Below are 112,026 nucleotides of genomic sequence, written 5' to 3' on the forward strand. Positions count from 1 at the left end.
GGCTCCGTTAGTTTCCTGGGAAAATAGGGCCTTCTGCATAAATTCCGAGGTTTTTCCCGAAAGTTGGATTTCTGCACAAAAACGAGACACCAGAGCAGTTCTGCTGAAAACAGCGTTAGTCCGTGTTAGTTGTATCCAAAATACACAAATTAGAGGCAAAACAATAGCAAAAGTGTTCGGAAAGTAGATACGTTTTGGACGTATCAACTCCCCAAGCTTAGCTTATTGCTTGTCCTCAAGCAATTCGATTAACAAGCGAGCGATAAAAGAACTTTCACGAACACATTTGCTCATATGATGTATATATTCTCATGCAATAGCTAATACTTAAGCAGTTCATAATGAGATACATGCAAATAAGATCATCTAACAGCTATGTCAATCATGGAGAGGTACCAACAATTAATAATAAGCATCATGAATCATGTATATAAGCAGGATCGCAATGTTCATAAGAGAGTATGATAAAGTGGTATCTCGCTTGCCTGTATTTGATTGGCAAAACATAAATGCCCGGGCACCTCTGGAGTTCATAGAAAGACTAGAAGTAGTGATTGTCAAAAGATAAATGCATCAAAGTTATACCACAATCAATCATATTTTGAGACAAGCATATTGTACTAAGAATGACAGTTGTGCTCTCAAGATAGTGCTCAAAGAAATAATGGAGACACAACATAAAAGTAAAAGATTGACCCTTCGCAGAGGGAAGCAGGGATTAACTTGCGCTAGAGCTTTTCATTTTTATAAAGACAGGAGTAAAATTATTTTGAGAGGTGTTTGTTGTTGTCAACGAATGGTAATGGGTACACTAACTACCTCGCCAACCGGACTTTCAAGAGCGGCTCCCATGGATTATTGCATATTTATTTGGCACTCCTTCCAACCTTTCTTGCACAAACCATGGCTAACCGAATCCTCGGGTGCCTGCCAACAATCTCATACCATGAAGGAGTGCCCTTTTATTTTAGTTTTATTATGATGATGACACTCCCCCCAACCTTTGCTTACACAAGCCATGGCTAACCGAATCCTTCGGGTGCCGTCCAACAATCACAAACCATGGAGGAGTGTCTATTTAAGTTAATTAATTTGGGACTGGGAATCCCATTGCCAGCTCTTTTTGCAAAATTTATTGGATAAGCGGATGTGCCACTAGTCCATATGAGAGTCCGTCAAAAGTAAATGACAAGGTTGAAAGCTAAACACCACATACTTCCTCATGAGCTATGAAACATAAACACAAATTGAGAAGCATTTTGAAGGTTTTAAAGGTAGCGCACGAGAATTTACTTGGAATGGTTTGAAATGCCATGCATAGGTATTTATGGTGGACACTCTGGAATAACTTGGTTTTCATGTGTTTGGAAGCACGAGCAGCGTTCCCGCTCAGTACAAGTGAAGGCTAGCAAAAGACTAGGGAGCGACAAATCAAGAGAGCAAGAATCGTCATAATCATGCTTGCGGCAAAATAAATTAACGGAGGCATAAAAGTGATACAAGAACTCTGAAGCAATATAAATCATCGAGGCTTAATTGACTTTTTGTTCAGTCATATGCATGCGTGAGCATGTGCCAAGTCGATATAAATGAATTATTCAGAGGAGGATACCACAATGCCATACTTACTTATGAATAAAACAATGCAAACAAACATACATGACATGCTACTCATATTAATAAATCGGAGCTAAACATGAGAGATCATGAACTACTAGACTTTCTCAAATAACATATACCTCACATGAACCAACTAAGCATGCTCACATGGATGAGTATATGTACAAAAATGAAAGCAAATAGAGTTCATACCAGCCTCTCACCACAATCAGGTTGTCGCAGATCGTCATTATTGCCTTTTCACTTGTGCAGCTTGGATAATATGAAATGAAAACCACGCTCCAGCCACCGAAGACCATTGAACTCATAAAGAACTTTACAAAACAGAGAAGAACAGCAAATATTTTTGGCGTTTTTGAATTGCAAATAAGAACAAGAGGAAACAAACAAACAAAGCAAAATCTTTTTGGGTTTTCTTATAGCAAACTAGCAATAGCAAATAAAGTGAAACAAATGCAAGAAACCAAAGCAAACAAATGGTGAAGAGAAACAAAAGAAATATTTTTGGTCTTTTTGTGTTTTGGGAAGGAAAACAAAGCAAAACAAGAAATAGCAAACTAAAAGAAACACAGAAAAGCGAGATGGCAGAAATCTGCCAAAACCTGACAGCAGTACAGAAATCGATTTTAACAAAAATCTTACGTTGCTCAGATCGAAAAGTGTTCAACTAATGAAAGTTAGATAACAACCTGGGGAACCTGCACAAAAATTTGCAGCTTAAAATGACGCTCTGGCTATTTTTGACGATTTTTACAGTAACGTTCCAGAATCTGTTTTCAGGCAGCATTTCCCCAAATATCATCCTCCTCTCATTAGAAAACCACTCAAATGAACAAAACAAGTATGTACAAGTATCCAGCAACCATAATATGCAAGGAATGAGTGATGCCGGTATACCTCCCCCCAAGCTTAGGCTTTTGGCCTAAGTGGAGTTTAACCCCAACGAGGGTCGTTGTTCCTCGCCGGTGGGTAGTCCATGGAGTAGTCATAGTAAAGCTCCCCGCGAGAAGAAAAGCGTGGAGGCTCCGCATATCCACCGTGTTGATGCGAGGAACTTGCTGCATCGGATGATGAGTCGAGGTGCTCCTCGACCTCCGTGTCGTCTCTTGCATGTTGACCTCCTCTCTCTATGTGTGCATCTAGTGCACCTTCTGTGACAGACCAAACTCCCCTGGAATCAAGGTTAGACAAAACAGGCGCAGGCAATCTTACTAGTTTCTCAGTTTTCTTAGTTATTCTCCAAACTTTCTTATAAAATATCATCTTATAATACAGGTTACCCAAGTTGGAGGAATCTGAAACAAATTCATGTTTAATCATAGAGGCTATGTCAAGTTTTTCTATGGGGAACGGAATATCAAAATGATGAGGTTCTACATTATGAAAAGCTAGTAAACGAGAGGCGATGAGACCTCCACAAATTCCACCTTTCTCACGGTTAGTAGCAAGTCTATAAGCTATTAATGCCCCCAAATTATAAGACCTACTATTTTGCAGTGCTGCAGCTAGAAAAGCCAAATCCGGGATAGAAAGTTTACCACCAATCCTTTTAGCGAGAACGCACTTGGTAATAAAATAGGCAAAGTAGCGGATAGCCGGGAGCTGAATACTAGTAATTTTACCACTTTCACCTGAGAAACTCCTTCCATCGCAAATCATCTTGTAGAGATCCGAGAGTTCTTGCGGCGATCCCCTTATCTTCTCGCATGACCCCCATTGCGGTACTCTAATTGCTGCACAAAAAACACTAAATGGCAAGTTGACAGCTTTATTGTAAATTTTATACTGGACCGTGGGGTTAGATCGTGACCAATTGAACTTGAAGTCCTGCACAAAAGACATGGTTAATTTTACATATTGTCTTGGCTCTCCTTCAACAAAGTCACTCAGCCCTGCACGAGAAATTAGACTTTGAACATCTTCAAGTATTCCCGCGCTTCTCATAAAATCCGCGCACGGGTAATAAGAGGGGTATACTCCCTCTTCACGATTGACTATCATAACTTGTTGGACTTCCAATTCTTGCTGGTTCAAGTGATATCTATTACACTCCATTTTCTGAAATTTCAACAACCAATATAAAAAATTTGATTTGGTGACATATAATTGAGGGAAACTACCATAAGAACTTGCTAGAGTACTAATCATGCATCAAAACTAGTTTCTACCACTTAGAACAAGCATGCAAGCTCACTAAACATGTTACCTACAGCAGCAAAATATTCAAGATATACTCAACCAAACAAAATTCTACTTGGATGGGTGGAGGAGTCACATACCGAAGAGCAAATGTGCCAAATTTCAGACAGCAATCTGGGCTGAGCAAAGAGATCGAAAAATCCGGAGCTCTGGAGCAAAAACGCGAGTGAGAGGAACTTGGTACGAGTTTTTTCGGGAGAGAGACTGTTCTGGGCGAAAGAGATGACAAAGTGGGGCAGAGGGGGACCCACACCACATGGTGGCGCGGCCACCTCCTTGGCCGCGCCGGCCTGTGGTCTGGCGCCCTCTGGTGCCCCACAGGTCATCCTCTGGTGCTCCCAGGTGCCTCGTGGAAAAATAGGACCAACGGTATAATTTTTGTGAATTTTTGAAAACTTTGAAAGACGCACATTTCTGGGTATTTAGTTTATTATTACTGGCCAGGAAATTTTTTTGAAATCTTCGAATAACTCAAGAACTTTGCAAATTAAAAGTGCTACAGCAACTAGAGCAAGTGGAGGAAGAAAGATATGTTGTTTACCTCCTCTATGCATATAAAAGGTATTTGTTAACAAGGTTGATCAAGTCTTGCCACCAAATAAATTTTACATAGCATAAGAAGAAATAAACCTCAAATCAATCATGTTACCTTGAATTGTATTGATATGGATCCAATCACGAGAGTTTGATATTCTTCCTTAGGCTCATATATAGGACAATCAATAGTTCCCACTTTGATAGTTCTCACATTAGAAATAGTATTAACTCCACACGCTTTCTCAATCCTCTTGGGGAAATAAACGGTATGCTCCCTATCATCAACATTGAAAGTAACCTTTCCTTTATTGCAATCAATAACAGCCCCTGCGGTGTTAAGAAAAGGTCTCCCAAGAATAATAGACATATTATCATCTTCAGGCATTTCCAACACAACAAAATCAGTTAATATCAAGCAGTTAGTAGTAACTTGAACAGGAACATTCTCACATATACCAACAGGAATAGCAGTAGATTTATCAGCCATTTGCAAAGATATATCAGTAGGTATCAACTTATCTAAGTAAAGTCTCTTATAAAGAGAAAAAGGCATAACACTAACACCGGCTCCCAAGTCACATAGAGCAGTTTTAACATAATTATTCTTAATAGAACAAGGAATAGTAGGTATACCTGGGTCGCCCAACTTCTTTGGAATTTTGCCATTGAAAGAGTAATTAGCAAGCATAGTGGAAATTTCCTCATTGGGGATTTTCCTTTTGTTAGTAACAATATCTTTCATATACTTTGAATAAGGTGGCAATTTAATAGCATCGATCAAAGGGATTTGCAAGAATAAAGGTTTCATCCAATCGCAAAATTTATTATAGTGTTCTTCTTCCTTTGATTTTAGTTTCTTAGCAGGAAAAGGCATTTGCTTTTGCACCCAAGGTTCTCTTTCATTACCATGTTTCTCAGCAATAAAGTCTTCTTTAGTGTACTTTTTATTTTTAGCATGCTTTTCAGGTTCTTCTTCAACCTCTTCTTTATCAGGAGTATCATTCTTAACATTATCATTATCATTATCATGTTCATTACCACTTTCAGTTTCAGCATCAGAAATAGAAATACTATTAGGATCATTAACAGGTTCAGAGGATTCTACAACATTTTTATGTTTCTTCTTCTTTTTCTTCCTAGAATGAGCACTAGGTTCAATGCGTTGAGAATCTTGTTCAATTCTTTTGGGATGCCCTTCAGGATATAGAGGATCCTGGGTAGAGACACCGCCTCTAGTTGTTACTTCATAAGCATGTTTCTCTTTAGAATTATTCCCTAACAAGTCATTTTGCACTTTAGTGAGTTGATCAATTTGAGTTTGAATCATTTGAAAATGTTTAACAAGCATCTTAACATCATTGGAGGTTCTCTCCACAATATCATGCAATTCACTAATAGCTTGAGAATTTTCCATTAAATGATTCTCTACTCTCATATTAAAATTTTCTTCCTTAACAATATAATTATCAAACTCATCTAAGCATTGTGCAGGAGGCTTTGAATACGGAATATCCTCCCTAGTAAAGCGTTGAAGGGAGTTTACCTCAATCATGGATGCAGGGGCAATTATCTCACATATATCTTCAATAGGAGGTAGATTCTTCACATCTTCAGATTTAATACCTTTCTCCTTGAGAGACTTCTTGGCTTCCCTCATATCTTCATCATTCAATTCAATTAAACCCCTCTTCTTCAATATTGGAGTTGGAGTCGGTTCAGGCGTAGTCCAATCATCATGATTCTGGCTTATTTTAGCCAATAATTCTTCAGCGTCATCCGGAGTTCTTTTCCTGAAAACACAACCAGCACAACTATCCAGGTATGCCCTAGACTCAATGGTTAGTCCACTATAAAATATATCAAGTAAATCATGCTTTTCCAAATCATGCTCAGGTCGAGCTCTAATAAGAGAGCAGAATCTCGACCAAGCCTCAGGCAATTTCTCTTCATCTCCCTGATTAAAATTATAAATTCTCTGCAAAGCAATATGTTGAGCACTAGCAGGAAAGTATTTGCGGAAGAAAACATCAAGCAATTCTTTCGGACTTTTAATAGAATTAGGTGGCAAATTATTATACCAAGTTTTAGCGTCATCCTTTAATGAGAATGGAAATATTTTAGCAACAAAGTAAGTACGCATCTTAACATCATCGAGAAAACAAGCTACTAAGAGTAGATAGCTCGGTCATGTGTTCAACAGCACTTTCTTTTTCAGTACCACAAAAGGGTGTTTTCTCAACAATAGCTATATGAGATAGATCAAGAGAAAAATCATAATCTTTATCCCTAATGTTTAGAGGAGATGTGGCAAACTTAGGATCGGAGACAGTTTATATCTAACGGCATGTTACGCAAGCAACTTTTTAATTTTTCTTGCATCAGTAGTAGCATTGCATTTTTCAATAAAATCATCATTAAGCTCCACATAATCTTCCTCGGGATCATCACTCAAATAATCAAGTTCTGGTGAACTAACTGGTGTAGTAGCATTAGGAGTTTCGGTATTTTCAATTTGTCTAGACCTAGCAATTGTAGCATCTAGAAAAGATCCCAATGAACCACTATCATCAAGCACAGCGAAGCATTATCAATATTATGAGAGTGTTCAGATTCAGCAGATGTACCCACATGCGAAGCATGTGGCGGTGAAACAAGTTTATCAATCACAGATGGTGAATCAAGAGCAGCAGAGGTATTCAGAATTGTACCTTTTCTTGTAGTGGATGGTAATATGGCGATCTTAGTATCGCGAGGTTTACCCATGATGGAGAATTTGCAGCGAACAATATTAATCCAAGTGAACTTCCAAATAAAGCTATGCTTCCCCGGCAACGGCGCCAGAAAATAGTCTTGATGACCCACAAGTATAGGGGATCGCAATGTCTTCGAGGGAAGTAAAACCCAATTTATTGATTCGACACAAGGGGAGACAAAGAACACTTGGAAGCCTTAACAACGGAGTTGTCAATTCAGTTGCACTGGAAACAGACTTGCTCGCAAGAGTTTATCGGTAACAGCTTTATAGCGATAGCAGATAGTGAAATAACAAAGCGAGTAACGAGACAGCGAGTAGTGATTTTAGTAAACAGCAGGATTAAAATACGTAGGCACGGGGACGGATGACGGGCGTTGCATGGATGAGAGAAACTCATGTAACAATCATAGCAGGGCATTTGCAGATAATAATAAAACGGTGTCCAAGTACAAAGCAATCAATAGGCATGTGTTCCATATATAGTCGTGCGTGCTCGCAATGAGAAACTTGCACAACATCTTTTGTCCTACCAGCCGGTGGCAGCCGGGCCTCAAGGGAAACTACTTTGGATATTAAGGTACTCCTTTTAATAGAGTACCGGAGCAAAGCATTAACACTCCGTGAACACATGTGATCCTCACATCGCTACCATCCCCTCCGGTTGTCCCAATTCTTGTCACTTCGGGGCCATTGGTTCCGGACAGCGACATGTGTATACAACTTATAGGTAAGACCATAAACAATGATTATCTTCATGAAACAATAACATGTTCAGATCTGAGATCATGGCACTCGGGCCCTAGTGACAAGCATTAAGCATAACAAGTTGCAACAATATCATCAAAATACCAATAACGGACACTAGGCACTATGCCCTAACAATCTTATGCTATTACATGACCAATCTCATCCAATCCCTACCATCCCCTTCGGCCTACAGCGGGGGAATTACTCACACATGGATGGGGGAAACATGGCTGGTTGATGTAGAGGCGTTGGCGGTGATGGTGGCGATGATCTCCTCCAATTCCCCGTCCCGGCGGAGTGCCAGAACGGAGACTTCTGGCTCCCGCGACGGAGTTTCGCGATGTGGCGGCGTTCTGGAGGGTTTCGGCGACTTCGACTTCTCCCTGGTGTTTTTAGGTCGAGGCGAATAAGTAGTCCGAAGGAGGGCGTCGGAGGCCGGCCGAGGGGCCACACCACAGGGCCGCGCGGGCCCCCCCTGGGCCGCGCCGCCCTATGGTGTGGGGCCCTCGGGCCTCCACTTCAATTGCCCTTCTGGCTCCGTTAGTTTCCTGGGAAAATAGGGCCTTCTGCATAAATTCCGAGGTTTTTCCCGAAAGTTGGATTTCTGCACAAAAACGAGACACCAGAGCAGTTCTGCTGAAAACAGCGTTAGTCCGTGTTAGTTGTATCCAAAATACACAAATTAGAGGCAAAACAATAGCAAAAGTGTTCGGGAAAGTAGATACGTTTTGGACGTATCAACGTGTACATGGGTAAAACCACAAGGACCAGCGAAGGGATTCGACTTCGATGTGAGCAAAGTTGAACAGATTTTTGACCTGCTGCTCAAAGGGAAATAGCTGAAGTTACCCAAAGGCCACAAGATCCCTACGACGCAAGAGCTAAACGGAAAACCATACTGCAAGTGGCACCACTCGTTCACCCATGTCACCAGCGAATGCAAGGTGTTGCGTCAACAGATTCAAATGGCGATAGAACAAGGCCGTCTGATTTTCGGTCAGTACGCCATGAAGATAGACACGCAGCCGTTCCCTGGCGTCAACATGGTAGAACTTAGCCGATCCGCAAGGCATCGGCTAGACCTTTCGTTCGATGTCAACATGGCGGGGTCCGTGTACCGCCATGGCAAGGACAAAGAAGAGAGCAGCCACTCCAGTGGCAAGAACAAAGAGGAGGCCGGTTCAAGCGATCGGCTTCAACGTGACGACAAAAAGTACATCACTGAAAAGCAAGTCAGGAGTGTGCGCTACCAGCGGCCACTCTCAGACCATCTCCTTAACAAGTACGGACGCCAGTATGACCAACGTTGGCGGTATGACGGCGATGACCAGGAGTATCATCGGTCTGACATCGACGACAGAAAAATGCGTCGGCATGATCGGGATGACGAAAGATATGAGCGTCGCACAAGGGAGACGTCACGAGAACAGAGGGACATGCACAGGCACTGGGACTGCCCCTTCTTCAAACATTGCTGGGATTCAGGGATGAGCCGATTGCCCACAATCGACAATTGCCCAGAGTGTAGGCAGAAAAGGAGAGACACTGGCGACGTGTTGTTGTTCAAACGTCTAGGGCCACTCCCCTCCCGTAACAGGCGAGCGGAGCCACCTCAGGAGGAAGATCTTGAGGAATCAGAAGACGAGGAAGAAGACCGATACCATCGGCCAAGGTGGTGCCCAGACGGACTTAGCCACTCCCAGAAACGAAGGGTCCAGCGACTGCGTAGCTTGGAAGAAGCTGAGGCGCAGTACCTGCACACATTAAGGAAGGCACGGCCCGATCTGGCCGAGAAGATCCAGCAAACCTTGAACGCAGAAGATCGACCACCTAAGAAGGAATGGCGCCCCAAACAGACGAAAGCCGATGCGAAGGCATCGGCTGGCACCAATATGGTGTTCATGCTTCCCTCAGAGTTCTGCGCTCCAAGGAACGAAGAAGTGCCGATAGCGCAGTTCGACTTCGGCCCACGACCAATCATTTTTGAAAAGCCACGGGAGAAAAGCTACAAGCATATGAAGGCCCTGTATCTAAAAGGATATATCAATGGGCAGCCCGTCGGCAGGATGCTGGTTGACACGGGAGCGGCAGTCAACATCATGCCATACTCCATGCTGCGGCGTTTGGGACACTCCAACTCGGATCTGATCAAGACCAACGTCACGTTAAGCGATTTCAACGGCCAAGCGTCAGACGCTCAAGGCGTTCTGAGCGTAGACCTAACTGTGGGCCGGAAAACTATCCGTACGTCGTTCTTCATCGTCGACAGTAAAAGCACCTATGATGTCTTGCTAGGGAGAGACTGGATCCACGCCAACTGCTGCATTCCATCCACGATGCACCAATGCTTGATACAGTGGGATGGAGATGAAGTAGAAGTCGTCCACGCCGATGATTCGATTGAAGTATCAACAGCCAGCATGAACATCTGGGACGCGGACGGTCAGGAGCCAATCTCTGGAGTCGATTTGAACGACTGCGAGCGCATTGAGGTTACAAAAAACGGGGTGAGGCTGGTCTTATCCACTGGCCTGGCAGCGTAACCACACCAAAATCACAAGGTTGTAGCAAGGCCGATCCCTGCGATCGGCCCCAAAAAATAAAACTAAGTTGTAAACCTCTGTTGAACAATACAATCAAAAAGGAGGCCGATTCAGGCAATCGGCCCATATTACCCTCATCATATCTTTCGCCTGTGTTCAGCATTGACCTTACAGGTGATGGAAAGCTAGGGTATGGGTTTACATCAGCTGACGAGCTAGAAGAGATCGACATTGGTCCTGGGGATAAGCCACGGCCAACATTTATCAGCAAAAAGTTGGATCCACATCTGAGGAGTCTGAACATTGAGGTATGCCGATTGGATTTCCAGCGTCGTGCCTGTGGAGAAGAAGGATGGCTGAATGCGCGTCGCCATAGATTTTCGAGATCTCAACAGAGCCACTCCAAAGGATGAGTATCCAATGCCGGTAACAGAAACTTTGATCAACGCTGCTGCTGGTCATAAAGTATTAAGTTTCATGGATGGCAACGCCGGCTACAACCAGATTTTCATGGCTCCAGAGGACATAAACAAGACCGCATTCAGAGTACCAGGTGCAGTGGGCTTGTTCGAGTACGTGGTCATGACATTCGGATTGAAAAACGCCGGCGCAACATATCAACGAGCCATGAACTACATCTTCCATGACCTGATTGGCAAATTGGTAGAGATATACATCGACGACGTGGTAGTCAAATCGGTCTCGGTGGAAGGACACTTGGAAGATGTGCGACGTGTTTTGGACCGAACTAGGAAGTTTGGACTAAGGATGAATCCAAAGAAGTGTGCCTTTGGTGTAACGGCCGGTCAATTCCTGGGATTCTTAGTTCATGAACGTGGAATCGAGATCGGCCTGAAGAGTCAGGAGGCGGTGCGCACAATGAAGCCGCCTACCACAAAGAAAGAACTGCAGTGTCTCATCGGTAAAATTAACTTTGTCAGAAGATTCATCTCCAACTTGTCAGGGCGAATCGAGCCGTTCATGGGGTTGGTGAAGATTAGAGCCGATGAAGAATTTCGCTGGGGGGCAGAGCAACAGCAAGCTTTCGACGATATCAAAGAGTATCTATCAAAGCCGCCTGTGTTAGTTCCGCCCCAGCAGGACAGGCCATTCTACATTTATTTATCACTTGCTGACACCTCCATTGCCTCAGTGGTGGTTCAAGTTTATGATGGTCTGGAAAGAGTCGTGTTTTACCTCAGCAGAAGGATGTTGGATGCAGAGACTAGGTACCCTGAGGTCGAAAAGTTGTGCCTTTGCTTATTCTTTACCTGCACCAAGCTTCGACACATCCTGCTCACCGCAGAGATCGTCATCATCTGCAAATCAGACGTGGTCAAACACATGTTGTCGGCTCCTGTGTTGAAAGGCCCACTTGGCAAGTGGATGTTTGCGCTATCGGAATTCGATCTCCGGTATCAGCCAGCGAAGGCAGTCAAGGGACAAGCACTAGCTGATCTTATTGCTGAGCGAATCAACACGACATTGCGACGCTGTCGGTACGTGCATGGGCCATGTTCTTCGATGGATCGGTTTGTGAGGACGGTTGTGGCATCGGGATTCTGCTTGTGTCGCCTCGGGGGGCAACATATTCCTTCTCCATCAGGTTACCCACCCCTTGCACCAATAATGTCGCTGAGTATGAAGCAATGTACAAGGGCATGGAGTTGTTGATAGAAGCCGGTGCAGAGGCAGTCGAAGTTTTTGGAGATTCCAAGTTGGTAATTTCCCAGCTCACAGAGGAATATAAATGCGAGAGCGAGTCGCTCTTCCCACTATGGATGCAATGCCGCGAGCTGATGACACAATTCAAGTATATAAACTTCAGTTGGATCCCGAGGTCGCAAAATACTGAGGCCAACGATCTGGCCCAGACGGCATCAGGCTACAAGGACGTCGCAGAAGGAGCCGATGTCCAGATATATGCCCTGGAACCAGATGACTGGAGAGCCGATATCTTCAATTATTTGAAAGATCCGGCTCGGGGGGAACCTAAACGGATAAGGTACAAAGCCATGAAGTATGTCCTCATAGGAGATGATATGTTTTACCGGACTCTGGAAGGACTGCTTCTCAAATGTTTGCTTGAGGACTGCTTCACATACTATAAAGGTTGCCAAGCATGCCAGATGTTTGGAAAAATTCAGATGGTGCCCGCATCAGCAATGAACCCTATCATCAAACCTTGGCCATTCCGAGGATGGGGCATGGATATGATCGGCAAAATCCATCCTGCGTCAAGCAAAGGCCACGAATGGATTCTGGCTATCATATATTACTTCACCAAATGGGTGGAGGACGTCCCGATGAAAAAGGTAAAATCGGAAGATGTTATCAATTTTGTTAAGGAGCATGTCATTCATAGATTCGGGATTCCCCAGACTATTACGACCGATGGAGGTTCGGTTTTCATTTCTAAAGAGTTCAGAAAATTCTGTGATGACATGGGAATTAAGTTGATCCGATCGTCTCCGTACTATGCTCAAGCAAATGGGCAGGCTGAAGCGTCCAACCAGAGCCTCATCAAGCTGATTAAGAGAAAAGTTGACGAACACCCTAGACGTTGGCATGAAGCGTTGTCAGAAGCTTTGTGGGCTTATCGTATGTCATGTCATGGAGCTATAAAAACTTCACCATATCAGCTGGTTTATGGGCAAGAAGCCGTATTACCTTGGGAGATTACGGCTGGGTCGAGACGTATCACGTTTCAGAATGATCTGACATCTGAAGAGTATGCAGCCCTGATGAGTGATAGTATTGAGGACCTAACGGAACTTAGACTTTGGTCATTGGAAAAGATTAAAGAGAATAAGGCCAAGGTGGCTCGTGCATACAACAAGAAGGTGAGACCGAAGGAGTTCCAAGTTGGCAATCTGGTATGGGAAGCTGTGTTGCCGTTAGGAACTAAGGACAAAGCATATGGTAAATGGTCTCCTAATTGGCACGGCCCGTACAGAGTCGACCAGGTCTTGAAGGGTAATGCATATATGCTTGAGCAGTTGGACGGGGTTAAGTTCCCAGTAGCTGTCAATGGGCAGCATCTCAAGAAGTATTTCCCAAGCATGTGGGATGATGGACAGTGAGATATGGAGGCCGATCATGAAATCGACCAGTAAAAAAAAAATTACACAAGTGATAGCCGATGCACAAACATCGACTCCAGGATACAAAGCCGATGCGCAGTCATCGACTCTAGAGGAACAAGCGCAACGGATCATCTTCGAGCCAGAGGTTTGAGGTTTGAGGTTTGCATGGTCATGAATTGGACCTGTTCAAACGATGATTTGAGGGATCTGAGTTTATTTTCTCAGACGGAGATTGCAGTTATCGTGAGAATAGACAACTGAATCGGCAAGTTGGTTTGGATTGCGTTATATAAGAAAAAGCCGATGCGCTGCCATCGGCCCTCTGCGCCTTAATTTATTTGGACAATCGGCAAAATTGACAAGAAAACAAAATTTATAGAGGAATATTTTCTTCATTGATAAAGGATTTCTTACAAAGAAAAGGCCGATTGCTCAAAGGAAGGAAGAACAAAAGAAAGGTCTATTGGCCAACCTGCTACTGCTACTACTAGACCTATTCTACGGGCCGTCGCTGCCCTCGTCGTCGCCATCGGAGCTCTCGTCGGCGCTGCTGCTGGCGGGCTCCTCGTCGCTGCTCCAGTGGCCCTCATTAGGGGCCTCCTCATCTTCATCATCGTCGTCGTCGTCGTCGTCTGACCCGACGCGGAATCGTTTCGCCGGCGGGTAATCCTCGAGCGAGTCGTCGTCGTCTTCTTCCTCCTCTTCTTCGGAGGAAGTAGGGCCGTCCCAGGAGAACGAGTCGTCCTCGCTCTCCGATTCCAGTTCCCCATCGGCGAGAAACTGGAGGTCTTCGTCTCCGCTGGTCAAGGACTTGTCGTCCTCGGACCAGACGGAGGAGGCATGGTCCTCCTTGTCCCACTCGGTTGGGGCAAGGATGTCGTGCGCCGCCAGCGAGCCCCACTCCGGCGTAGCTTCGCGGGAGGAGGAGGAGGAGAAGGACTGGGAGGAGAGATCCGACGAGGCGGAGGAGGAAGAGGAGGAAGACATGGCTATGGAAGAAGGGGGTTTTTTGGTGCCGATGGTCAGAAACAGAGCGAGAGGATGAAGAGGCGAACTGTTCGGCGCGGTAAATAAAGGGGATATAGTGGAGATTCAATGCCACAGCAGTTTCCGAGGAGGTGGTGCCCCAGAACTGTCAAATCGTGCAGAGAAGTTGAGAAGGCAAGGCGTCATGATGAAGATTCTGCGACGGTTCTGCCCTGCCACGACATGACCCAACGAAGGGAAATTTGGAGTGGTTTTGGAATTACCATTGCCAAAACCAGGGGGGCATGTGTTACCACCAGAATTTGACCGGATCAAGAGGCAGGCCGCAATTTAAATGGGCTTGGAAGCCATGGATGTAAAACGGGTGCGAATCGGCCTTGTACGAGATTTTGGGCCAAGTGGCCCGTGTATCTGTAACTTTAGTAGGATACGCGTCGGTTAGGAATAAAGAGCTCGAGTTTAGCTCGTGCACGGTTGGGATTGTTCCCACGTTAGAAAGTCTACGGACTATAAATATGTATCTAGGGATATTGAGAAGGAGGACGAACACGTTCACAACAAACCAATCTAGGCGCATCGCCACCCCTTGTTTCGAGGGTTTTCTCCCGGGTAAGCGTCATGCTGCCTAGATCGTATCTTACGATCTAGGCAGTATCTGTTTATTCGTTACGTGATGTTGCTCGTGCTGAAGCGCTTTTGATGGCGAGCAACATCTTTATCATTAGATGTTTTAGGGTTGACATAGATGCTTTTCTGATATCATGTTAGCTATGCTACCCTTCAACGTCTAGCTACCCTTACGCCTAACCTAGGTGTAAGGGTAGCTTCTTGCTTAGTCTTTGCTTGATAGATCTGATCTGTTATAGTTATTCCTTGTCCTTCAAGGATTGGTTTAATATCCGTATAGTTAGGCCTTACAAACGGGTTGGACGATCCGGTAGCGCATAAGATGTAGTTTTGCTGTGCCTAGAGGGATTGTTCCGGGGATCGACTTCATGTTGGTTTTTAGGCCTCTTTAGGACTAGCTTTCCTATTATCTTACGCGTCTGCTAGGCCCAATTACGCGTAGGATGTTCCGGTTATACGGTGAAAACCCTAAACTGTCGTAGATTGGTCCATCTTGATATTGACTAAGCAAGACTCCCATGTTTATTGCAAATCTAATACGAACCATGAGACAATCGGCTCTTTGAGCCGATCCACAGAACAACGTAAGAGCCGATCGGGGCTCGTATTTAATGTTTACGTGTCTTTGCCATGCAGGAAGCCAATCGAAGCAATCCAACACCTCCCTGACCAGGTATAGGTCAGGTGGCACGCCCTCGCATTTAGCTGGGACGTGTGCCAGAAGGCATTGCGGGCCGTCGCCCGAGGGACCAGGGCCAACCGCAGTCCTGGGAACCTCCCGGCTCTACGGTGTTGATCGTCGCCAAGCTCGCCGGTGGGTTTTGGCAGGCAACAGCGCCATCGTTGCCTTGTACACCCCCGCACGATGGTTGTCGATGGTCCCCGTCACTTGGTGGGTCCCCTTGGTTAGCGCTTGCGCCTCTCGGATCCGTTGCCTCTTTCTCGCTCTCCTCTTCTCCTTCGTGGCATGCATCAGGAATACCCCATGGCGTGGTCCTACCTTGTCATTGAAGGTGTGTAACGAACGCCTATAAATTTTGGATGATGCCGTCTGAAGATGGTTGCTCGGGCAATCTAAAACCAAAGTGGCTAGCACATTGCTTCATTATTTTTCCTCTCATAATTTTCATGTACACCAGCTGGTGTGATCCATCAAGATACAAACTTTCATAACTTTGAGTAATGCAACAAGTGGACATGCTGTTGGCTCCCTGTTTCCAAAAGAAAAATAATGTGATGGCGAAAGCCCAGCACTAAATTAGGAATAAACAAGTGGCAGCTCCAAGCAAACTGGGAACACACCCTAAAGCAACACCTAAAGCAAGGCATGCACATCGCATGCCACAAATGGTGACCAGCAGCCACTATGGATGCCGCTGGTTACGGAAAACCAGTGACGGCAGCTGTTTTCTAGCCGCATCCAGCCAGCAGCACCGGAGGCAGAATGCAGATACGAACGGCTACAATATTTTATGCGGCACGATAAGGATGGGCGCGGCCAGTTTGACGATGACTCGCACGCGATAGCGACGCAGATAGATAGATTTGTGGGCGCCAAAAGCGCGGCGCTGGTGGGCGCGCTTTGTTTATTCGCGGCACTTGTTTTTGTTTGGCTCTTGGGTGGCCGTGGCCGTGTAGTGAAGCGCGCGCGGGGGCACGCAGCTTCCGTGGGCTCTCTTGTTTGTTTCACGGCTGTGCACAGCTACCTTTGCTTCGCACAGCAAACTTGCTCTTGGACCAGCATATTCCCTGGACTCTTGGACCTGCGTGTGGAATGGCTCAAGTAAAAGCTGTCAAAGCGAGTGACCTGACGTTTTACCCTGACGGCGTCTGACCGGGATGAATTCACGTGGTGGATTTGGGAAGTTAACCGAGCATGGTAAAGCCAGGTACACGCCATTGCAACGAGTCACCACTGCGCTCAGCAGAGAACAACTTTCAGGCGCTTTGACTTTGACCTGCCTAGCTTTTCATAACTGAGAAATTAATCAAGTCGTGGAGGCGGCTGTGAAGATTTGAGGTACTCCTACCAAAACAGTACGTACTATACATTGTCTCCTTGTCCCTTGCTGCACTCACGGACACAAGTAAAGCTGAGTGCTGGCATGGGCCCAAATAAAAAATCTGAATTTTAATACTACCTCTGCTTTATTGACACTGATATAGGTGTATCTAGATAGGTTTTAGTTGTAGATACATACATTTTAGCGGGCAGCAAGTAATATGGATTGGAGGAAGCATGATTTGTTTATATTTGAGATTAAAAAAATCAAATTTTCTAAAGTTTAGGGAAGTAATGCCCTCATTCAATTGATTTTCCCCGACTCATTAGTTTCTCTGGGTCTACCCATGCCTTTTCGTTGCGAGTACCCGCGGATCGAATGCGGCGGGCAGCCCTGGAAAGCAGACGTGTGAGGTGGAGTCGGATCTCTGAGGCGGCAACCACGGAACGACGGAGGCCAGGAGAACGCGGCTACGAGACCAGCGGCAGAGAGTGGCACACCCGCCACAAACCACGGCGTCTTTCGACGACGACGTGGCGGACGACATGGTAACCTCTCCAGCTAGATCGATGGCGAACGCCCTCGCTCATGAGGTTGCCGCACGAGATGGAGCCAAAGCGGTGATCAGTAAGAGACGATCTCCGATAAGGTCGTAGCCAAGAACTGCGGCATCCTTGGGACAAGATGTTTCGAGGAAAACCGTAGATCTAGGTTTTCCTCTAGGGTTTTCCGGATTGAACGATGACACAACTTTTGGTTGCTCACCCTCTTGTGGGGCATCGTTTTAAAATGCATGCTACCTCAAGGGGTTCTTTTGGTGGAGCGATGTTTCATCTTCCGCATCAATCGAGGCGGGTCTCGCTTAATGATCGTGGTGCTATAAGGGTGCGTTGTCCCTGCATTGTATCCCCTTTGTCATTTAAGGTTAATCCATGTATTTTGTTTGTAAAGCTTGTTAAATTATATGCCCACTCCAATACTTTTAAGTGACTTGGGTTTAGTACTTCCTTCGTTTCAAGAAAAACATCTTAACTTTGTTTATATACACAGAGATATATACTCCCTCCCGTCCGAAAAGATTGACGCGAAGCTAACGTAACATTAGCGTATAAATAGGTATACTCTGCGTCGATTAAATCCGAATGGAGGTAGTATATAGGTATGTTTTAGCTATAGATACACATGTATCTAGAAAAAATTGAGAAGGCTATTTTATTAACTGAGTGAGTACAAAATTACAAAACTCCATTACAAAAATTTAAGTAAGGCAAAGACTGGCACGTGCGCCCATGCTCATTTTTTTCATGTACTAGCTGGAGGTACCTCAGAGATTCCCCGCATAAAGGTTCGGTCCTTGTATAGTACGGAGTACTCCTATTTCAGGAAAGTCAACAGTCAAAAGCAATGCTCTGTTTCCCCAATCTGCAGGATCACATTACCAGAAACTGCAAGCAGCGACCGTACAGCGCCAAGCTTTCGCCGTCGGAAGCCAAGACAAGAAAAGCAAAATTCAAACTACCCCTAGCACTACGACGGCGAGCTAGCTCTGGTAGCTCCAGAGCGGCACATCGGCGAAGCTGGCCTCGCCACAATCGCTGAGAGCGGCGGCCGCGGCCAAGGAAGGCGGCAACTCCATGAGCATCCCCTGCGCCAAGCTCGCGTAGTACAGGTCCCAGCCCATGTCGCTCACCACGTCCAGCTCGAACGGCGAGGAAGACTCCTCGTCGTCGGTCAGTGGGGAGGAGGGCGTCGAGGGGGAAGTACCGGACAGAGCGTCCTCCTCGCCCAGCGCCTGGCGCCGCTCGAAGCCCTCGACGGCCTCCGTGACGGCGTGGCGCACCTCCTCGAGGCTGGCGTAGGAGGCCGGCACGGCGAGCAGCTCGGCCGAGTCGGCGAAGTTGAGGCGGGCGGCCCCGGGGCCGGCCAGGGCGAGCATGGCGGCGTCGTGCGCGCGCGCGGCGATCTCGGCGGTGTCGAAGGTGCCGACCCAGAGCCTGCTCCCTTGCCTGCCCGGGACGCGCACCTCGCACACCCAGCGCCCGGCATTGCCCCTGCGCCGCACGCCGCGGTACACCGGGTGCCGCGTCTCCCTGAACTTGGTCCGCCCCGCCGGCCGCTTCGTCCAGGCCGCCAGCTGCGTCTGCTTCCCCGGCTGCTCCGAGGAGGTTGAGGGCGAGTAGTAGTCCACTCTGCGCGGCGACCCCGAGTCGTCGCTCATCTCCTTCTTGATCGGACACATCTTCATGTTCTGCTCGATTCACAATCCGACAAGGAGCTTATGTCTCTGTTCCTTGGCCTTGGAGGGTTCTTGATGCTTTTTGTTTGCTGAAGTGAAGTGGTTTTGCTCTGCGATGAGAAATTTGAGCAGAGTGGTTTCGGAAGCTGGTACTTATAGGTGGTGGCGCGCAGGGGGCAAAACGCGGCGAGCGAGCCGGTGGCTGAGAGGACACAGGCTGGAGACGGCGAGCGAAGGGGGAAGCAGAGAAGAGGGAGACTTCGAGAGTGACCGACTGATTTCTTTATTTTATCTGGGAATCCACTAGACGACCAGTACCTTCTATCTTTCTTTTGTGTCATGTCTCTTGTCATTTTCTGCCTTAGCTTAGCTTTGAATACTTTCGCCCCTGCGCCCCACTCTGCGGCCAGCTTAGGGCATGCCCAACGCTCCACGCTGGACCACTGCCTCAGCCGTCCACGTCGTCCCGAAGATGCCAACTCACCCAAACCTAGCTCCTGCAAATCAAAGTGGTCTCCTGCAGGAGAGCTCGCCGCTCCCCTGACAAAAGAAACGAGGCGACCGCCGAGGCGACGCGGTGGGCGAAAGCAGTCGCCCCAGCCGAATCTCGCGCTCCCGCGCCACCAGAATCCCGCGCTCGCGCTCACCTTCCCGCCAAATCGCGCGCTCGCCCACCCGCCAAATCCACTTTCGCACCAAGAGCTGAACCAGAGAAGGCGGGCGAGCGACCGGAGGCGAAGTACGCGTGAAGAAGGCTGTGTTCGTCCTCAACAAATCGCTGATCGTCCTCGACATCTCGCCGACGACACCGTTGATTTGCTGCTCTCCTGGAAGGTACGAGTCGATCTCTTCCCGTCTCCCTTGAAGAAGGCCCTAGGTTCTTAACGATTCTTCTAGAAATTGGATTTCTTTGATTCGATTTGGTAAATTTATTGATCAAAGGTAGCTTCTTTCGATGATGCAGTTTTGATCTGCATCTTCGATTTGGTCAAAATCCATGCTTTTGGAGAAACCCCAAATTTCCCATAACTTTTCTGGCTTCCTAAGATTCGGTTCGATCTGGTAAATTGACTGATGAAAGTGGCTTCCCCGATACTGCAGTTGTGACCCGTATCTTCAGATTTGGTCAAAAATCTGAGCTTGCGTGAGACCCCCAATTCCCCATGATTTGTTTCTATCGGGACATGCCTCCATGTGTGCTTCATAGGACGAACAAGCTAGCTGTCTCCCTGTATATTACTATCGTTGATGTTTAATTAGCTCTAGTAGTATACTCTACTGTAGTTTACAACTTATTTTGATTGAGCAAATACATGTGACGGCAACCAATCCTGTTCGCAGCTTGTATAGTTTACAACTTATTTTGAGTATTGTAATCTCCAAGTGGTTAGATAAACACAGGATTCTTACATGTGTGCCTGATAACGCTGAGTGATATATTTGTTTCATTACATGTATATCTGCTCCTTTGCGTTGGTATTTTAGTTTTGACTGAATTAATCAATCAACTGGTTGTAGATGTCTGATGAGTTTGACAACGAGTTTGACGATGACACAATTGACCCCACTGAAGTTTTTTCTTTAGAAGATTACCTTGCACAACAAAATAATCTGAACAACTTTGCTATCCAAATAGCCTCAAACATTCATGATGCACTAGGAGCTCCAAGTACTAGGCGTCGGTCAGCCTCTAGGATATATATTGAAAGGAACCGAGAATTCTACAACGACCGTCTCATTTCAGATTACTTCTCTGATAATCCTGCCTATCCCGATTACTACTTTCGTAGAAGGTTCCGCATGCGAAGATCACTCTTTCGACGCATTGTGGACGCTCTTGGTGAGTGGTCTCCCTTCTTCACTCAAAGGACAGATGCCCTAGGACGTCCAAGCCTATCACCTTTGCAGAAGTGCACTGCAGCTATCCGTATGTTGGCGTATGGTGTTCCAGCTGATGGTGCTGATGAATACGTACGGATTGGTGCAAGCACAACACTCAAGTGTCTTGAAGGATTCGTTCAAGGGGTGATTGCCAAGTTTGGTGGACAATATTTGCAAAGGCCAACCACGGAAGACGTGCAACGTCTACTAGAAGAGGGCGAGGCACGTGGTTTTCCGGGTATGTTAGGAAGCATAGACTGCATGCATTGGGAGTGGAAAAATTGCCCAGTTGGATGGCAGGGGCAGTTTATCCGTGGTGACTATGGTGTCCCTACAGTCATCCTTGAGGCTGTTGCATCCCATGATCTACGGATATGGCATGCCTTCTTTGGCGTTCCAGGATCCAACAATGATATAAATGTGCTCAATCAGTCACCATTGTTTACTGAAGTATTGCAAGGGAATGCTCCTCAGGTAGAGTACTATGTAAATGGGCAACAATACAAGAAGGGGTATTACCTTGCTGATGGGATATATCCCGAGTGGGCTGTTTTTGTGAAGACTGTACCACTCCCTCAAACTGATAAGGACAAGTTATTTGCAAAGAAACAAGAAGCCGCAAGAAAGGATGTCGAACGTGCATTTGGAGTTCTACAACAACGCTTTAAAATTGTGGCTGAACCTTCACGTCTTTGGGACCAAACAGACATGGGCAATGTAATGAAAGCATGTATCATCATGCACAACATGATTCTTGAGGATGAGAAGGGAGTTGTGTTACCCTTTGATTTGAATGAAGCTCTTGGAAGATCCAGCGCTCTACCACCGACGATGGTTAGCGGTGCTACACCTTTGTTCGCTGACGTGATCAGAAGAGATGTTCAGATTCGTGACCGTTCCATGCACAAACGTCTCAAACATGATCTGGTAGAACATATTTGGGAAAAGTTTGGCCAAGACCCAAATAATAACTTGTGATTTAGTAATTTTCTGTTTAGTGAACAACATTGTCTGTGTAATTCTCTGATTTGTATGCTTTTGTACTTCTCTGTTTGAGTGAATCAACTATATGTAATTGAAGTACTTGTAACTTATGAGTATTTGTAATTTCTGAATTTATTAAGCATTACTTCTCTGTTTCAGTTTGAATGGATTACCGTCCTCCTAATGGTTTCATGAGCTTCCTTCAAGGCCAAAGTCATCCCAGTTTCACCTATCCAACCAACCAACAGCTTGGTTTCCAATATCCAATGTTCCCTATGCTGCCGCCACCACCACCAGCTAATCCCTTCTCACCACCATCAGATCCCAGTAGCCCAACTCCACCACCTGCTCCACCATCTGCTCCACCATCTGGCAAGCGAAAGCGAGTCACAATTGATATAGAAGCTATTGAGGAAGATAAACAAAGGCTATATTATACTAAGGATGAGGATGTCAGACTGGTAAACTCTCCTTTTGCTATCTATTGCTATATGATCTGAGCAAGTATGAGGTGTCACTTGGTTATCTAATGTAGCATTGTGTTGGTTTTGTTCTTTGTGCAGGTGAGTGCTTGGTTGAACAACTCTGTCAATCCTATTGAGGGTAATGCAAAGAAAAGAGAGTACTACTGGAAGGAGGTTGCAGATGCATACAACAGTACAACTGAGAGTGACCGGAAAAGGGACATTAAAAACCTCAAGAATCATTGGTATAAAACAACCCCAAAGGTAACATCATTCAATGGCTGCTACAACCAGATCAGCGACACCTATGCAAGTGGTCGTTGTGATAAACAACTATTGCAACAAGCTCTAGACCTGTACCACAGCCGCCATGGACACCAATTCATGTATGTGCACTGGTGGGAAGCTGTTAGAGATAGCCAAAAGTGGAAGATTCACGTCTACACTGAAGGAGACGGAACAAAGAGGTCACAAGCAGCACCAACTGAGAAAACTCCACGTCCTACTGGTTGCAAGGCTGCAAAGAAAGCAAGAGGAAAGGATAAGGAAGCCCCTGCCGAGATAAATGGAATGAAAGAACAAATTGGGGCTTTTCTACAAGCTCAAGCTGAGACAAAGGTGCAAACTGAAGAGATGATGGAACTGCAGAGTCGGCTATCTGCTCAGAAGCTAGAAGCTAATCGACTTGCATATGAGGCGGCAAAGGAGAGAACGGTCGCTAAGCTAGCGGAGGAAAGGACCAAGTTGTTTGACAAGTTCACCGAGATGTTGAATGCCGACACTACAAGAATGGAGCCATGGGCAAAAGAGATGCATGTGAGGGCTGTCACAAGGTTAGGAGACCAGCTTTTCAAGGAGGAATAGGAGGTATATATGCTACAGCTTGTTCCTATTTTAAAAAATGCTCTAGTCATACAAATTGTTCTGTTTGTAAAATGCTCTAGCAAAGCTTTGTGCTATTGCAAACTATATACATCAGCCTTTTCATCATTGATAATTGGTTCAGACCTAGGTTCCTGGTTATATTTCAGAAATTAGTCATTGTTGTCACCTGACACTTGACCATGTGTTCCTGGTTATATTTCAGAAATTAGAAGTCAAGACTCAAGAGTGAGAAAGATATGGCAGGGAAGTCACCAGGAAACCCCAAAGATATGAGACATTTTTTTGTGATTCAAGTGAGAAGGACATGGCAAGAAGTCAGTCTAAATTTTGAGAATGGTGAACAATAGCATGTAGCATGTGATAAGTTGTGGTTTCTCAAGTACTTAACATATGTGACATGATTTTGGTGGTTTGTACTCAGAATTGTGCTACCATCTCTAGACTCTGTTTTGCATAATCTGGAGTGTGTTTGGATCAAATTTGAGACTAAGTTTGGTATTTTGCTAATTTCCTGAGTGAGTTCATTTGAAATAAATGGTTGTATTGTTTGAAATGAGTATTTGCAGTGTGTCTGAAAAGTTGGTCAGTACAAAAAGTTGGAGAATGACCTCACATGTAGTAGGTTCCATTGGAGACATATGCTTAACACTAGTAGCTTCATTCTATTTTGTATACGTGGATGGCTGGGGCGACCACAACATACTGCCCCCATTGTACATGCCCTTACTAAATCTGCCATGTCAATAAAATATCTCATAGCCCCAGTTTGCAATTTCGCTTTTCTTAGCGAAAATATCGATCAATGTTATAGGGCTCACATCTGCGTCTAATAAAGCGCTAGGACGTTGATTCGAGCCCAATAAAATCGCCAGTAACTCCGTGACGGGTCCATCGCGAAGGGTGTAAATCGGGGTCGCCAGCAGCCTCATTCACGTAGCAAAACACCTGCGGGGCTTCTGCCAACCACACACTCATGTTTCCCCATCTCTCAGCCTCGTCCGATCCGCCTCCAAACCCTTGTGGATCATCATCGCCCTCGTCACCACCGCCTCACTCGTGCTCGCAGACCATAATCTCTAGATTTGGCTTGCTTTCTTTAGCATGGCAGGAACCCACAATGATATCAACATGATACAAGGACAAACTCTTGCCGTGAACTTTAAGGTCAACGACCACACATACAACAAAGAGTAATATCTAGCCAATGGTATCTATCCAACATATGCTACCTTTGTGAAGACAATCCATGCTCAATCTTTGGAGATGGACTCTTATTTTGTGACATGCTAGGAAGAAGCTCGCAAAGATGTTGAGCAGGGTTTTAGTGAGCTCTCCAGCAGCGTTTCATCATTCTCATGTACCCTGCTCTCATTTGGTTGAAGTCTCAGATGAGGGAGTTGATGAACGCTTGTGTGATCATGCACAAGATGATGATCAACCATTTGATTATCAAGGACCTCTTGCTGAAGTTGAGCATGTAACCCAAGAGTTCACGGCTTTCCTACATATGCATGAAAAAATCCAAGATGCAGATGTACATATGCTTAACTTCAGGTGGTCTCGATGTGCATTTTTGGGCGAGGAGAGGAGCCACCAACACATGATTTAAAATTTAAATAATTGTATGAATAATTTCATTTGTATTTTTGTTAAACTATGTTAAATTATTGTATGAATAAATCTATGTGTTAGAAAACTATTTGAACTATTGTTTGAAAATATTGTATAGATGGTGCATATAGGTAAAAAAATGGTGGACACCGGTATAGGGGACGCCGGTGTGGGACAGTTGTCCCTATAGTTCGGGAGGACGTGCCAGCGTCCCCCATACAGTCGAGCCGACGCACCTACTGGTGCCTAATTGGGGGCCGCCGGTGAAGATGCTCTAAGTGCGTGAGCAATGGAAGCGTATGTTTGTATCGCCTCACTACAACCACCTAGAATTTCGTCCCTTGGCCCTACCGGGCGGTCGCTCCGCTTTGGCCCAAGCCTCTGGAGACGGGTCTCGCTCCCCTTGCCAGAAGTTAGTCTTCTTATGAATTTATATCATAATATAACATGCATTAACTATTTATAGATTGAACGAGCGGTGGTAACAAAATACTTCCTTCATGTCAAAATAATTGGCCCAGAGATACGCCAAATAATTTGGGCGGGAGGAATTCTGTGACACCAGAAGTGTCTCAAATTGTAGTTTTAGTAGTTGTATTTCGCAGAGAACAGATTTAATAGCATGGACACATGAAGAACTTTTTGCAACCTCAAGAAAATTGAATTCAAACGTTTAGAAAATGATCTAGAAAAATACTAGGTTGTAGACAATGTTGTAATTCAATTTTTCGGAACGAAATACGTTGTATTTTGGAAATAACAAAAATGAAAAATCTAGATTTTGACATCGATCAAAAGTAAGGAAGAGTACACTGATATCATGTGAGATCTTGTTATACAATATAGTTTTTTGCATGTATTTTTTCAAAATTTATTGAAACTGTAAAATCAAATGTTTTGAAGTTTTAAAAAGAAAATAAAAAGTGCTTATAGTTGGGTTTTCATTTTTTTTATGAGAAGTATATTGTGGAGTACTATATTTGAGGAATTTGTTAGCTTTGTAATCAATAAGTCTTACGCCATTTGATTTGTATCGTGATTCGGGTTAGTTATGAGTTCCAATATAATTTAGAATTAAGATTTGATAATATCGAAGTTAGATTTCAATCAACTAAGAAATAATCACATAAATACTAGCTCACCTTCACACCGAAGGCGATGTGCTCGTGGACCTCGAAACAGAGACCGCCCAGGATCCCGATGAAACTGGTATCCGTCCGGCGGAAAAGGTAAGCGGTGGCAGCAAAATTCAGGGAAGCTGCACCTGAACCGCGTGCGGCGAATCCGTCGCCGGCCATCCCCATCCCCATTCCACTTGCGGACCGTCAGTCCCCGGAGCGGGCAAGATGACAAAGCTCCACTTTTTCAGTCGCCGGAGAGGTGGGAGATGCATCCCCGTCCCAGTCGAGGCCCATGCCGGTTTTAATACCAAAAAGGTTATCGATTCATTTGTAAGGGTCCGTGCCCATTCACACCCGGCTGCACTAGCCACCGCGAGGCTTCTTCCCCTTTGGCTTGTCTTCGGAGTCTCGGGCAAGTAGTGCTTGTCCCTTGGGGCCTGGGAAGGGGACGGCGACGGCGACGGCGACGGCGGTGAGACAGTTGCATACACCGCGGCAGCGACGCGGGCGGTCTAGCCTTATCCGTCCGGTCTCTACCAGTGCGATTGCACACGCTTTCCTCACGGACTAGTTGTGGTTATCTAGCTGGTGACTGCTGCTCGTGCGCAGGACTCGTGTGATTCCTACGCCCATCGATTAAAATACTCCAGAGTTTGGTAAGCAGGATTCATTCACGTCTGGGTCCAACTGTCAAAGGTAAACTTAGCTTAGCATGTGGTGATGTGGAGTGAATTATTTTATTTTCCTCTCTTACCGCTCACGTGCTGATGATTCTTGCTGCTAGTCCGGCGGCAACCAGCTACAAGTTGGACGTATATATGCTCATCTATCCTTTTTCGCATAACTTGTTCGGTTTTCCAAGGATGAAGTTCTTTCGGTCGGATAAAGTTAATTTTGTTAATCACGAAATGATTCCCAATGGATATCAATATACATTCCAGGAATCGTCAGTTATTAAATAAGATACCAAGTCTATACAACCTAATTAATACCACCCCTTGATTTGCAATTACCTATATTCAGATATTAGCCGAATTCAAATATTTGTTACCAGGTTATGGACTTCCTTATACAACATAGAAACATGAATTACCAATCGGTGTTGCACTTACATCCCGATGTGATTTTTTTAGGTTTATATTGCATCACTGACCTTCAAGCACCGTAAGTGGTTCATGCATGTCACTCACTCAGTCGTGTTAAAGGTCGGTGATCATTTTGTGTTCATGTAAGTATTCAACTTGCAGCGCGGAAACTCCAAATGGAGGTCAAGCTCCCGGGAGTCATTTGTTCTAAAAAAAATTACAATTAACATTTTAACATTTCCAAAAGTTCTAAGAAGGGTCGTAATCAACATTTAGTAGTGGCTATATTCGTAATTAGTTTGTCATGTTGCCATTCAAATTGGTACTTCTACGAAAATGTAACAACAATCAATTTACAATTTTTTTTTGCCTCGTGTGTGTATTCTTTCACTGACACATCTCATATCGTTATGTTGCCTATAACAAATTGATATCATTACCAATACAGTAAGACTAATTAGATATATACATATAATAGCAAAAAAATCATACTCCACCACTAGTTAACTTGTTTGATGGTATGACTCTTAGTGTCTCATCAAAGATGTGTCTTATTTCCTGGTAATTTATTCCATACCATATAACCCTTTTATTATTGCAGGCTCACGAAAACCAACTAGACATTATCATTACTGTACTTCACCATAAAATTGAAAATCTGGTTGCTTGGAAAAACTCCACGCTATTTGTTTGTAAAGTTCTCGAGCAGAGTAGTCTCAGACACATATTGGCATATTTATACTAAACTTTCTTATTTTTGTTCAATGAACATATAATATTGTTGTTTCAACATTTGTGTGGCTAATGCACTTCCATTTTTTTGCACGCCATTGATACATAACTTTCCTTAAAATCGAGTCTTCGCTTCGTATAAGAAAACTAAATGCAATAAGTAAATAAATTATATCCTTGCAAAAGATTATTTGGGACACATACAAGCAATAGTGTATGTCAATGTGTGATGGTCAGTTTAATATGGTAGAAAAGACTACAACGTCGTAACAAATAAATAAATGTTTTGATAGAGGTTTCTAGGTGGGTCGTTGTATACAACACGTGTAAGAGAAAATACTAGAGCCGATAATCATATATTTTTATTTGTGTCATACGTCATTCGTAACTATCAAGGACTTGCACCGGCGAATGGGTGGAATCAGATCACGTACACACATACTTATATCGCACACACAAATCATTAAAATTCTTTTAAGTGAGAAACCCTCATTTTCCTGTTGTTCGTTTTCCTATACAGCTTAACGAAATTTCGGGTTATGCTGTATAGAAAATTTGCCGGGTATAGCCATACATTCTTGCATTGGGAATCTTTCAGCCCCACGCATCGTCTTCCGCGTGCCAAAGGCTAATGCGTCGCTGTTGGCACCTTGGGGAAATCTCGCCTTCCGCCGCCACAAGAGGCTGCAAACTCCGCTGGTGAACAAGATCAAGGAGGAGGAGCCAGATTGGATTGCGGATGCCCGTAGGCAGGCGATATTGCGTGGCCCCAATGATGAGGAGGAGAATCCGGTGCACACCGTCGCGTGGATAGCGTCGCGGAACAAGATGGACGCAATGTCAGCTCCTTGCCCTACTCCTTGACATGGTCGGTGCACAAGAGCAGCAACTATGTTGACCTCGGTGGCAACGAGGCAATTGCGGAAGCAGTGAAGGCACCAACAAAGGCCCTAGCAGCACTGACGACAATGGTGGAAACGGCGACGACCGGGCTGCAAAGTGTTGTACCGCTAGCACCGTGGATAGGGTTTAGTTTAGATTTATGTTTATCTTAAATTTATTCATATTTGTAAGATATCCTCAAATTTTAAATAAAATTCATCATTTGACGTTCAAATTTATTTTCTGAATTCCTCCCCCCCCCCCGCGTCCCCCTCCCCTCCCCTCCCCACAAAAAATTCTTCTTGAGATAAATAAATATTAGTACTCCCTCCGACACATATTACTTATCACTAAAATGAATGTATCTACAATTAAATGTGTCTAGATAGGAAATTCAATTCGGCTCCCGGGTGCGTATGCTCCCTCTACCAACAAAATATATTTCGAAGTGTGAAAAAATTTTGACAAAAAATTCTACATGTACATCTCCATAATATATGTGTATGCGTCAAGTTTCACGAAAAAATAATATTTTTTGTGGCCTATGTAAAAAAGAGAAAACTTATCCTGTGAAAAGTATTGTTTTCAGCACAGATTTTTGTCTTTTTTACACACGTCACATGAATTTTTTGTTTCAATTTTTTTGAAATTTAAAATATGTGTAAGATATATTTCAAAATATAGGGAGCATATGATCCCATGTTCCAAAACACCATTCTAGTCTAGATACATTTATATTAATGTCAAGTAATATGAATCGGAGGGAGTAGTACATCTCTTACAGGAGATCTGTTGGTTTATCATAGCACTCTGGTTAGTGTCGTACTGGTACCCTCGGTCTCTGATTCAGGCGATGCACCGAACAATGCTTGTTCTAGCTTGTTTGGTCAACAGTCGACGGCCGATGCTCTACGGGGCAGTCGTATTTTATCGTGTCGCTGTTACGAAATACGATCAGCGCTGACATCACTGCGTCCACATCAATCGGCTGCCAACAAAACAAGGGGAGTGGCCTGCTTCAACTCAACACGCAGCAGTCAGGCGGCCTTTGGTGGCTTCTGAATACGCTAGTGTATAGCGGCAACTGACCAGAAGATTGGATGGATAATAACGTACGCTGACTTTTTTGTTCGATAATAAAATAGGAGCTGACTTTTTCAGCTAGGGAGCGGGGTGTGAACTTACTACTTTTTCTATGCGAGGGTGCCGCTGACTTTGGACGAAGTCAAAATTTCTGGGTCAGCGTTGCATGCCTTGCGCCCTCACCTCACGGAGATGGATGTCAACGGGTCCAGACTCTAGAGACCTCACACGGTCACACCCTTATTTAGGGCCTTGGGACGTCTGACCTTACTATAACGGTTTCCTAGAAATTAGTCGCTTGATTTTTATTATGTCTCAGTCTACTCTTTAGTTATTGGATTTGCCTCTTGATCCGTACAGATATCACAATTGCAAGTGAGTTGTAACTGCGATTTCCCTATTTGCAGGTGGATTGCAAATAACATTTTCTTGTTGTAAGTGGATTATAACTGAGAAAAAAGATATCCACACCGTTAAATTTGCTTCAAGATTCGTCCTGGTATATGAGTTGCAACTTTGTTATAAGTTACTGAGATTTAGTTAATTAGTGTAAGTCGCCTGAGATCCAATCGTGCCCTGGTGTTGGTGTGCCTGCCTCGTGATCAAATATCTTTGCCCCACCGTCGCGGCGGGCTCCTAATTATTTGAACTAAAATAGTGATCCTCGTAAATTTAAGGGCATCATCATCTCCTGTTGGCTAAAAGTGTTCAAGAATTAAAATAAATATCACATATGCGACAAACATATATGGCAATACTTTTTTATGATAAATGATTATCATTTCATATCTTGAATCATCCATGTAAGTGATGTTTGATTTCTAATCTGAGCTAGAGTTATTGTGTGATGTTAGATCAGTACAAGAGGTCACTTATTCCATCGGTGGAGGGACACTCTCATCCCCGTGAGAATATGTGTTGACTCAACCATGTTTGTATCATTAATCTTGTTACTCCCTCTGATCCAGAAAAATGGCGGACAGGTTATTTTACGAAAAAAACCTTGCGTTTGTATTGTACACAACCTGCACTCCATATCGCTTGGAACGAGCGCGCGTGGGTTGCAGTGATGGCATTGGCCAGATCCAGTTAAACTGATGGTCTAGTTTCGTGATTTTGGAAGGGTGTAACTGTAAAACGCTATTTGTACTAACATGCCGACGTTTTTTTGGGATCGGAGGAACTACTATTTTTTAGTTTGGGAGACATTTTTGTCGGCAGTGTGACTAATGTTGTGATTTTATTAATTTTAAATTTTCACGACTCCGAACTCCTTAGATTTCGTAAGCATTTCGTGAAAATGTTGGTCTGATGGTAGTCAACTAATTTTTTTATTTACGCATACTTAATCATAAAAACAATGCATGCACTGACTTCATCCGACATTATTCTGTAATTGTGTTGGTCTGATGGCTGTCTAATAAATTTTCCATTTATATATACTCAATCACAGAAACAAGGTCTTCAGTTTACATATATACCCTTTGTTATATACTTATTCGGAATGCATTGTCTTTTTTTTGGAGATGTTGCTTTTAGTAAGCCTGTTTTATAGTACCGATGTTTTCTTCGGTGGTGGTTTAAAGTGTTGCTGATGCGAGTGAGTGATCACCAGTAAATGATCACCGCGACGGCTTTGTGTGTATCAACATATGAGAGCGGACTTTTGGAGCAGGTGTGCAGATGTTAAACGTAACTAGTATCTTCGCGACAATGCAAAGATCACGTTGATGTCAAAGAGTCAAAAATCCAGTACAAAAAAGAGTCAAAACGCAAAATCCATGCTCTGTTTTTTCCAATTTGCACTATCACATCACATAACCAGAAACTGGAAACAGTGACCGTACAGAACCAAAATTTGGCATCCGAAGCCAAGACGACACCGAAGGAGAGAGGTAAAATTTGAAGTGGCGACAACTGAACTAGCTCAGGTAGCTCCAGAGTGGCACATCGGCGAGGTTGGCTTCGCCGTAATCCCCGAGCGCCGCAGACGCAGCCAGAAATGGAGACGACATGAGCATGCCCTGTGCCAAGCTCGCGTAGTACAGGTCCCAGCCCATGTCGCTTAGGACGTCCAGCTCGAACGGCGTGGACGACTCCTCGTCGTCGGTGAGCGTCGACGACTCAGTGCCGGACAGCGCGTCCTCCTCGCCCAGTGCCTGCCGCCGCTCGAATTCCTCGACGGCCTCGGTCACGGCGTGGCGCACCTCGTCGAGGCTGCGGTAGGAGGATGCCGGCATGTCGAGCAGCTCAGCGGAGTCGGCGAAGTTGAGGCACACGTCGCCGGCGGCGAGAGCGAGCATGGCGGCGTCGTGTGCGCGCGCGGCGATCTCGGCAGTGTCGAAGGTGCCGACCCAGAGCCTGCTCCCGCGCCGCCCTGGCACCCGCACCTCGCACACCCACCGCCCGGCATTGCCCCTGCGCCGCACGCCGCGGTACACCGGGTGCCGCGTCTCCCTGAACTTTGTCCGCCCCGCGGGCCGCTTCGTCCACACCGTCTGCTGCTTCTGCTCCGACGAGGTCGAGGGAGAGCAGTACTCCCCGTTGCACGGCGAACCCGACTCCCCGCTCATCTCCTTCTTGATTTGACACATCTTCTTCCTTGAGACTTCGATTTAATTCACAAATCCAACTAGGAGCTCAGCTCAATCTCAGTACCCTCTGTTCCTTTAACTTGGTAAGCTCTGGATGCTTTTGGTTGATGGAGTGAAGTGGTTTGGAAGCTGCTACTTATAGGTGGTGGCGCGCAGGGGGCAAAACGTGGCCAGGGAGCCAGTGCCTCAGCGGCTGAGAGGACACAGCTTGGATACAGCGAAAGGGGATGCATCCCGGTAAGCCACAGCCCACAGGGGAAGAAGAGAGGGAGACTTCGAGAGTGACACCACGATTTCTTTATTTTATCAGCGATTCCACTAGACGACCAGTACCTTCTATCCTTTTTGTTTTTTCTTTGGTCTTATCGTTTTCTGTCTTAGCTTAGCTCTGGATATTCACCCCTTCGCCCTGTGCTGCCGCCTTAATAAACCTGTCACTAGAAAAAATATCTAATTTATCTAAATTTAGATGTATGTGAATCCACTTTTTTAAAAGTGTGTTTATGATGTAAAACATGCTTTAAAATCTAACCACAAAATGAATGCAAAGGTGATCTCAAACATGTGCCCTGGACATGAGTTTCGTGACGAAAAAACCTTTTATTTTGCCTCGGCAAAAAAGTGAAATTTTGCAGGGTTATATAGCAATATATATGTGACGGGTCTTTTTTAGATTCTAAAATAAAAAAAGTGGTTTCTCCGCGAAAACTTTCAACGCACACATGGAACATGCATACGTACCCCGTTATTTTTATTTCAGAATTTTTTAACATTTGAAAAATGCATTTCCTACCAGGGTTCACGTGCACCCAGGTTCAACTGGGACTTTTCCGCATCGATATACCCTTTACAAATACATCTGAATTTCGTAATCGGAGTTTCAATCAAGTTGTAAACTAGAAATCAAAATTTGTAAAGTAAGACTAAATTAAAGACCAAAATGGAAACGAAGTTCTTTATTTCACTGTAAAACACGTGGGGCCGTTGGTTGTGGCGAGTCCATAGGTTTTCGGGCGTGACTTCAACACTCATCGTCCAGTCCACCCAGCGATGTTTTGCATCTCTGCGTAGTAGTGTCATTGGCAAAAAGTTTATCTAGACAAGTTATTCATCAACTTAATCGAGCTACTTTTATAAATTTTCCAATATATGAGTTTGATAAATTCAAGGTTAGACATTGTTTAGTTACAAATTGCAAAGGGATAAGAGCATCTCCAGTCGCGTCCCCCAAACCGTCCCCCAAAGGGATTTGGGGCGCGCCGGACAAAAAAACGTTCCCAGCCGCGCGCCCCAAAGCCCTGCGCCCCGATACGGTGTCCGGCGTCCCGAGCCCGTCCCCGTCCCACAGGGGACGCTCCGGGGACGCCGGACACAACGAAATGAGAGGCGAGGAGGCGCGGGGCCGACCCGTCAGCGGCTCGGACGCTCAACCGCCACATACGTAGCGACGGTGCAGTTGACAGGAAGCGGAACCGTCGCATTGGCAACCGCGTCGACGACGCGCCAACCCCGTCGGAATGGAGCGCCGACTCCTCGGAAGAGCAACCGCTGCTCTCTTCGACTTCTGCGCCGCCGTTCATCCGCGCTCAATAAGACCCGTACGTACGCCGTCATTCATCCAAGCCTCCATCCGACACCTCCAGCGACGATGAGCTACATCTCCCAGCTCCCGTCCGACACCTCCAGCGAGGGAAAGCCTGCTGGCTGGCGCCATTGGTGGGACAAAGCCAGGACGCCGAGCAGCGGCGACGATTCCCCGCCGCCAGTTGACAGCGAGGAGGAATGGCTGGGCTGGGAGGAGGAGGAAGAAGAGAGCGAGGCCGCGGCGGCGGCGGTGGCCCGTGCGAAGGCGAAGGCGGCCAAGGCCAAGGCCGCCAAGGCCAAGGCCAAGGCCAAGGCCAAGGCCGACGAGCACCGGCGACGACGACGCGTCGAGCGCCGACACCGCCTCTTCGGAAGAGGTGGCGAGCAGGAAGCGCCACCGCGATGACGACGACGAGGCGGGGCCATCAGCGAAGAAGAAGAAGTAGATAGTTTATATGTATTTAATTATATTTTTTCGAAGTTTTATATATAATTTGTTTATGTTCAACCGATTGTTTCTTTCTAGCCAAAAAAAATACTTTTAATGTTTGGGGCGGCGTTTGGGGGACGCGGCTGGGGAGCGACGTCCCCCAAACGCGGCACGAACAAAACACGTCCCCCAAACGCTCGATCCGGCGCGGTTTGGGGGACGGTTTGGGGGACGCGACTGGAGATGCTCTAAGGACTGAGAATATGAGTCTCTTAGGCTTTTTACAAGGACATGGTGTTTTGGCTCATAGGTGTAGATGCACCTATTATAAAAAATGTATTTTAAATTTATTTCAAAATGTTTAAAAAATTCGAAACAAAATCCTGAGTGTGCATCTCACATTCACAAAAGTTTGGCACGAAAAAATATTTTGTATGCACTATGTAAATACTACAAAAAAAAGTCTCGTTAAAAGCTATTTTGGAGCGTTAAAAATTGCTTTTTCAAACTAGCCACAGAAAATAATATTTTTTTGTGAAACTTCGTGCGAATATAGAATGTCTGGATGTAGATATTGTGAAATATGATTTTTGAATAATGGGTGCATCTACACCTATGAGCCAAAAATGATTTCCCTTTTTACAATGGTTTATTTATGTTTTATCCTAGGAACTTTGCTTATGTGTCAGTATTCAATGAGGAAAGAGTTTGACCTTGTTATTATCTAAGTTACAACTAATGCAATGAGTTTCATAGGGGATTTTTTTAAGCTTATCTCATGCATGCATGAGCCCAAAATCAATAATTGGAACTTATTTATATACACCCTTTAAATGCATTTCACAATATATTCTATCTTTGCCCGCTATCGTAGATATTGTCGTACCGGTGTATCTTAGTAAACAAATACCACTAATGCATTGTATCTTAACAAATTTTGTAACATGCATGTATGAGGTTGGAGTAGCAATGTATTTTGCATATTACATCACACAAGACTTGTATCTTAGAGCAAGAACAATACTATTGCCAACCATTAGCTATATCATATTGCCATGTCATCTATAGTTAGTTTTTATAGATAAAATGTATAATAGTTATTTATAAAATATTACTACTTTGTGAATACATGATTCATCTTATAGTCTCATGCTTCATCCTCCTCTTAACTTACACTCGGCCTATCTTCTCTTTCCTATTTTGACTCCTCCATCTAAGAAAAAATATATAATATTCAAATTCTTATATATCTAGCTGACATAACTTTACTGTACTTTCTCTTAGCTAAGATATAACATCTACTTTTATTCTCATTTAATATAGTGCCACATAAGTAAATTGCTTAATTAAGATATAACGCAAAGAAATATACATTGTGAAAGGCCTAAGAGGCAATGCATTGGATTACTAGTCTCTTAAGTTTTAGGGCTTTCTATTTTCGTGCCCTCGGATCCTTAGTTGTACTCAGTTTTCCCCAACTTCTTAGTTTTTCCTCGGTTTTTTCCAAGCCTTTGTCTGAAACCCGCAGAAGGAGCTCGGACTTTAGGGTTCCCATTTAGTTGACCGTTCCGTGCTGACGTGTGGGGCCGCGTCGCGTGGGGCTGGTAGAAAAGGACCGCGTGGGACAGGACGAGACCGCGTTTGGTTGTACGTGAGCACGAGCTAGGTTTTGTCTCTCTCGACCCAAATTGGCATCCCTTTTTAAGAGCACATTTTTCCCCTCTCTCTGTCTGTAACAGTTCTCTCTCTTTTCACCAAATTAGTATTAAATATAGAGAAACTTCTATTTCTGTATTTTTCTTCAATGATTGTTGCCTTTTGGTCCTCGTTTTTTGCCCAATATGGTAACAAATCTAGTAGAAAATCTTAGAAGCCAGTATATGATAAATTCACAGCAGCTAATAAATCACGAAAACTAAGTATAATACATAAACTGCATACAAGAGCCAAAAGCAGCCAATAACGATGTTAATGTACACAACAAACTAAGCTGAAAATAATACAAGACGCAATGTATGGCCAACATAAAGACTAGGATGCCCCAGGATGAATGAATATGTTCTTCATTCAGCATATATTTCTTCATCGCTCCATTCCTGTATCTGAAGGAAATATTCATTGAACGCCGTCCGTCTGCAGTGTGCAGCCAATACATTCTCCAAACGTTATGGCCTTTGTTCATTTCTCAGACCATAATTTCCTAATCTATCCACACGTAGTGGCCACTCATCACAGGCCTTTATATCATCAAAGTACTTTCTGATATAACCCAAATCCGTGTAGTAGATGCAGCCAGATCAAAGTATCGGGTGCACTCTGGTGTCGATGGAGATACACCGAATATAATGGACGAAGAAGGCACGACTGTCAATGTTACCGACGGCATGGAGAGAGCGGCTCGCAATATCCACACGGTACACCAATGGTGCTTGACCTTCCTCCAAATGCATGTTGTCCAACAACACAAGCAGCATATCACCATCCGACTTCACAAGGTAGAACTTGTCATTTCCAAGTTCTGGAAATGAAAATAGTGTCTCCATGTTGACAGTGCTCGCGCGCTGCTCAAACTGGACATTGTTGGTGCACACTAAATTTCCGAACTCAAAATTGTCCACAGCTATTGCATACAATTCACCATTGAACGGGGTAATGCAACGCAGAGCATGGTGCTCGATCGAAAATCTTCCTTCTCCCCAATCTTCATCTATACCCTTCGTTGGAGTGCTCTCATCGACCCAAGAAATTTCCTCCGGGTAATGTGTGGAAACGAAGACCATAGTCGGGGACTTCATTACAGCCACTGACTCCAGAAAAATAGATGGCATCTGTGCCTCAAACATAGTGTTCAATGTCTTTGTGAGTGGGTTCAGAAGCTGTATCTTGTGCGTCTGGTTCTTCTGGGAAAGCACGATTATGCCACGGAAAAAGCCGACGAAGTAGTATCTAAAAGATATTGCCGAAGATAACATTCAGCACTAAGATGTTAACGATTGAAAATAAAAATAGATTAACTCAATAGATCTGGAGGAATTTGAACCTTGCATGAACTTTCGTTAGATCGATGGTGATGTAGAGGGATGTGCGGAGGTGGAGGAAGGTGAACTCAGCGGCGTGTGGAAGGGCATGTTCTACCATGATCCATTCATGCAGGTGTACGTCGGGCTCAGGTAATCCTGAGCGCCAATTTGCACAAACTTGCCTCGAAGCAGAGTAGGTGTCCACATACTCCTATTTCGCCGGTAAGCAGTCGCGATCTTTTGAAGTGGTCCGTCAGCCTTGAGAGAGGCCCAGTTCACGGAGGCGCCGCGCTTGGATGCGCCGCCCTCGGAGGCGACGGGCTCGGCGGTGACGGCCTCAGATGATACCGGGCTCGGCGGCAACGGGCTCGGATGCGACGGGCTCGGCGGCGATGGGCTCGAATGCGACGGGCTCGGCGGCGATGGGCTCGGATGCGACGGGCTTGGAGGAAATGGGCTCGGAGACAACGGGCTCGGAGGCGACGGGCTCGGGGGCGACGTCCGCAAGCGCATTCTTCTTCTCCATCGCCGGCAGGGGAGCGCGCGTAGGGCGGTTGGGGTGTTTTTCTTCGATTTGGAGAAGTTGATGGGACTTGAGAGGCGTGGTTGCGTGCGTGAGGGAGAGAGGGGCTCTGTACAGGCAAGGTGACGGTTGGTCTCGGCAGTTCCGACGTTTGGTCTCAACACGCGCACCGCCTAACCGTTGCACACCGCCACACGCGTCCGTTGTTACGTGTACTCAGTTCTACCCTCGAGTCTTACACTGGAAAAATATATGTACTCAGTTTTCCCCTTGAGTACTAATACTGGCTAGTGCAATATACTCAGTTTTACCTTCAAGTGGCTGGTCAACAGAGAGTCAACAATGGGATTAATCTATCTAATTGAGTCATTTCATGCGCAAAAAATTCCAAAAAAGATTAAACCATAGTGGCACTTACTCATGGAGTCTTCTTACGCGACCTGCCACGTTGGGACCTATAACAATCATAGATAAATCAAGTTTTATCATAAATTGTCACTTCTCAAATCACCTAGTAGCTCTGAAGGTGCATGGCTTTCCACAATAAACCATTCCCAAAACTGCTTTCCCCAAAATGTACTTTGTCTGAATGAGGCCACAATTTTCACACTCATGTATATTTGTATTGCAAATTGTTTGAGGTAGGCCAAGATGGGTTTCATTGTACAAAACACGCATTTTCTATTTTTAAATCTCATATTTGAATCCCTTAGTATGTTTACTACTCACGTGCCCTTGGTTTGTTGATACTACTCAGTTTTGCCCTCTCCCTTCACAAATTCCCACAGACGCCAACCTTGCCCTGATTGGTCTAGCCCTTGTCACGCGGATCGTGCACGCCGACCGTTGATCTACCATGATCTAACGGGTAGGATAACCCCTCTCTCTCTCTGATCGGGGCCACCACCCTCTCTCTCTCTCTATCGGTATTTAGGCATTATAAACTCTTTTAGGCATTACTTTTCACGAAAAAGATGATAAACCATCACCAATTTCTTGTAGCCATTACTTTTCATGCAAAAATGATAAACCATCACCGATTTGTTATAACCATTACTTTTGATGCTAAAATTGATAAACTTTTCATGCAAAACTATGATCATTAATTCGTGATACATATTTCATATTTTGCTGACCAAATTAATGGTCAAAGTTCTTCTCAAATCACGAAATGTGCTTATAAACCGGTATGGAGGGAGTAGCCATTACTTTTCACGCAAAAAAGATAAATCATCACCGATTTATTATAGGCATTAATTTTCACGCAAAAAATGATAAACCATCACCGATTTTTTGTAGTCATTATTTTTCACGTAAAAAATGATAAACCATCACCGATTTCTTGTAGGCACTACTTTTCAGGCAAAAAATGATAAACCACCACCGATTTCTTGTAGGCATTACTTTTCAGGCAAAAAATGATAAACCATCACCAATTTTTTGTAGGCATTACTTTTCACGTAAAAAATGATAAACCATCACCGATTTGTTGTAGCCATTACTTTTCACGCAAAAAATAATAAACCATCACCGATTTGTTGTAGCCATTACTTTTCACGCAAAAAATGATAAACCATCACCGATTTGTTGTAGCCATTAATTTTCACGCTAAAGATGATAAACGAAACAATCTATCTATCTTTGTATTTGTAGTTTGCGAGGGTTCACCATCTACTTATGTTAACTTTCGAGTTTTTGACCTGAAAATCAACTAGATATTATAAAGGGAAATAAAAGTTCAAAAAAATTTAAAAACTAAACAATCTACCTATCTTTGTTTAGAAGATCATCTGTATGAAATTTGATGTCATTTAGAGAAGGTCGAAAAAACCTAACTTATTACAAAAGCTGGTTTCAGTGAGACCAAACGGCATGCGCTTAAGCAAAGTGATTTTTTCGAACATCTCCAAATGACCCCAAATTTTCCATACATGATGCCATACGTGTAACAACAAGGACTATCTAAAAATTGTCAAAAAAAATTGCCGAACCGTATAGCTCTATCAAAAAGAACCTCACCATGGTGCCAGTAAATATTTTAGTTACAAACTTTCGTATTTTACCTAACCTGCAACAGAAAACTTGCTTCAAATTCATTTTGGCGTACAAGAAACATATCCCACCTTTATTCGAGCACCACAGACTCCAAACGATGCCGATGCCGATATCGGCATGGTCAGAATGGCTATGCTCGCCGCCACTGCTAGGTCACCGTCGGGATGCACCCTCAATCTTGTCCCCTCGTTTGATCACTGAAACACCAGAGATACCGCTGAGGCCAATGACGAACGTACATGTTGATGCCAATGCCAAACATGCACGCCACTGTGGGCACGGCCACGCCGCCCCGCTATGCTGGACGCCACAGAACACCGCGAGGTCTTTTTCTTCGCCACCACACTTCCCTAGCACCCATCTATACACGCCAGAAAGAAGAGACACTAGTTATTTCTACATTGCTCGCTTTCGTGTCCGACACCGTCAGTCAAAGTGTTGAGGTAGTCGTCGATGTCCTCGACCATTTCTTCTCTTCTTTGCCATGGTTAAACGCGTCTAGTTCATATCTATCTAATGGGCTGGTTTTGCCTCATGCAGTTCTTTGTGGACGTCGATCTCATCTCGGCACCCCGTAGGCCACCTCCTCTGTGCCATCGCTGTAGAGTTCCGTTTAAAAATCTAATCCTACCCGTGTATTGCTCTTTGTGTCAGCGTCATGGCCCCACTTATCATTCAATATACCGAAGCCGCACTTGTCTGTGTTTTGGTTAGGGATACGGCGATGCTTGCGGTCAAACAAAGATGGATGGTCTGACGTGTCTTTGCGGGCTCTACGTGGCCCCACTAGTCAAGAGATAACGGTCAAAGTTGTTGACCCGTCGGGCAGACGGCCGTTCCAGCACTTGTGAGGGTTTCAGACAAGGGTTTGGGCAAAACTGAGAAAAAACTAAGCGGTTGGGGAAAACTGAGCACAACTAAGAACCCGAGGGCACGGAATAGAAATCCCTAAGTTTTAATATATCATATGACCAGGGGGCGCGCCCCTAGCCTGGGCGGCCAACCAGGTATGCTGACGGCACATATCTTGTATTCTATGATTCTCTATAGTGATTTTGTTCAAAAGTTCTGCATATAAAACTTGCTTGTCGAGACTTCTAGAAGCTTCTAGGCCCACCACTGCCTTCGATAACATCATAAGAAAAAATGTATTGTCAACCACCTTATATTAGCAATAAGTTGCCACTAGAGGACCTGAGAGAAGAGATCAACCAATTCTAAAGAATATGTTTTATCGGAAACCACAAATGGAGCTCGAGCTCCATGGTGGACTTTTTTTGAAATTTCAAAATTGACATTTTCAAGTTTAAAAAATTTCATAACAAAAATCCTAGGTGTAGATAATATTGAACTCCATCTTAGTGCAAAATCTCAATTCAAAATTCGTTATATTCTAGGCTTGAGAAAAATGAAAAAAATCTGACAATTTTTACATTTTTAAAAATGGGTACTCTTCACCTAACCAATATCCACACATTTGTCATTTTTTATGACCCTAAAATTCAATGAACTTTGGATTGGTATTTTATCACACTAGTAGATTTAATTATTATCCACATCTATGATTTTTCCCAATTTTTAAAAACATGTAAATGATATTTTTTTCCAATTTTTTTAAAAAAGAGCTATCTGTAGGTCGTGAGTCATTTGTCCATGCCCTTATAATTATGCAATATCTATTATCTTCACGACATGAATCATTGCATGTTTTAATATCATGTATGAGCAACACAAGTATGATAGGCGCTAGCGCCTTTGGGTGTGCATGTGTGTTAACATGGATGAGTATATGTACGTATTTGTGAGCGTGTCTGTCTGTATTGTACTTTGCAAAAAAAAAAGTTATACCATGTCTATGCTAAATTTTATTTTTGAACAAAGAAAGAACTCCGATGAGTCCGTCAACTGCATTTATTCAAAGCGGCGGGCATACAGAATACATAGAGGATTTCTAAAAGAGAGAAAACTACAATGCAACCCTCGAGTTTAACAAAAGGAACCCTAAAAAGATAGCAAAATGCCATTGGGTCCTCATCCGTCGGCGATGCAGACATGCATGCATTGGTCGCCGTGACAGAGCTACAGAAGACACCCCCTTCTGCATGGGGTGACTGCAAGGAATAAGATGGGGGCAGCCTCTTGGCCATGAGAAGCATCGGCGAGGTGTCTTAGTCGTTGAAGAGCTGGTGCCAACGAACTCCAGATTAACACAGGACAAACTCCCCGAGGCCTCTATTCGACCAGAGGATCTTAGGAGGGGAGGAGCATTAGCTCCACCGAGAATTCTACCGGTACTGAGATCAAGAAGGACCTAGACTACCTCCAGATCCGAACCTGAGCAGCCGAACTGGCCAACACGTGAGCTTATTGTGGGGAGTTTCCCCTGGATCCCACCTTGATGCCCTACAAAATACTACTAAGTGAGGGAGGAGATGACCGCCGAGTGTCGCTTGCAGACATCGGATAAAAACTCCACACAACGGAACATAGGCAAGCCAAGCCTTCTTCAACTTTCCTTCCACCACCATGGTAGCCGAGATCCGAGAAATAAGCAATTGCATCATCGTGATTCACTACACCAACATGAGTATACGCTACAGTAACATCGAGCGTTAAATTTTATACTCTAGAAGTTTCAGTAAATATATATGGTTACATAGTAATATATTACAAACCACTATATACACAAATTTTGCGGCATACACGTTGTAGAGACCTTTACAAAAAATACATATACACTTTATAATTATGAAAATTCAAATAAAGACAATGCACCACAAGTTTATTTGAAGATATATATTACAATTGTATAAGAAAAAACATTACAATTAACAAATATGTGTAGATCTCCTCTGGTTTATCTTAATAGTGTAGCAAAGAACATTGCAACTAATATTTAACAACATTGGAATGTGGATAATTATGGCAAGTAAAAAACTACATGCTTGTGGATAGTGTAGAATGTAATGTTTTTCTCTAAAAAAATGTATAAAAGTTCAGTACATAATATAATCTTATATTTACTAATTGGAGACTCCCTACGAGGCTCCACGGTAATTCTGAAGGTTAGAAAATATTGACCATCTAATTAAGCCAGATAAATCTACAACCGTTGGATGATAATAACACACCTTCCCGACCCGCGTGACCCCTCCAGTCGTATCTTCTTCGCCTAAAAGGAAAAAAACGCCGGCTCCTCTCTGATCTCTCGGCCGCCGCCTCCTTCCAATCTCAGTGGGGAAATTAATCTGGCAGCCATGTCTACATTACCAATGCTTCCAATTGCTCATGCAAGTGGGTCGTCAGTGCATGATGCGGTGAAAAGTTTCTTCCGTCCTCCCGTCGTTTGAGGATTCCTAGCGCGGCGGCGGCAGCAGCAGGAATCTACTCACGTACATAACTCTGGCTGTTATTAAAGACATGAGGTACGCAAAGAGCCACGTACTTTTAATCATATCTATGAGCTAGCTACTTCCATAAGAGATAATTTACCAAGCCGGGTGCCTCCTATAGTACAGCATCGGAAGTTCCATATTCGTGTATTGTAAAACATAGCTAGCTTGATTTTTCACGCCTTTGTATATATGCATGCAAACGCTTTGGCTTATTTAAGCATGGCGCCTATCGGTTACACCCAGCAATTTATTATCTATTTAGTACATCTAACTTGTGGCCTGTACGATTTATATGCACCTGATTCATGTGCAAAACATATAGCATTAAATGTTATTTGGTAGACTGTACGTATCAAGATTAGTCTTATTTACTCATCATGAAAAGATAATTATTCGGAAAACGCAAGAAAAATAATATGATATTTTTCGAAAAAGGTTGAAATCCGGCCTTTGCACCAAAGTGATCAAATCAAATTATGCTTGAATTACATACATGAATATAGTTGTACCGCTAATGCAAACTACATATTTAAGATATTGTTAGTAATATTTATATAATACATATAAATTAGCATAAGGTTTTTTCCCATGTTCTTACTGTAAAGTGGAGGATCAGTTCAAGTTTGACTCGATTGTATTTGGAGCAGCAGGGGATGCCTAGCAACAGAAAGAACAAATTCTCACTGGTAATACAGAGGATAAAGCACATGATTTATGTTTCCACTCTTGATACACTAACAGTCGATGTACTAGAACATTGAGGTACATGTCAGATCCAAATTCAATTTTGTCTACGACAGTGGTAGAAATATTGCCACAATGAGAGAATGATATTGTTTTGACATAAAACGTAGGTTCATCCAGCGTATATTTATAATTTTCTAAAAATGTCATGTCCATATGTACAGTGCATACAGCAAAAAGAAACTCTTCAAACAAAGACAAAAGTTCTTTTATGAAGACATGAAACTCAGTATATTTCTTTTGCTTTGCTTTGTGAATCAGGTTAGCTAATTGGTCCTCGCAATCCTTTCAAGATGAAATCATGTCTCCCTGTCCGTATGGGTATGGCTAAATCCAAATGGAAGAAGGATTTAAATGAAAGAAATACCTAGAGTACTAAAGGAATTTGATACTGACCTGCATGCATGCAAAGGTACGCTGACATGTTGTTAAAACATCTACTAACGTGCTGTTTTCATACCCTTCTAACTATATATGCTAACTGTATCATTTATTTTTTTAATGGTAATAACTGATTGTTTCTTTGCTATGCTGATATTTTGTGGCAACGATCAAACAAAGTCTTATGTGCGGAGATCATCTTTTTCTGTCTACCTTCCTCGGAAGATTGGTTGTGTTTGAAACCATGAGGGCATAACAAATTTCTCTTAGCAGGATCAACATCCAACTTTAAGTATCTCAGAGAAAATATATTGCATACTGGAAAAGTAAAACTTCAATGGTTTGTTCTTATATGAATACATTCTAAAAGTAAAATTTCAAACTGGAAATAACTTATGCATAGGCTTCAATTACAGATTCAAAATAGTTCAATGGTTTAGAAGTTGACTGCAACTAACTTAGAATTAGTAAAAAAAAAATTACATAAAGACTTAAGTTCTTTAATTGTATGTAAATTGAATGATAAGAAAATATAATGTGAGTAAAGAAAAGTATATACGAATTAGGAAGTGCCATGAGATAATTCTCACTCTTTCCCTCTGTCCCCATAATATTAAAGAAAAGTATAAAGATCTAAAAAGTAAATGTTGCAACAGAAGGTACACACTAGCCCCGTGCGAGGCACGGGCTGATGACTAGTTTATCTAATTTATCTAACTTATGATTTTCTTGTTAGAGTGCGACAAGTATTATGATTTAATTTTGGTAATAGTTGATAATAATGTCGTTATTAATTAGTAGATTACGAGTGCAGGAGCTACGGAGACTAGCCCTTTTTGGAATCCGTGTGAACCAAAATTGTTTAGAAATCTTGATCACTCACCGGGTTCTCATTAGGCACAAAGACATATTTAGACATCCGTATTCCACTGGTGGAAAAACAGGCTTCCGGGAAGCCCCATAAGTCGCGACGGTGAAGGAACCGCGACTAATGGGGTCTTTAGTCGCGGTTCGTGTGGCGAACCGCGACCAAAGGCCTGGGCCCAGGGCGCTCGGTGGCCAGCCGGTGCACGTGGGGGGTCTTTAGTCGCGGTTGGCCAGGCCACCCGCGACTAAAGGTGCCCGAAGGCCTTTAGTCGCGGTTGGCCAGGCCAACCGGGACTAAAGCCCCTCCCCTATATATACCCACCCAGCAGCCAACACTTAGCCATTTGGTGCCATTCTCTTCACAAGCTTCACAAGTGGGTGTTAGGTTTGCTTTTGGTTCCTCTTATGCACATAAGGTGTTTGATGAAATGCCCCAAGAGCATGAAACAAACATGATATGAAGTGTTGGAGCCACACTTGAGCTTTCTCATTTATTTTTTCCTCCTCGATCGCGGTTAGCAACTTGAACCTTTGATGTGTCGTTGATAAAATGTGCATGTGTGTGTAGTTCATTGTTTAATTTATATTGTTTGTAGCTAGTTAGTTTAACAAATGCATATGATGGTTAATTATATATTTTATATTATAATAATGCAGATGAATCGACAATGGATGTACGGTAACCGACTCTCCGGCGAGTTCAGTGCGGGTTTGAAAGATTTCCTCGTAGTGGCTAATGCGAACAAGCAGGGGGGGTTTTGTTATCTCATCCATGTGTTAAATGTAAGAATCAGAATGGTTACTCTTCCTCAAGAGATGTTCACATGCACCTGCTTCGGCACGGTTTCATGCCAAGCTATAATTGTTGGACCAAGCATGGAGAAAGAGGGGTTATAATGGAAGAAGATGAAGAAGGGGATGATTTCATCGATGAAAGCTATCTTGCTCATTTCGGTGATACTTTCATGGAGGATGCTGAAGGTGAAGGGGAAGGTGAAGGGGAAGGTGAAGAAGAGGCACGTGATGATCCCGTTGATGATCTTGGTCGGACCATTGCTGATGCACGGAGACGCTGCGAAACCGAAAAAGAGAGGGAGAATTTGGATCGCATGTTAGAGGATCACAGAAGGCGCTGTACCCCGGATGCGATGATGGTCCGAAAAAGCTGGGCTGCACACTGGATTTGCTGAGATGGAAGGCACAGGCAGGTGTAGCTGACTCGGCATTTGAAAACTTGCTGAAAATGTTGAAGAATATGTTTCCAAAGAATAACGAGTTGCCCGCCACTACGTACGAAGCAAAGAAGGTTGTCCGCCCTCTAGGTTTAGAGGTTACGAAGATACATGCATGCATCAACGATCGCATCCTCTACCGCGGTGAATACGAGAATTTGAATGAATGCCGGTATGCACCGCATTGCGTTATAAGATCGTAGGCGATGACCCCGGTGACGATGTTGAGGGCCGTAAACCCGTGAAGAGGGTTCCCGCCAAGGTGATGTGGTATGCTCCTATAATACCACGGTTGAAACGTCTGCTCAGGAACAAAGAGCATGCCAAGTTGTTGCGATGGCACAAAGAGGACCGTAAGTCGGACGGGGAGTTGAGACACCCCGCAGATGGAACGCAATGGAGAAAGATCGACAGAGAGTTCAAAGATTTTGCACTGACGCAAGGAACATAAGATTTGGTCTAAGTACGGATGGCATGAATCCTTTTGGCGAGCGTAGCTCCAGCCATAGTACCTGGCCCGTGACTCTATGCATCTACAACCTTCCTCCTTGGTTGTGCATGAAGCGGAAGTTCATTATGATGCCGTGCTCATCCAAGGTCCGAAGCAACCCGGCAACGACATCGATGTGTACCTAAGGCCATTAGTTGATGAACTTTTACAGCTGTGGGGCAGACCTGGTGTCCGTGTGTGGGATGAGCACAAAGAAGAGGAATTTGACCTACGAGCGTTGCTTTTCGTAACCATCAACGATTGGCCTGCTCTTAGTAACCTTTCGGGACAGTCAATAAAGGGAAACAATGCATGCACGCACCGCTTACATGAGACCGAAAGTGTACATTTGCCAAATTGTAAGAAGAACGTGTACCTTGGGCATCGTCGATTTCTTCCGAAAGGTCATCCAAAGAAGAAAGAAAGGCAAGCATTACAACGGCAAGGCAGATCACCGGCCGAAGCCTCTAACACACCGGTGCCGAGGTATTTGATATGGTCAAGGGTTTGAAAGTCATCTTTGGAAAGGGTCTGGCGGACAATCAGTTCCGAAGGGAGCCGACGGGCACGTAGCCATGTGGAAGAAGAAATCTATATTCGGGAGCTAGAATATTGGAAAGTCCTAGAAGTCCGCTCTGCAATCGACGTGATGCACGTTACGAAGAATATTTGCGTGAACATCCTAAGCTTCTTGGGCGTGTATGGGAAGTCAAATGATACAAAGGAAGCACGGCAGGACCAGCAAAGTTTGAAAGACCCCGATGACCGGCATCCGGAACGGTTTCAAGGTCGTGCCAGCCTACGCTCCGACCAAAGAAGAGAAGGTCATCTTTTTGAATGCCTGAGCAAAGTATGAAGGTCCCGTCAGGATTCTCGTCCAATATAAAGGGAATAATCAACATGGCGGAGAAAAAGTTCCAAAACCTGAAGTCTCACGACCGCCACGTGATTATGACGCAATTGCTTCCGATTGCTTTGAGGGCTCTCGCCGGAAAATGTTCGAGTAGCCATTGTGAAGCTATGTGCATTCCTCAATGCAATCTCTCGAAGGTAATCAATCCAGAAGTTCTACCACGGTTACGTAACGATGTGATCCAATGTCTTGTCGCTTCGAGTTGGTGTTCCCGCCATCCTTCTTCAATATTATGACGCACCTCCTGGTTCACCTAGTCGATGAGATTTCCATTCTCGGTCCCGTATTTCTACACAATATGTTCCCCTTCGAGAGGTTCATGGGAGTATTAAAGAAATATGTTCGTAACCGTGCTAGGCCGTAAGGAAGCATCGCCAAGGGCTATGGAAATGAGGAGGTAATTGAGTTTTGTGTTGACTTTGTTCCCGACCTTAAGCCGATTGGTCTTCCTCGATCGCGGCACGAGGGGAGACTAAGTGGAAAAGGCACGATCGGAAGGAAATCAATGATATGTATGGACGGCCATTCTCTCGATCAAGCACACCACACAGCTTCGACCAATTCCAGCTTGGTGGCTCCGTACTTTGAGAAACACAAGAATATTTTACGCTCGGACAACCCCGGGAAGCCCGAATCCTGGATTAGGAAGGCCCACATGGAGACTTTCGAGTTGGTTGAGAAAACATTTAATGAGTGACAATAAGGTTGTAGATCAGCTGTACATGTTGGCCAAGACACCATCTTCGACTATAACGACTTTCCAAGGGTACGAGATAAATGGGAATACATTTTACACGATCGCCCAAGATAAAAAGAGCACCAACCAAAACAAGTGGTGTCCGCTTTGATGCAAAGAACCGAGAATGGGCAAAAGGTCACATATTATGGTTACATAGAGGAGATATGGGAACTTGACTATGGACCCTCCTTTAGGGTCCCTTTGTTCCGGTGCAAATGGTTCAAGCTAACAGGAGGTGGGGTAAAGGTGGACCAGCAATACGGAATGACAATGGTGGATTTCAACAATCTTGGTTACCTTGACGAACCATTCGTCCTAGCGAAAGATGTCGCTCAGGTTTTCTATGTGAAGGACATGAGTAGCAAACCGAGGAAACGAAAAGATAAGAAAACGATCAAGACATCATGCGATGATTCAAAGCGCCACATTGTTCTTTCAGGGAAAAGAAACATCGTGGGAGTGGAGGAGAAGACAGACATGTCAGAAGATTATAATATGTTTGCTGAAATTCCGCCCTTCAAAGTGAACACCGACCCAAGCATTAAGTTAAATGATGAGGATGCTCCATGGATACGGCACAATCGTAAGCAAGCAGGGACACAAGGAAAGAAATGATGTGTAATAATTTATTGTACCAAACTTTGTTGAATGGATCATGTGAATTATATTACCCGTGATGTGTTTGGTGTCCATTTTCGAATGATTCAATTGACTCGAGATAGCACCGATGATACATGAAATTTGGAGTGACTAAGTCATACTCCCGCATACAAGAAATTTGGAGTGACTAAGTCATACTCCCGCATACATGAAATTTGGAGTGATTTAGTCATACTCCTGCCTAGGCGTATAATATGCATACTCGTAGTCTTCATAGCCGCCGCCGTTGTACCGGTAGTCGTCGCCTTCTAAGTTGCCGGCGTCGTCGTGCTGCTGCTTGTCGTCGCTGTCGTCGGGCGGCGCTCGTGGCTCGAATCGAGGGTAGCGCAGCGGGGGATATCGCCGGCCGTGATGTAGTCCATGACGCTCTGCAGAGTCCGGCCGTACCACCATAGCCGACGGCCGGCCTCGTGGAAGTTTCCAGGAGGCGGACCGTCCCTCCTCATACTCGGCGAGCGCCCTCTCACGCCGATTGATGAAGAAGGCGTCCCAAGTATGCCGGTTATCGGGATGCCGCCGGGGATTCATCCGCCGCTCCGGCGTGAGGTCGAGGTAGTAGTGGTTCGTGATGGCCGCCCGACGCGCGATTCGAGGGACGGGAGGGACCGGCACGCCGCCGGCGCCAGGCTCCGGCCGGAAGGGACGCCAGAGCTTGGGCAAGGGTAGTTCGAGGCGCAAAGCTCCTCCACCCGCCGGTAGGTTAGAGTGGGTGCGGTGGAAGCCATGAGAGAGTGATGAGAGATTGTAGAGATGTGATAATGTCGGCTGCCGGGCTACCTATATGTAGTGACAAATGGCGGGAAAAATGGGAGCGGGAAGACAGGAGGCGGGAAGAAAGTGGCGGGAAGAAAGTGGCGGGAAGAAAGAGGCGAAAGAAAGTGGCGGGAAGAAAGTGGCGGGAAGAAAGAGGCGGAAGACAGGGGCGGGAAGAAAGTGGCGGGAAGAATTTTTCTGATTTTTTTGATATATTATTTGTATTTTTAAGAATTTGAATTGAATTAGTTTTACTTTTTGATTTTTTGATATATAATTTGTATTTTTAACATTTTGAATTGAATTAGTTTTATTTTTCTAAATTTATTGATGTATTATTTGTATTTTTAAAATTTTGAATTGAATTAGTTTTATTTTTCTGAATTTATTGATGTATTATTTGTATTTTTAAAATTTTGAATTGAATTAGTTTTATTTTTATGAATTTTTTGATATATTATATGTATTGTAAACATTTTTGAAATGAATTAGTTTTATTTTTCTTAATTTTTTGATATATTATTTGTATTTTTAAGAATTTGAATTGAATTAGTTTTACTTTTTGATTTTTTGATGTATAATTTGTATTTTTAACATTTTGAATTGAATTAGTTTTATTTTTCTGAATTTATTGATGTATTATTTGTATTTTTAAAATTTTGAATTGAATTAGTTTTATTTTTATGAATTTTTTGATATATTATATGTATTGTAAACATTTTTGAAATGAATTAGTTTTATTTTTCTTAATTTTTTGATATATAATTTGTATTTTTAACATTTTGAATTGAATTAGTTTTATTTTTCTGAATTTATTGATGTATTATTTGTATTTTTAAAATTTTGAATTGAATTAGTTTTATTTTTATGAATTTTTTGATATATTATATGTATTCTAAACATTTTTGAAATGAATTAGTTTTATTTTTCTTAATTTTTTGATATATAATTTGTATTTTTAACATTTTGAATTGAATTAGTTTTATTTTTATGAATTTTTTGATATATTATATGTACTCTCAACATTTTTGAAACGAAATAATTTCGAAAAAAGTTTTAGTCGCGGTTGGCTGTGCCAACCGCGACTAAAGGTCGGGCTCGCGGAACCGCAAAAGGTGCGAAAAGGCTTTAGTCGCGGTTGGGGTTACCAACCGCGACTAAAGGGTACTTTTTAGTCGCGGTTGGTGACCCCAACCGCGACTAAAGCCCCGACGGTATAAATACCGCGCTCCGCGGACGGCGGTTCAGTCTTCGTCTTCTCCGTCGATCTGTGAAGCTTCTGCACGTCGCCGCCCTCGCTCGCCTGCTCGCTGACGCCGTCAGCTGCTCTCCGCCCTTTCAGACGTTGCCGCCGCCTTCGCCGGCCCGCCGCCATCAACGGCCGCAGCCGCCGCCGCTCGAGCGACCTCGCCGCTCGCCCGGCGCTTCGTACGTACGTTGCCGACTCGCGCGCCGCGCGAACTCTCTCGGCCGCACACGCGCGCTGCACACACGCCGCGCCGCAAGACACTCCGCCGCAGTACCCTTCGCACGCCGCCGCCTCTCGAACCGCCGCCGCCCACCGCCGCGCGGGAGAGAGAGGGCGCGCGGGGCGCGCCAGTACACACGTACGGCGCCCCGATCTCATTTTTTTTTGTTTTTTTTTGTTTTTGCTAACTAAAATTGTAAACTAAAATTTGACTTCAAAAGATTTTGGAAAAAAACTAAAAATTGACTTAAACGAATTAACTTGTTGTTAATTAAAATTGTAAACTAAAATTTGACTAAAAAACTAAAATTTGACTAAAGTGGGCCGGTGAACCAAATAAACTTGTTGTTAATTAAAATTGTAAACTAAAATTTGACTAAAAAACTAAAATTTGACTAAAGTGGGCCGGCGGTGAACCAAATAAACTTGTTGTTAATTAAAATTGTAAACTAAAATTTGACTAAAAAACTAAAATTTGACTAAAGTGGGCCGGTGAACCAAATAAACTTGTTGTTAATTAAAATTGTAAACTAAAATTTGACTAAAAAACTAAAATTTGACTAAAGTGGGCCGGTGAACCAAATAAACTTGTTGTTTCATCACAATATGTAACTTGTTGTTTCATCACAATATGTAACTAAAGTGGGTGAACCAAATAAACATGTTTGATGAACCAACAAAAAACGAATTACATGTTAGAGGAGACGGGCAATCCCATGACACGAAAGAAGTCCGGTGGGTTGCATCATGCATATATAAGCTAACGACGGACTAGTCGGCCAATCCCACCACCGCACAGCCACAAAGCAAACAGGGATGGGGTAATGGGGACAGGAGAACACACGGCACCGCCACTGCGCTTTTGCCACCGCCGCCCTTTCGCCACCGCCACCGCGCGCCTACCTTCCGCCGCCCCCCTTTCGCCACCGCGACCCCGCATATACCGCGACACCCTCTCCCACCCTTTCCTCGCCTCCCTCCTTTTGGCACCGCCCTTTCGCCACCGCCACCGCCCCCTTCTTCACTTAATTAATTTGTTTTGACTACATGTTTTCAGATCGACATATGGCGGACGATAGAGCTGACCCGATTCTGGACAACTATGATCCGGACGCTGAAGACCATATGTTCGGCATCATAAAAGGCGATATTCCATATGTGCCGACCGGAGAAGAAGAAGATGATATCTCTTCTTATCTCGAACCTTGAGTGTGAAGATGAAGGGCGCCGTCGGCAAGCGAGATGATGCCGAAGAAACGTCGATAAACGACGATCTTCAATTGGAAGTAGCAACCACCTCCGGCGCCGAGGTATATATATATACATATTGAGCGTCTGGTGATACAAACTAACTGATTTGAATAAATGTGTGTGTACTAACGCGCGCGACTCTCTTTCTTATTTTAGCCCTCGGCCGGATCGTCGAAAAATCGAGTACGTCGTCAAAGCGTGGCGCAACCAAGACGATGAAACCAGGAGAAACATGCACCATCGATGTTGTCGACGAAGCAACCGGCAAGCCGCCGGAGCCCAGCAAGAACGCCACCAAGTTTGTCAGCCAATGCGGAGCCGTTGTTAGAGACAACGTCTCGATCACCCGCCAGAGTGGAATGAGCCAAAGAAGGCACGTGTTGGTTTCACTTTTGTCGATAAGAGAGAAAAAAGATTGCTTCAACAAGCTTATGGAACATTTCGTTCTACCTCCGGAATACCGCAAATACGATGAGGAGGGTAACAAGATTGCGGAAAACAAGGAGAGCCGCAAGCTAGTCAAACAGTTCGCTCTTTCTAGGATGGCCAACGCATTCCGGAAATACAAGCAAAATCTAGCCCATGACTTTGTCAACCAGGGCAAGACTCCGGATTTCAAAGGACAATATGAGAAACTGCAACATGATTGGCCAGAATTTGTGAAGCAAAAGAAATCGGAGCAGTTCCTTGAACTCTCGAAAAAATAAGGAAAATGCGGCCAAGAAGGAGTACAATCATAAAATGGGGCCAGGAGGGTATCGCTTTTGGCAGCCTAAGTGGGAGAAGATGGAGAACGAGCTGAGGGCGCGAGGAATCCGTCCAGGTACGGAGGATGGGACCCAAGGGCCAAAAGCTGGTGGTACGGGCATGGGGGATCGTCGAACCCGGAGACAGGGGAGTGTGTTTACCAGGGCAAAATAATTACACCCACCAAAAAGCTTATTGAGGCAATGAGGGAGGCTCAAGAGGGAGGATCAGGTTCAACAGAGAGAACGACGCCCGACAAAAGCCCTCGGGAATCCCGAACACGGAGGACGTATACGAGGCATGGGGCCCATTCCGTGGAAAGTAGGGTTCCCCGTAACGATGACCCGTACGGTTACGTGCCGTAAGAGAAAGATGGATCGGGATGCAGATGTTGTGGCGAAGTTGGTAACGGAAATGGATGTGTCGAAGGAAACCGTGAGTGTACTAGTAGCCGAAAGAGATGCAGCTCGGGCGCAAAGATGCTGAAGATCATCCAATGGATCTCGGAAGCCAGCAGCGGAGAAGAAGCAGCGTGGCTTCCACGGAGGCCTCACCGGCTGGTGCACCGACGATAGAAATTACTGCACCGGAGCCTCTGGTGGTCCAAATTACTGCACCGGAGCCTCCTCGCTACCCCGTGGACGATATAAAGGAGATGAAAGCATGTCATCTGTATTATCCTATCGGGAACATGTCCATGAAGGTAGCCATCGGCAGTGCTTTGCCACCTGGAGCACTCCACCACAACAACCCCATTCAAGATGGCTATGCTCGTGTCACGGTGGAGGAGATAGTCCAAGGGTTTGAAAACCTGGACATTGACATTGCTACACCGAAGGGGTGAACAGACTTGGAGATGTCAAGCGCCAGTTCATTCTATGGCAGAAGAAATTTATCAAGTTTCCAGGCGAGGCGCCAACAAGTCCACCCCCGTACGGTGGTGGTGGTGGCGGTGGCGGTGACGGTGGCGGTGGCGGTGGCGGTGGCGGTGACGGTGGCGGTGGCGGTGACGGTGGCGGTGGTGCTTCACCTAATACACCTCATTCACGTCGGCCCGACACGCCGCCGCCCCTGCCCTCGTCCGGCGGTGATCGTACACCGGTACCGCCCCAATCCACCTCCGGCGAAGAAGCGTAAGCAGTCCCGGGTTATTAACCCGGACCCTTACGTACCTAAGAAAACAAAGGTACCGGAGGTATCACTGAAGCCTCTCCCCACGAGGCCTTGGGAAAGTAGTGCCGAGGAAGTCGAGGCGGGCGCGGCTGCTGATTTAGAGAAATGGAAGGCGAGCGTCAAGAAGAAAATAGAGGGCGAGCCCAAGCCGCATATTCTCGACAAGGAAAAGCAAGGCTAAGTCATTTTTGAACACACCGTCCCAAGCCGCGAAGAATCTCGTCGACGACTATTTACGTGAACTTCGTAGGCAAGCACTCGCGTTCAAGAACAGAAAGAGTTGGCGGAGAAGAAAGCCTTGAAGGACGAGGCCGAGTCAAAATTAGAAAGGGGGAAAGAAGTTGCCCAGCTCGGGAACAAAGTAAACAATCGATCGCCCCGCTCATAGTGCAAGCCGCCGATCCGGATGCCCCCGATATCATAGCAGCTGCGGCAAAGACATGGATTGACCGTAACGAGTGCCGTAGAACAAGCGGCCGAGTTAGGTATCACTCTTCGTGCAATCGCTAGGCCTTGATGAGGCGCCAATGAAGGACGTAGTATTTACATATGTGAAGAATGGCCCTCTCGCCGAGCCTCGCGCAGAAGGGGATCTACCTCGACAAATGCTAGGTCTGCTAAATTGGTACAAGGGTTACATAAAACATAAAAACGCCAAAGAGTATATCTATGCGGAAGTTAGATATGAGCATCACTTCAAACATTACCGGGTACAAATTCATCCGAGTGAATTGTTCAGCTGTTCAATCTGCGCGACCTCGACAAATCTATCATCGGTTGCTACGTTACGTAAGTGATTTATTAATTTCTACCCCATCTCGTTCATTGCCTGCACCGTCCTAACTATCTTGTTGTGTACGCTATTATGCATAATGAAGAAGCGGGAAATGCGAATAAGGAACATCCATGATGTTGGGTTCATTGACCCACACATCGTTAATTCACATGTGTTAGAACACCACCCCGCCGACGTGGAGGATGACCTGTGGCGGTTTATTAGAAAACAAAGAAAGAAAAGTGATATTCTATTTCCTTACCATTTTGGGTGAGTGTTTCTGCCTTGAGCACATTCTCTTTTGTTTACTCCATGCATGGTATGTGGCTAATCGATGAGTTATGCATGATCGTGCATGTATCGTGTCCGCAGGTTCCACCGGATTCTTATGGTAATTCAAGTTCAGACCTCCTCGGTTCTCGTCCACGACTCTCTCGAATATGGATCCGGCGCTTTGGGCCGACATGAGAAAAATGATGCAAAAGTAATTATTTTCATTCATTTGCGCTCTATATCGATCGGCCTATTTCGTTCATCATTTCCTAATATCAAGTAACTAATTAATAACTCTCTTGTTTATTTAATTTTCTTTGCCTCGTAGGGTTTGGAGACGGTTCGTAGATACCAAGGTCGGTGAATTCAAAAAAGAGCTACATTTTAAAATGGCAAAGGCGGGACGATCGGGGATATTCAGCCACCGGGGACCAATCTATGTGGATACTATGTTTGTGAGAGGATCCGGAGATACTGCAATGAGCGGGACCAGACGTGTGAGAACAACATCCTGAGGAATAACCTCCGGAAGACGCTTAGTCCAGAAGCTCGCTTCCGACCACTTCAAGAGGAACTAGCTGGATGGTTGGCGAGGGAAGTCATCGATCCTAGAGGAGAACACTATTACGATGACGTAGAACTTTATATGCACCCGAATTTGTAACTAACTTGTTCAAAATTGTATATGGTCATCCGATATTGAATATATATTGTATATGGTCATCCGATATTGAATATATATTGTATATTCCTCTTGAATTCTTTTTGGTTCTAATTTCAAATTTGTTTGAAATTGTACATTCATATGCATGTATGTATACAGTACCGTACAATATGTGAAACTCCTTCAAAATTAAAACCCAAAAGAAATAAAACAATACAAATTAAAAAGAAACCAGATTTAGGGGGAGGGGGGCTAAACCCTAAACCCTGCGGAGGCCTTTAGTCGCGGTTGGCCAGAAGAACCGCGACTAAAGGTCCTCCGCCTCTGGCGCCGCCGCGGCCCACGTGGACGGGCCTTTAGTCGCGGTTCGTAAGGAACCGCGACTAAAGGGGGGGCCTTTAGTCGCGCTACTTTGGTCGCGGTTGCGCAACCGCGACTAATGGCAGTTGCGAACCGCGACCAAAGCCCCTTTTTCCACCAGTGTTCTAAATGCAATTATTTCCTAAGTAGGTTTTATTTTTATCTGAAAAAATGAGATACTTTTTTTTTCTAGATCAAGTGTGCAACGGTGACCAAATATTATCCTTATTTTGTAGAAGTACTAGTAGTTGTAATTTTCAACAGTTGTTGTGCAATGGAGGAAGACATATATTTAAATAGAGGGAGTACTGTGTGTTCATCTTTACTCCGACGTTTGCCACTCGAAACCAACACCGCCCATCATCCCGATCAACCCCGGTATCGTTCCGGGGGAAAAGGTAAGCGGGGACAGTAGTGCACGTAAGCTGCACCTGAGAGCAAGTATAATAGATCCTAATCAGCAGGCTATAAGCAATATTATATTAGGAAAATCTGAGGTGGATGAGAGAGAAGAGAGGAGAGAGAGGAGAGCGGGCGCTCTGCTTACCGCCCGGCTACAGCACAGTTAACAAGAAGTTGCAGCCTACTAATCGCCTGGTGTGAGCGCTTGAGCCGGCTCTTGCATGGCCTGCACTCTTGCATGTAGCGCATGCACATGCAATACATTAACTATTAAATATTCAACAGAGCCTGCTTAAGAGCCAGATTATTATACTATGCTTACTCTACAAAGGCTCTAAAATGACTTGGGCTGAGTTTATCACCGGCAGCGAGCTATATTATTGCCATTGCTCTGATCCGCGTGCGCTGAATCCGTCATCCCCATCCTGGTCTCCTACCCCAACTTGTACTCCATTAGTCACCTGGGCAGGGAATAGGACAAAACTCCACTTTTTCAATTCCCCACCGCGTGCGTGCCCAACTTGTGGGAGATGCATCCTATCTCGCTCGAGCATTCGCATCCCATGCTTAGAGCATCTCCAGCCGCGTCCCCCAAACCGTCCCCCAAACCGCGCCGGATTGAGCGTTTGGGGGACGTGTTTCGTTCGTGCCGCCTTTGGGGGACGTCGCTCCCCAGTCGCGTCCCCCAAACAAAAATTCGGAAATTTTAAACTTAACGAGATTCGACTAAGATTCGTCCAAACTTACAAGATTCGAACGAAATTTGACTAAATTTAAACTAAACCTAATCTAGAACCACTTGCGGCGGCCGGAGGCGTCGTAGTACTGCTGGAAGTTGTACATGTCGTCGGTGACGACCTCTTGCTTGACGCGCTCGCCGACGGGCTCGTCGACGGGCTCGTCCTTCACCGCGCCGCTTGGTCCTGCCTCGTCGTCGTCGGTGAGGTCCACCAGCGGCTTGCCGGAGTCGCGGATGGACAAGGCGATCGCCGCGTCGAGGTCGCCCCTCCAGGCGTCCTTGTCATCCATGGACGCCAAGAACGCCGCCCGCAGATCTGGGCAGTCCTCGGGGTCGTCGCTGCTGCCGCTCATACTCCGCCAGCAGCGCCGCCTGCGCCGCCTGCGACGCTTCCTCCGGCTCTTCCTTCACCTCCGGCTTCGGGATGAGGAGGGCGCCGCCGCGCCTCCCTTGCTGCCGCCGGCTGCCACTGCCGCCACGCCTCGTGTTGACGGGCGTCGCCGGCTCATCCTTCACCTCCCGTTTGGGAACGGTGTACGGCTGTTATCACCAGATTTTGGCCAAATCAGGAGGTGGGCCGTGAGGGAGATGGGCTTGGAAGATTACACGTGGAAGATCTCTGAAGCGGCCTTACACGAAGAGTTTGGGCTAGATTGCCCGTGTATCTGTAATATAGTAGATCACATCTTAGATTAAAAGTTAGAGTTTGTCTCGTGCACGGTGGGGATTATTCCCACGTTAGAAAGTCCCCTGGACTATAAATATGTATCTAGGGTTTATGGAATAAACAACAACCAACGTTCAACCAACAAATCAATCTCGGCGCATCGCCAACTCCTTCGTCTCGAGGGTGTCTACCGGTAAGCATCATGCTGCCTAGATCGCATCTTGCGATCTAGGCAGCATAAGCTTTATGTTGTTCACGCGTTACTCGTACTGAAGCCTTTTTGATGGCGAGCAACGTAGTTATCTTAGATATGTTAGGGTTAGCATTGTTTTTCGTATAATATGCTATCGTAGTGCAACCCTTGCATATCTAGCCGCCCTCACACCTATCTTAGGTGTGGGGGCGGCACCCCGCTTGATCATTATTTAGTAGATCCGATCCGTTACGGTTGCTCCTTGTTCTTCAAGGATTAGTTTAATATCTGCAATAGTTAGGCCTTACAAAGGGTTGGAGGATCCAGCGGCACGTAGGGTGTCGTTTGCTAGTCCTAGACAGGATGTTCCGGGGATCAACCTCGTGTTGGTTTTTAGGCCTTGTCTAGGATCGGCTTACGATCACCGTGCGTGGCCGCGAGGCCCAATCGTGAGTAGGATGATCCGATTATGCGGTGAAAACCCTAAATCGTCGTAGATCGCATTAGCTTTATCTTGATCAAGCAGGACCACCATATATTCGTGCACCTCGTACGAATCATGGGTGGATCGGCTCCTTGAGCCGATTCACAGGATAACCTGAGAGCCGATCGAGGCTCGTATTTAATGTTTACGTGTATGCCATGCAGGAAACTAAGCGAGGCATCTCCATCACCTTCCCGACTGTATAGGTCAGGTGGCACGCCCTTGCATCAAGATCGGACGTGTGTACCAGAGGCTTTGCGGGCCGTCGCTCGGAGGGACCAGGGCCAGCCGCAGCCCTAAGTTGTTCCCGGCTCTACTGTGTTGCCCGTCGCTGCCCGCCGGTAGGTTTTGACCGCAACACATTCTGGCACGCTCGGTGGGACAAGCTTCTTCATCAACCACATCGCCATCTACATCTGAGATGGCGGACAGCACTCCAGTCACGTACGAGGATCTGACCGACGAGCTCAAGAAGAAGTATGACGAGGTCAAAGCAATCCTCGAAGCCGACCTCATCGGCTCTTTCCACAGAACCCGTTCACATGGCATCAGGTGGAAGGGGTTCTCGCCTGATGGTGCGCTCGATGGGATAGACCTCTCTGCCCCGTCAGAAGAACGCACCAGGTCCCTGCGGCAGGAGATCAACTACTTGGTGGCTCACTCGCTACACCGCCACTCTGAGAACCTGGTAAACACCTTGGAGCGTGTCGCTCTTCGCGTGATCCAGGAGATCGTGAGGCACCAGTACTCGCCGTCAGGACCAGCTCTCGGGACGCATCAAGGAGAGTTGCCACTCCAGTCCCGTCCACCGCTGCCATTTGCGTTGGCAGCACCAGAAGTGCCGAATTCACCGGCATTCGTCGTCTACAAGATCGGTGGTGACCCTAGTGACTGCCAGTTCTTGCATGAGGCGCCTAAGGAGATCCCTCACGGGTACATGTGCACGTATGTGCCAGATTGCGGTAACTGGGCGCTCACAAACCAGGCCACAAGATCGGGGACTTCGGGAAAAGAGGAGGAACGTCGGCGACAGATCTTGAGAAGCGTACGTGGCTAACTAAGTACGCCACCCCGACGAACCTCCGCAGCTCAGCTCCCGCAGCTTGGCTCAGAGCTGGAAAAGCAAGCATGGCTGGCTAAGTACGCCACCCCGGCGAATCTTCGTAGTTCAACTCCGCAGCCAAAGACAAGCGGATCAGATCAGTACCATACTGAGAGACCAGTTCGGCATGGTGCCGAAAAGGAGGGCAATCGGCTATTCCAAGCCGTACCCCGACGAGTACGAGTTGATCCCGCTACCACCTAAATATCGGCTCCCTGATTTCTCCAAATTCAGTGGATCAGATGGTTCTAGTTCCATCGAGCATGTGAGCCGATATTTGGCACAGCTAGGAACGGCCTCAGTGTCGGATCCACTACGCGTGAGGCTCTTCTCACAGTCCCTCACGGGATCGGCTTTCGGGTGGTACACCTCGTTGCCACCAGACTCGATCCGGACTTGGAAGCAGTTGGAAGAACAGTTCCATACGTAGTACCATTCAGAGGCTTCCGAGTCTGGCCTTGCCGATCTAGCACAAATACGTCAGAAGCGTGGAGAAACTGTGACAGAATACATCCAGCGCTTCAGGAATCTTAGGAACCGATGTTATTCGGTTCGTGTGACTGAAAAGGAAGCAGTCGAGTTGGCAGTAGCGGGCCTTGCAGCGCCGCTCAAGGACATGGCCTCCCAAGCAGACTACCCCTCACTGGCGCACATGGTTCAGAAACTGTCGGCATATGAACAGCGCCACCCGGACTTGTACCAGGACAAATTCAAGCGTGCGGTAGTCCTGGTCGAGGCAGAGGAAGACGAAGTTTCTGCGGGAAATCAAGAGGTAGCAGTGGCTGAATGGACTCGGGGGGCAACCCCCGTGTCCTGCAAATGGGTTAAGCCAGCAGGTCCGCCCAGGGGGTTTGATTTTGACGTGACCAAAACTGAGCAAATCTTCGACCTCCTGCTCAAGGAGAAGCAGTTGAAGATACCCGAAGGTCTCAAATTCCCCACGGTTCAAGAGCTGAACGAAAAGCCATACTGCAAATGGCATAACTCGCTCTCCCATGCCACCAACGACTGCAGGGTGTGGCATCAGCAGATCCAAATGGCGATAGAACAAGGACGACTGATTTTCAACCAGTACGCCATGAAGATCGACACCCACCCCTTCCCCGCCGTTAACATGGTGGAATGCACTCACCCTGAAGGTTGCCAGCCAGGATCCTCGTTCAGCATCAACATGGTAGGACTTGGACACCACGCTGGCAAGGATGGAGACGAGGGCAGCTGCTCTCATAGCAAGGACACAGAGGAGGCCGCTCCACGCGATCGGCTCCGTCATGATGGCAAGCGCTACGTCACAGAGGGAGAAGTGAAGAACATAAGATATCAGCGACCCCTCTCTGATCACCTCCTCAACAAGTATGTGAGTCAGTATGACCAACGCCGACGATCCAGTGATGAGGACGAAAGAGATCGTCTGGCTAGAGAAGCCAGAAGACATCGTCGGCATGATCGCGATGAGGAGGAGCACGAGCGCCGTGCCAAAGGAAAATCAAGGGAGCAAGATGACAACGATAGGCACTAGGACTGCCCCTTCTTCAGACACTGCTGGGATTCAGGAATGAGCCGATTGCCCACAATCGGCAATTGCCCAGAATGCAACCAGAAGAAGAAGGAGGCAGCCAACGTGTCCGTGTTCAAACGTCTAGGGCCTCTCCCAACACAAAGCAAACGCGCTGAGTCCCCTCGGTTGGAAGATCTCGAAGATTCAGAAGACGAGGGAGAAGAAGAAGAAGACAGGTACCACCGGCCAAGGTGGTGCCCTGACGGACTCAGCCGTTCCCAAAAGCGCAGGGTTCAGCGATTACGTGGCTTGGAGGAAGCCGAAAGGTTATACCTGCATACGCTAAGGAAGGCGCGACCTGATCTGGCTGCGAAAGTTCAGCGAACCCTGGATGAAGAGGGTCGTCCACGGAAAATGGAGTGGCATCCCAAGCAAAGGAAAGCCGATGATGAAACATCGGCTGGCACAAACATGGTGTTCATCCTCCCTTCGGAGTTCAGTGCTCCAGGATTAGACGAGGCACCTGTGGCACAACTTGACTGCGGCCCACGGCCGGTTATCTTTGAGAAGCCACGAGAAAGAAGCTACAGACATCTGAAGGCCCTGTACTTGCGAGGTTACATCGATGGGAGGCCTGTCAATAAGATGCTGGTGGACACCGGAGCGGCAGTCAACATTATGCCATACTCTATGCTACGTCGGTTGGGACGCTCTAGCTCGGATCTGATCAAGACCAACGTAACATTGAGTGATTTCAATGGCCAAGCATCTGACGCACAAGGTGTCCTGAACGTGGATCTGACCGTAGGAAAGAAAACTATCCCTACGACGTTCTTCATCGTCGATAGCAAGAGCACCTATGCCGTTCTGCTAGGAAGAGATTGGATCCACGCCAACTGCTGCATTCCTTCCACGATGCACCAATGCAAAATATAGTGGGATGGAGATGAGGTAGAGGTCGTCCAGGCCGATGACTCAGCCGAAATTTCAACGGCTGGCATGAACGCGTGGGAAGCAGCAGGCCAAGAGCCACTCTCAGGTATCAATTTGGACGACTGCGAGCGCATCGACGTGATAAAGGGTAGGGTTAGGCTGGTTTTATCCACTGGCCTGACCATGTAACTGGAGCAGACCAATGAGCAAGCGTGGCGAGGCTGATCCTTGTGATCGGCCCCAATGATCTATGAAGGAACATTACAGAACCTTCATTGAGTGTTTCAATCAATATGGAGGCCGATTTTCAGCAATCGGCCAAAATTATCCTTACCACATGTTCTGCTTGTGTTCGACATTGATCCTACTGGAGCCGACGTACGAATTACAGAGCCGATATCTGCTGTTCTCTGACAGATTCGGCTCGGGGGGCACCTGAACGCGATGGACATGTGAACATGCACAGGAGAACATGTGTGCAGTAAAATAGTGGGGCCGATAGGAAAAATCGGCCAGTAAAAAAAAAAATTTCAGCATCATGATATACAGCCGATGCACAGTCATCGACTCTAGTACAGTTGCACAAGACCAAAACCTACCGGCTACGTGCTCAAGGCTCACGTTTTCGCCAAATTGGTGTTCGGCCTCAAAAAACTTCTGTTTCCGTGAAGCGGATGTACAATGAGAGCAGCCTCGGCTACAATGAGCCGACGACCCTTTGCGCCAAGTTCAGCAGTAATACCAGTTAGGCATGCAAGGCAGCCTCTTTCTCGTTAGGCTGGTGGTGTTTCATCTACAACATCGGCGTTCAGTAGAAGAAAGATGATCCATGGGGGCAAGTTGCATGGTGGTTATCTCGGATTACCAGATTACCTGAGGTCAGAGCCTTTTTGTTTGATCTGTGCGTCTTTGCCGGTATTCTCGCCTTAATTAAGGCTCGGGGGGGAACTAACTTGGTGGATGCTCTGTTTTTTGAGCCGATGGGAGTTACATCGGCTGACCTTGTATCGTAACCTTCTCCGAAAGCGGTAAGGTTTGCAGAAGAAGGCTGTTGAAGCTATGGAGAGGGAGCCGTCGGCTCTTACGGGGTTTGGACCGTCCTGTTGCTGCAAGAAAAAGAAGGAGACTGGATTCTCAATAGCCGATGAATAGTCATCGGCTGTGGGATTGCGAAATATTATGGTCAGGTATCAAATCGTAGTCTGAATTTGAAAAGTACTTGGCTGACGGTCCAATCGATATTTGAGTCCGGCTTCATGGGCGTCTAAAGGAAAAAGAATCCGATACGTTGCTATCGGTCTTGATGTGGCAAGCGGAAGGTTTGAAATTGGATTAATTGAATTGAAAGAACAATTTCCATTAATTCAAAGGAGCGGCTTTACAAGAAAGAGCCGATGGCTCTCAAAAGAGGGATCTGGTGCCTAATGCACCGCTACTACTAGTCCTACTCTACTAGTCGTCGCTGTCCTCGTCGTCGCCGTCGTCGATGTCGTCGGCGCTGCTCCCAGGAAGCTCCTCGTCGCTGCTACCCCAGTCCTTGGCCGGAGTTTCGTCGTCCTCGTCATCATCATCATCCTCGCTGTCCGCCCAGGAGCGGAAGCGCTTGGTCGGCGGATACCCGATGGAGGAGGAGGATTCATCCTCCTCCTCTTCCTCCTCGTCATCATCATCGTCTTCGCTGTCCGCCCAAGCGCGGAATCGCTTGGCCGGCAGGAGCTTAGCGGGGGAGGAGGGGCCGCCCCTCTCTTTTTCTTCTTCTTCCTCTACTTCTTCCCCCTTCCCGCCGGGGGAGGTGGGTTTCACCCAGGGATGGAGGTCGTCTTCACTTTCGCTTATCAGCTCCCCTTCGATGAGGAACTTGAGGTCCTCTTCCCCATCGGTCAGAGGCAGGTTGCCCTCTGGCGCATGATCGGAGTTCCACTCCGGCTCGCTCGAGGAGAAGGATTGGAGGGAGAGGCCGGAGGAGACAGAGGAAGAGGAAGACATTGCTACAGGGGAAGAGGGTTTTTTGGTGCCGATAGCTAGAACAGAGGAGGGATATGAAGAGGGCTAATCGATCGGCACGGATAAATAATGAGAAGCCTGGTGGAGATTTAATGCCATTGCAGTTTCCGAGGAGGAGATGCTAAAGCTATCGAATTGCAGCGAAGCTGAGAAGACAGGACATCATGATGAAGGATGTTGCAACGGTTCTGCTCTGCCACGACATGACCCTTCGTAGAAAAACAGAGTGGTTTTGAAATTATCATTATCAAAACAGGGGGGCATGTGTTATCACCAGAATTTGGCCAAATCAGGAGGTGGGCCGTGAGGGAGATGGGCTTGGAAGATTACACGTGGAAGATCTCTGAAGCGGCCTTACACGAAGAGTTTGGGCTAGATTGCCCGTGTATCTGTAATATAGTAGATCGCATCTTAGATTAAAAGTTAGAGTTTGTCTCGTGCACGGTGGGGATTATTCCCACGTTAGAAAGTCCCCTGGACTATAAATATGTATCTAGGGTTTATGGAATAAACAACAACCAACGTTCAACCAACAAATCAATCTCGGCGCATCGCCAACTCCTTCGTCTCGAGGGTTTCTACCGGTAAGCATCATGCTGCCTAGATCGCATCTTGCGATCTAGGCAGCATAAGCTTTATGTTGTTCACGCGTTGCTCGTACTGAAGCCTTTTTGATGGCGAGCAACGTAGTTATCTTAGATATGTTAGGGTTAGCATTGTTCTTCGTATAATATGCTATCGTAGTGCAACCCTTGCATATCTAGCCGCCCTCACACCTATCTTAGGTGTGGGGGCGGCACCCCGCTTGATCATTATTTAGTAGATCCGATCCGTTACGGTTGCTCCTTGTTCTTCAAGGATTAGTTTAATATCTGCAATAGTTAGGCCTTACAAAGGGTTGGAGGATCCAGCGGCACGTAGGGTGTCGTTTGCTAGTCCTAGACAGGATGTTCCGGGGATCAACCTCGTGTTGGTTTTTAGGCCTTGTCTAGGATCGGCTTACGATCACCGTGCGTGGCCGCGAGGCCCAATCGTGAGTAGGATGATCCGATTATGCGGTGAAAACCCTAAATCATCGTAGATCGCATTAGCTTTATCTTGATCAAGCAGGACCACCATATATTCGTGCACCTCGTACGAATCATGGGTAGATCGGCTCCTTGAGCCGATTCACAGGATAACCTGAGAGCCGATCGAGGCTCGTATTTAATGTTTACGTGTATGCCATGCAGGAAACTAAGCGAGGCATCTCCATCACCTTCCCGACTGTATAGGTCAGGTGGCACGCCCTTGCATCAGCATCGGACGTGTGTACCAGAGGCTTTGCGGGCCGTCGCTCGGAGGGACCAGGGCCAGCCGCAGCCCTAAGTTGTTCCCGGCTCTACTGTGTTGCCCGTCGCTGCCCGCCGGTGGGTTTTGACCGCAACAACGACGTCGATCGCGCCGGTCCTGAGGAAGAAGAGTGCGAGGAGGACGAGTACGTCGTCCTCCTCGGCTGCCATTGAGGAGACGGCGGCGGCGACGACGGCATCTCCAGCCTTGGAGCGCCGTTGCGGATGCCGCGGATGACGTTCTCGAGGGTGCGCCCCGGAACGCCCCAGAACAGGGCGCGACCGTCCTTGTTCCAGCTATTGGGGCCGCCGATGAGCCCGTCGGTGCTGTGCATCTCGACGTCGTACTTCGCCTGGAAATACGTCGTCCACCTGGCGTCGTTGTTGTCGACCGCCCACGTCGGATCCAACCGCTCCTGGGCGGTGAGTTTAGCCCGACGGGCCTTGACGGCGTCCCACCATTGGTCCGTGCGCGGCTTCGGCGGCGGCGGAACGCCAATGCCGTTCACGGCCATCTTCCAGCCGCCGCTGCTTGGCAGTCGCATGTCCGGCGGGACTGGATACCGAGCGTGGTACAACGCCCACGCCTCCGCCACGGTGAGGCTGCCGCGGCCGAAGCCGTTCGCCGCGGCGATCTTGCGAGAGGACGAGGTCGACATTTTTTTGGAGAGACGAGGAGAAGATCTGGGAGGGGGGAGGCGGTGGCGATTGTGATGAGCGGCGAGAACTGCAGGGCGTCTTAAAACAGCGGCGGCAGCGGGTGGTTGCACGCAATAACTCCGGCGCGGACGGCCACGCGGCCATGCACGACGAGACGCGTCCCTGCGTCGCCTGGGAAAACAGGGACGCCATTAACGTCGCTTGACCAAAGGTAGGCGACGGGGTTTTAGCCTTCTGTGCCGCTGACGCGTCGGCCCCGCCACTCCCCGCCTCGCTTTTCGTTGTGTCCGCCGTGCCCGGTGCGTTCCCTGTGGGACAGGGACGGGCTCGGGGGGTCGGACACCGAATGGGGGCGCGCCGGACAAAAAAGGGCTTTGGGGGACGCGGCTGGAACGTATTTTCTGTCCGACGCGCCCCAAATCCCTTTAGGGGACGCTTTGGGGGACGCGGCTGAAGATGCTCTTAAAATCACCAGTTTTAATTAATACCAAAAGGTTATCGTTTTCTTTGTACGGGTGTGGCTCGTGAGGCCTCTTCCCATTTGGCGTATGGCCGTGAAGCTGTCTTCGATGTCTCGAAGTATATTTTAATGGTGGTTGTCGCTTGGAGGCTGGGAAGAAGGACGGCGACTGTGACAGCGGTGAGACAGTTGCAAATTGTAATACAGCGCGGCAACGACGCGGGCGGTCTAGCCTTATCCGTCCGGCCACAGTCAGTGCGCGATTACACACGCTTTCCTCACGGACCACTGGTGGTTATCTAGCTGGTGACTGATGATCTGATCCGTACGGGATCGATTTCTTTTGATTTTATTGTGTTTTAGAATTCAAGCGAATTAGCAGACTCTGTGGCATTCGTGATTCAGTGACTGGTCTGGTGAATTAATACACCCGCGGAAGCACTTTAGATCTGTTCAACAGACGCGTAAATAATTTAATATAAAGTTTAATCAAAAAAAAATTATATACTCTCTCCGTTCCGATTTACTCTATATTTTAGAAAAAATAAGATAAATTACCGTTGCATTTATTAGTACTATTTTGTGAACAATCAATACTAGTTACATTGAGAATAATAACGTCCAATAAGAAAGAGTAAAACCATTTCGTTTTCAGCATTGTTGTTACCTAAAAACGATAATGTTGATTATTTGAAAATAGATTTTAAGGCTAAAATGTAGACTATTTCAGAACGGATGGAGTATATCTAAAAAGTCTATACCATTAGATTCTTATTCAAAAAAAGATTTTTAATGAAATAATTTCTTGACATTATTCCATGATGGGTTCGTCGCATGAAAAACAAAAAATTTCTACCGTGAACATGAAGAAAAACCAAGATCCAATCTAGGAAGAAGCAAGATATAATCTACCAAGATCGAAGCAACGAGAAGATTGCGAGACTAACCCTCGAAGATTCCAAAGCCTACGGGATTAGATCTCGTTGTTGATGTAGTCGACCGTTCGCGTTGCAATCCGGCAGCACTTCCGTACTCGGTCGTGCGTACTGTGTCGATCTCATATTCCGAATCTACTTATGCGATATCGAACCTTAAGCGCGTGACCCTACGGTTCGTGAATTATGCAGACATGGTCGAGACTCCTCTCCGACCAATAACCAATAGCGGGATCTGGAGATTCATAATGGCTCACACACATTCAACGATAACTTAGTGATCGATTGAACCATTTACATACGATGCCGATTCCTTTGTCACATGATACTTTACTTGTCCGAGGTTCGATCATCGGTATCTCCATACCTAGTTCAACCTCGTTACCGACAAGTACTCTTTACTCGTACTGTGGTATGTCATCTCTTGTGACCCAGTCACATGCTTGCAAGCTAATCAGACCACATTCCACCGAGAGGGCCTAGAGTATATCTATCCGTCATCGGGATGGACAAATCCCACTCTTGATCCATATGCCTCAACTCACACTTTCCAAACACTTAATATCATCTTTATAACCACCCATTTACGCAGTGACATTTGATGTAATCAAAGCATCCTTCCGGTGTAAGTGATTTACATGATCTCATGGTCGAAGGACAAGGTAACTATGTATCGAAACCTTATAGCAAATTGAACTTAATGACTTGATCTTATGTTATGCTCATTTGGGTGTGTGTCCATTATATATCATTCATCCAATGACATAACCTTGTTATTAATAACATCCAATGTTCATGATCACGAAACCATGATCATCTATTAATCAACAAGCTAGTTATACAAGAGGCTTTATAGGGACTCCTTGTTGTTTACATAACACACATGTATCAATGTTTCGGTTAATACAATTATAGAATGGTATGCAAACATTTATCATAAACACAAAGATATTATAATAACCACTTTATGATTGCCTCTTGGGCATATCTCCAACATTCCATATGTTAGTTTTGCGAAAAAGAACCTTGGCATTAAGAGAGAGAGACATCGAACATACAAAGCACGTCAACAAAAGGAAAACTTACAACAAAATCTTTGAGATATCATTCGTCTTCCACCTTCAGACCACGTCGACGGCGCGACACCGCTGCCGCTACTCCGCAAGTCGTCCTGACGTTCTTGGATGCAAACGGGAAATTGCTGAACGGGTCAAGAAGACCGCATTTGTTACAGAGACAAGGAATAAGAAATAACCTCTAACGAGTTCCATGACTATCCGAACATTCCCCAGCCAAAAGAGGTCCTCGAGAACCACAACAAGTCATAATTGTATTGACAGTCGGATCTAAAACTCCTCGTGGTGTTTTAACTGAGAACAAAAGACACGAGAAACTCAATTATGCTCGTGTGCATTCTTATTATAAACGTTGAAATGTAGAAGTCAAATTTAATTATGGGCAATAAAAGTATATTAGTACTGCAACATGTATGATCTTTCCTGTCCATTTTCTGTCCAACATAATATTCAAGCCGTTTGCACTTGAACGGTTTGTCCATCTCATGGTGGTATTGTATAGAAATCGTCCAAGAAATATTGTATAATTCAACGAACGAGACTCTTTCATTTTAGACACCTACATCACCAGCCCATCTTATATACCCAGGAACCCGTGGCGGATGCATGAAAGAATTGGAGGGGGCCACACCTTAAAAAAAATTAAACTTTTCTGAAATACAAAAACAGCAGAAAACAGAGAACTGACACTTTGGCATCTTGTTAATAGGTTAGTTCCGGAAAATGTATAAAAGTGAAACGAAGTGTAAACAAAACATGTATAAAATGGTGTAAAACAAGCATGTAACATCAAAAACTATAGATACGTTCGAGACGTATTAGTGATCACCATCAAGATCTTCAATGATAGTAGTTTCTACCGCACAATATTTAATAATGTCATGTTGTATCCTTGAACTATCCAAGATATGCAATTTCCGGGAGCATTCTTCAAAGCAACCCTATTCACTTCTTCATTACCTTACGCATGACACTTTAGAAGTTCACTAAAATTACTCCGGTTGGTTGATTCTTCACTCTCATCATGTCCACGGATTGCCAATCCTTGTTTCAAAAGAAATCTCAAGCATCTAAGAGAGTACGTTAGCCTAGTATTGTAAAGAAGTACATTCTTCTTAGACACCTTCATAATAACATTATCAATTTGTGTGTTGAGTCCAACAAATAAGTTGTACTTCTCTTGAGCTCGGTTGTGATTGCTAGTAACAACACCCACATGCTTCTTAAATGATTCGGGTCTCTTCGAATTTCTAAAAACATACTTAACAAAGGCATCTCCTCCGGGACCTCCATTGGATCTCTCTTTAAACAAGTAACACACAAAGCAAAATGTTGCATCCTTTCCGATAATATATTCTAGCCAATTGTAGTGATGAAACCAAACAACGCTAAAGTGTCGATTTTTGCCCTTCTTTTGTTGTTGTTGGGAAAGCACGCTCATATGGTTGGCATGGACCTTTTAGGATATATCCTCTCCGAACATCATCTTGAATATTGACATCATAACTTGAAATAGGAATCCTTTCCCCCGGATCACGCGGAAGAAAGTGAGCATCATGTGACCTTGCATTTGGTTGTTGCGGTGAAGGTGGATGGGGTGTTGTATCTCCAATTTCAATCTCACTCTCAATATCAGATTGGACCGGAGGTGCGGAATCAAGGGACGCCAACAAAAGCCCACCATCTTCGATTTGTTCGTCATCTATGACTAACGGTGTTGAACAAGATGCAATCTTCTTTGATGCTTGTTTCTCAAAATGTAGCGCAATTTGGCAATTCCTCTTCATTTCAACACAATTGAAACATTAGCAATTTTATTGTGTTACACGCTGAGCCATGTAAGTTAGCAATTTAGAAAACAGAGAGAATAGTAACAGAGACATAGAGAATAGCTCACTTGTGGTCGCAGCCTCGCGGCGGGTCACCTGGTCTTCGGCAGGAAGAGCATGGCCACGGGAAGAGGGGACGAGCCCGACGGTCAGCACGGCGGCCGGGAATAGGTGATGTGGAGTCACGGACACGCAGTGAGGAAAGTGAGTGTCGGTCGAACATGCAAAGAGGGCGGGCGTGCAGCGGTGGTGCCGGGGCCACGACGGTCGATCGGGGCGCTGGTAATCGCGTGAGTGTGTGACTGCATACGCGTCGCCCATATCGTGACCTCGACTCCTACCAATTCAGGCTAATTGGGGTTTTTTCATGCCAGGAACCGATTTATCTACCCATCTCAAGACCTCAACTCCTCACAGGCTAGCAGCACTAAATTCAAGGATTATTCTGGAGGGGTGGAATGACACCACTGTGGTTCTTATTACTAAAGTAGATGATTCAGAGTTGGTGTCACAGTTTCGGCCAATCAGTTTTTATAACATCATATACAAAATCATCTCCAAAATGATGTCTCAAAGATTGAAAGCAATCCCCCCATATATTATTCCTCCTATGCAAAGTGACTTTAATGTACTGGTAGCTTATGAAAGTGTACATGCAATAAATTAAGAACAAAATAAGCTAAGTAGTTGGGGAGTATGCGGGGCAGCTTGACATGCACAAGGCCTATGACCATGTGGAGTGGGGCTTTTTGAAAAATATTATGAGGAAGATGGGGTTTTATGAAGGGTGGATTAACGTTATGATGACTTGTGTCAAATCGGTCAGATACCAAGTAAGATTCAACTCAGAAGAAACCGATTTGTTTATTCCTACGAGAGGTCTACGCCAAGGCTCTCGCCATATTTGTTTCTATTATTTGCTGAAGGATTGTCGAGCCTACTATTATTTGAAAATTTAGTTGGTGGCATTGATGAGATACGGGTGTGCAGGAATGCACCGTCAGTTTCACATCTTTTATTTGTTGATGATTCCCTGATTATCATGCGAGCGGACATGAATAATGCAACTTACCTACAACAAGTGTTGGACACCTACTGTGCAAATTAGGGACACATGGTGAGTGCAGCTAAATCTAGTATTTTCTTCTCTCCAGATACTAATGTTTTATTGAGTTCAGAAATTTGTGAGGCCCTCCACATTGACGCATGCTCTATCGGATAAGTATTTGGGCCTTCTAGCAATAGTGGGAGCAGATACGAGTGATTGCTTCAAGATTTTCATTGAGAGAAATATACAAAAGATTAATGGTTGGAAAGAAAAAAAACTCTCTATTAAAGGAAAAGAGATCCTTTTGAAGGAAATTGGACATGTCATTCCAGTCTATGCAATGTCTGCGTTCCTAATTCCAAAAGGAATTTGTAAGAAGATGATGGATGCAATAGCCAAATTCTGGTGAGGAGATGATGCAAACAAAAACAAGATGCACCGGTATGCTTGGTGGAAAATGTGTTACCCCCGAAGTGAAGGAGGTATGGGATTGAGAGACTTCCAGTCTTTCAATCTTGCTATGCTTGCCAAGCAAATTTGGAGATTAATAGATGAGTCCAATTCTCTTTGTGCCAAAGTTCTTCGTGCAAAGTACTATCCTGATGGTGATATTCTTCAAGCTGGACCTTTGAAGGGATCCTCTTTCACTTGGCAAAGTATCCTGGGTGGATTAACAACTTTCAAACGAGGTTTTATTTGGCGAGTGGGAGACGGTGAGAAAATAGATATTTGGAAGGACCCGTGGATTCCTTCAAGCCCAAATAGGGGGATTTTCTCACAGGGCGGGAATACTCTCCTAACTAAAGTGAGTCAATTGATGAATGAAGATGGTTAGTGGGATGAACAGATCATCCGATCTATTTTTAATCCGGTTGATACTAACCGTATTCTCCAAATTTCTATCAATAATTAGTGATTTTCTGATTTTATTGCATGGGCAGTAACTAAGCATGGTTGATTTACAGTTCGGTCGCTATCATCTACAGTGGTGTCACAGATCTGGCCATAATGGAGTGATTGTGGCAAATTCAGGAAGCTCGATTAGGAACCCAGTCTAGAAAATTCTTTGAAATTAAAGATACCGGGTAAAGTGAAAAAATTATGTGGAGAGCGTTAAATGGTATTCTTCCCTTGAAAAACATCCTGGCAAATCGTTGCATAGGGACACTTAATTTTCCAGTGTCATATGGCAAAGGAATTGTGGGCTGAGTTAGGCCTTGAGAATATCATTTCAGAAGCTATCGTGGTGGAGCATCTCCTACGTCTACCTGATAAATCAATTCCGAGCTTTGAGAGGATAACTCTTAAGGAGACAATCTCGGTTGCAAAAAAAAAAACTCATTGAGGATGTAATTGTGACCTGATCTCAGAGCAACAAGTTTCTTACGCACTTTTTTCCTTAACAGAATATCTAAGAAAACTGGAAGATTTTTAATGAGACGGCTTCATGCTTAATATATTATGATTTAAAAAAAAATTCCCAAAGGACACCGTGTACATATAGTAGACTATTCATATATTTATATATAACAGTCTTAAATATCACTTACATAGGTTATTTTTGAGGCTAGAGTCCTATTGGCACATGTCCTTTTCTTTTTTGAATCTAATTTTGACGCACGTCTTAGGACGTATGATTTTCTCTTTTGTTTTGTCCGCTAGTCGATTCCCTTTCATGTTTGATATATGATACGTATATATGACATCCACTGTGTCCTAGATTATGCAGTTACGTAACTTTTAATCGATTGTAAAATTATAGTCATATGTTTTAGATTTAACCATGAAAACAATTAAGATAACGTGAATTAAGGTGATGTTTTTATTTTAGAGCTACATATTTTTTTAATATAGATAGATAGATAGACAAAATAGATTTGCAAGGCCTTTAGTTCGACACATCACAGTGTGGTTAGGTTCAAAAATTAATACTCTCAGTCTCTCGGCTTCTGAACCTGGCGATGCTTTGCTCAAGCTGACTTCGTCAGCAGCCCGGCATCTAAGGGCATGTCCAATGCACTGTCCTATAGGTGCTGCTTCACACCTTTAGTTAGGTTTGGGTGGTCCAAAATAGGTTCGGATGAGGAGGCAGCCTCCTCTTCAAGAAGTGGGATCTTCAGTCCAAAAAGCATGCTTTTTGGAAAGAGAAAGAGATACGTAGTGTCATATTTGTGGGGTCCCTTCTCTCTTTTTTCTGACTAAAGTTGTAGCTTCCATTGTAGAGATAAAATTCATCATGTTGCTTCTTATAATTTTTTTACATGAAGCAGCTAGTTGTGTTGCTCATGCCCTAAGTTGGAGGTTAGACCAAAGCTTGATTCATGCGTCGCTGCTACGAAATACGATCAGCGATGACATCAGTGCGTCAACATCGACCAGATGCCAACAAAACAGGGGCAAGGGGGCACGCCTGTTTCAACTCAACAAGCAGATGGGCAGGCGGCCTTTGGTGGCTTCTGAGTTCTGAATGCGCAAGTGGTACGACTAGTATAGCAGCAAGTGTGTAACTAACGCCTTGACCAGTGGATATGAGCTCACGCTTTTGAGTTGACCGAGTAGAGGCTTGGAATTCTTAATCTATAAACTAGACGCTGACATTTTGCTAGCCAATAAAATAGGCGCTGACTTTTGTAGCTACATGCAACCAAACAACTTATCCAACTAATTCTTGTGTTTTTCATTCCTGTAGCATTTCACATGCCTTGCCATACTGTTTGTGCATTTTCATATTTCTAGACATTTAAAAACATTTGAATCAAACAGGTGGTCGCTGAAATTGGTGCATCGGCCACGTCCGGATACTCATTTCCTTCCTTTTAGAAACACAGTATAAATGCACATGTTCACATACATGCGTATATACTCACATCTATGAACGCACACACGCACATCCTACCTCTATGAACATCTTCAGAAGATTAAGCCGGTGGATTGGATCTTAAAATTGGCGAAGTCACCACAGACGCCTCGATGTCGACGGGAACGTCGCTTCGCACTGAATGAATATTCCGCCTTATGAGACACATAAATGTCAAACCTGGGGTTTGAATCCTGGTGGGCTGGAGGTACAACCACCATCCTAACTCATTTCCGTTTGTCACAAATCAGCATTGTCCACTGTTTGTTCACTCTCACCCACTTTTGCTGGAATTTTTGGGCAAGGTCATTTTTGTCTGACAACAGGTACACGTAAGCAGCATCCCCTGAGCTCAGCTCTAGCCTAGGTGTACCCTATGTATACCTTCCTCGCCACTCTCACACACTAACAATGCAACTCTCTCTCATGTTCTTCCCTATTGTGCCACCTCCATCCCTCCCAATATCTTCTCTTCTACCACCATCACCTCTGGCTCTGGCTGGGCCCGATCCGCCTCACACAATCTATAGCTTCTCCAACACTTGATCTTTCGCTCCTCCTCACATCGTCAAGCCTTTTTCCTCGGTTGTTGCCCTTTGGCACCGTGACAACATTGCTCCTTTTCATCTTATACCTCTCCTAGCCATGTGGAGACGAGGCCAAGCTCCGGCTGATAGCTCATATCAAGTGCCTCAGTCCATGAGCTTGAACAAGGGGACACAAGCCTTTCATGCACGTATCGAGTTGCCTCCCTCCATGTGTCGGCCTCCTTCTCTAAGGCTCTCAGCTACGAGCTTGTCACCATCGCCTGCAAATACCACCCCTCCCACATTTGTGGCGATGACGTGGTGTCCATCACACGACAAGTTCATTGTACCATCTTGTAGATCGCGCTCCTTGCCCAAAGCTATACAAATGAGAGCAAGCCAAAAGCCTTGCCAAGGAGCAAGACTATGAGTGTGAGGAAGCTCACCTAACTAGGGAGTTGGGGAAAGACGTCTGGAAGGAGAAACATGAGATCATAACAGGTAATCGGCTCTAGCAGAGGTGAGAAGCGTACCATTGGGAGGCTGATGAGATCGCAACAGGTAAAAGCTCATGACAAAGAGAGAAGTTGTCAAGGATCATGAAGGAGCTCAATTCAAGATTAGCGAGATGGAAATTGATGCCACTATAGATGATGTGGGATGCTAACTCTCCCAGAAGGATTGGAGGATACTGCTAGTGCCCCCTATGGCCGAGCAGGAGGGGTCTTTCATCGCACGGAACGATGCCTCCCCGTACAGTTTCTCGTTACTGAACCTTGATGAAGCCAAATAAGTAGGCTCCGGTAGTTGAATCGAATGTGATGGAGCTATGTTGTTTGTATTATCATTTTGTATTTGTGTTTGAACTAGTAATTTGAATTTATTTTTGAGTTATGATTTTGAAATGTGTTCAACTATGTGCTCGAGCTATGTTGTTTCAGTTATGTATTTGAACATATAATTTTAAATCTTACATATTGGTTTGTATGTTGCCGATTTTACGAGAAGGAGCATGTGGAAAAAAAAGTTAAAATGGGGGAACCCTCAGGTAACATGGTATATGGTATCCGTACCACTTGTCGATAACAATTATCCACAATACATCCTCCATTTGTCCGATCATATAGGTTTCCAACTTCTGCTATTTGAGTCCGGAGCGAGCTAGTAAGTGTTTTTGCATGGCAACTAACTGCCAATTGTCCACATAGCATGTCATATGTACAGGGCACAAAAAACACCACATGTTTGCAGTAATGGAGGATTTTCATGTAAATCGCTAGAGGACGATCCGAGGGCCCCGACATTTTGGCGGGGCAAATGATTCTTTATTATCAATTTTTTTAAGAGGGCACGGATTATCGCGTGCACTACCTATCTCCTAAAGCATAAGTGAGACCGTTGTCCACACAAGAGATTGATCTTAAGAATCAATCCAATGCGCAGATGGCGAGTCTTCTCCGCGAAGAGGAACTCAAATGGTATCAACGATCCAAAGCCCAATTCATTTTGGAAGGTGATTCGAATACGCGATATTTTCATGGTTTGGCCAATGGAAGACATCGGAAAAAACGTATTCACTCTCTTATCCAAGATGAAGGGGTTATTGAAGGCCATGAGCAACTTAAATCATACATTACTAATTATTATAAAGATCTGTTTGGTCCTCCGGAGGAGAGTTCTTTTTCTCTTAATGAGGACCTAACGGATGATATACCCCAAGTTTCTATAGAGGAAAATGGATTACTGACCGCACCTTATTCTGAGGAAGAGGTTCAGAAGGCAATTTTCCAAATGGAGTGCAACAAAGCACCGGGTCCAGATGGTTTTCCAGCGGAGTTCTATCAAACTTTCTGGGATACTATTAAATTGGACCTTCTAGATTTGTTCAGTGCTTTACACATAGGACAACTAGAATTATTTTGTCTAAATTTTGGTGAAGTAATCTTGTTACCGAAGGTTAATGAGGCAGAAAGGATTCAACAATATAGACCTATTTGCCTCTTAAATGTCAGTTTCAAGATTTTCACGAAAGTTGCCACCATTAGACTGAATACAGTTGCGGATCATGTCGTTCAGCCATCACAGATCGCTTTTATGCAAGGAAGGAACATCCTTGATGGAGTGGTTGTTTTGCATGAGACGGTACATGAAATGCATTCTAAGAAATTAAATGGGGTCATTTTAAAATTAGATTTCGAAAAGGCATACGATAAGGTCAAGTGATCTTTCTTACAACAGACACTCGGGATGAAAGGCTTTTCTCCAGAGTGACGTGCTCTAATTCATGACTCAGGTCAAAGTCTGATGGTCAGATTGAAGGTGTGATCCCACATCTGGTTGATGGGGGTTTATCTATCCTTCAATATGACGATGATACAATTATTTCTATGGATCATGATCTCGAAAAGGCTCGCAATCTGAAACTAATTTTGGCGGCTTTCGAGCAGTTGTCGGGATTGAAAATCAATTTCCATAAAAGTGAATTGTTCTGCTTAGGTGAGGCCCAAAACGATATGACTCTATATAAATAGTTGTTTGGTTGTGGGCAAGGCCAATTTCCTATACGCTATTTGGGTATTCCGATTCATTATCGGAGACTTACAATTGCGGAATAGAAAATTGTGGAAGAAAGATTGCAAAAACGCCTTAGTAGTTGGAAAGGTAAATTGCTATCCCTGGCAGGAAGATTGGTACTCATTAATTCAGTACTTACAAATATGGTACTGTATATGTTATCATTCTTTCTGTTACCGAAAGGAATTCTGCATAAACTCGATTATTATCGATCCAGATTCTTTTGGCAAGGTGACAGCGAGAAAAAGAAATACCGACTGGTGAAATGGAGTATAGTTTGTAGTCCCAAAGATCAAGGGGGGCCTGGAGTTCATGACCTGGAGGTCAAGAATTCAGCTCTGCTGGGTAAATGGCTTTTTAAGTTTCTTACCGAGGATGGGATTTGGCAAACTATTCTTCGAAGAAAGTATATTGTCTCGAAGACGTTATCCCAGGTGGTTTGGAAACCTGGAGATTCTCACTTCTGGGCTGGTCTCATGGCGACAAAGAATGTTTTCTTTCGCCATGGTACTTTCTCGATTAAGAATGGAGCACAGATACGCTTCTGGGAAGATGTTTGGTTAGACAATGCTTCCTTAAGTGAACAGTATCCTGCTTTGTATAGTATTGTTCGTCGCAAAGGTGATACCATTGCCACCGTAATGGCTACCTCACCCCCGAATGTGACGTTCAGACGGGTTTTACTAGGGCAAAGGCTACAAACATGGAACGCTCTAATTCATTGTCTGGGTGATATTCACCTATCGCCTGAACCGGATGAATTTAGATGGAATCTCCATGTAGATGGTAGTTTCTCAGTCAAATCTTTATACAATGCGATCCTACATTCTGATATACCAGTTGATAATAATAAGAAAATCTGGAAGATGAAGATACCATTAAAAATTAAAATATTTGGATGGTATCTTCATCGAGGAGTTCTTCTTACTAAAGATAATCTTGTTAAGCGGAATTGGCACGGAAGTTCGAAGTGTGTTTTCTGTCATCATGATGAAACCATTAAACACCTTTTTTTCTAGTGCCATTTTGCTAGATCTATATGGTCAGTCATCCAAGTAGCGTCAACCCTGTATCCCCCGACTAGTGTGTCCAATGTCTTTGGCAATTGGCTTCACGGTATCGATTCAAAGTTTAAGTTGCTTCTTAGGGTGGGGGCGCTAGCAGTTATCTGGGCGCTTTGGCTAAGTAGAAATGATAAGATTTTTAACGATAAAAATTGTTCCTTGTTGCAGGTCATCTACAGATGTACAGGTATTCTCCGTTCATGATTACCTCTTCATCGGGTGGAGAACCGAGACCTCTTTACGGAGGTCTGTACACGGTTGGAGGCTACGGCGAGGGATACTTTTTCCCTACATGGGTGACATCATAGTCTACGGCGAGGGCGCGCTCGGGGACTCCGGACGAAAGATTTTGGCGCGAAACGTCGTGTGGACCCGGGTAGTCGGCGACAGGAAGACCAAATTCTGTCGATTTTCCCTCCTATTTGCTTGCATATCCCCATTCCCTCCAATTTGCTTGCATATCCCCATTCTCTCCCGCCGAATTTGTCCATTCTCCTCGTCTTCCAGTTCTAGTTCCCGGAGGCGTCTTCTCGTCCACCACCGCTCTCCTCCTCGTCTTCTCGTCCACCACAATGCCGCCGAAGGCGACGACGAGCCTGTTTCCGTGTAATTTCCCTCCGATCGCCGATCTGTGGCTGATCATTTTGCTCCTTTTGCCGATCAACTGGCCGTACTTGTAGCACGGGACGGCGCTTTGTTTGAATTTAAACTATGTCCGCCGAACTCCGGGTGGACGACTGGAAATACGGTACTCCCCACGACTTAATTTCGTCCAATCCGACGGTTGTTTCGTCCGGATTTGGGCGTGGGGAGCGCCAACGAGTGGAGATGCTCTCACGACCAGCCTCCAAACTGATGGTGGTGCTGGAATAGTTTCGTCAGAAAAAACCTGAAGTTTTCCGGCAAAAAAAAAAAAAGCTCCGGTCGTTTTATACAATGCAAAGATCGCGGATTGTGGCAAGTCAACAGTCAAAAGCAATGCTCTGTTTCCCCAATTTGCACAATCACACTACCAAAACTGCTAACAGTGACCGTACAGAAATGGAAGCCAAGAAGACAACAAAAATTTGAAGGCGGAATTCGAAGTGGCGCGAACTAGCTAGCTCTGGTAGCTCCAGAGCGGCACATCGGCGAGGATGGTCTCGCCGTAATCGGCGAGCGCAGCAGCCGCGGAAGGCGGCGCCATGAGCATCATGCCCTGCGCCAAGCTCGAGTAGTACAGGTCCCATCCCATATCACTGAGGACTTCCAGCTCGAACGGCGAATCCTCGGCCCGCGAAGAAGACGACTCGTCATCGGTGATGGGGGAGGAGGGCGTGGACGACGACGTGCCGGACAGCGCGTCCTCCTCGCCCATAGCCTCCCGCCGCAGGAAGTCCTCGATGGCATCGGTGACGGCGTGGCGGACCTCCTCGAGGCTGCGGTAGGATGCCGGCACAGCAAGCAGCTCGGCGGAGTCGGCGAAGTTGAGGCAGGCGGACCCGGCGCCGGCCAGGGCGAGCATGGCGGCGTCGTGCGCCCGCGCGGCGATCTCAGCAGTGTCGAAGGTGCCGACCCAGAGCCTGCTCCCGCGCCGCCCTGGGACGCGCACCTCGCACACCCACCGCCCGGCATTGCCCCTGCGCCGCACACCGCGGTACACCGGGTGCCGCGTCTCCCTGAACTTCGTCCTTCCCGCCGGCCGCTTCGTCCACGCCGCCTGCTTCTGCCCCAGATGGTGCTGCTGCTCTGACGACGTCGAGGGAGAGTAGTAGTCCCCGCTGCACGGCGAGCCCGACTCCCCGCTCATCTCCTTCTTGATAAGGCACATCTTCTTCCTCTGATGATCGATTGACAGTCCAACAAGGAGCTTAGCCTCGGAAGTTCGGGAAGATTTGGTTGCTCAAGTGAAGTGGCTCTGCTCTGGGATGAGAAATTTGAGCAGAGCTGCATCGGGACCGCGTACTTATAGGTGGTGGCGCGAAGGGGGCAAAACGCGGCGAGCGAGCTAGTGGCTGAGAGGACACAGCAAGATACAGCGAGCGAAGGAGGATGCATCCCGGGAAGCAGACGAGAGCGAGAGTGACCCGACAATTTCTTTATTTTTACGGATCAGGCATCCCACTAGACGACCAATACCTTCCATCCTTATCGTTTTCTGGCTGTCTCTGCTTACTTTCGTGGTTTTGCCAGCGTCCCGCCGTTAAAGCTCGCAAATACGTACTAGTATATAAATTTAAGTATAAAAATTTATCCTAGTAGACACGCTACTTCAATCTTTGAGAAATCAAGTCTATAAAACTGATTTGGCGGATCTTAAAATTGATGAAGTCACCATAGAAGTTCCGCGCTCGACAGAAAAAACATCTCTCACTAAAAATTATTTCGCCTTTATGAGGCATCAGAGTGGTAACCTAAGGTTTGATTCTTGATGAACTTGGTCGCACTCAAAATTCGTCGGATCAGTTTATGAGGGGAATCTATTGGCTTCAGCTCAACTATGTATGTAGCCGAATGATTCGAGAGTGACTAGACGAATTCTTTTACTCTCTCTGATTCATAATACTTGACACTAGTATAGATATATCTGCAAATAAAATATGATCGGAGGGAGTAATTTTTATCATTGATCCCACTAGATGACCAATCTGTTTGATTCCAATGACTTCAAAACCACGGGACTAGCAGAAACGAAGGAACATTATGTCGTGGCATGTGATATCCTACATGAATAAAAGAAGTTATTGGTTGCACCACAGAGAAAATAAAGGAAATTTCTATAAATATTGAGTCATGTCATAGTTGTGATAGACACTTAGGAATTTTTCCAATATATCTAACCTTTTACTATAAATCATGTGAAATTGTAGTATATGAAAGCAATTCCTAGAATATTTGGTGGGTTCAATCACTTGAATCAAATGGCCTCTATAGAAAAAAATAATAAAGGTAAGAACCCTACAAAATTCTTTTTAAAATCGATTGAATCAAATAAACTCTAATTTATATCCTTTTCTTTTTTTTTTGCTTTGCTATTATCGTTTTCTGGATGTCCATGCTTACTTTTGAGGTTTCGCCCTTGCGTCCCAACGTGCGGCCGTTTTACTATATGTGAACCTGACATTAGAAGAACTTGGGACATCTTGAGCGGTCCGATCCATTTTCGGCACCAAATATATCTATTATATTTCGGTCTGTTTGGATCGGACCGTAGACATGCAAATGATTGTCCGACCACAGGTGTTGGTTTGGGTGGGGGGGGGGGGGGGGGAGGGGGGAGGGGGGTGCCCCTATGACCCGACATATTTGGTCTGCCTTGGCTGGTATGCTTTGTTGCCCGCAGTTTGAGCTAAATAGGCCAATATATGGGGTAAAGAGGCTTGCAAAGAGTACCCTAATAGCACTTCGTGTTTCAAAACCAGAGAACTGCTCTCTTGCAACATCTATAGGCCAGGGGCTGCCCCTATGACCCGTCGTATTTGTCTGCCTTGGCTGGTATGCTTTGTTGCCCGCAATTTGACTCAAATAGGCCAATATATGGGGTAAAGAGGTTTGCAAAGAGTACTGTAATAGACTTCATGTTTCGAAACAAGAGGACCGCTCTCTTGCAACTTCTCTTATAATGCGAACCATCAAATGAAGATGACATGAATTGTTGAATATGTAGAAAAATTACCATATATTGGCTTTCCGATCTTGGTTGGAGACCAACTGTGTGTATGTTTCAGCTTCTAATGCAATGAAAACAACATCTCTCCTGCTGATATTCAAAAAAAAAAGAGCATCGTAGTGCAAAGATTCCGATTAGTTGACCGAGATTAACTATTTCTAGATCAAACGTGCTATTGTAATAGAACATTATCATAATTTTTCACCGGCAGTAGTTCGGATTTTCTGATAGTAATTATGGAACAGAAGAATACGTACATTCCAAGTGTTAACACACAAGAGGAAAATACAAGAAGACATGTACTCATCAGTGTACCGATGGCGATGTGGCTGGGACCGCCCCTCCAAACCGAGACCGCCCACCATCCTGATCGACCCCGGTATCGAGCGGAAAAGGTAAGCGGCGAAGGCTGACTCGCGTGCGGCGAATCGGTCGCCTCCCATCCCCGTCCCGTACCGGCGCACCACTTGAGGTCCGTCAGTTGAGGACAAAACACCACTTTTTCCAATCCCAACTTGGGGGAGGGGACAGCATGCGCATCCCATCTCGTGTGCACTCGCAACCCATACTGAAAAAATCGCCGGTTTTTAGGGCATCTCCAGCGGGGGACGCATATTTATGTCCGTTTGCGTCGGGCGCGTCGGGCACGGACACAAAAAAACGTCCGCATGTCCACATTCGTCTGCCCCTTCTCCAGCGGCACGGACGCATTTATTTGACCGTATGCGTGATTAGAGAGGAGAGAGAGGGAAAGATTCTGTTTGTGTGGCTAGGAATAAACGTATGCGTGATTAAAGGAGAAGAGAGAGGGCTGCATGCAGCCCAACCGGACACAAATGGACGCGCGGACGCGTCGGCAGAGACGCATTCCTGGCGCATATTTGGTCCACGTTTGCGTCAGGACTGACACTGCGGACGTTTTGCGTCGCCCCGCTGGAGGGCGTTTTTTGTCCGCGCAGACGCAAACGGACGAAAAACGTCCGTTTGCGTCGCCCCGCTGGAGATGCCCTTAGCATCTCCAGCTGCGCGACGCAAACGGACGCCGCCTTCACGAAAATACGTCTGGCACCACGTTCAGCGGCGCGACGCAAAGTGGCCGGACCGTCCGCAGAGACGCAAACCTGACGCAAATATGCGTCAGATTTGCGTCTGTACGGACGCTGCGCGGACGCGCAAACTGTCCGCTCGCGTCTCCATCGGGCCCACCTGGCAGCGAGTCTGCATCGAGGGCATCGCTTCGGCAGTCAGCGCTTCCGCGTCTGCGCCGCAGCCTTCGCCATCAATGGCGCGGTTGCCTGTTCTGCGCGCGCACTAGCGGGCGGCGGCTGGGCTTCTGCCCTACCTTCAATGGCATCGTATCCCGCGCGCGGCCGCCCTTAAAAGTCCACCGGCCACGTTCCTCCTTCGCCCACACCTCCACTCGCACCACCACCGCCGCCGTACAACCCCTCAGCGCCTCCACCGCCGCCACAACAATATCCATGGGCGTCTCCACCGCCGCCACAGCCGCAACCCTGGGCGCCTCCACCGCCGCCACAACCGCATCCCTGGGCGCCTCCGGCGCGCCCAGCGTACGCTCCTCCGGATGGCAACTGGCCGTGGGTGATACCGGAGCTCATCGTGCTCGACAGTGACAACGAGCAGCAGTAGACGCTCGCGTTTAGGTTTTTTTCATGTGTTAAATTAAACTATGTAAATTATGTTTTCATGTTAAAAAAAATGTTTCGGCCAAAAAATGCGTCGTGCCGCTGGAGCCACCCCCCCTGACGCAAACGGAAACGCGGTCGATTTCGACCATTTCGGTCGACGCAAACGGACGCGCACAGACATTTCCGGACGCTAAAATACGTCGCGCCGATGGGCATCTCCAGCGGCGCGACGCAAACGGACGCTGAACGACCGTTTTCGTCCGCCATGACCGGAAATGCGTCTGGATCCTGCTCCAACGGTGCAACGCAAAGTGACCGGACCGTCCGCGGAGACGCAAACCTAGCCAAAATATGCGCCAGGTTTGCGTCTCCGCGAACGTTCCGTGGTCGCGGAAAGTGTCCACATTGGGTGCATCCGGGCCGGTCGGCAGTGAGTAGGTAAGCAAAAGATTTTTTTTCATTACTATTGATTGGCCAAAATGACCATCTTTACAGAGATGGTTAGTCGAGTTAACCTAAAACTACAACGGCGGTACCTACTCGTCGTCGCGCGACCTACACCGGCCTCGGTTACTCGCAGTCGCGCGGCCTACTACTGACCGCCGGAGGGGCCGGCGCCGTCGTCGAAGCGCGAGCGCTTCACGCACTCCGCACGCCGGGCACGCCGCAGATTGGTCACCCCCTCCCACCTGCGGCGTTCGAGGGACTCGGCCAGAGAGGAGTCCCACATGAGTGTCCTGGCCATAGAGTTGGCCTTCTCCGCCGTCGCCAGGGCCGCCGCCTCCTCCGCCGCCGCCTGGGCCGCCGCCGCCTCTTCCTTCACTTGGGCCGCCGCGTGCAACCCCCGCCAGCAGGCGACGAAGCGGGACCTGTCCCTGGCCGCCTCCGCCACCGCTTCGTCCCTGGCGGCGCTGGCGACCGCCAACTCCCGGTTCTCCTGCTCGACCCGCGCGGGAGAAGGGCCCCTCCGCTGGAGCGAGTCCAGGTCGGAGCACATTAACCCCCGAGCCATGGTGATCGCATAGCTGTTGGCTTCCTCCTCCGCCAACCGCGCCTGGCGGCGCTGGTCGTCCCCGGCGATGGTCTCGAAGGACGCGACCAGAATGAGCTGGTCACCGGCGCAGTCGAAGCGGCCGGGGACGGGGGCGTCGTCGTCCGCGATGTCGTGGATGACGGCGTCCGCTGGTGGGGCCGCCGAGGGGCCGCCATCGCCGCCCGCGCCTCCGCGAGCTCCGCCCTGGCGCCGGCGAGCTCGACCATGGCGTTGGAGATCTCCGCCCTGGTCGCCGCGAGGCGCCCTTCGGCGCGCTCTGCTGCCTCCGCCACCGCCACCGCAACCTCCGCCTCCGCTTCCGCCGCCGCCGCCTCCAGGTCCAGCTGCTGGGCCTCAACGCTGGCGGCGACTACCTCCTCCTCCTCCTCCGGGTAGAGGTGGTGGCACATCTGAACAACGTGCTCCCAACTAAGGTTCTGCCCCGCCATGGATGGATGGTAGGGTTTAGCTTGAGGTGTGCCCGTCGCCCCCACCGGTGTCCACCATATATAGCTACGACGGGGCGGGAAACGGTGTTGGCGCGCAGGTCGTTTCCCGCGCACGTGAAACACCGGCGAAACTTGCCAATGTATTGGGCACGCGCGGGAACGATTGTCGTCGCGCGGGAACAGTAATCGCCGGCGGCAGTCCTCGACGGGACGTAAAACGTCATTAGCGAGCTTGACGCTGTCCCCACAAAAAAATACTTTCACACCGCTGAAGGTACCCGACGCAAACGGTCGCTCTGGACCATATGGCGTCCGCGAGCCGACGCAAACGAACATTTCGGAACGTACGAAATACGCCGGCTCTTTGGAGATGCGCGTCTGTGGTTCGTACGCGTCTGTGGCCGTTCGTACGCTCGCTGGCCGTGAGCGCCTACCAACCCAGCTGCATCCCCTGCTCTCTGTTGCCTGCCAGGATTCTTCCCGTTCCGCCTGTGGCCGTGGAGTTTTATATTTTAGTGGTGGTTACCGCTTGTGGGCTGAGAAGCGGGACGGCGACAACCGCGGCAGCGACGCGGGCTGCCTACACTAGCTCCTTGTGGTTATCTAGGTCGTGTGATTAGTAGGGGCTTCATTATAATAAGAGCATCTCCAGCCGTGTCCCCCAAAACGTCCCCCAAAGGGATTTGGGGGACGCCGGCCAAAAAAACGTCCCAGTCGCGTGCCCCAAAGGCCGCTTCGGTCCGGACGTGCTCCAAATGTTGTCCGGCGTCCCTAGCCCATCCCCTGTGTATAGAGTCTCTACCGGGGACGCCGGACACGACTTTTACACTTACTTTTTGTTTGGAGGTCGCGTTTGGGGGACGTGGCTAGAAAAGGGACCTTCTCCAAACGAAAATTTTGTCCGGACGTCCCCCAAACGACTAATCCGGCGCTTTGCCCGGACATCGTTTGGGGGACGCGACTGGAGATGCTCTAAGAGATGCAATTTGGTATCACGATTCGGATTCATTCTGGTCGGTTCGCTCCACCTCCGATGCCCTTCGAACTTGGAAGTGTGGCGGACCACGGCTCCTCGTCGGTTGGGAGTTTTCGTTTTTTGTTAAGGTTGTTTTTAGTGTCTTTTGGGATGGTGAGGTGATGGCTACATCTCGTAAGTAGAACAAGATACTACCCACCCTATCTTCGTTTCGGTGGTGCATCTAACATTAACGGAGGGCACGTGGAGTTCTTTGTCCGGTGAATCTTCTATGATCCGGTCGGTTTTCGTATTCGTTGGTGTGGTTTTATGTCAGTTTCTTTCGATCTACGATTGTCATCATTGACGATGGTTATTGTACTAGTGCACTGGTCCTTTGAGCCTTAGCACGACCACTTCCCGTCTATCTACTACAATAAGCTCTACTACGATAAACTTTACCAATTCCGATGATGGAGGAGCGATGACGACGGCACGCCTTCGGCTCGTGCTAGTTTTTGTAGTCTTCGCTAGGTGGTTCAAGTACCTATTTATAATTTTTATTACTTTTAGGCTATTTATACTACTGTTGATGATTATTAATAGATCGGTGGAATTTCGTAAGAAAAGTGGGATACGTCATCTTTTTTGATCTGAAGGGTCAAGCTAACTTTCGATCAGATAAAGTTAATTTTATTAATTAGAAAGTCATTCTCGATGCATAATTATCTCTTCTCCGATGATCCGAGAGTTAACTAATCTGAAACCTAGTACTCTAATACTATTTGCCACTAGGTTGCCTCTAGCAGACACCGTGAAACGTGCTAATCCTTAAGATAACCTCCGCTTTCTGGTTTTAGAACTTTTTTGAGTATATATTAATATCGCGGAAATACCAATTACACCGAGCCTCTGCAACAACATACCCTAATGGTATAAAGGATGCACACAACCAAAAAAGAGGAAAAAAATAAAAAAAAGAAAGGCCTCGCTACAGAGATCCATAACTTGAAATAGCAACACTAACACCACCAAGACAACACCAGAAGATCAGCTTCGCCATAAGCGACGCTTCCAAAAAGGAAACAGTACACAAACGCTGTCATCGCCCGATCATAGATATTAGGTTTTCACCCTGAAGAAAGTCATCTCTCTCAAAACAATGCAATTCAACAAGAACATTGCGATGCACAACCAATTAAGGCCAGACCTTGGACTTTCACCCTGAAAGATAAGACTCTGAACTTCTCCTGTGCAGTCACCCCCACATATCAGTTGTTATTTCAAGTCACGAAGCACCAAGCCAATTCCACCTCACCACCAAGATCCAACCATCATAGCTATTCCACCGATCTTGGCTTGATGACCTTCTCCTGATAAAGGAGGAACCCACTGGATCCTCCTAGGTTGATGCCCGATCTTTCACAGCGAGAACCTGGGGTAGTAAATCATCCCAACAACGCGATGAACGCAGCCTGGAGAAGAGGGAACGAATCCAGCAAGCAACGGATCGATGAATCGATACGCCTCAAACCTGAGCTAGACAATCCTTGATGAACACAAGAACCTTCGTAGCGGATAATATAGATAAACGGCAGCGCCGTACCCCAGAGGGATGATACACGTGAACACACGCAACTAGGTATAACCTAAACTTTAGACTAAACTTGTTCTTCCTAAACCCTAGCCATCCCACCTCCTTATATGAGGGGAAGTGGCCAGCCAGCCTTGCTAGGCTGGGGCGCCGCACCATGGGCCCTGACCTGGTTTGGTTTGGACAGGTCCAAAACCAAACACAACACTAATTTAACCCTAATTGGCCCACCACATGACATGGCTACATTATTATCTCCTAATAACAAGACTATAATAAAATACTGGTACAACCTTAGACCTAATTATCATATCAATGGCTGTCCTAGAGTACCAGGCCTGGATATCCATATCATCTCCCCCTTCTTCAAGAAGCGTTGTCCCCAACCCGTGAGAGTCTTCTGGAAAAAGGTGACGTGGTATGAACATGACACGTCCTCGCCGTCCTCAAGTCTTGCTTGCCTTCCACACCACATCCTCTCTCGCGGCCTGCTTGACTAGATACAGCACTTGGCGCCTCCTTTCTTCTCCACATGAGCTTGGACTTCGGTGCCAATACCTTCCTCTTGCGAGGTTTTGATGAACCTCTGTGTCGCTGAACATGATCCTGCACAAGATGTGTAATGCCTGGGCCACATAAATGTCTCACACGTCCATCCTTGCCTCGATGCATCCGCGGTGTCGCGGAAGACTGGGCTGCAGTACTCCTAGCATGGTAGTGCCGATGCCCACTGTCTCCACTGACACGCTCGCCTCCCACTCCTCCCACGCGCATCTGCGCCACATGTACTGAAACATCATCAGCACTAACATCATCAGTCTGTATACTGGCATCAACACAAACTGGAACTGTAGCACATGCTGCAACTTCAACATCAACAACAAGTGTAGCTTCATCCGGCTTGTCACCAACAAGAACTGGCTTGTCATCTACAGGCATGGCTGAAACATCACCAACATCAATGCTCGGAACATCATGCACCTCTTGCTGCACTTTAGGCTTGTGCAACTTCTCTTTACGCACCACTAACTCCACATCAGACTTGATATGATCATCACCCAAAGGCTTCAAAGTCCGCTGTTTGCCACATGATAAAGGAGGAACCCACTGGATCCTCCTAGGTTGATGCCCGATCTTTCACAGCGAGAACCTGGGGTAGTAAATCCTCCCAACAACGCGATGAACGCAGTCTGGAGAAGAGGGAACAAATCCAGCAAGCAACGGATCGATGAATCGATACGCCTCAAACCTGAGCTAGACAATCCTTGATGAACACAAGAACCTTCACAGCGGATAATATAGATAAACGGCAGCGCCGTACCCCCGGAGGGATGATACACGTGAACACACGCAACTAGGTATAACCTAAACTTTAGACTAAACTTGTTCTTCCTAAACCCTAGCCATCCCACCTCCTTATATGAGGGGAAGTGGCCGGCCAGCTTGCTAGGCTGGGGCGCCCCACCATGGGCCCTGACCTAGTTTGGTTTGGACAGGCCCAAAACCAAACACAACACTAATTTAACCCTAATTGGCCCACCACATGACCTGGCTACATTATTATCCCCTAATAACAAGACTATAATAAAATAATGGTACAACCTTAGACCTAATTATCATATCAATGGCTGTCCTAGAGTACCAGGCCTGGATATCCATATCAGCAAGGTCTCCGCGCGTCCGCCCGTGGCTGCCGCTGCCACCCGTGGCCGCCGCTAGCGCTGCCCGAGGGGAAGACCTTGGAGGCGGAGAAGAAACCGCCACGCCGCAACCATCCTTGAGGCGCGCGCGGCTTCGTTGGCGCCCCCTCCGGCGGCGGCGATGCGGGGGAGGGGGAGGGGGGTTCTTGGAGGCGGCGCTAGGTTAGGGGGAGGGGGTCCTTCCGGTTTTCGACCTAAAAGACATCCGAACATAGACCATAAAATATCTGGCCTAGAAAACCGTTTGCCGTAAACCGAATAAAGTGCTTCAAAACCCATGTGTATGCATTTTGAACGACTCAATATCTGGTACTCAATATCTGGTACTCTGGATATTCTTCTAGCGGTTGGCAGGAGGGATAATTTCAGCTTTCCTCTTTCCCCGCGTGCGCCGATGCGCCGTTCGACATCCCCACAATGCCCGCCGCCGCTATGTGTCGCATTCACCCATCTGTCAAATCCGGAGCCGCGCGGCCCCGTTGGGTGCCTGCCGTCGAGTCCACACCGGTAGTCATGTTGTAACTCCCAAGGTTTCTAGGGTACGCGAGGGTAGAACTAAGATTTGTGCATTCACCTTGAAAAGTGAGGGAAATTTTTTCGCTCTTGTTTAGAAACACAAAGTTTGGATGAATTAGATTAACATCTCGACAGATGTTTGATTTCGAGATAATCTTTGTTGATATCTAGCAGTGCAGGGCAAAAACCCTGTAGCTGACAACTAACAACGACGAGGTGGGTCAAAGGCGGCGGAGGGCGCGGGGCAAAACTACCTGCAGGTGACGACGAGCGCGCCTGACCTCCTTTGAGTCGCCGGCAGCAGAGCAAGCTACATCCCCTTCTTCCTCCCGGAACCTTAACTCTTTACTATTTTTGCAGTTAAGCCAAGTTGTTTGTAACCATTTGAAAAATGTCCCTAGTCAAGGTATGAGACTGACAAATGGGTCCACATCTAGCCACGCCAGAGAATACATCGCTGTACGGTGAGGCAATAACTTAAATGAGCACTACGCTGTATTTAGATAGCGTACGTCACATATTCAGAAGATCGGTGACCGTATAGATTTTGCAGTCTAAATTCAGATCACGTGGTTGCATTTTGCTCGACAAATTAATACCTCTGAGCCTCGGATGCACGGAACAATGCTTGTTCGGGCTTACTTTGACGACAGTCTGATGGCAATCCAGATATGGGTAATGGGTCTTAAATTAACTAGATTTTGATGTGCGCCTTGGCCAGCCCCGTCTCCAGGATATGGGGGCCCCGGTGCGACTTACAAAATGGGGCCAATACTTTTTTATTCAAACTCAATAACTAGTAAAATAAAATCATATGTTCACTTAACTATGTTCAGTATGTACTATTCCGTACAATGCTCAAGTATATATCAAGCTTTCATTTTAAGAGTGAAATATAGCACCTAAAGTAATAACGAACCTCATGTTCTACCGAAAAGCACCATTCGTCTTGTATTTCTTGAAATAAAATCTTCAATCATATCTTTATATTAATCTCATGATTTTTTCTGTTTAAAAATAACAAAATAAGGGGGCATCATGAGTTCATGACTAGTTGTTGACAACATAGTATTAGCACACACTACTGTGTGTGGCTGCTCTACAAATTAATCAGGGGTTTCTCAATTGAAACAACGACAAGTTTCATGAAATTTAGATTTGTTCAACAGTAATTGAATCTGTCCTAGTCCTTACAGGAAATTCAGGCCATGGTAGATTGGTACAAAGGAAACTACTAACGGAAGTCGGCAAGTTGCATACAGATTCCGGTACAGTACACTAATAGTCTAATACCTGCTCGCTGATTAGGATTGAGGAACTGAGAATCAGGCTGGATAGTAGACAGGGAACGCCGGGCCGCCGGCAAGAATCCATTAGAAGGAAGGATCGGATCAGCAGGAGGCGGGCACACGCGGCCACGCAGACGACCACGCCGGCGCGACGCGGAACAGGAGCTCTGCAAACATCGTCGAAACGCTTTGTATCTCAATCGCGATCGGGAAGGCGAACTGATCAGTTGTGACAGGATTTCTTTGGGCAAAGGAAGGATCAATCGTGCCTTGCCGGGTCTGGGCTGCAGAAAATATGTATTGGGCTGAAGAAAATCGGGGGCCCCTGAAATTTGGGGGCCTGGATCGATCGATCTCTTCGATCGTGGCTATCGACGGGGCTGGCCTTGGCGCACGACCCCGTGGAGCTCATGCCAATGTTTATTTCACATAACAATGATAAAAATAGTTACCAATATGATAACACATTTCTTAGGTTCTGCGCATGTTTCCCAATTTTCATATTGAAATTTCGAATAAGTCACACCGATTAGAATCCTAGCATAATAATATGATGATTAGATCTAAGACATAATAATATAATTCGATATAAAGCATTGTGGCCACTACACGATCCGATCAACAATTTATGCATTACCCCTCAGCACATTCCAAAATGATGAACACCTTTCAATTGGTATCAGGCCTTAGCGCACTACCCCACGAAATTCATAGATTAACATTTTGCATATCAAAAAAATAAATAAGGTGTTGAAATGATTCTTAGGTTTTACAAAATGAAGTCGATATGATAAAATTAGGATAAAGCATACAAAAAACACTCGATAGTTCTATCAAGAGCAACAAAAGTGAGAAAGGAACAAAAAAAAAGTAACATCTACATAAGATGCCTATTGGACAATTCAGCATAGCACGTCGCCAAAAAAAAAGCTGACTTCAGCGGCAACAGCCTCTGAAACACAGAAAGGCAGAGCTGAATTTGTAACACAAATATACATGAGGGAATGGCGAAAAAACTACTACTTAGGATAAGAGAACATGTGCTAACAATGGGAAATAAAAATTATTTTGAGCTATGAAGACAGGAAAGGCTTTAGTGTAGTAATAGCCATGAAGAAACAGTCTTCCATAATTGAAGACGTTGGCATCAACTATTCAAAAGCAAGTGAGAACCTATCGTAAGCAACAAAAAAAAGGTGCAGCATGTGTATATCTGTCGAATCAGAGCACCGGAACTGCATTTGAACAGAAGAACATTATAGCGAGCATTACCTTTGATATTTCTCCAAATGACAACATGAAAGGAGGTCAGAGGAAGAATGGAGAGCTCGGCGATAAGTTTCCCACGCCAGATACCACAACACCAATCATAAACCTCTCTAAAAGTGTGCCTAGAAGAAGACTAATTGATTACTGATGATAGCCCCTATATGAAATGTTGGCAATAGGATTTCTAGTAAAAAATCAGTAGCAAGTCTTAGTTTACAAAAGAGAACTCTAGCTATATAATATAGCCATATAGGTACCAACTGACATTCAATAAATAGCAGCTCTCATAGAGATGGAACAGTCCATACATAGTATTTGTGGCAGATTGCGAAGACACTATTATTTTCAAAAAAAAAATTGCATTTATGTGTCCCTTTGTTGATTAATGAAAATCAGGAGACCACAAATACAATGGAATGAAATTATTTCCAATATATTTTCCACTCAGTAAAAGTATTTTGCTGTTACTGAATAAGGAAGCAACAATTAAAGAATAAGAAACTATTCGTTTCTTTTTACTGAAAAAATAGAAGAGATATCAGCTGGTGACAAGAAGCACACATTAAAGCCTAAAACCCAGGTCTGCAATATTGTTCCAGAGAGTATTCCAAATTTCATGGATAGAACTTTTTTAAGAGAGTAGTTAAGAAGCACGATGATTTGTATTTTCTTAGAGAAGGAAAACATATGTATGACAGCAAGAAGCCACAATCTCTACCAAACATTTTCTTAGTTTCATCAGATTCTATGAGATGATGCATACGAGATTTGTTCTAGTCTTCTATGTCTTCCAATGATTATAGTTAAAATCTGCAACCGCCATGTTGGTGCCATTTTTGATGTACCTAACCGATGCAGGTCCCAGATGAAGAAGAATCAGAGGATGCTGGCCTACATCCTCAGCGACGATGAAGACGCGGTGGCAAAGCTGGCTACCCGAGCGCGAAGGGGCGAGGAAAACGGCCTTCTCCTCTGTCCCTCTCCTCGTCGGTGTGCATAGTCATGTTCGCTGAGGGGCGATGAAGACGACGGTGCTGCTTTTTCCAAGGACAATGTTGGATGGCTGAACAGCGAGTGGGGATGGAGTGAAGATTGGGAAAAACAGGCAGAAGAATAAAACATCACATCAATCTGAAAGAAGCTTCCTCCGATGGCATGGCTTTCATCCTTGGGGAAGTAAAAGGGTAACTTTTTCAACATTGCTTCCAGAATGATGGCGGGAGGGATTTTGATGGTCTCCATGAACCTGAAGCCATGGAACAAAGAAATATTATCCTAGAGGATCTAAGGAGATGAAAACATAATAAATAGTTAGGCTTGGCATTAACCATTCTATATATTTGTTTTCAATTACTGTATATACGAGCAAATCCAATGGCAGGTTCTATGCTTGTAAGAATACATGCATAGCACCTTTATCAAAGTAATCAAAAGCAAGGACGAATATTAGCACATAGAGCTAGGACAACTAAAAAAATGAAATAGGAATACATTTTATGTAAGGATCATTTTTCCACTTCTAAAAGACAAAATGAATGAAGCATTATATTAGAAAATAAACGGAGTTAGAACAACAATATCTAAGTACCTCGCTTTAATTCCCACTAAAATGAAATACAGAAACACTAAAAACAAAATAAAAGAATTTGTAATCATGTGATTTTTCCGTTTAAGAATGTACATCAAAATAAGATACATATTGCACATAACTGAAGCAAGGAAAAGTTACTGGTAAAAATATCATATAAGAAGACCCATGCTTTAATATTTTAGCATAAAATTCGGACATGCAGCAATGAACCAACCACTGATCAATCATGAATACAACCGAAACAAATATGGTTCCACACGCTCTGAACTAATCTATTGCACACTGATGCACCCTTACCAGAAACAAGGGTAGCAGACACAAAGATGGAGAAATGGTGTTTTACCTGAACCATGAGCAACACTTGAACATACAAAATAACAGGCCTGTACGGTCTTTCTGATAGCAGAACCACATCTAGAAAGATGCGGTAAAACATAAAGTCGAGAGTTAGACAAAAACTTCATGAATAATAGAAATTGCCCACATGTTTTCAAACAAAGTCAAGGTATTGGGCGAAGTAGAATGAAATGGAGGCACACATTTAAATCTGGGTACTCAGCAACGATTCACACCTGGATCTGGACTAATTAAGAAGACAAGAAGCTCACTTGAGGTGTTTTACATTCCATCTGTTCATAGGTACGCCAAGCATGGAAATTTTGTCAAATGGATGTTCTGTACATATAGCTTATACTTTCCATTCTTATCTTCATAAATTTCCAATGTATGTGAATTGTTTTGGTCTGCCAAAAACTTATATCGGAACTCAGAAATAATAAAAGAAGATAATACAAGACGTTCTTACTAATACAGAAGTTCTAAGGATCAAGCCCCGTGAATAAGTGAACTATGATCCCCATTGTATTAAATAAAAACATGGACTCCAGTAGGTTGTACAAAGATATTTTAGGAAGGTGTCAGGTCAAAATTCAAAATTTAAGATCATAATAAGTGGACTAACATGGCAGATCAGTTAATCGCTGGGGTATAATCTTATATGACATGTCTCATTCCTATTCATCATATACAGTTATATCAACATTTCTCCATCGACAAATGGTTGATATGAGATGATGCATCAAATATTTAAATGTATTCACAAGCCCTGTTCTTCCGCACAATCAGCTACACATCATACAAAAGAAATATTTAATCATACAGTTACCTCGAGAAAATGATCTAGTTTTGTATTAAGGAATGGCCAGATATGTTTTACACCGTGAAGACACAAAGGCTATTACCCAGCTCCCAAGCTTTCATGGTATACCAGACTTGCAATAAGATCCTATATGCTGCTTCTCTGTTTGTAGACCCTGATTTTTTAAAGTCCCCCCACATGTTTAGTCCAATAGTTATGAACAATTCTTATACCCCTCTCCCCTTTTAATTTGTTCATGTGTGGTAAACGTTCTCCCTAGAAACCTGAAGAATTTACTGTAGATTTTAAGTTAGGTTCTCCAGTATCTATAAAGTAACTTAAACTCTTAAAGAAAGTTGATGTTTACATTTGCTATAATACTTTTCGTCTTTCTTCTCTACATATTATTCTAGGAGCAAAAGCACATAATGTTGGAAGAACTGAGGACAAAAGCAACATAAGGTACCTTAATGGCATGGGAAGGCGATTACGAAGACCATGAGCCGCATCGCTGGCTGACCTCCTCCATGAGTATGACGAACCAGAGTGAAAATGATTCCGCAGTAGGACGCACAAGGCGAAGCAGGTCAACCAGGCAAAGGGCATGTCAACCTATAAATAGCACATGAGGCTCCTAACAAACCTAGTAACACATCAAAAATGCTGCTTAGAAAGGCACGACATCTATTGTTGTGTACCTGCATCAGGAGAGCAAAACGTTAAAATCAAGAAATGTAGTAGATTCTGAAGCACTCTAGTATGAACGGGTACACAAACAAATTGCTTTCCCAACTCGAGGCACAAACTATGAATACAAACAAAAAAAAACAACAGGGGAGTAAGTAATTTAACATGTAGATCCATCAATGGAGAAATAGAAGCCCACCAGAATTTATAGTTGCAACTATTTCCAAAAAGAGTGACACACAATTAAACATGACAATAAAACTGGTTCTAGTAACAGCAAGTCGTGTAACAACATTGTACCTCTTTTAGTTTAATAAATCAGGGATCCATCTCTTTTGCCATCAGAATGAACATACCGTGCTCCTTGTTGACCTGAATGTCATGTTTCCCTAGTCACCAAACAAGTAGAGAACACATAACACATGAAAGGGTCAACTCACATCTTGATCACACCTATGAACTGAGTTCAAAGATGAATGAAGGGATGGGGAAAAGAACAACCTGGACATGGCAAGCCTCGTGGTCGCCTCATGTATTTAGTCACTAAATAGCCTCCATTGCCAGAGCTCCATGTATCTATACCCATAGCCACCAACCAGAGAAGATAAAAAGGCCGGTCCGAGTGGCAACTGATACGTCTCCGACGTATCGATAATTTCTTATGTTCCATGCCACATTATTGATGATATCTACATGTTTTATGCATACTTTATGTCATATTTATGCGTTTTCCGGAACTAACCTATTGACGAGATGCCGAAGGGCCAGTTGCTGTTTTCTGCTATTTTTGGTTCCAGAAATCCTAGTAAGGAAATATTCTCGGAATCGGACGAAATCAACGCCCAGCATCCTATTTTTCCACGAAGCTTCCAGAACACCCGAGAGTCGCCAGAGGGGGGCCACTGGGCCCCCAGATGACAGGGCGGCGCGGCCCAGGGGGGGGCGCCCCCCTAGTGTGTCACCGCCTCGTCGCCCCTCCGACTCCGCCTCTTCGCCTATATAAAGGTCCCTGACCTAAAAACCACGACACGTTCGACGAAACCAGAGAAAACCTTCTAGAGCCGCCGCCATTGCGAAGCCAAGATCTGGGGGACAGGAGTCTCTGTTCCGGCACGCCGCCGGGACGGGGAAGTGCCCCCGGAAGGCTTCTCCATCGACACCACCGCCATCTTCATCAACGCTGCTGTCTCCCATGAGGAGGGAGTAGTTCTCCATCGAGGCTCGGGGCTGTACCGGTAGCTATGTGGTTCATCTCTCTCCTATGTACTTCAATACAAAAATCTCATGAGCTGCCTTACATGATTGAGATTCATATGATGATGCTTGTAATCTAGATGTCATTATGCTAGTCAAGTGGATTTTACTTATGTGATCTCCGGAGACTCCTTGTCCCACGTGTGTAAAGGTGACAGTGTGTGCACCGTGTGGGTCTCTTAGGCTATATTTCACAGAATACTTATTCACTGTTATGAATGGTATAGTGAAGTGCTTATTTATATCTCTTTATGATTGCAATGTGTTTTGTATCACAATTTATCCGTGTGCTACTCTAGTGATGTTATTAAAGTAGTTTATTCCTCCTGCACGGTGTAATGGTGACAGTGTGTGACAAGGTATTAACTTGTCAATGCCTACGGATTGTAGACTAGGGTTTAGTTGGATGTAGAGGGCAAGTAGATCTCGAAGGTTTCAGCCGAAAAGTACTCGACGAATATGAAAACTAGGGTTTGAGAAACAATGATTCGATGCCTTCTGTGTCCCTCGACTCCCCCTTATATAGGAGGCGGAGCCGAGGGATTTGTATTGTACAAGTTACAGAGTCCGGGAAGGTTTCTAACTCCTCCCGCAAGATTACAAATAATGCTTCCTATTACAACTCTAGCTTTCCTTAACAATATCTTGGGCTTCCGAATCTTCTTATTCTTCGGGTAGTGGGCCTTCAGTAAACCCCGGGTACCATCATCGACAGGCCCATTGGGGATGCCTATGTCAGTAGCCCCCGAGATTTTGCTTGAATCGCAGAGTCAGGGAAAATCTCCACTGTTTATTTTTACTCGACAATTCAAAACCTTTCTATATTTCTTCATATAAATTTCTATATTGTGCAGGGATAATGGTAGTTGGGGCTAGTTCATCTGACGGATCAGGTACTAGTTAACTGCTCTAGTGGCAATCCGCAAAAACCTACTTCAAAATCACGTCCCTGGACATGATCTCGGGATACTGGTGTAAACTTCGACAGGTGCCGCTTAAGGTCTTACCATTCTGTCGAGTCCCAGTTATATTTATCGGGTACCTAACGCGTCCGTTAGGATTTTTCTTCGTATCTGTTGATACGGATAAAAGTAGCAAACCGACGTCAGAGACGGCGCCACGCCTCACGTAACGGATGCGGGGTCTTACCTTCGCAAAGTTTTGCGGCATTCAGAAATTGATCGCAACTTTGGCGTTCTGAGAATATATTGTCGAGTGCTTATTCGGCTGTTGGAATGGCACATTTTATTGAGTCAAAGATGACTTATATTGTTCTCCCGATGGGAGTATATGTAGAGTTATTTATAATTCGAAATATACTCTTTTGCCCTTCTATCTTTCTTCTTCTCATTCTTTCTTTCTCTCTCTCTCTTTTTATTTATAATTTCATCGGGCACGCGAACAGCGTTCCCGATGGGAGTAGCCCCCGAGGCTACAGCCAAGGACTTGTCCTTGGTTGTAGGCTCCACGCCTTATGCCGCTATATTTTCTTTCTCTCCCGAAGTTTTATAATTTCTCGGGTGCGCGAACAGCGCTCCCGATGGGAGTAGTCCCCGAGGCTGTGAACAAATATTTGTATTTGATCATAGGCTCATGCCATTTCTATTTTGTCTTTCTTGACCTTTTCATTTTTCCAAAGTAGCCCCCGAGCATTTGATCAAAAACTTGTATTTGATCAAAGGCTCTCCGATATTTTTTCATGTCGCCTTTTTATGCCGCTGTTGAGTCGAATTTTTCTCTCTGACAAGGTGACGTTATTGCTGACGATAGCCACGATTGCAAACCCGAAAATGGCGAGAAGTTTTCTCCCACTGCCTTGCGGGCCCAAATTATCCATTATCTTGACACGTCGTGTAGGTGGGGGACACACGTCCTCCGCTTTTCCTGGCGCACGTACCGTAACTTCTCCAGTGTTAAAATACTTTTTTACCCTTGTTTCCACGTGGTTATCATCTGTCACACATTTTTTCCATCCAACGGTCCGCCACTTCGCCGCACCTCTATATAAGATCTTCTTCTTCTTCCTCGAGCACTTCCGCTCGCGCCGCTCTCCTGCTCTTCTTTGCAAAACCTCCACCTGCGCCCCACAACTTCCTGAGCTCATCTTCTCCAAGCTGCATTCCTGCGCCATTGTTGATGCCACCGCGTCGGTTGACCAAGCGTAGCACGCCTGAATCGTCAATGGCTGCCGTAGATCTGGGAAGCGCGGAGTGGGAAAGGTCCAAAATTTCCTCTCAGGACATCAATCTCTTGAAGAAGCTAGGGATTAGCAAGAAGCCCAAAGCGCTGTGCTTCCCTAGTGAAGAAAGCTACCCCACCCCTCCAATGGGGTATCGGGTAAGTTTCGTCGACCATCTCATCCGCGGTCTTTCCGCCCCCATTCATCCTTTTCTCCGTGGATTGCTTTTTGTTTATGGTCTTCAACTTCACCACCTCACGCCCAACTCAATCCTCCATATCTCCATTTTCATCACCCTCTGTGAGGCCTTCCTTGGCGTCCAGCCTAACTGGGCACTATGGAAGCGCATTTTCTTTTGTCGCCGCAATGGTTCTCCCAATGTCGCCTATAATATAGGCGGCGTTGTTATTTCTGTTCGCCCCACAGTCGATTACTTCGATGTCAAACTCCCTGACTCAGTTCAAGGGTGGTGCAAGAAGTGGTTGTACATCCAGGAGGAGAACCATGGATGCGCTGAAGACAACATCCCTCCTTTCGATGGTGCCGAAAAAATCCTTCGCCGCCGTTCCTGGGATGCGGAGGCTACCGAGGAAGAAAAAACATCGACAGAGGCCTTGATGTCTCGCATCCATGAGTTGCAAAATACTCGCGGCAAAGAATTATCAGGCATCCAAATTACAGCGTATTTTCTTAGAACCAGAGTGCAGCCTCTTCAGGCTCGCAAAAACCCTCTCTGGAAGTATGCTGGCGACGAGGACGCAGATCGGTTGTCAGTGGATTTGGAGGTCAAGGATTTAGAAAAGCTTGTCCGAAAAATCTCTTCTCTTAGCAAAAAAGATTCTGTCCCTTCTTCTTGTCGTGTAAAACCGTACAGCGCCACCAATGCGCTTCCCAAGGTAAACTTTGTCGATTGATTTGTTATTGCCTTACTATCTTTTTTATGACTCCTTTTTTTGATATCTTCCCCTGTTTTTATATAGAACCATCCAAATCTTACCTCGCTTCCTCCCCTTCCTGAGGGTGGAGAAGTCGAGGAAAGGGCCGTTGTCACCGACGACAACCAAGATGCCCCCTCTTTTGTGCATGAACCCGCAGATTCTCGAAAATCTGCGGGATCTGTTGAAAAGGAGGCTGCCTCTGAAGGTACTGCGTCAGCACAATCTCCTCCTCCTGCTGTTTCTCCAAAGAACAAAAGGAAAAGGAGTGATGTCGAAGATTCCGGCACCTCCAAAGCCGAAGAAGCTGTTCCTTCACATCAGAAGGCAGCTTATGATCCATACCTTGAGGCCCTCATCAGTTCGTAAGTCACCTTTTTTTATTTTTATTTTTGTACTCGAAGATTTTTCTCTATCTTGCTTTTTATGCTGCCAACATTTAATCGCAGTGATGATGAGGAAGAAGTACCAGCTTTTGATGTGGCTGCTCGAACGAGTACGTCACATACTCTAGTTGTTTCGGAGACGCCAGTTGAAGGAGAGGAATCCTCGCCTCCTCAACAAAACGTCGGCGCTTGTACTCCTCCTTCAAGCCCCCTTGTCCCTTCACCGAAAAGGGCAAGGGTTGAAACAATCCCGGAGCCTACTCTCCAATTGAGTAACTCCTCTAACCCTCTCTTGGATGATGTAAGTTCTTAATTTTCTTGTCACTGTCTATATTTTCTCTGTTTGCTTCTTTATGCCATCATATTTTTCCCATACCGACATTTTCTTTCTTTATCCTTCTTTGACAGCCTATGATCAAAGAGCTTATTCGTATTGGTGCCCAATTCATTGGGTATCGTGAGTATGCGAATAAGGCTGAAGGTAATGCCTTGCTGCTTCTTTTTGCCCTTGCCTTCTTACTCCTCTGTTGTCGATGTTTTTAACTAAATTTAACTTTCTTGGCAGAAAAACTGGCAGAGGTCAACGAACGTGCCAATACACTTGCTCAAAAATTAGAGCAAAGTGAAGAGGCTCGTAAGAAGGCTGAATCAGATGCTATCCAAGCTAGAGCAGAGGCTGACAAGGCCAAGGCCGATGCTGCTGGTGTCGAAGATCTTAGGAAGAGACTTCACGATGCCGAGACTTCGCTGAGCGAGCATATAGCCGCACAATCTGCCCGCGAAGAAGCGATCATTAAGCGCGTAAGGTCGCAAAACCGTCGCTTTGTCAGTAAGTATCTGAACCACTTCACATCCTTTCGACTTTCTTTCCTTCACTCGTTTGTTGATCAATAAGTTTTTATCTTGACAGATAAAACATCTCAAGAATTTGAACTTGAAGATCCCGACAACGATCCTCTTCTTGACGCCATTCCGTTCCTTGAGTTTCATGGAACAGAAGCACGCGAGGGCATTGATCAAGCTAAAGCAGGGTTGTCGCGACTCTTTCCCTATTTCTTCCCGAAGAAAGAGGAACCCGCAACTTTCCTTGCTCTTGCCAAGTGCTTTAATCCACCAGAAGATCTTGGACTGAAGATGCGACAGGAGAACATGAAGATTGCTGTTGAAAGTACTGTTGCCTTGGTCGCTGATAGCCAACAAACTATCAACTGGGCGAAAGTAGGCGACACAGAACAGATAGAGCAGACAAAATGGCGATCGTTGATCAAGGCGGCAAAGCCCAACACGAAGAAAATCCTGTCCTATCTCGGGATCAAGCCATCTTCAACTCCTAGCTCATCAAAGCCGGAGGTCTAGTTGAATGCCCCTTCTTTTTATTTTTCCTGTTTCTTTAGCTATTGTCGCCATATTAGTTTTGGCGACTATTACCTTAGTACTTTTGAAGAACTCCTTCTGTAATATCCATGTAAATTTCTTGAAGAGCAATGGAATTCTGTCTTGTAGAATCCTTTGATGTTGGAATTTTCTTTTCCAGTTGATGTTTGATAACTACTCTGCCGATCCTCATTCTGCCGATACTTCTCCTGCTTCCTCCTTCTCGAAGAAAACACTAGTCAATAATAACTTTGTCGACGGTTCTTCGGGACAACATTTGTCGCAAGATTTGCAAGAATTGCGCCAACAACTCCAATCTATGAAAAAACAAACTCTTGTGATGATGGAACAATCTCGACAAGCATCCGAGAGAGAGAATATTGCTCTTCAACAGGCAAGAGAAGCCATTGCTGCAAAGGATGCTGCTGTTGCTGAGGCTACCGAAGCTTCCTCTCGAGAAAATTATATGCTTCAGCTAATGACTGACGCCAGCCTGGACATGACAGGTATGTTTCCTGTTCATAACCATGCTAGATGTTATTTTTGCTATTTTTCCTTCCTTGTCAATTTATTCGCTGTACCAGGCTCATTTTTGGATACTGCTGCCGAAGATCAACGTGTTGAAGCTCGAGCCAATGCTCTGCTCAGACTGGCCGCACAACATGGTTCTAACTTTTGGGTTACTCCCGAGCGTACCCGTCAAATTGTCAGATTCCAAGATCGCGCGGGTCAGGTCCGTGATTTCCTTGACTTCTGTACGAAGACTTTGTTTTTAGTTTATGGAACCATGTTCCCTCGCAACAAAATGCCAGAAACTCTTCCTGCATTAATGGAAAAGTTTCGAGATGCTCCTCGAATCCATGGCTTTGTGCGGGCTCAACTCTCTGCTGGCGCAAGATTTGCTATGATGATGATAAAGATTTGCCATCCAAAATTGCCCATGGATCAAATTGTTCCCACGTGCCTGGCTAAAATGTCGAAGAAAAAGAGAAACATGAGCAAGATTGATGATCTGGTGACTCCTGTAGCCGAAGATATGATGGATGAACTTCTTCGGATGGACGCTGAATTCTTCGTGAAGGGTAGCTATGCCGAGCATAGTACTCGTCCTTCCAATGAAAGAGTAACCATAGACCATGTGCTAGGTATCCATTGAGGGTTTTTTCCTTTTTTCTTGTTGTAGTTTCACCATTGATACGCCTTTGTAAACATGATCTATATTGTAAAGCTGTCGACTCTGTAAGTATGTATTGTTTTTATTTTTGATCGTCCAGCCCCCGAGCCTTTGGCTGGAGTTTGTACTATTTTGTTATCTCGAAGATTTTTCCCTTATTACGTGAAGGTATATATATTTTGCTATCAATGGGCATGAGCTCCCGAGTGTCTTGGTGGTCACGTTCTATATTTTTGTTGCGAGGTTTTCAGACCAAAGCAATAATATTTTGACGAGTACGCTATATTTACAGTTGTTAGCTTCCGATGTTCTATTTGGCGAGGTAATCTTGTACCAAGGCGAAATATTTTGGTAAGTCTAGTTTATCTATATTGTATATATTTTGTGACTTGAAGGCATTGAGCCCCCGAGCGTGTCGAAGAATAAGAAGTATATCTCCACTATCTTTATTATATTGCAGCACCGCGAGCCCGCCTCATTAAAAACCTTTCCGGCCCCACTCGGTGCCCCGAAAAGGAAAAGTGTGCGTCTGAAAACTCGCGAGCGTTTCAGTATATTGTATTTCTACAGAGGAGGACTATATTTCGACTCTAAGCGTAGAACCGCCTGAGCTGTGCCACGTTCCAGGGGTTTTTCTCGGGAACCCCTGTCTTCTTGTCTTTTATCCTGTATGCTCCTCCTTCGATTACTTCCGTAATGACGTAGGGGCCAAGCCATGACGACTCGAGTTTTTCAGTACGCTCTTGGTTGAGTCGCAAAACTAAGTCTCCAACTTGAAAAGATCTTGGTCGCAAACGTCGACTGTGGTAGTTTTTCAGGTCCTGCTGATATTTGGTTACCCTTGATAATACTTCGTCTCGAGCTTCGTCGAGTGCGTCGACGTCGTCTTCCAATGCTTTCCTGGAAACTTCTTCATTATACTCTGTGACTCTGGGGATTCGTGCTCTATTTCTATCGGCAGTACTGCCTCTGCTCCATGGACAAGAAAAAACGGGGTCTCCTGTGTTGCTGTATTTGGTGTTGTTCGGATGCTCCATAACACACTTGGTAATTCTTCTGGCCAGGTATGTCTAGCTTTTTCCAGTGGTCCTAACAAGCGTTTATTGATGCCATTGCAGATGATGCCATTGGCTTTCTCGACTTGACCATTGGTTTGGGGATGTGCAACTGACGCGAAGTGCAATTTGATGCCTACCTCTGCACAGTACGCCTTGAACTCCTTTGACGTAAAGTTGCTGCCATTGTCTGTGACGATGCTGTGAGGTACTCCAAATCGAAAAATGATGCCCTTCACGAACTTTATTGCTGATGCTGCATCTGGTGAATTTATCGGCTTTGCTTCTATCCACTTGGTGAATTTATCAACAGCAACCAACATATACTCGTATCCTCCTGGCGAAGCTTTGTGTAATTTTCCCACCATATCGAGACCCCATTGAGCAAAAGGCCAAGATAAAGGTATTGGCATTAATTCTGCTGCCGGAGAGTGAGGTTTTGCGGCAAATCTCTGACATGCGTCGCAAGTTCGCACTATCTCCTTTGCGTCCTCAATTGCTGTCAACCAGTAGAATCCTGCTCGAAAAACTTTGGCTGCAATAGCTCGACTGCTCGCGTGGTGGCCACATACTCCTTCGTGTACGTCCTTCAGAATTATCCTTCCTTCTTTGGGTGTGACGCACCGTTGTAACACACCCGAGATACTGCGTTTGTACAACTCTCCTTTGACCACCGTGAAAGCTTTGGATCGCCTAATGACTCGCCTTGCTTCAACTGGATCATCGGGTATTGTCTTTCTTAGGATGTATGATATGTACGCTTGCATCCATGGGGTTTGTACCATCAGTACTAGATCCTGTTCCTCGTCTTCTTCTTCCAATGCTTCTTTCACAGCCCCCAAGGGTTTCTCGCTTTTCTCTTTCTTTGTTGGTTTCTTCGGCTTCGTGGACCTCTCTGTTATTTCTTACCAGAACACACCTGGGGGAATTGCGAGGCACTGCGACCCGATGTTTGCAAGCTTCATCATTGCTCAGCCTACTGATATGGTTTACTTCGCATCCGTCAAACAGCTTCTCCAGCTCATTATACATCTCTTTGTACGCCACCATGCTATCATTGACCGTATCACATTGGTTCATGACTTGCTGAGCTACCAATTGTGAGTCGCCAAATATTTTTAGTCGAGTTGCGCCACAGGCTTTCGCCATCTTCATCCCATGTATAAGGGCTTCATATTCTGCCTCATTATTAGATGCGTTTGGGAACGTCATCCGCAGGACGTATTTCAATTTGTCGCCTTCAGGTGATATGAGTATTACCCCAGCTCCAGCTCCTTCTAACCTTTTGGACCCGTCGAAGTTCATAGTCCAGGTTCTTGATAAATCCGGAGGTCCTATGTTTTGCAACTCCATCCACTCTGCGATGAAGTCTGGTAGAATTTGTGACTTTATTGCCTTTCTTTTTTCATACGTGATGTCCCGAGGAGAAAGTTCTATTCCCCAAAGGGAGACACGGCCTGTAGCTTCTGGATTATTGAGTATGTTGGATAAAGGCGCCTCATTGACCACTATTATCGGATGCGCCGAAAAATAGTGACGCAATTTTCTTGCGGTTGTGAATACTCCATATGCTAGCTTTTGGTACTGCGGGTACCTCTGTTTTGAAGGCGATAATACTTCGCTGATGAAATATACTGGCCTCTGCACTCCATGGAGTTTTCCTTCTTCTTCTCTTTCGACAACTAGTGCCGTGCTAACCACCTGAGGTGTAGCCGCAATATATAACATGAGCGGTTCTTTCTCTTTTGGCGCCACTAGAATTGGTGGTGTCGAAATTTTCCGTTTGAGGTCCTCGAAGGCTCTATCTGCCTCTTTGTTCCACTGAAATTTCTCTCCTTGTTTGATTAGGGCGTAGAATGGTAGCGCCTTTTCTCCCAGCCTGGCGATGAATCTGCTTAAAGCTGCGACTCGCCCAGTTAACTGCTGTATTTCCTTCAACTTTGTTGGCTTCCTCATTGTTACGATAGCTTGGATTTTTTCGCGATTTGCTTCAATCCCTCTTGCTGAAACTAGGAACCCGAGAAGTTCTCCTGCAGGGACGCCGAAAGAACATTTCGTCGGATTTAACTTGAGACAAAATTTGTCGAGGTTGTCGAAAGTTTCTTTCAAGTCCTCGATTAATGTTGCTCCCTTTTTTGATGTGATGACGACGTCGTCGATGTACACTTGTACATTTTTCCCAATCTGTGATGCTAGGCACTTCTGCATCATCCGTTGATATGTTGCTCCCGCGTTTTTCAACCCGAAGGGCATTGTTTTGTAACAAAATACGCCGTACGGTGTGATGAACGCTGTTTTAGCTTCGTCGTCTTCTTTTAATCTGATCTGATTGTAACCAGAATATGCGTCCAAGAAGGAAAGACGTTCACATCCTGCCGTGGAGTCGATATTCTGATCGATCCTTGGGAGGGGAATGTGATCCTTTGGACGATGTTTATTGAGGCACGTAAAGTCGACACACATGCGAAGGACTTTCGTGTTTTTCTTCGGCACCATCACTGGGTTAGCTACCCAAGTGGCCTCAGTAGATATCTCTTTGATGAAACCAGCTTCTCTAAGTCGATCAATTTCTGACAGCATGGCTTTGCGGTTTGGTTCCGAAAAACGCCGCAAAGGTTGCTTGATTGGTCTCGCAATAGGATCCAAGTTTAGGTGGTGCTCGGCAAGTTCCCTGGGTACTCCTGGCATGTCAGCTGGACACCATGCGAAGATTTTTCAGTGCTCACGGAGGAACTCGACGAGCGCGCTTTCCTATGCGAGGTCCATGTTTGTTGCGATGGACGTCGTTTTCTTCGGATCTGTCGGGTGAATCTGCACTTCCTTAGAATCTTTTGCTGTATTGAAAGTTGATTCCTTGTTGGGCCTCCCTACGTCTGGCAGCACATCATAATCAGTCATGAGCCTTGACGCTGCGTACTCTGCCTGCATCCCGAAAGTTTCTGATAGTCGATGAAAATCTTTGTCGCATTTATCGGCTAGCGCGAAGCTTCCTTTGACTGTGATTGGTCCCTTAGGTCCAGGTAACCTCCAAAGCAAGTACGTGTAATGTGGTACCGCCATAAACCTGGCATATGCTGGTCGCCCCAACAAAGCATGATACTGCGACGGGAAATCCACAACTTCGAATTCCAACCTCTCTATTTTCTCGGGTCCCAAACTGAACGTCGAGATTGATCTTCCCAAGTGGGTAATTTGGCTTCTCTGGTGTGATGCTGTGGAAACGTGTGTCGGTTGGTTTTAAATTTGCGAGGGAAATATTCATCTTCCTTAGCGTATCTGCGTACATAAGGTTTAGGCTGTTGCCGCCATCTATGAATACTCGAGATACATCGAATCCCGCAATTACTGCTGGCAAGATCAGTGCTGACTGCCCTGGTCGAGGAAGTTGCTGTGGATGATCAGCTATTGTGAAGCCAATATCTTGCCCTGAGCAGTTAAGGTACTCGACTGTTGGTGGTGGCATCTTCTCTGCCATAAATACCTGTCGCGAGATTACTTTCTGAGCTCTATTGGATGGCCTGCCTTTCTGAATCATCGAGACCGCTCCGTTAGAGTTAGGATCGACGTAGGGCGGTGGAGCAGGTGCTGCCGCTATTCTGAGCTGATGTCGATTTTCGTCTGTGACCGCGGGAGGAGGTGGCAAGTGAATCTCACTCCTAGGCCCTTGAGGATTTCTGTGAGCTGCCTGAGCATTTGCATGTCCTGCCCATCTTAACATTGCCTGAAAATTTCGGCAATCCTTTTGCAAGTGTCCTGACTGTCTTTTTCCATTGCTATCGAGAAAGAAATGCATCTGACACGGCCCGTTCATCATCTCTTCGGGAGACACAAAAGGTCTCTGGAACCTTGGCCCGCTATTTTGCCTGTTATCTCTATTGTCGCCTTGCTGTGCATTACTTCTCTGGTAGTCATCCCTACTGTTTCCTCCATTGTTTCCCCGAAAGCCGGCCGATATTTGGCCAGGTGCATCGTAACTTGAAAATTGACGGGGGAATCGACGTCTATTTTGGAAATTTCGACTGCGATCTTCCTCTGGGAACCTATATCGTTTGTTATGTACCGCATCTTCGCCATCTGCCCATCTGTTTGCTATCTCCATTAAAGCTGATACTATTCTTGGGTTTGTCCTCCCCAAGTCCTCTACGAAATCTCCTCGTCGAACTCCTGCAACAAATGCATCTATCGCTCTTTCGTCAGATATATTTTCTGCCGAGTTTTTGATGATGTTCCACCTTTGGATGTACTTCCTCATTGATTCATCATGCTTTTGTCGACATGACCTCAACTCTTCTAGTGTGGCAGGTTTTTTGCAGGTTGACCGGAAATTCTTGATAAACACGTCCTCGAAACTTTCCCAGCTGTCGATGGAACCTGGGGGAAGCTTTTTTATCCATGATCTGGCGGCTCCACTCAGATGTATCTGGATGCTCTGCATGGCTGTCGCTCTGGTCCCGCCTATTAATTTTACTGTCTCGAGGTAATCCACAAGCCAATCCTCGGGGTCTTGCAGGCCATCGAATTTCTTGAAACTATCGGGTAGCTTGAATCCTGATGGAACTCGAGTTTTTCGGACCCGTCGTGTGAAACATGGGAGTCCACACATGTCCTCTTCAGCAAGTTCTGGTGAATGCCGACGTTCCCTTCTTTCTTGTCGCGCTCTATCGACTCTGGCCTGAGTTGCTGTGTCCCTGGCTCCACTTGCTCTTGGTGGATCTTGTACTGCTGTGGTAGGTCTCGGACTATTTTGCCTTGCAGTTCCTTCGGGAGGTGTAGCTGTGAACGCTGCTCCCATGGCTCCACATCCTGCCATGGCCATGTTGTACAACGCTTCTCTTGGATCTCCGGGAGGTGGCCTGGACGCTAAGATGAAAGCTTGTGTCGCCATGTACCCTGCTTCCGGTGTTTTTGGGATAATATTCCCCCTCGTGTCGATTGACATAAAGGACATGTCGAGGTTTTGGATTAGAGTTTCTCTTTCAGCTTCCGGTATATTTTGCAGCCGAGATCTTGCTCTTCTCCGAGCTTCTCCGTGACTATCTCCCGAAGTTTCTGAGTGTCGACTTAATTCCGCTCGTCGCCTGCTTGATGCGGAAGCTGCCTCCCTTCTTCTGTTCAAGGCAGCTGTCTGTTTTTCCAATTCTCTTCCAGCTCGGGCGAGTCTATATTGATAAGCTTGCAGTTCTTCGACTGTAGCAGTTGTCTCCATTGGTTCAGAGCCATCTAAAGCTTTCGCAGCTCTATCCCAGGCTGCTTGTGGGAGTTGAACTCTGGCACGTGGTGTGGGCCCGACATATTTAGTGCCCAAACCTCTCCTTAGATCTGAGGGATCGACATAGGGATTTCCCAAATCGTCGAAAGCCTCTGATGTTTCCTCTGGATCGCGACTTGCTTCTCCAATGGCATAAACTTGGTGATATTTTGGAGTTTTCGCTTTGCTTGGTTCGGTGACACCATCATATAGATTGGTGAAGACCTTCCCAATAGATCTGGATTTGTCGATGAAGTCGAAGCTATCGGTGTCGCTCGAATCATCGCTTATATAGGAGTCCGCCGATGACTCGAAGGACATGTTGCTGAAGATTTTGGCGAGTTTTTCACTTGCCCTGCTGCCGATGAAGCGTGGCGACGAAATCTCCTTGTCGCTTGACTCGACGGATGATACTGAGTTTGAGAAATCAAGACCATCCGCCGATAATCCCGACGAGATCGGAACTTCGAGACGATACGATCCTTCTTTCTCGACGTGGAAGTGGAATTTTCCAAACGTCATCTTCATGGGCTCCTCCAGATACGCATATGCATCCAAACGGGAGGGCGGGTGAGGAATAAAATCAACGAGACCAGTTTCGATCTGTTTACCTCTGTCCATGATGTTGCTTGCTACTGATGAAGTCGACGATCTTGAACGTGCCATCGAGATCAGCTCCTTGTCGCCTCTAGATCCCACAGACGGCGCCAATTGACAAGGTATTAACTTGTCAATGCCTACAGATTGTAGACTAGGGTTTAGTTGGATGTAGAGGGCAAGTAGATCTCGAAGGTTTCAGCCGAAAAGTACTCGACGAATATGAAAACTAGGGTTTGAGAAACAATGATTCGATGCCTTCTGTGTCCCTCGACTCCCCCTTATATAGGAGGCGGAGCCGAGGGATTCGTATTGTACAAGTTACAGAGTCCGGGAAGGTTTCTAACTCCTCCCGCAAGATTACAAATAATGCTTCCTATTACAACTCTAGCTTTCCATAACAATATCTTGGGCTTCCGAATCTTCTTATTCTTCGGGCAGTGGGCCTTCAGTAAACCCCGGGTACCATCATCGGCAGGCCCATTGGGGATGCCTATGTCAGTGTGTGCATCGTGTAGTACTTGGCGTAGGCTATGATTGTGATCTCTTGTAGATTATGAAGTTAACTATTTCTATGATAGTATTGATGTGATCTATTCCTCCTTTCGTAGTGTGAAGGTGACAGTGTGCATGCTATGTTAGTACTTGGTTTGGTTATGTTGATCTGTTATGCACTCTAAGGTTATTTAAATATGAACATTGAATATTGTGGAGCTTGTTAACTCCGGCATTGAGGGTTCGTGTAATCCAACACAGTTAGTGG

At 45.7% G+C, this 112,026-nt stretch overlaps 5 protein-coding genes across 5 annotated transcripts; 2 read left to right on the top strand and 3 right to left on the bottom strand.

Annotated features, from left to right (window-relative positions):
* Positions 1–18,289: 18,289 nt before the first annotated feature.
* LOC127302506 (dehydration-responsive element-binding protein 1A) lies at positions 18,290–19,474 on the bottom strand. The gene has a single exon (XM_051332971.2). The coding sequence runs from the start codon at positions 19,347–19,349 to the stop codon at positions 18,645–18,647; it is 705 nt and encodes a 234-aa protein (XP_051188931.1). The 5' UTR covers positions 19,350–19,474; the 3' UTR covers positions 18,290–18,644.
* Positions 19,475–19,902: 428 nt separating this feature from the next.
* LOC127302502 (uncharacterized) lies at positions 19,903–23,945 on the top strand. Its single transcript, XM_051332968.2, has 4 exons — positions 19,903–20,174; positions 22,365–22,666; positions 22,769–23,536; positions 23,757–23,945. Exons 2-3 carry the CDS (start codon positions 22,370–22,372, stop codon positions 23,531–23,533), a joined length of 1,062 nt encoding a protein of 353 aa, XP_051188928.1. The 5' UTR covers positions 19,903–20,174; positions 22,365–22,369; the 3' UTR covers positions 23,534–23,536; positions 23,757–23,945.
* On the top strand, positions 20,821–22,219 carry LOC139829967 (uncharacterized). The gene has a single exon (XM_071820382.1). The coding sequence runs from the start codon at positions 20,859–20,861 to the stop codon at positions 22,197–22,199; it is 1,341 nt and encodes a 446-aa protein (XP_071676483.1). The 5' UTR covers positions 20,821–20,858; the 3' UTR covers positions 22,200–22,219.
* A 7,888-nt stretch (positions 23,946–31,833) lies between the features above and the next one.
* On the bottom strand, positions 31,834–32,788 carry LOC127302507 (dehydration-responsive element-binding protein 1A). Its single transcript, XM_051332973.2, has one exon. The coding sequence runs from the start codon at positions 32,660–32,662 to the stop codon at positions 31,991–31,993; it is 672 nt and encodes a 223-aa protein (XP_051188933.1). The 5' UTR covers positions 32,663–32,788; the 3' UTR covers positions 31,834–31,990.
* On the bottom strand, positions 31,834–81,454 carry LOC127302505 (dehydration-responsive element-binding protein 1A-like). The gene is made up of 2 exons (XM_051332970.2): positions 80,586–81,454; positions 31,834–31,934 (listed from the first exon to the last, which is right to left on the bottom strand). The coding sequence occupies exon 1, from the start codon at positions 81,350–81,352 to the stop codon at positions 80,642–80,644; it is 711 nt and encodes a 236-aa protein (XP_051188930.1). The 5' UTR covers positions 81,353–81,454; the 3' UTR covers positions 31,834–31,934; positions 80,586–80,641.
* Positions 81,455–112,026: the final 30,572 nt, after the last annotated feature.

The sequence above is a fragment of the Lolium perenne genome, chromosome 5 (assembly GCF_019359855.2).
Source record: "Lolium perenne isolate Kyuss_39 chromosome 5, Kyuss_2.0, whole genome shotgun sequence".
Lineage (NCBI taxonomy): Eukaryota > Viridiplantae > Streptophyta > Magnoliopsida > Poales > Poaceae > Lolium > Lolium perenne.

Coding starts and splice junctions, on each gene's coding strand:
- LOC127302502 (XM_051332968.2), top strand. CDS start 22,370: ATGGATTACCGTCCTCCTAATGGTTTCATGAGCTTCCTTCAAGGCCAA. Junction 22,667..22,768: donor AGGATGAGGATGTCAGACTG/GTAAACTCTCCT, acceptor TTCTTTGTGCAG/GTGAGTGCTTGGTTGAACAA.
- LOC127302505 (XM_051332970.2), bottom strand. CDS start 81,352: ATGTGCCTTATCAAGAAGGAGATGAGCGGGGAGTCGGGCTCGCCGTGC.
- LOC139829967 (XM_071820382.1), top strand. CDS start 20,859: ATGTCTGATGAGTTTGACAACGAGTTTGACGATGACACAATTGACCCC.
- LOC127302507 (XM_051332973.2), bottom strand. CDS start 32,662: ATGTGTCAAATCAAGAAGGAGATGAGCGGGGAGTCGGGTTCGCCGTGC.
- LOC127302506 (XM_051332971.2), bottom strand. CDS start 19,349: ATGAAGATGTGTCCGATCAAGAAGGAGATGAGCGACGACTCGGGGTCG.